Genomic DNA, 144,179 nt, shown 5'->3' on the forward strand with positions numbered 1-144,179 from the left:
AGTGCGTCGGCAAGGCGTTCACATGTGGTTACGAAACGGCCCTTCCCCGAACTCCGCGGGGATCTCAATACCACCAATGCGGGGCTGTGACCTCGAGGGTCCGGGAGCAGACGCTGGGGCAGGTGCACTAGTACCAGCTCCGGAAGTGGAAGCGCCAGGATCACTAGTGGGTGTCGGGGTCGGTGTATCGGCAGTAGCAGGTGTAGCAGTAGGTAGGGCGACGAGGTCTGAGTCTGTACTGCCCGAAATGCCAGCAGGTGGAACATCCGACATCTGAACAAGGAAAAATAAATTTTCCATGTCAGTATGTCATAAAGCAAGCAAATAATAGGCCAACAGTTTAAATCATGTATAACAGTAACTAGCATGGCAATAACAGCAATTCGTATGAAAGTAGCATGCAGTCAAAAGCAAGTAGCATCATGCAGTAGTGATATCATGTAGTAGCATACGGCATATAGCAGAAAAAGTAAGCATTAGCATGTAGTAAGCTCAGCGGAAACAAGTAAACTAGCAAGTTGTAGATTAGTCCTATTAGTGAATCCTACTCGGGTCTGTCTTAGACTCACTAATGCAACCTAATTCCCTACAACCAATGCTCTGATACCAAATGTGATGCCCCGTACAAAACCATCGTGTACGAATCATCAACAACAGGATCATTACAAGGTTAAGTACTATATGCTGTAATTAAAGAAGTTGCATTCACGATAAAAAGGTGATGTCATAACCGACACCAAATGTTTTACATTTCAAAAGCATGCTTTACTAAGTAGAAGCAAATAATAAGTGTATGTGACCACAATGGTCGTTACAAGTTATAGTTCAAAAGTACGAATGTTTGAATGCAAAATAAAGTAGTTCATGCGTGGACAACTCTAAGCAGCGGGTGTCTACAGCACAACAAGTAAGACAGCGGAAGCAACCTCAAGCACCTGAGAAATACATGCTTAAAAATGTCAACACAAAGGTTGGTGAGCTATAGTTTAAGTATAACAGTATGTAAGGTAGGCCACGAGATTTCAGTGCTACAAAGAGCATTTCAAAACAGTATGATAAAGTATATGTTAACCGTGGGCACTTGGTAACTAACTTAACGTTTATACCCCCTGAAAGTACACTTGGCAAGTGCGTATGTTTACGAAGTATTAAACACTCGTTAAATGCTAGCGCGACTAGCCCGAGTGGGGATGTCAAACCCTATGGATCCATATCTAAGATTCGCGTTCACGGTTCAAAAACCAATGATTAAACGTTACCGAGCTAAAGGGAATGTTTATGCCGTTGTATAACCCACACATATATAAGTTTAAGTACTCGTGCCTAGTATGTAAAACATAAAATCCGCATGTATTCTCAGTTCCCTAAATAAGTTAAAGTAAAAAGGGAATGCTATAACTCACAATGATATGTAGCGGTAAAGTAGTAGTCGGGAAAGGTGTGCAAGTAAATGGTCCGAAGTCCTCAACCTAAGTCAAATAGTACTAAGTCAGTAAATCATCTTAATAGGTTTAAAAGTATGTAATTAAGGTCTTAAGGGTCATCATCATTCATCATCAAACAAAAGGCGTAAAGTAAGTTTCGTTTATGAAAGTAGTTTTCAACAAAGTCTGACTTCAGTCAGTCACCACGGCCTCTACCCTTACTGAATTAAGGTGATACCAGTGGCCATGGATCCGTATATGAGTCCCTTAAGTGTGGTAAAATTTATAGAAGTAAACTCGTCTTGGTTTGACCGTGGCGACGGTCTAAGTGCGAGTAGGTCAGAAATTTCTGCACAACGTTAAAGGACATAGTAACGATCGGAGGGCCATAAATCCTAAACCGTAACTCGGATTAAGACGAGTCCTATATGAAAAGTTATCTAATCGAAAAGTTATATCTAAAAATCAAGGTTAGAACATTCCAGGTCTACTGGTATGTTCCAGAAGCGTCAGGTCAGTAGCTTTTGGACAGAAACAGTGAGTTTAAAAGGGTTCCGGTGGTCTTGGTGTTTGATGTTCATCATGGTTCTCATCCTTGATGCATATAGCTTCAAGTGTACAACTCATGGGTATGTCTAAATCATCTTAACCAAGTCTTGACCATCATAACCCAAGTGCAAGTCTAAGACATGAAGCACAACTCACTTAAGAGTTGTATGAAGTTTGATGAACCAAAGTTACATCAAAGTCTTAGATCTAACACATACATGGACTTTAAAGCTAATAACAAGTTACAAACTTGAAAGTAAACTAACTAATCAAGATCATAAGTAGTAGAACATAGTTCTTAGTTTGATCTTGAAGATCCAAGACTCAAAAGTCTAGATCCAAAGTTATATTTAAAGAAAACTTATTTGTGTGTTCTTGAACTTTCAAAGTTAACTTAATTTGTTCAAGAGATATGAGATCAAGACTAACTTGTAGTACTTGACCATATAAACTAACTACATGAATTTAAAGTGCATAAATGAAGAAGTAACCTTAAATAAACAAGAAAAGGTTCATGGTTGTTCATACTTTAAAGATTCAAACCAAGGTTTGATCTTTAGAAAGTAAACTTTAAAGTTTACTTCATGAACTTCAAGTATGTCTTTAATCAACACAAGAACTTTATAATCTTTGAAACATTATATGTAGAACCTAAACTAGAGAGTTTAGTTCTTGATTGTTCTTGTTAAAACAAGATAAAAGATGAATCAAACTAGAAAGTTAGATTCTTGAAACATGTAAGTAAATAACAACAATTAACAAGACAAGTAACATTAACAACAAAGAACAACAAATGATGATGATGATTGTAGGTTGATATATCACGATTTTGACAAGAAGAAAGGAAGAGAAAAAGTCTCATGTAACTTACAAGTTTAGAGAGAAAAAGAGAGGAAATGTTGAGAGGATTTTGCAAGTAAATGAGTGTGTGTGTGAATGAGGTTTGCAAGTGAACAAATGATGTAAAATAAAAGATTTTGAATCCCTTCCCACCTAGGGAAGCTGTCGATCAGCTGCACACAAGGGAGGGAGGGTATTGTTTGTTGGTTACAAGCATGTAAAAGCTAAAAAGGTTGGTTACTTGGTGTAAGTGCATGGGGATAACAAGTTAACTAGATTCCAAGTAACATAACCAACTAGTTACAACTCTAAGTATTACTTACATGTAATATTGGGCTAGTTAGTCCACTAATAATGTAGGGTGGGCTTATAAGCCCAAGGTCATAAGTTCATTGCACTAGTCAAGCCCAAGTTCAAGTATTTAACAAATAAAGTCCAACAAAAGCCCAAGTAATTAACCAACAACCTTAGTTAATTAAAATGATTAATAAAACTTAATCATGAATGCAAATAATACTTGAAAATATTATTCGTGAAGTTTCGTGTGTCACAAAGATGTTTCGGGCACTTAAAAGTCAAGTACGGGCAATCATGATAACATGTAAATGTAATAACATACATTCGTTTTATCACACTTATTAATAATAATAATTATTAATAAATAAATGTTGGAAAATCCAGGGTCGTTACATGTTGGTAGCAGCAGTAGGTGAGGTGGCTGACGAGTCTGAATCGCTGTCCAAAATAATGACTGGTGGAATATCCGACATCTGAACAAGGAAAATAAATTTTCCATATCAGTAAGTCATAAGCAAGCAAGTAATAGGCACTATAGCATCCTAGCATGGCAATAACAATAGTGCTAAGCAGTAATAACATGTGAAAGCAGATAGTAATCATGCAAAGGAAGAAATAGGCATACAGCAAGTTCGCATGGTAGTAAAGATAAGCAATAGCATGCAGTAAGATCACATAGCAGTAAAAGTAAGCAGTAGCATGCAGAAACAAGTAAACTAGCAAGTTGTAGATTAGTCCTATTAGTAAATCCTACTCGGGTCGGTCCTAGACTCACTAATGCAACCTAATTCCCTACAACCAATGCTCTGATACCAACTGTGACGCCCCGTACAAAACCATCGTGTACGGATCATCAACAACAGGATCATCACAAGGTCAAACACTATATGTTGTTTGAAAACCGATTTGCATTCATTAAAAATATAACGTTTTACAAAGATAACATGTCATAAGACTTATTACAAACCATTGTTCCAAAATAACATAAGTTTACGAATGCAAAACATAAGTTTCATAAGTTGAGACATCTCTAGTAATGCAGCGAATAACTAGTTCAGTAGGTCCATAACAGCAATTCAATAATAGCATGACAGCAAGTGTAACAGCGGAAGCAATAAACCTCTAGGCACCTGAGAAATACACGCTTAAAAAGTCAACACGAATGTTGGTGAGCTATAGTTTAAGTTGTAATAGTAACGTAAGATAGGCCACGAGATTTCAGTGCTGCAACAGCGTATCAAAACAGTATGAAAAGTATATGCATAACTGTGGGCACCCGGTAACTAAACTTAACGTTTATAACCCCCTGAAAGTACACTTGGCGAGTGCGTATGTTCACGAATTATTAAACACCCGTTAAATGCTAGCGCGACTAGCCCAAGTGGGGATGTCAAACTCTATGGATCCATATCTAAGATTCGCGTTCACCGGTTCAAAAACCAATGACTAAACGTTACCGTGCTAAAGGGAATGTTTATGCCGTTATATAACCCACACACATATAAAGTTTAAGTACTCGTGCCTAGCATGTAAAACGTAAAAAGCGCATGTATTCTCAGTCCCAAAAATAGTAAAAGCGGTAATAAGGGATGCTATAACTCACAGTGATAAAAGCGGTAAAGTCGGTAATGAAAGTACGCAAGTAGTAAGTCGGTCCGAAAGGTCGTCAACCTAAATCAAAGGTTACTAGGTCAGTAGGTTGTCTTAATAAGTTCTAATAGTGCATAAAATAAGTTTAAGTGTCATCATCATCATCATTCATCATCATAAAAGCTAAGTGAGTTTGACAAGAATAGATATCGAAACAATAGGCTGACTTCGGTCAGCTGCTACGACCTCTATGTAAATTGAAAAGATGCATGGTCAGTGGCTATGGCTCCGTTTATGAGTCCCCTAACAGCTGACCAATTTTCAAAACCTAACTCGTCTTCGTTTGACCGTGGCGACGGTTTAAGTGCGAGTAGGTCAGAAATTTCAGCACAACGTTAATAGGGTGTAGTGACTCTCAGAGGGCCATAAATCCTAAACCGTAACTCGGATTAAGATGAGGCCTAAACAGAAAATCATCTACTCGAACCGAACTAACTAAAAATCAACTTTTAAGTATCCCAGGTGGTCTGATCAGATACGAAAATCAGTGGACAAGTGCTCCGGTGGGGTTCTTGGTGCTCGATGCTCATCACGGTTCTCATCCTTGATGCTTGTAGCTTCAAGTGTACAACTCGTTGATGGTTTAGCATCACTTTTGACCAAGATTCACCATAAATACACAATATGTTAAGACCAAGTAAGAATACAACTCATTCATGAGTCTTAGATGGATGATGAACCAAGGTTACATCATATCCTTAGTCTTAACACTAATACAAGTTATAATAACAACTAAAGTTACAAACTTTACATCAATTTAATAAGTATGAACACAATCTAAGTCAAAAGAGGTGATGGAACCCTAATCTAGAGAGCTTGGATCCATTTCACACAAGTTACAAGGTTACAAAGCTAGAAAGCTTGAACCTTTAAGTGTTCTTGAAGATCTTGAAGCATAAAGCTTGGATCTTTAAGATATATGAAGATAACAAACACAAGTTTGAATCTTTTTCACAAAACAACATGATCAAAGCAAAAAGAACTTAGATCTAGCAAAAAGATATGAAGATTCAAGCTAGAAAGCTTGCATCTTGATTGTTCTTGAAGATCTTGAAGCATAAAGCTTGGATCTTAAAGATACATGAAGATTACAAACAAAAGTTTGAATCTTTTTAACAAAATAACATGAAACAATCATAAAAGTAATAGATCTATAAAAGATATGAAGATTCAAGATAGAAAGCTTGAATCTTTGTTGTTCTTGAAAGATTCAAACTTGAATCAATAAGATATAAGTAAGATCAAAGCTACATGGAACTTGGATCTTATAAGAATGATGATGATGATCACGTTTTTTGAAAGGAAAAGGAAAGGAAAAAGAAACTTACAAATGAAAGGAAGAAAGAAAGGTTAAGTGTGTGAAATTGCCAAATGATCAAGTGTTGTAATGGGGGACTTAAGGCTAGTATTTATAGGCAAAGAGTGAGCACATGGATTAATGACATGGCAAGGGTGGTGGTGGTGATGGTGGACAGCACCAAGGGGGGAGGGGAAGGACAACCTTTTCACTTTTTGGCTAATGGTGTCTAAAGTGTGTCCTTATGCTAGAATCTTATGGGACATGTGGATAAACCTTATCCATAATGCTTACATGACTCATTATTTATTTATTTATTTATTTATTATTATGGGCCACTAGTAAATAAACTTGGGCTAATTAATTGGGTCTCTAGCTAGAGTTGGGTGGGCTTGAGCCCAACAAGGTAAAAAGTCCAAAAAGGCTAACTATTGGGCTTTAGCAATTAAATAAATAAAATTAAGCATCCAAAAGCCCAGGTAATTATTATTAGAAAATAATAATTAATATTTCGCAGTCCAAAAGTTCCGGTTCCGACAAAAGTCAAACGTGCGCGCAGTCCGCGTTTTAATCGTAACGGTAAATAACACTAACGGTTATAAAGCATCCAATGCACAAGTTAAGCATTCTACATACACCAAGGCACGTTTTAAAGTAAATATGAATATAAAACACGTGTGCCAAGGTTCTGGAGTAATAAAGTAACACAGTACGCACAAATACGCAGTTTCGCTAAAATACAAGGCATAAAAGCAAGTCGAAAAAGTCGGGTCGTTACAAATACGAATAGAATTGTTGATGAAAATGAATGAGAATGTAATTGTGAGCATTTTTGTTAAGTATGAGTGTTTTGATATATGTCTTGAAGTCTTTCAAAAGTGTATTAATATAACTTAATACACTACATGTATATACATTTTAACTGAGTCGTTAAGTCACCGTTAGTCGTTACATATAAGTGTTGTCTTGAAACTTTTAAGTTAATGATCTCATTTAATGTAGTTAACCCATTGTTTATTATATCTAATGAGATGTTAAATTATCATATTATCATGATAATATGGTGTATGAATATATCTTGATACAATATATATATATATATATATATATATATATATATATATATATATATATATATATATATATATATATATATATATATATATATATATATATATATATATATATATATATATATATATATATATATTAAAACGTCGTTACAACGATAATCGTTACATATATAACTCGTTTCGAAACTCTTAAGTTAGTAGTCTTGTTTTACATATGAAGTTCATTGTTAACACACTTAATGATATATTTAATTATAATTTTATCATGTTAAACATAGTGTATCAATATATTAATATGATTCATATGTATTTCGTCTTTCGTTGTTATAACGATAATCATTATATATATCGTTTCGAGTTTCTTAATTCAATAGTCTCATTTTTATGTATATAACTCATTGTTAATATACTTAGTGTGATACTTACCTATGATAATTCTTATGTTAACTATATATATATCCATATATATATCATCATGTAGTTGTTACAAGTTTAAACGTTCGTGAATCGCCGGTCAATTTGGGTGATCAATTGACTACATAAACTCATTTCAATTAATCAAGTCTTAACAAGTTTGATTGCTTAACATGTTGGAAACATTTAATCATGTAAATATCAATTTCATTTAATATATATAAACATGAAAAAGTTCGGGTCGCTACAGTTTAGGTCAAGACTAGCATTCGTTTCTTGCACACGTTTACTTGTGAAGTACATTTATATTCGTGCACTCAAGGTGAGATCATAGTCCCACTTTTACTCTTTTATACTTATACTTGGGATGAGAAAACATAAACCATTTATACTTTTATACATTGAACACAAGTACGAAAACAAACATTCCACGTACGAGTTAGAACAAAAATCCTCAATTCAATTATCATTAGTTACACTTGTAGGGTGTAAGCGAGTAATCATGTTGTGTGGCCATACGGGTTTGACGAACCCTCATTCGGACGGTTCGCTACCGTTAGCGAATGAAATATAATTTTATCGGTATAGTGTATGTTCTAACACTATGGATTCAGAGGTAACATTCAGTTAAGCCTTGATAATTTGGTGCTCGTGATACAAACAACATCTTTGGAATGCAAACGATTTGGATAATCAACTTATACTAAATCTTGTGGTTCAAATACATACGTTTACTAATACACCTATGATTTCACCAACGTTTTTCGTTGACAGTTTTCTATATTTTTTTCTCAGGTCCTTAAACGCTAAGTGATACATGCTTCCGCACACTATTTTGATACTTCCTTGGATATCGAGTATACATGCATACATGGAGTGTCTTTTGACTTAACTTAAATTGTGTCGCATAGGTTTCAATTGTACTTAAAACGTTGTAACATGTTTAGTCGTGGAACTACTTTGTAAACTTTGAAATATCCTTACTTTTGAAATGAATGCGACATATTTTGGTCAAACGTTGTTTTAAAGACTTATGACCACGTGACGGGACCTAAGTAGACGGCGCCGTCAATGACGATTTTGTCGGGTCGCTACAGATGGTATCAGAGCGATGGTTGTAGGGATTTTGAGTTCATTGGTGTCAACCCCGAGTCATAGAGTACATTAGTGAGTCTAGACTACAACCAGCATATAGACTTTAAGTAGGAATTATTTGACTACTTGTGCATTAATACTCGAACTCTTCTATTCATATCTAACTCTTATTCCATCTTAATCTCACGTTGTTTAATTTGATTGACACGCCACCTTGACTATATGAAATAATGTCGAATGCACATATGAATTAGGGTAATATAATTGCCGGGATTATATTACGGTGACTCATATGGACGTTCTGACATTATGACATAAAGAATTTAAGGCGGGTTAAGGAAAATTTTCTCTCTATCTTTATTCCATGTCACGATTAGTATTATTTAGAATATTAATCAATGATATTCTTATGTCTTGAAGGAACAATGCCTCCTCTCCGAGTTCCGCGCAATGAAACTCCCGAACAAGCTCTTCAACGAATGATAGCCGCCGCCGTAGATGCGGCCATGGTCGGTCACTCATCCAACAACAACAACAACAATCACAACAACCTCAATAATAACAACAACAACAATGGAGCCGGTAACTCAAACGAGGGATGCTCCTACAAAGCTTTCATGGGGTGCAAACCTCATACTTTCGATGGGACCGGAGGGCCGGTTGCTCTCACTCGATGGTTTGAGCAAACGGAATCCATTTTTAGCATAAGCGGTTGCCGGGACCAAGACAAGGTCAAATATTCCACCCACACTTTCGCCGGTATCGCTCTCACATAGTGGAATACATATGTACAATCGGTGGGTACCGATGAAGCCCACGTTCTCTCTTGGTCCGATTTAAAGGAAAAGATGATCACCGAATACCTTCCGCGCGAAGAGACCCGAAGGTTCGAAAGCGAGCTAAGAAGTTTGAAAACGGTCGGAAACGACCTCAACGCTTATAATCAACGGTTTGCCAAGCTAGCTCTAATGTGTCCAAACCTTGTAAATCTCGAGCCTCTACAAGTTGAACTTTACATGGATGGCCTTCCTAAGAGCATCAAACACGGGGTAATATCATCCAAACCAGCCAACCTACAAGAAGATTTAAAGATGGACCGCCAATTGATTGAAACGGTGGATGAAATCATAGTACCGGCACCTAAGTCCGAGGATAAATTGGGTGGCAATAAAAGAAAATTAGAAGCCACTCAATCAAGAAACTACAACAACAACAACTTCACCAAAAAGCCTTTCACCTCCGATGGCAAGAAGGGTTATGTTGAATATCTACCTTATTGTAACAAGGGCTACAAACATCATTTGGGTGATTGTGGCAAGCCATTTTGCCACAAATGTCGAAGAAGTGGTCATGTGACCAACGATTGTAGAAGTACAGCCCCCCGTCGCTCAAAAGGGGCTCAATGCACCTAAAACGGGCGTTTGTTTCGAATGTGGCCAACCGGGTCATTTTAGAAATGCATACCCAAAGAATAAAGCTAACCCTAATGCACGCGGCCGAGCTTTCAACATTAACACCGAGGATGCCCGAGATGACAATGAACTAGTCACGGGTACGTTTCTTCTCAAAAATTCTTATGTCTCTTGTTTATTCGATTAGGGCACCGATAAGAGTTTTGTATCCAAGACTTTAGCTCATTCTTTTAGCACTCCACCACTCCCACTGGATACTACTTATACCATTGAAGTGGCCAACGGAAAACTATTGAGTGACGACAAATTTTATCGAGGGTGTACGTTAAACTTAATGGGTAAAGAGTTTGAAATTGACTTGATACCTATAGAATTAGGGAGTTTTGATGTAATAATTGGTATGGATTGGTTACCTAAAACGAAATCTCACATCCTTTGTGATCTTAAAGCAATTCAAATTCCTATCGAGAATGGTGAACCCTTGATTGTCTATGGCGATAAGAGTTGCACCGGACTCAACCTCGTCTCGTGCCTTAAAGTTGAAAAATATCTTCGTAAAGGTTGTTTCGCGATTCTAGCCCATGTTAAGAAAGTCGAGACTGATGAGAAGCATATCGATGATGTGCCAATTGTTAATGACTTTTCCGATGTTTTTCCCGACGAATTTCTGGGTCTTCCACCTCATCGACCGGTAGAATTCCAAATCGATCTTATTCCGGGAGCCGCACCCGTAGCACGTGCACCATATAGACTTGCTGAAATGTCCCGTTCTTATTGATTAAAAACGTTCCATATTAATTGATTTCGTTGCGAGGTTTTGACCTCTATATGAGACGTTTTTCAAAGACTGCATTCATTTTAAAACAAACCATAACCTTTATTTCATCAATAAAGGTTTAAAAAGCTTTACGTAGATTATCAAATAATGATAATCTAAAATATCCTGTTTACACACGACCTTTACATAATGGTTTACAATACAAATATGTTACAACAAAATAAGTTTCTTGAATGCAGTTTTTACACAATATCATACAAGCATGGACTCCAAATCTCGTCCTTATTTAAGTATGCGACAGCGGAAGCCCTTAATAATCACCTGAGAATAAACATGCTTAAAACGTCAACAAAAATGTTGGTGAGTTATAGGTTTAACCTATATATATCAAATCGTAACAATAGACCACAAGATTTCATATTTCAATACACAACCCATACATAGAGATAAAAATCATTCATATGGTGAACACCTGGTAATCGACATTAACAAGATGCATATATATAAGAATATCCCCATCATTCCGGGACACCCTTCGGATATGATATAAATTTCGAAGTACTAAAGCATCCGGTACTATGGATGGGGTTTGTTAGGCCCAATAGATCTATCTTTAGGATTCGCGTCAATTAGGGTGTCTGTTCCCTAATTCTTAGATTACCAGAATTAATAAAAAGGGGCATATTCGATTTCGATAATTCAACCATAGAATGTAGTTTCACGTACTTGTGTCTATTTTGTAAATCATTTATAAAACCTGCATGTATTCTCATCCCAAAAATATTAGATTTTAAAAGTGGGACTATAACTCACTTTCACAGATTTTTACTTCATCGAGAAGTAAGACTTGGCCACTGTTGATTCACGAACCTATAACAATATATACATATATATTAAAGTATGTTCAAAATATATTTACAACACTTTTAATATATTTTGATGTTTTAAGTTTATTAAGTCAGCTGTCCTCGTTAGTAACCTACAACTAGTTGTCCACAGTTAGATGTACAGAAATAAATCGATAAATATTATCTTGAATCAATCCACGACCCAGTGTATACGTATCTCAGTATTGATCACAACTCAAACTATATATATTTTGGAATCAACCTCAACCCTGTATAGCTAACTCCAACATTCACATATAGAGTGTCTATGGTTGTTCCGAAATATATATAGATGTGTCGACATGATAGGTCGAAACATTGTATACGTGTCTATGGTATCTCAAGATTACATAATATGCAATACAAGTTGATTAAGTTATGGTTGGAATAGATTTGTTACCAATTTTCACGTAGCTAAAATGAGAAAAATTATCCAATCTTGTTTTACCCATAACTTCTTCATTTTAAATCCGTTTTGAGTGAATCAAATTGCTATGGTTTCATATTGAACTCTATTTTATGAATCTAAATAGAAAAGGTATAGGTTTATAGTCAGAAAAATAAGTTACAAGTCGTTTTTGTAAAGGTAGTCATTTCAGTCGAAAGAACGACGTCTAGTGACCATTTTAGAAAACATACTTCCACTTTGAGTTTAACCATAATTTTTGGATATAGTTTCATGTTCATAATAAAAATCATTTTCTCAGAATAACAACTTTTAAATCAAAGTTTATCATAGTTTTTAATTAACTAACCCAAAACAGCCCGCGGTGTTACTACGACGGCGTAAATCCAGTTTTACGGTGTTTTTCGTGTTTCCAGGTTTTAAATCATTAAGTTAGTATATCATATAGATATAGAACATGTGTTTAATTAATTTTAAAAGTCAAGTTAGAAGGATTAACTTTTGTTTGCGAACAAGTTTAGAATTAATTAAACTATGTTCTAGTGATTACGAGTTTAAACCTTCGAATAAGATAGTTTTATATATATGAATCGAATGATGTTATGAACATCATTACTACCTCAAGTTTAGTAGGTAAACCTACTGGAAGTGACAAGAAATGATCTAGCTTCAAAGGATCTTGGATGGCTTGAAAGTTCTTGAAGTAGGATCATGACACAAAAACAAGTTCAAGTAAGATTTTTACTCGAATTAAGATAGTTTATAGTTATAGAAATTGAATCAAAGTTTGAATATTAATATTACCTTGAATAAGAAAGATAAACTACTGTATATAACAAAGGTTTCTTGATCTTAGATGATTACTTGGAATGGATTAGAAAGCTTGGAAGTAAATTAGTAAACTTGAAGGGATTTTTGAAGTGTTCTTGAAGTGTTCTTCCTATGATGATTATAGCTTGATTCTTGAAGTGATTTTTGATGAAGATGATGATTAACTACTGGAAAAATACGTTCATAATAGTGTGTGTGTGTTGAGAGAGAATTAGAAAGAGAATTGGAAGTGAAATGGAGTGAATGATGAGTGGTAATTCGTGAGTGGTGAGTGGGGTTAAAAGGAGTTCTAGTTAGTTGACTAGCTCACGGTAGAAGTTAAAATTGATTAGTCATACATGACATAATCAAGATTGGAATCCCATGCTAGTTCCTATTGGTATATACCCATAGTAAGTACGTTTTGAAGCTGTGTATAATACGGGTAAGAATACGACTAGAATTCTTGATGAAAGAAAAGAATGAGAAAGTAACTGTAACCATTTTCGTTAAGTATGAGTGTTTTGATATATGTCTTGAAGTCTTCCAAAAGTATTTTAATACATCTAAATACACTACATGTATATACATTTTAACTGAGTCGTTAAGTCATCGTTAGTCGTTACATGTAAGTGTTGTTTTGAAACCTTTAAGTTAATGATCTCAATTAATGTTGTTAACCCATCGTTTATTATATCTAATGAGATGTTAAATTATTATATTATCATGATATTATGATATATTAATATATCTTAATATGATATATATACATTTAAATGTCGTTACAACGATAATCGTTACATATATGTCTCGTTTCAAAATCCTTAAGTTAGTAGTCTTGTTTATATGTATATAACTCATTGTTAATATACTTATGGAGATACTTACTTATCATAATCTCATGTTAACCATATGTATATCCATATATATATCGTCATGTCGTTTTTACAAGTTTTAACGTTCGTGAATCGCCGGTCAACTTGGGTGGTCAATTGTCTATATGAAACATATTTCAATTAATCAAGTCTTAACAAGTTTGATTGCTTAACATGTTGGAAACATTTAATCATGTAAATATCAATCTCAATTAATATATATAAACATGGAAAAGTTCGGGTCACTACACTTGCTCCATCCAAAATTCAAGAATTACAAAGTCAAATCCAAGAACTACTTGACCGTGGTTTTATCCAACCTAGCCATTTACCTTGGGGTGCTCCGATTTTATTCGTTAAGAAGAAAGATGGATCCCTACGAATGTGCATCGACTATCGTAAATTAAACAAATTGACGGTTAAGAACCGATATCCTCTTCCACGCATCGATGACCTCTTTGATCAACTACAAGGATCTTGTGTATATTCAAAAATTGATCTCCGCTCGGGTTATCATCAACTAAAGCTTAAGGGGGAAGATGTCTCCAAAACCACTTTTCGGACTCGCTATGGTAGTTACGAATTCCTTGTCATGCTATTTGGTCTAACTAATGCACCATCGGTGTTCATGGATCTTATGAACCGCGTGTGAAAACCATATCTCGACAAATTCGTTATCGTTTTCATCGATGATATCTTAGTCTACTCTAAAAGCGAAGAAGAACACAAACAACACCTTCGACTCGTGCTCGAACTCTTGAGACAAGAACGACTATATGCCAAATTCTCTAAGTGTGAATTTTGGTTGAAGGAAGTTCAATTTCTTGGTCATGTTGTAAGCGATCAAGGTATTAAGGTCGATCCCGCAAAAATCGAAGCCATTAGAAAATGGGAAACCCCTACTACTCCTACTCACATTCGTCAATTCTTAGGCCTCACCAGGTATTATCGTAGGTTCATCGAGAATTTCTCTTTGGTTGCTCGTCCTTTAACCGCGTTAACTTACAAGGGAAAGAAATTCGTTTGGGCAACCGAACAAGAGTCGGCATTTCAAATCTTGAAGACAAAGCTAACCACCACTCCTATCTTGTCACTTCCCGAAGGCAATGATGATTTTATTGTATATTGCGATGCCTCGAAACATGGTTTTGGGTATCTATTGATGAAACGAAAGAAATTCATTGCTTATGCATCCCGACAATTGAAAGTCCATGAACGGAACTACACAACACATGATCTCGAACTTGGAGCCGTTGTCTTTGCACTCAAAATGTGGAGACACTACCTTTATGGAACCAAAAGTACCATCTTCACCGATCACAAAAGCTTCCAACATATCTTCAACCAAAAATAACTAAACATGAGACAACGACGGTGATTGAAACTTTGAACGATTACGATTGTGAGCTTCGTTACCATCCGGGAAAGGCAAATGTAGTAGCCGATGCCTTAAGTCGAAAAGAAAGAGCGGTGCCTCTTCGTGTCCGAGCTTTAAACATCACCATCCACACCAATCTCAATAACCAAATTCGCGTAGCCCAAGACGAGGCTCTCAAGGATGAAAACATCTCTCTCGAACGCTTAAACGTCCTCGCCTCTCGATTCGAAGTTAAGGAGACCGAATTCCGATATTTCGTCGGGAGAATTTGGGTGCCTAGTTATGGGAACTTACGAAGCCTTATTCTAGACGAAGCCCATAAGTCAAGGTATTCGATTAACCCCGGTGCTAATAAGATGTACCACGACCTCAAGGAACAATATTGGTGGCTGAACATTTAAAGGGACGTTGCTACTTATGTTGGAAAGTGCCTAACTTGCTCCAAAGTTAAAACCGAACATCAAAGACCATCCGGACTACTTCAACAACCCGATATCCCACAATGGAAGTGGGAGAGAATAATGATGGATTTTATCACAAAACTACTAAGAACGGTAAGCGGTTATGATACTATTTGGGTTATTGTAGACCGTCTCACCAAATCTGCCCACTTCCTAGCCATGAAGGAAACCGACAAAATGGAGAAACTTGCACAACTTTACATTAAAGAGATCGTGGCCCGTCACGGTGTACCATTATCTATTATTTCTGACCGATATGGTCGTTTTGTTTCTAGATTTTGGTGTACTTTACAAGAAGCGTTGGGAACACGATTAGACATGAGCACCGCATACCATCCGCAAACTGACGGACAAAGCGAACACACAATTCAAACCTTGGAAGACATGCTACGAGCTTACGTTATCGATTTCGAAAAAGCTTGGGATAAGCACTTGCCTCTCGCTGAATTCTCTTACAACAATAGTTATCACGCGAGTATTAACGCCACAAAATTCAAAGCTTTATATGGTCACAAATGTCGTTCACCTCTTTGTTGGGCCGAAGTAGGCCTACACACAAATCACCCGACCCGAACTCATTCATGAAACAACCAAGAAGATCATTCAAATCCGAGATAGTCTTAGGACGGCCCGTAGTCGTCAAAAGATCTATACCGACATTAGACACAACGACCTCGAATTCCAAGTCGGTGATCGCGTAATGTTAAAAGTTGCACCTTGGAAAGGTGTAATTCGTTTCGGGAAATGCGGGATGTTAAATCCGCGGTATATTGGTCCTTTCGAAATCTTGGAACGTATTGGAACCGTTGCTTACCGATTAGATCTTCCGCCTCAATTGAGCTCCGTTCATCCTACTTTCTATGTATCAAACGTGAAGAAGTGCCTTGCCGAACCCGATATCATCGTCCCTCTCGAAGAGCTTACTATTGATGACAAACTTCATTTCGTAGAAGAACTAGTTGACATTGTGGACCACTCCGTCAAGACGCTAAAACAAAGCCGAATTCCGATTGTCAAAGTCCGTTGGAATGCCAAAAGAGGACCCGAGTTTACTTGGGAAAGACAAGATCAAATGAAAATGAAGTACCCTCATTTATTCGTGGACTTGGAAACGCAAGATCTCGAGGAAGAAACAACGACTACCACACCTACTTAAATTTCGGGACAAAATTTCTTTTAAGGAGTAGGTAATGTAACATCCCGTCTTTTCCAGCTTACTTTCCGTTTAATTATTTTAAATTCCGTTATATAATTATAACAACTTATGTTAAAACACGTTTTTAAAATATTTCGTTTAGGTAATTCACGCACCCGCTTCAAACTTGAGGGACTAATCGTGTCAAGTGGCCAAAGTGGTGACTAGGTCAACTAGTCAACCACCTCACCACTTCCACTCATTCATTCATCTTCTCTTTTACTACTTCCACTTTATTCTCTCAAACACCAACTCAAAGAATCATCATCCATTTTGAATCTAGCAAGCGTTCTTCAAAAAAAATTACATATTTGGAATCCTTGCATCTTCCTCTTCGAATCCATACCAACATCATCTCATTTGGGTAACTTTCTAAAAACACTAGATTTTATGTTCTTGATGTTTTTGAATTATAAAAGTGTTACTTAGTGTCTATGGCTCGAGTCTAACATGAATATATGATTTGTATGCTCGATCTTGTTGTTTTGGTGAAACTAGCATGAACTTGACATGAGTGTGTTTAATCTTGAGTTTTGGATGATTAAATGATGTTGTTATGTTAAAGTTCATGTATTAAATGTGTTACTAGCATCACTAGCTCCATTTTGATGTGTAGGTTGATTAAGAAAGCTTCACTAACAACGATTATTGATTTTGTAATTTTGGTTAGGGTTTGATAGACTTAGTATGAACTTTCGATGCATTAAATGCTTGACAATGTTGTTTGTAAGTGTTTAGTTGTATTGTATGCATAATTACCTACGTAACGGCCTATTGAATGTAGGTAGTAAGTTCCCGGGTCATCAAAGTGCATTTATGAACTTGAATGTAACTAATGATGAACATTTAATACGGATTTGGTTGTTATAAATGTTGAATTGATTAATGAAATGTGCTTAGTAGTTTTCCTTGTCAAAATACCTTTCCAACGATATAAGATACATGTTTTGATTGTTTGCGGATCATAAATTGTGTTTGTTTGAGTTTTGGTTCGAGACTTGTGAAATTTCAGCAACTTCAAACTGTCCAGGTGTTTGGACGCCGTCCAACCCTTTGGACGCCATCCAGCCCTTCATAGCTGGACGCCATCCATCCAATCTGGACGCCGTCCAAATGAACTACCAGATTCTGCTTTGCTTGGTCATTTCACGAAAAATTCTAACTATGCTACGCACCTCCGATTAACATGTAACTTGTTCTAACATGCTTATATATGATTTAAAACCTCGGAAATATTTTTTGAGACCCGACCCAAATGTGTTGACTTTTTTGTTGACTTTGACTCGACCAAAGTTGACTTTTAATCAAACTTAACCAAATGCTTATGCAATTGTTCTAACGTGCTTTTATACTTGTATCTTGCATGAAACTTGACAATTTGACTCACATGCTATATTAATCGAGTCGTAATGAGCTATAGGACTAATTGAACACTTTGACCGATCGTGTTTACCGATATTAATACAACCTATTTGTTTAGGTCAAGACTAGCATTCGTTTCTTGCACACGTTTACTTGTGATTACATTTATATTCGTGCACTCAAGGTGAGATCATAGTCCCACTTTTACTCTTTTATACTTATACTTGGGATGAGAAAACATAAACGATTTATACTTTTATACATTAAACACAAGTACGAAAACAAACATTCCACATACGAGTTAGAACAAAAATCCTCAATTCAATTATCATTAGTTACACTTGTAGGGTGTAAGCGAGTAATTATGTTGTGTGGCCATACGGGTTTGACGAACCCTCATTCGGACGGTTCGCTACCGTTAGCGAATGAAATATAATTTTATCGGTATAGTGTAAGTTCTAACACTATGGATTCAGAGGTAACATTCAGTTAAGCCTTGATAATTTGGTGCTCGTGATACAAACAACATCTTTGGAATGCAAACGATTTGGATAATCAACTTATACTAAATCTTGTGGTTCAAATACATACGTTTACTAATACACATATGATTTCACCAACGTTTTTTGTTGACAGTTTTCTATATGTTTTTCTCAGGTCCTTGAACGCTAAGTGATACATGCTTCTGCACACTATTTTGATACTTGCTTGGATGTCGAGTATACATGCATACATGGAGTGTCTTTTAACTTTACTTAAATTGCGTCGCATAGGTTTCAATTGTACTTAAAACGTTGTAACATGTTTAGTCGTGGAACTACTTTGTAAACTTTGAAACATCCTTACTTTTGAAATGAATGTGACATATTTTGGTCAAACGTTGTTTTAAAGACTTATGACCACGTGACGGGACCTAAGTAAATGGCGCCGTCAATGATGATTTTGTTGGGTCGCTACAAACTTCCCACTTCTAATGCATACGGTACTCGAGACATCTCTTTCCTCTCGTCTTCACTGTTAGGACTCATAACAGAGGATAACTTGAGATTAGTAGGAAGCGGGGTTGAGATTGGCTTACTATCTTGCATATTGAAGCGCTGTAAGATTTTTCTCAAGTAATTCTTCTGAGAAAGCCAAATCTTCCTATTATCTCTGCATTGGTGAATTTGTATCCCTAGAATCTTGTTTGCGGCACCCAAGTCTTTCATTTCAAACTCCCTAGCAAACTGAGCCTTCAACTTATTGATACGATCTTTGTTAGGGCCTGCAAATAACATGTTGTCTACATATAACAGCAAAATGACAAAATCATTGTCCCCAAATCTCTTGAAATATGCACAAGGGTCTGAATGAATTCTGCTATATTCAAGGCTCATTATGAAAGAATTAAATCTCTTGTACTAACATCTCGACGCCTGTTTGAGACTATACAGAGAATTCTTTAACATGTAAACGAAGTTCTCTTGTAGTTCAAAACCTTCTGGTTGAAGCATATAAATTTCTTCTTCAAGGTTTCCATGAAGAAATGCATTTTTCACATCTAGCTGCTCTAGATGCAAATCAAATATAGCACACATAGCTAGAACTACTCGAACTGCTGTAAGTCGAACCACGGGGGAATATTTCATTAAATTATATTCCTTCTTTATGAGCATATCCTTTGACCACCAGTCTTGCACGATACCACTCCACTTGATCATCGCCATTTCGCTTGATCTTATACACCCATTTATTTCCAATAGGTTTTCTACCTTCCGGTAATGGCATAAGTTCTCATGTTTAATTTTATGAAGAGCTTCAATTTCTTCCTGCATAGCTGCCATCCACTGAGATGCATCTGAATGATTCAGTGTCTCGCGAAGAGTTACTGGATCTCCTTCCTCTGTTAGAAGACAATATGCAACATTGGTTTCCATAATATAATCTGAGTGTCACCCTGGACGTTTCCTTTCCCCATTAGAAATACGAGTTGTTGGAGCTTCATCAATGACTACTTGATTTTCATCATGCTCTGGTACTGCTTCAGAAGAATTTCTATGATATTCATTTCCCCCATGTATCGGTGTAGTTTCTTTTGAAGTGCTAACATCTTCAAAATCTTTGTCTTCTGTAAAGACAACATCTCAGCTGACGATTACTTTATGGGCAGTGGGATCCCACAAGCGATACCCCTTAACTCCATTAGCATACCCCACGAATAAACGCTTTCTGGACTTCGGGTCCAACTTTGTCGTTTCTTGAGAGTTGTACATTGCGTACACAGGACTTCCGAATACATGAAGGTCTAGATAATCAACTGGATTTCCAGTCCACATCTCCATCGGCGATTTCAACTCAATCGCAGTTGACGGTGACCGATTTATCACAAAACAGGCAGTACTGACTGCTTCTGCCCAGAATGATTTCCCCAAGCCTGCAGTTGCCAACATCGCCCTTGTTCTATCTAACAAGGTTATGTTCATCCGCTCTGCCACTCCATTTTGTTGAGGAGTGTATGCCGTCGTGAATTGTCTTTTGATACCTTCTTGTTTACAGAACTTATCAAATTCATCACCAGTGTATTCTCCTCCATTATCTGTCCTCAACACTTGATCTTTTTACAATATTCAAGTTCAATCCGCGCTTTGTAAACTTTGAAAACTTCAAACACATATGCCTTCCTCTTGATTGGGTACACCCAACATCTCCTAGTGTAATCATCAATAAATGATACAAAATACTTTGCTCCTCCTAGAGATTGAACTGGTGTTTGCCACACATCAGAGTGTACTAATTCTAGAACCAATTTACTTCTAGAATTTGATTTGTTAAACTTCAGGCGATGCTGCTTCCTGATTACACAATGCTCACAGAAAGGTAGCGGTACCTTTGTAAGACCAAGAATAAGATTTTTATCAACAAGAATCTCCATACCTTGTTCAGACATGTGTTCAAGCTTTTGATGTCATGTTATAGTAGCTTTATTACTTGAACTATTCAAAGCAACGGATGCTTCCGCTTCCCGTACCGTCTCGCCTTTCAGAATGTATAGATTAGCACCCACCTGTTCTCCTTTCATAAGTACAACTGTGCCTTTCATGATTTTCATGATCTTGTCTTTTATCTCCATTTTACAACCAAGATCATCTAATTGTCCTAAAGACAATAAGTTCTTCTTCAAACCCTCCACGTGTCGTACTCCTTGAATAGTACGAACAATACTGTTGGTTAAGAATCCAATTATAATATTCAAAAGTTAATCACTTTATTTTGATGACGACACAAAAGAAATAAGTGCTTGATCATATGTAAGACGACATGAGTTCATAAGCCTACACTATCTCTAGCAAAAGACCAATACATAAATAATTAACTTGGTAAAATTGCTATACGGCTGCACCACGGTTGACCGTGAGTCTGACCGTGGATGACCTGTACCAACGGTTGCAATTCATTTTCAAAACTATTATCTGCGGTCAACCTCACGGCAGACCGTGGATCGACCGCAGATCTCTCTGTAACCAAATTCATCCACTTTGAGATAGACCACTTTGAGGCATCTATAATTTACAAAACCTTTTTAAACACACTTATAATAGTTGCCTTCTTTGAATTCAAAAGAGTTTTGAACCAAAAGATGTTAATTTCTACTAATCACACCTAATGATATCTTAATGACATTTTAAGCTCAAATAATATTTAATACAAAAGTATTTTACTTTTTACTTGTTATAATATGTCATTCAAATACATACTAATGATGGTCATTAAAAGTCCCAACAAAATAGTTGCTCTCCCATAACTTTTATGTATCATTTTTATGCATGTATTATTATGAACTAGCAAGTTGTTGATGTAATAATCTCGAAGTAAGTTCCAACTAGATTCAAACTAGTTCATTTGAGATGCAACAAGATTCCAAAGGACAAAATGCTTCCATTAGCAAAGTGACAAGTAATTAATAAAGGTTGATGAAGTTTTGGAAGATAATGCTTTGTCAAGAGACAAAATTCTGCAATTACCCTATTAAGTAATCAATGACAAATGGTCAAAGCTTGAAGACTTTCTTCTTTTATGGACATGTCAACTTCTACACTTATATCCAAAACAAAAGGGGTAATGGGGATAATATCAGAGATAATTGGCTTTTAGTTGCAACTATTCAACAAAGGAAAATGATAATTTTCAAAGGACAAAAACGGCTATAAGAATCAGATGTCAGAGATACACGGTCGAATCACGGTCGACCGTGCAGTGAGCCGTACAGCTTCCAGGAAAATTTCTCTTTCCTATAAAAGCTAAGCCTTATAGCATTTGAAGACTCACCTCTTGCACTCATATTTTCTTATACTTACTGATATCATTCTTATAATTCATTGTAATCTTTTAGAGTGATTCTAGCAAGAGTACTTGTAAGCTTAAGTTGTAAGTTTACTTGTAAACTATCTTCTTAAAGGGATCTAGAAGGTAGTTGTGTTTTCACTAGGATAGTGCATTAGGATCTTATGGTAAGATCTTTAGGTGGTTTTGAAGTCTTCAAAGGAACGTAAGGGTTCACAAGTTGCGGCTTATCGAAGTACTAGTGTTGTATCCGAACACTCCACCGAGTTTGGAGTATCATAGTGAAGAAAAATCTTAATTCGTAGAATTGGGGAGTGGATTAAGGAAGATTAGTTAACATCTTCCCGAACCACTATATATCGTTGTGTTTGTTCTCTCTTCCCTTATCTCTTTGATTACATATACACTTACATATATTTTATACGTATTGTTTGAGAACAAACATTTCAAATCACACTATATCAAATTCAAGTTCAAGAAAACGTAAAGAAATTTTTAAAAATTGACTACGTAACTATTCACCCCCCTCTAGTTACTTACAATTGGTATCAGAGCAGTTGTTCTAAACGTTTTGCTAAAAATTACTAATTTGAAATTAAGACTAATTTTTGCAAATTTTAGTGTTTAAGATCATGGAACAAAAATTTGAAAACTTGAACTATAGTGAAGGATGCTCCATGCAAAGGCCTCCACTCCTTGAAAGTGAAGGATTTTGTTATTGGAAGCATTGATTTGAAACGTATGTCCGCTCCAAAGACATAGACTATTGAAACATCATTACTAAAGGTGATTATGTTTTTTTAAGTTTGGTGATGATAGAAAAACTAAAATCTTTATACCCAAGAAAGAGTGGTCTAAGGAACACAAAGTAGATGTTGGCAAAAACTATGAAGTAAAAATGACCATTTTTAATGATTTGCCTAGGAAAGAATATAATAGAGTTTTTATGATGGGTAATGCTAAAGAATTTGGGATAGTATCATGGTTATTCATCATGAAAACCCGCAAGTCATAGAAAATAAAGTAGAATCGCTTATAACTAAATATGAACAATTTGCCATTGAAGATCATGAGAAAATAGATAGTACTTATACTAGATTTAACAATATTTGTTCAAGTTTGAAAGTTCTAGGTACAATCTATACGGTTAAGCAATATGTTCGAAAATTCTTGAGAGCTCTACCATCATGATGGAGACCAAAAGTGACGGCCATTGACGAATCAAAGAATACGGAAAAATTGACTCTAGAATAACTCATTAAAAATTTCAAAGTACATGAGGTCATACTAGACAAAGATGATGAAGTAGAAAAGGCTAAAAGAGAGAAGAACAAGTCAATTGCTCTAAAGGCTAAGATTCATGAAGAATATGATGTCGATGATGATGATGATGACATTCTAAATGATGATGAATGTAGTGACCAAAACTTTTCCATGTTTATATATATTAAATGAAATTGTTATCTACATGATTAAATGTTTCCAACATGTTAAGCAATCAAACTTGTTAAGACTTGATTAAATGAAATAAGTTTCATATAGACAATTGATCACCCAAGTTGATCGGCGATTCACGAACGTTACAAAATTGTAAAAACTACATGTTGTGGTATATATATAGACATATATATATGGTTGACATAAGATTATGATGAGTAAATATCTCACTAAGTATATTAACAATGTGTGATATACATAAGAAATGAGATTACTAAGTTAAGAAACTCGAAATGATATATATAACGATTTTCGTTATGATAACGTCTACTAATTACATATGTATCATATTAAGATATTGATACACTATATTTAACATGATAAAATGATATTTAAATATATCATTAAGTGTGTTAACAATGAACTACATATGTAAAAACAAGACTACTAACTCAAGAATTACGAAACGAGACTTATATGTAACGATTATCATTGTAACGACATTTAAATGTGTATATATTGTAGCGACCCGACCAAATCATGTTTGACGGCGCCGACTACTTAGGTCCCGTTACGTGGTCATAAGTCTTTATCATGACGTTTGACCAAAATATGTCGCATTTATTTCATAAGTAAAAGGATGTTTCAAGTTTACAAATGTAGTTCAAAAGACTAGTTACATTACAATGTTTAACGTACGAATGAAACCTATGCGACACAAATTAAAGTAGCCAAAAGACGCTCCAACTATGCATGTATACTCGACATCCAAGCAAGTATCAAAAGTAATGAGCGGAAGCATGTATCACACAAATGTTCAAGGACCTGAGAAAAACATAGAAATCTGTCAACGAAAACGTTGGTGAAATCATAGGTTTGAGTAAGTAAGTACAAGTGAACCACAAGATTTGTAACATTGGTATAATAGTAATACATTCTAAAAGTTTGTTTCACGAGCACCCAATTATCAATGCTTAACTTTCCTTCCATAGAACCCCATCACAATAGTGTTAGAACATACACTGTTTCACGAAAATATATTTCATTCGTAAACGGTAGCGAACCGTTTGAATGAGGGTTTGTCAAACCCATATGGATCCATACAACATAAGTTCTCGCTTACACCCGGCAAGTGTAACTAATGATAATCGAATTGAGGATTTTGTTCTAAACTCGTATGTAGAATGTTTGTTTTCCTGTACTTGTGTTCACTTAGTAAAAGAAATGTTTATGTTTTCTCATCCCAAATGTAAGTTCAAAAAGAGTAAAAGTGGGACTATGATCTCACCTTGAGTGCACGTATGAAAAGTACTTCACAAAGTAATGTGTGCGAAGGATAGTGCTAGTCTTGACCTAAACAAATAGGTCGTATCAATAACGGTAAACACGATAGGTCAAAGATGTTCAATTAGTCCTACGGCTCGTTACGACTCGATTATGTAGCTTGTGAAATCAAATTGTCAAGTTTCATGCAAGATACAAGTATATAAACAAGTTAGGAAGGTTGCATAATCATTTGGTTAAGTTTGACAAAAAGTCAAACTTTGGTCGATCAAAGTCAACGAAAAAGTCAACACGTTCGGGTTGGGTCCCGAACTATTTTTCTGAGGTTTTTAATCATGTATGAGCATGTTAGAACAAGTTACGTGTGAATCGGAGGTGCGTAGCATAGCAAACATTATTCGAAAATTGACAAAGTTGGACAGACCACTTTGGCGCGCCGCGCCATTACCTGTGAAGAGAAATTCTGGCAGTTTTTAAGTTTTATGCACGAACCTAACTTCAACCAATCACCATTTATGACTTGCAAACAACCAAAGCATGTATCTTATATCATCGGAAAGGTATTTTGACAAGGAAAACAACTAAACACATTTCATCAATCAATCTACCTATTATAACAACCAAAACCGCATCTAATGCTCAACATTAATCGCATACAAGTTCATAAATGCAATTCAATGATTCGGCCAACCAATTTACATGAATGATATGCCGTTTCGAAGGTGATCAAGAATACAATACAACTTAACACTTACAAATAACATTTCATGTCATTCAAAGCATCAAAAGTTCATTTCAAGTTCATCAAACCCTAACCCAAATCCACCAAAACCAATAATCAAGTTTATGAAGTTTTCTAAAACAACCTACACATCAAATTGAAGCTAGTGCTAATACTTGCACTTTACCATAACAACAACATTTAAGCAAACAAATTACCAAATCAAACATACCAAAGTTCATATTCAAACTAGTTACTTCAAATAACGAAATCGAACATATAAATCATATATTCATGTTAGACTTGAGCCATAGACACTAATTAACAACTTTATAAGTTAAAAACATCAAGAACACAAAATCTAGTGATTTTAGAAAGTTACCCAAACTTGATGAAATCGGTATGGAATCGAAGAGGAGGATGAGAGGATTCCGAATATGCAATTTGTTTAGATGGATGCTTGCTCGATTTGATTTGGATGATGAATCCTTGAAGTGGTGTTTGAGAGATTTAGTGAAAGTGTTAGAGAAAAAGGAAAAAGGAAAAGAATAAATGAATGGATGAGAGTGAAGGGTTGACTAGTTGACCTAGTCACCTCTTTGCTCTCTTGGCAACAATGGTCCTTCTAGTTCGGTTGCGGGTGCGTGAATTACCTAAACGAGATAATTTAAAACGTGTATTAACGAAAGATGTTATAAATATATAACGGACTTTAAAATAGTTAAACGAAAAGTAACCGGAAAAAGGCGGGATGTTACATTACCTACTCCTTAAAAGAAATTTCGTCCCGAAATTTAAGTAGGCGTAGTAGTCGTTGTTCCTTCCTCGAGATCTTGCGTTTTTGAATTTATGAATAGATGAGGATACTTCCTTTGCATTTGATCTTGTCTTTCCCAAGTAAACTCGGGCCCCCTTTTGGCATTCCAACGGACCTTGACAATTGGAATTCGGCTTTGTTTTAACGTTTTGACGGAGGTGTCCACAATTTCAACCAGTTCCTCCACAAAATGAAGTTTGTCATCGATAGTAAGCTCCTCGAGAGGGATGACGAGTTCGGGTTCGGCTAAACACTTTTTCAAGTTAGATATATGGAAAGTAGGATGAACGGAACTCAGTTGAGGCGGAAGATCTAAACGATAAGCAACGGTTCCAACACGCTCCAAGATTTCGAAAGGACCAATATACCGCGGATTTAGCTTCCCGCGTTTCCCAAAACGGATTACACCTTTCCAAGGTGCGACTTTTAGCATGACGCGGTCACCGACTTGAAATTCAAGGTCGTTGCGTCTTTTGTCGGTATAGCACTTTTGACGACTCCGGGCCGTCCGAAGCCTATCTCGGATTTGAACGATCTTTTCGGTGGTTTCGTGAATGAGTTCGGGTCCGGTGATTTGTACGTCGCCTACTTCGGCCCAACAAAGAGGAGAAAGGCATTTTCGGCCATATAATGCTTCGAATGGGGCGGATTTTATACTCGCGTGATAACTATTGTTGTAAGAGAACTCGGCGAGAGGTAAGTGCTTGTCCCAAGCTTTTCCAAAATCAACCACGCAAACTCGTAACATGTCCTCTAAGGTTTGAATCGTACGTTCGCTTTGTCCATCGGTTTGAGGATGATATGCGGTGCTCATGTCTAAACGCGTTCCTAACGCTTCTTGCAAGGTACGCCAAAATCTAGAAACGAAACGTCCATCTCGGTCGGAGATAATCGATAAAGGTACACCGTGTCGGGCTACGATTTCCTTGATATAAAGTCGTGAAAGTTTCTCCATTTTGTCGATCTCCTTCATGGCGAGAAAGTGTGCGGATTTGGTGAGACGGTCAACAATAACCCAAATGGTATCATAACCGCCCGTCGTTTTTGGTAGTTTGGTGATAAAATCCATTGTTATTCTTTCCCACTTCCATTGCGGGATTTCGGGTTGTTGAAGTAATCCGGACGGTCTTTGGTGTTCGGCTTTGACTTTGGAACATGTCAAACACTTGGAAACATAAGTAGCTACGTCCCTTTTGATGTTCGGCCACCAATATAGTTGTTTAAGGTCGTGATACATCTTATTGGCACCGGGGTGAATCGAGTATCGTGACTTATGGGCTTCATCTAAAATAAGGCTTCGTAGGTCCCCATAACTAGGCACCCAAATCCTTCCGGCGTAATATCGGAGTCCGGTCTCCCTAATTTCGAATCGAGAGACGAGAATGTTCAAGAGCTCGTGTGAAACGTTTTCATCCTTGAGAGCCTCATCTTGGGCTACCCGAATTTGGCTATTAAGGTTGGTGTGGATGGTGATGTTTAAGGCTCGGACACGAAGAGGCACTGCTCTTTCTTTTCGACTTAAGGCATCGGCTACTACATTTGCCTTCCCGGGATGGTAACGAAGCTCGCAATCGTAATCGTTTAAGGTTTCAATCCACCTTCGTTGTCTCATGTTTAGTTGCTTTTGATCGAAAATGTGTTGGAGACTTTTGTGATCGGTAAAGATAGTACTCTTGGTTCCATAAAGATAGTGTCTCCACATTTTAAGTGCAAAGACAACGGCTCCGAGTTCGAGATCATGAGTCGTGTAATTCCGTTCATGAATTTTTAGTTGTCGAGAGGCATAAGCAATGACTTTCTCCTGTTGCATCAATACACACCCAAAACCATGTTTCGAGGCATCGCAATATACAACAAAGTCATCATTGCCTTCGGGAAGTGACAAGATAGGAGCGGTGGTTAGCTTCGTTTTCAAGATTTGGAATGCGGATTCATGTTCGGTCGCCCAAATGAATTTATTTCCCTTGTGAGTCAATGCGGTTAGAGGACGTGCAACCAAAGAGAAGTTTTCGATGAATCTACGATAGTACCCGGCGAGACCCAAGAATTGATGAATGTGAGTAGGAGTAGTAGGAGTCTCCCATTTACTAATGGCTTCGATTTTCATGGGATCGACTTTAATACCTTGATCACTTACAACATGACCAAGAAATTGAACTTCCTTTAACCAAAATTCACACTTGGAGAATTTGGCATAAAGTCGTTCTTGTCTCAAGAGTTCAAGCACAAGTCGGAGGTGTTCCTCGTGTTCTTCTTCGCTTTTTGAATAGACTAAAATATCATCGATGAACACGATAACGAATTTGTCAAGATACGGTTTGCACACGCGGTTCATAAGATCCATGAACACCGCCGGTGCGTTAGTGAGACCAAATGGCATGACAAGGAATTCATAACTACCATAACGAGTCCGGAAAGCGGTTTTGGAGACATCTTCCCCCTTAACCCTTAATTGATGATAACCCGAGCGGAGATCGATTTTTGAATATACACAAGACCCTTGTAATTGATCAAAGAGGTCATCGATGCGAGGGAGAGGATATCGATTCTTAACCGTCAATTTGTTTAGTTCACGATAGTTAATGCACATTCGTAGGGATCCGTCTTTCTTTTTAACAAACAAAATCGGAGCGCCCCAAGGTGAATGGCTAGGTTGGATAAAACCACGATCAAGTAGTTCTTGGATTTGACTTTGCAATTCTTGCATTTTGGATGGAGCGAGTCTATATGGTGCACGTGCTACGGGTGCGGCTCCCGGAATAAGATCGATTTGGAATTCAACCGGTCGTTGAGGTGGAAGACCCGGCAATTCGTCGGGAAATACATCGGAAAAGTCACTAACAATTGGCACATCATCGATATGCTTCTCATCGGACTCGACTTTCTTAACGTGGGCAAGGATCGCAAAACAACCCTTACGGAGTAGTTTTCTAACTTTAAGGCACGAAACGAGGTTGAGTCTGGTGCAACTCTTATCGCCATAAACAATCAAAGGTTCACCATTCTCGATAGGAATTCGGATTGCGTTAAGATCACAAAGGATGTGAGATTTCGTTTTGACTAACCAATTCATACCGATTATTACATCGAAGCTACCTAGTTCCATGGGTATCAAGTCGATTTCAAACTCATTACCCAAAATGTTTAACGTACACCCCCGGTAATATGTGTCGGCACTTAATAGTTTCCCGTTAGCCACTTCGATGGTATAAGTGGTATCTAATGGAAGAGGTGGAGTGCTAAAATAATGAGTCAAAGTCTTGGATACAAAGCATTTATCGGCACCCGAATCGAATAAGCAAGAGACATAAGAATTGTTGAGAAGAAACGTACCCGTGACTAGTTCCGTGTCATCCCGGGCTTCCTCGGTGTTGATGTTGAAAGTTCGGCCGCGCGTGTTGGGGTTATCTTTCTTCTTTGGGCATGCATTCCTATAATGACCCGTTTGGCCACATTCGTAACAAGTGCCCGTCTTTGGTGCATTGGGCCATTTTCGAGCGACGGGAGTGGCACTTTTACAATCGTTGGCCTTATGACCAATTCCTTGGCACCGATGGCAAATTAGCTTACTACATTCGCCAAAGTGATGTTTGTTGCATTTGTTGCAAAGAGGTAGATTTCCGGCATAACCCTTCTTGCCGTCGGAGGTGAAAGATTTCTTGGCAAAGTTGTTGTTGCTTGATTGGGGAGCTTCCCATTTTCTTTTGTTGTTACCCGACTTGTCCTCGGCTTTAGGTGCCGGAACTACGATTTCGTCAACCGTTTCTATCAATTTGCGGGCCATGTTCAAAGCTTCTTGATGATTAGTGGGTTTGGATGACATTACTCCGTGTTTAATACTCTTTGGAAGACCATCCATGTAAAGTTCAACCCTTAAAGCTTCGGGGTTCACAAGATTTGGGCACATCAAGGCTAGTTCGGAAAATCGTTGATTATAAGCCTTGAGATCATTTCCGATCGCCTTTAAAGTTCTTAGCTCTTGTTCGAGCCTTCGGGTTTCTTCACGAGGGAAATATTCGACAATCATCTTTCCCCTCAAGTCGGCCCAAGAGAGGGCGTGAGCTTCATCGGTACCCACCGATTGTACATAAGTATTCCACCATGTAAGAGCGATACCGGCGAAGGTGTGAGTGGAGTATTTGACCTTGTCTTGGTCCCGACAACCGCTTATGCTAAAGACGGCTTCCGTTTTCTCAAACCATCGGGTGAGCACGACCGGTCCCCCGGTTCCATCAAAAGTGTGAGGTTTGCACCCCATGAAGGATTTGTAGGAGCACCCTTCGTTTGAGTTACCGGATCCATTGTTGTTGTTGTTGTGGTTGTTGTTATTATTATTGTTGTTGGATGAGTGACCGGCCATGGCCGCATCTACGGCGGTAGCTATCATCCGTTCGAGAGCTTGTTCGGGAGTTTCATTGCGGCGTACACGACGAGGAGCCATTGTTCCTTCAAGACACAAGAATACCGTTGGTTAGTATTCTAAATAATACTAACCGTGATATGGAATAAAGATAAAGAGAAAATTTTCCTTGACTCGCCTTAAATTCTTTATGCCACAATGTCGGAACGTTCATATGAGTCACCGTAATATAATCCCGGAAATTATATTACCCTGATTCATATGTGCATTCGACATCATTTCATATAGTCAAGGTGGCATGTCAATCAAATTAAACAACGTGAGATTAAAATGAACTAAGAGTAGATATGAGTAGAAGCGTTCGAGTATAAATGCACAAGTAGTCAAGTAATTCCTACTTCAAGTCTATATGCCGGTTGTAGTCTAGACTCACCAATGTACCCTATGACTCGAGGTTGACACCAATGAACTCTAAATCCCTACAACCAACGCTCTGATACCATCTGTAGCGACCCGACAGGTAGCTACAGATGGGGTAGAAACCCACCCAGTGCCTTTCCAGCTAACCGCTTGGTGACCACTGAGTGTACCTCAGACACTGATTTTACGGCCCGCATTTCTGCCAAACTGCCAACCCTCCTACAAAGGGATCGCAAGGGGTAAGAGCCAATGCTTCGTCACAGGTAACACTGTGAGAACCCCCTCTACGATTAACCCGCCAAAAAGCATAGTCCGTATGGGTGCCCGGCCTAACAGCCGGCGCGCGTGACTACCTTTACGGCTAAGGTTAAACCAGCTCTGATACCATCTGTAGCGACCCGACCAAATCATGTTTGACGGCGCCGACTACTTAGGTCCCGTTACGTGGTCATAAGTCTTTATCATGACGTTTGACCAAAATATGTCGCATTTATTTCATAAGTAAAAGGATGTTTCAAGTTTACAAATGTAGTTCAAAAGACTAGTTACATTACAATGTTTAACGTACGAATGAAACCTATGCGACACAAATTAAAGTAGCCAAAAGACGCTCCAACTATGCATGTATACTCGACATCCAAGCAAGTATCAAAAGTAATGAGCGGAAGCATGTATCACACAAATGTTCAAGGACCTGAGAAAAACATAGAAATCTGTCAATGAAAACGTTGGTGAAATCATAGGTTTGAGTAAGTAAGTACAAGTGAACCACAAGATTTGTAACATTGGTATAATAGTAATACATTCTAAAAGTTTGTTTCACGAGCACCCAATTATCAATGCTTAACTTTCCTTCCATAGAACCCCATCACAATAGTGTTAGAACATACACTGTTTCACGAAAATATAGTTCATTCGTAAACGGTAGCGAACCGTTTGAATGAGGGTTTGTCAAACCCATATGGATCCATACAACATAAGTTCTCGCTTACACCCGGCAAGTGTAACTAATGATAATCGAATTGAGGATTTTGTTCTAAACTCGTATGTAGAATGTTTGTTTTCCTGTACTTGTGTTCACTTAGTAAAAGAAATGTTTATGTTTTCTCATCCCAAATGTAAGTTCAAAAAGAGTAAAAGTGGGACTATGATCTCACCTTGAGTGCACGTATGAAAAGTACTTCACAAAGTAACGTGTACGAAGGATAGTGCTAGTCTTGACCTAAACAAATAGGTCGTATCAATAACGGTAAACACGATAGGTCAAAGATGTTCAATTAGTCCTACGGCTCGTTACGACTCAATTATGTAGCATGTGAAATCAAATTGTCAAGTTTCATGCAGCATACAAGTATATAAACAAGTTAGGAAGGTTGCATAATCATTTGGTTAAGTTTGACAAAAAGTCAAACTTTGGTCGGTCAAAGTCAAGGAAAAAGTCAACACGTTCGGGTCGGGTCTCGAACTATTTTTCTGAGGTTTTTAATCATGTATGAGCATGTTAGAACAAGTTACGTGTGAATCGGAGGTGCGTAGCATAGCAAACATTATTCAAAAATTGACAAAGTTGGACAGACCACTTTGGCGCGCCGCGCGGGTATATGGCGCGCCGCGCCATTACCTGTGCAGAGAAATTCTGGCAGTTTTTAAGTTTTATGCACGAACCTAACTTCAACCAATCACCATTTATGACTTGCAAACAACCAAAGCATGTATCTTATATCATCGGAAAGGTATTTTGACAAGGAAAACAACTAAACACATTTCATCAATCAATCTACCTATTATAACAACCAAAACCGCATCTAATGCTCAACATTAATCGCATACAAGTTCATAAATGCAATTCAATGATTCGGCCAACCAATTTACATGAATGATATGCAGTTTCGAAGGTGATCAAGCATACAATACAATTTAACACTTACAAATAACATTTCATGTCATTCAAAGCATTAAAAGTTCATTTCAAGTTCATCAAACCCTAACCCAAATCCACCAAAACCAATAATCAAGTTTATGAAGTTTTCTAAAACAACCTACACATCAAATTGAAGCTAGTGCTACTAGTAACACATTTAATACTTGCACTTTACCATAACAACAACATTTAAGCAACCAAATTACCAAATCAAACACACCAAAGTTCATATTCAAACTAGTTACTTCAAATAACGAAATCGAACATATAAATCATATATTCATGTTAGACTTGAGCCATAGACACTAATTAACAAGTTTATAAGTCAAAAACATCAAGAACACAAAATCTAGTGATTTTAGAAAGTTACCCAAACTTGATGAAATCGGTATGGAATCGAAGAGGAGGATGAGAGGATTCCGAATATGCAATTTGTTTAGATGGATGCTTGCTCGATTTGATTTGGATGATGAATCCTTGAAGTGGTGTTTGAGAGATTTAGTGAAAGTGTTAGAGAAAAAGGAAAAAGGAAAAGAATAAATGAATGGATGAGAGTGAAGGGTTGACTAGTTGACCTAGTCACCTCTTTGCTCTCTTGGCAACAATGGTCCTTCTAGTTCGGTTGCGGGTACGTGAATTACCTAAACGAGATAATTTAAAACGCGTATTAACGAAAGATGTTATAAATATATAACGGACTTTAAAATAGTTAAACGGAAAGTAACCGGAAAAAGGCGGGATGTTACATATATATATATATATATATATCATATTAAGATATATTAATATATCATAATATCATGATAATATAATAATTTAACATCTCATTAGATATAATAAACATTGGGTTAACAACATTTAACAAGATCGTTAACTTAAAGGTTTCAAATCAACATTTAGATGTAACTACTAACGATGACTTAACGACTCAGTTAAAATGTATATACATGTAGTGTTTTAATATGTATTCATACACTTTTTAAAGACTTCAAGACACATATCAAAGTACTTCTACTTAACAAAAATGCTTACAATTACATCCTCGTTCAGTTTCATCAACAATTCTACTCGTATGCACCCATATTCGTACTCGTACAATACACAGCTTTTAGATGTATGTACTATTGGTATATACACTCCAATGATCAGCTCTTAGCAGCGTATGTGAGTCACCTAACACATGTGGGAACCATCATTTGGCAACTAGCATGAAATATCTCATAAAATTACAAAAATATTAGTAATCATTCACGACTTATTTACATGAAAACAAAATTACATATTCTTTATATCTAATCAATATACCAACGACCAAAATCACCGACAAACACTTTCATTCTTCAATTTTCTTCATCTAATTGATCTCTCTCAAGGTCCATCTTCAAGTTCTAAGCGTTCTTCATAAATTCCATAAGTATAGTTTCATAAAAATCAAGAATACTTCCAAGTTTGCAAGTCTACTTCCAAGCTTTCTAATCCATTCCAAGTAATCATCTAAGATCAAGAAATCTTTCTTATTTACAGTAAGATATCTTTCTAATACAAGGTAATACTCATATTCAAACTTTGATTCAATTTCTATAACTCTAACAATCTTATTTCGAGTGGAAATCTTACTTGAACTTGTTTTCGTGTCATGATTCTGCTTCAAGAACTTTCAAGCCATCCAAGGATCCTTTGAAGCTAGATCCATTTTTCTCATTTCCAGTAGTTTTATCCAGAAAACTTGAGGTAGTAATGATGTTCATAACATCATTCGATTCATACATATAAAGCTATCTTATTCGAAGGTTTAAACTTGTAATCACTAGAACATAGTTTAGTTAATTCTAAACTTGTTCGCAAACAAAAGTTAATCCTTCTAACTTGACTTTTAAAATCAACTAAACGCATGTTCTATATTTATATGATATGCTAACTTAATGATTTAAAACCTGGAAACACGATGAGCACCATAAAATCGGATATACGCCGTCGTAGTGAAACCAGGGGCTGTTTTGGTTTGGATAATTAAAAACTATGATAAACTTTGATTTAAAAGTTGTTATTCTGGGAAAATGATTTTTCATATAAACATGAAACTATATCCAAAAATCTTGGTTAAACTCAAAGTGAAAGTATGTTTTCCAAAATGGTCATCTAGACGTCGTGCTTTCGACTGAAATGACTACCTTTACAAAAATGACTTGTAACCTGTATTTCTGACTATAAACTTATAATTTTTCTGTATAGATTCATAAACTTAAGTTCAGTATGAAACCATATCAATTGGATTCACTCAAAACGGATTTAAAATGAAGAAGTTATGGGTAAAACAAGATTGGATATTTTTGATCTTTTTAGCTACGGGAAATGTTTAACAAATCCATACAAATCATATTCTAGCTAACTTATATTGTATTATACATGTATTCTAATATATTATGTAATCTTGGGATACCATAGACATGTATGCAAATTTTTTGACATATTATATCGACCCATGTATATATATTATTTGGAACAACCATAGACACTCTATATGCAGTAATGTTGGAGTTAGCTATACAGGGTTGAGGTTGATTCCAAAAATATATATACTTTGAGTTGTGATTTAGCCTGAGACGTGTATACACTGGGTCGTGGATTGATTCAAGATAATATATATATCGATTTATTTCTGTACATCTAACTGTGGACAACTAGTTGTAGGTTACTAACGAGGACAGCTGACTTAATACACTCAAATCTTTAAAACATAATAAAAATGGTTGTAATTATATTTTGATCATACTTTGATATATATGTACATATTTGTATAGGTTCGTGAATCGATCCGTGGCCAAGTCTTATTTCCGAGGAAGGAAATATCTGTGAAAGTGAGTTATAGTCCCACTTTTAAAATCTAATATTTTTGGGATGAGAATACATGCAGGTTTTATAAATGATTTACAAAATAGACACAAGTACGTGAAACTACATTCTATGGTTGAATTATCGAAATCGAATATGCCCCTTTTTATTAAGTCTGGTAATCTAAGAATTAGGGAACAGACACCCTAATTGATGCGAATCCTAAAGATAGATCTATTGGGCCTAACAAACCCCATCCAAAGTACCGGATGCTTTAGTACTTCGAAATTTATATCATATCCGAAGGGTGTCCCGGAATGATGGGGATATTCTTATATATGCATCTTGTTAATGTCGGTTACCAGGTGTTCACCATATGAATGATTTTTATCTCTATGTATGGGATGTGTATTGAAATATGAAATCTTGTGGTCTATTGTTACGATTTGATATATATAGGTTAAACCTATAACTCACCAACATTTTTTGTTGACGTTTAAAGCATGTTTATTCTCAGGTGAATACTAAGAGCTTCCGCTGTTGCATACTAAAATAAGGACAAGATTTGGAGTCCATGTTTGTATGATATTGTGTAAAAAATGCATTCAAGAAACATATGTCGATGTAATATATTTCTATTGTAAACCATTATGTAATGGTCGTGTGTAAACAATATATTTTAGATTATCATTATTTGATAATCTACGTAATGTTTTTAAAAACTTTATTGATAAAATAAAGGTTATGTTTGTTTTAAAAATGAATGCAGTCTTTGAAAAACGTCTCATATAGAGGTCAAAACCTCGCAACGAAATCAATTAATGTGGAACGTTTATAATCAATATGAACGGGACATTTCAGTTGGTATCCGAGCGTTGGTTTTAGAGAACCAGAAATTTGCATTAGTGTGTCTTATCGAGTTTGTTAGGATACATTAGTGAGTCTGGACTTCGACCGTTTTTTCTTTAAAAACGATTGCATAACACTTTTGTTGGAAATTATATATTATTAACATGTAAATATTATGTGATATACTAACCTCTTAATGTGTTTGATATTGTGTGATAGATGTCTACCACTAGTACAAATCCCATTGACTCACCTAATAATAACGAAGAGTCGAATATATATTGGCAAGATTCACAAGTTCCCGAAGAACCGGAAGAAGAGGAAACGGAACCGGAAGAAGAGGAACCGGAAGAAGAGGAACCGGAAGAAGAAGAAGAGGTTCCGGAGGGGGGAATAGTAGGAACCACAGAAAACCGGTCAAATAAAAGAAAATCCTCAACCAATGGACCAAAGTTAATAATGGTTAATGGTGTTTCCGCTAAGGAAGCAAAATATTGGGAAAATTACCAATTTTTCGATGAATCGGATCCTGATGAGGATTCCGATGATGTTATAGAAATTACCCCGACCCAATTTAATGAGGCAAAAGAAAATAATAAGGGAAAAGGCATCAAAATAGAGAAATCTGATTCCGACCCCGATGAACTTTATATGTACCGTCAACACCCGTATTTTCAATATCGTGACAATAACCCGGGAACCTCTAAACCACCAGGTTTTTCTAAACTAATGTGGAAAACGACGACTCGTATTAGAGGAACATCATATATCCCTAGAAGATTAGGAAAAAGAACCAAGTCCGAAGAAGAAGAAACCAGTGATTCAGATTAGAGGGGTGTGAGCATGTTGTGTAATAAATGTATTGTAGTGTGCTTGTACTTTTATGTTCTATGTAAAAATTGCTTGTATTGTTTGTTATTACGAATCTAATCCTTGTCTATTTTATAGTATAAAAAAATAGACGTTAAGGGTAGACAACCGAATATTTTAGAAGACCTACCAGAGGATATGATTGAGGAAATCTTGTCTAGAGTCGGTCAGAATTCATCAGCACATTTAGTTATGGCGAAATTAACTTGTCAAACATTTGAAAGACTTTCCAGAAATGCCTTAGTTTATAAAAGGCTTTCCTTTGATAGGTGGGGTATATCACATTGGAGAGACCGTAAGTTACGCCGTGTTTTCTTTAAAGCGTTAAATGCGGGGATTCCAAATGCAATTTTACGCTACGGGTTAAGAACCTATTTTGACTCAACATATCCCAACATAGGATTTCATGAGTTAGAAAGAGCTTCTAACATGCAACATAAAGAAGCATGTTATGCTTACGGGTTAGTGATGTTCGCTTCTTACCAAAGTGAGAAAAAGAACATCGGATTGCAGCTTTTAAATAAAACTTTCCCACAAGTGACGGATTCAGTAGTTGGGGTGAGAAACAAGGTTTTTAGATTATTACGGGGCTGTTGGACATTACGAAACCCTCGTCCTTTTGATGACATTACAACATGCTGCCTAGCCAATGGTCATAACGGTTATTTTCCACAAGACCAAGGATGAGAAGTCGTCTTAGTAAAACCAGAATGCATGACTTATTTTTGGACTTATGAATTACGTATCTTTATTTCCTTTGCTGAACAACTTGCGTATTAACTAGATTTATCTTCAAAACTGTCCTGTATCATAGTGTACTATATTTCATGTTATATGTAATATAGCGAAGTTGTAAGTTTGAAGAATATTTGTATGTGATATATTATTATAATCAGTTTTTCATATGGAATTGTAGTAGTTGAATTGTATATTAGCTACTAAGTATGAACTTAACGGGTAGGTAGTACCCAAATTTAAACTTATAAAACGCTAATATGAAGAAAAAGCTTTTATAAATGAGTTCATATTATGCTACGAGATACTATTGACTACTCTTAATATTCTGTATGATTAACTTGTTTCATTTGACTATTTTGAAGGAAATGGCACCGACTACTCGACACACCTTGAATATGAGCGAATAGGAATTTCGTGCCTTTCTTGCTTCAAACATAGCCGCAGTACAGGCCGTGCTACATACCAACAATAACTCTGAATCTAGCAATACAGCTAACAGCGCAAGAAATAATGTAGGATGCTCCTACAAGGAATTCACTGACTACAAACCTTCAGAATTTGATGGTACTGAAGGAACAATCGGATTGAAATGGTGGACCGAGAAAGTTGAATCGGTGTTTTCCATAAGTAAGTGTGCTGAAGGAGACAAAGTGAAGTATGCTACGCATACCTTCACATGTATTGCGTTAACATGGTGGAATACCTATCTAGAGCAAGTGGGACAAGATGCTGCTTACGTGCTACCGTAGTCAGCATTCAAGCACTTGATGAACGAGAAGTACCGTCCCAGAACCGAGGTCAATAAGCTCAAGTCAGAACTTAGAGGGTTACGAACACAGGGATTCGATATTACTTCGTACGAAAGACGATTCACAGAATTGTGCCTATTGTGTCCGAGAGCGTTCGAAGATGAGGAAGAGAAGATTGACGCGTTTGTGAAAGGGTTACCAGAGAGAATCCAAGAAGATATAAGTTCACACGAGCCTGCCTCCATACAAAAGGCATGTAGAATGGCTCACAAACTAGTGAACCAGATTGAGGGAAGAATTAAAGAACAGGCGGCCGAAGAGGCCAACGTGAAGCTAGTCAAAAGAAAGTGGGAGGAAAACGGTGATAAGAGTCACCAAAACAACAACAAATATCCCAACAATCGCAACATCAATCGCAACTACAACAAACGGCACAACAACAACAACAACAACAACAACTACAAGAATTATCCCAACAACAATAACAACCGTAACAACAACAACAACAATCAGAAGCAGCTATGCGAAAGGTGTGAAAAGTATCACTCGGGGTTCTGCACCAAATTTTTCAACAAGTGTAAAAGAAATGGTCATAGCGCGGAGAAGTGTGAGGTCTACGGACCAGGGGTTAACAGAACGAAAAGAACAAATGGTGTCAGAACGAGTAATGGCAGAGAAAGTAGTGTCGGAGCAAGTTATGCCAATGTAGTTTGTTATAAATGTGGAAAACCGGGCCACATTATTAGAAATTACCCGAACCAGGAGAACACGAATGGACAAGGCCGCGGAAGAGTTTTCAATATTAATGCGACAGAGGCACAGGAAGACCCGGAGCTTGTTACGGGTACGTTTCTTATTGACAATAAATCTGCTTACGTTTTATTTGATTCGGGTGCGGATAGAAGCTATATGAGTAGAGATTTTTATGCTAAATTAAGTTGTCCATTGACGCCGTTGGATAGTAAATTTTTACTCAAATTAGCAAACGGTAAATTAATTTCAGCAGATTATATATGCCGGAATCGAGAAATTAAACTGGGTAGCAAAATATTTAAGATTGATTTGATACCAGTAGAGTTAGGGAGTTTTGATGTAATATTTGGCATGGACTGGCTGAAGGAGATGAAAGCAGAGATCGTATGTTACAAAAATTCAATTCGCATTGTACTAGAAGAAGGAGAACCCTTAATGGTGTACGGAGAAAAGGGCAACACGAAGCTACATCTTATTAGTAATTTGAAGGCACAAAAACTAATAAGAAAAGGTTGCTATGCTGTTCTAGCACACGTTGAGAAAGTACAAACTGAAGAAAAGAGCATCAATGATGTTCCCGTCGCAAAAGAATTTCCCGATGTATTTCCGAAAGAATTACCGGGACTACCTCCACATCGATCTGTTGAATTTCAAATAGATCTTGTACCAGGAGCTGCACCAATAGCTCGTGCTCCTTACAGACTCGCACCCAGCGAGATGAGAGAACTGCAAAGCCAACTGCAAGAACTATTAGAACGTGGTTTCATTCGACCAAGCACATCACCATGGAGAGCTCCTGTTTTGTTTGTCAAGAAGAAGGATGGTACATTTAGGTTGTGTATTGACTACAGAGAGTTGAATAAACTTACCATCAAAAACCGTTATCCACTGCCGAGAATTGACGACTTATTTGATCAACTACAAGGCTCGTCGATTTATTCAAAAATCGATTTACGTTCTGGATATCATCAAATGCGAGTAAAGGAGGATGATATTCCAAAAACTACTTTTAGGACGCGTTATGGTCATTACGAGTTTTTGGTTATGCCGTTTGGATTGACTAACACACCAGCTGTGTTCATAGACCTTATGAACCGAGTGTGTGGGCCATATCTTGACAAGTTTGTCATTGTTTTCATCGATGACATACTTATTTACTCAAAGAATGATCAAGAGCACGAAGAACATTTGAGAAAAGTGCTAGAAGTATTGAGGAAAGAAAAACTGTACGCTAAGTTTTCAAAGTGTGCATTTTGGTTGGAAGAAGTTCAATTCCTCGGTCACATAGTGAATAAAGAAGGTATCCAGGTGGACCCGACAAAGATCGAAACCGTTGAAAAGTGGGAAACCCCAAAAACTCCGAAGCATATACGTCAATTTTTAGGATTGGCTGGTTACTACAGAAGATTCATCCAAGATTTCTCCAAAATAGCAAAACCCTTGACTGCATTAACGCATAAAGGGAAGAAATTTGAATGGAAGGATGAACAAGAGAAGGCGTTTCAGTTATTGAAGAAAAAGCTAACTACGGCAATTATATTGTCATTGCCTGAAGGGAATGATGATTTTGTGATTTATTGTAACGCATTAAAGCAAGGTCTTAGTTGTGTATTAATGCAACGAATGAAGGTGATTGCTTATGCGTCTAGACAATTGAAGATTCACGAGCAAAATTATACAACTCACGATTTGGAATTGGGTGCTGTTGTTTTTGCATTAAAGACATGGAGGCATTATTTATATGGAGTCAAAAGTATTATATATACCGACCACAATAGTCTTCAACACATATTTAATCAGAAACAACTGAATATGAGGCAGCGTAGGTGGATTAAATTGTTGAATGATTACGACTTTGAGATTCATTACTACCCGGGGAAGGCAAATGTGGTAGCCGACGCCTTAAGCAGAAAGGACAGAGAACCCATTCGAGTAAAATCTATAAATATAATGATTTACAATAACCTTACTACTCAAATAAAGGAGGCGCAACAAGGTGTTTTAAAAGAAGGAAATTTAAAGGATGAAATACCCAAAGGATCGGAGAAGCATCTTAATATTCGGAAAGACGGAACCCGGTATAGGGCTGAAAGAATTTGGGTACCAAAATTTGGAGATATGAGAGAAATGGTACTTAGAGAAGCTCATAAAACCAGATACTCAATACATCCTGGAACGGGGAAGTTGTACAAGGATCTCAAGAAACATTTTTGGTGGCCAGGTATGAAAGCCGATGTTGCTAAATACGTAGGGGAATGTTTGACGTGTTCTAAGGTCAAAGCGGAGCATCAGAAACCATCAGGTCTACTTCAACAACCCGAAATCCCGAAATGGAAATGGGAAAACATTACCATGGATTTCATCACTAAATTGCCAAGGACTGCAAGTAGTTTTGATACTATTTGGGTAATAGTTGATCGTCTCACCAAATCAGCACACTTCCTGCCAATGAGAGAAGATGACAAAATGGAGAAGTTGGCACGATTGTATTTGAAGGAGGTTGTCTCCAGACATGGAATACCCGTCTCTATTATCTCTGATAGGGATGGTAGATTTGTTTCAAGGTTCTGGCAGACGTTGCAACAAGCATTGGGGACTCGTCTAGACATGAGTACTGCCTATCATCCACAAACTGATGGGCAGAGCGAAAGGACAACATAAACGCTTGAAGACATGCTACGAGCATGTGTTATTGATTTCAGAAACAGTTAGGATCGACACCTACCGTTAGCAGAATTTTCCTACAACAATAGTTATCATTCTAGTATTGAGATGACACCGTTTGAGGCACTTTATAGTAGAAAGTGCAGGTCTCCGATTTGTTGAAATGAAGTGGGGGATAGACAGATTACGGGTTCGGAGATAATACAAGAAACTACCGAGAAAATCATCCAAATTCAACAACGATTGAAAACCGCCCAGAGTCGACAAAAGAGCTACGCGGACAGTAAAAGAAAAGATATAGAGTTTGAAATTGGAGAAATGGTCATGCTTAAGGTTTCACCTTGGAAAGGCATTGTTTGATTTGGTAAACGGGGGAAACTAAATCCAAGGTACATTGGACCATTAAAGATTATAGATCGTGTCGGACCAGTAGCTTACCAACTGGAGCTACCTCAACAACTCGCGGCTGTACATAACACTTTCCATATCTCGAATTTGAAGAAATGTTTTGCTAAAGAAGATCTCACTATTCCATTGGACAAAATCCAAATCAATGAAAAACTTCAATTCATTGAAGAACCCGTCGAAATAATGGATCGTAAGGTTAAGAGACTTAAGCAAAACAAGATACCGATTGTTAAGGTTCAATATAATTCTTGTAGAGGACCCGAGTTCACCTGGGAACTAGAAGATCAGATGAATAAGAAATACCCGCATCTATTTCCAGAAGATTCGTCAACACCTCCAACTGCTTAAAATTTCGGGACGAAATTTATTTAACGGGTAGGTACTGTAGTGACCCGAACTTTTCATGTTTATATATATTAAATGAAATTGTTATCTACATGATTAAATGTTTCCAACATGTTAAGCAATCAAACTTGTTAAGACTTGATTAAATGAAATAAGTTTCATATAGACAATTGATCACCCAAGTTGACCGGCGATTCATGAACGTTACAAAATTGTAAAAACTACATGTTGTGGTATATATATAGACATATATATATGGTTGACATAAGATTATGATGAGTAAGTATCTCACTAATTATATTAACAATGTGTGATATACATAAGAAATGAGATTACTAAGTTAAGAAACTCGAAATGATATATATAACGATTATCGTTATGATAATGTCTACTAAATACATATGTATCATATTAAGATATTGATACACTATATTTAACATATAGAATGATATTTAAATATATCATTAAGTATGTTAACAATGAACTACATATGTAAAAACAATACTACTAACTCAAGAATTACGAAACGAGACTTATATGTAACGATTATTGTTGTAACGACATTTAAATGTATATATATATATATATATATATATATATATATATATATATATATATATATATATATATATATATATATATATATATATATATATATATATCATATTAAGATATATTAATATATCATAATATCATGATAATATAATAATTTAACATCTCATTAGATATAATAAACATTGGGTTAACAACATTTGACAAGATCGTTAACTTAAAGGTTTCAAATCAACATTTACATGTAACGACTAACGATGACTTAACGACTCAGTTAAAATGTATATACATGTAGTGTTTTAATATGTATTCATACACTTTTTAAAGACTTCAAGACACATATCAAAGTACTTCTACTTAAAAAAATGCTTACAATTACATCCTCGTTCAGTTTCATCAACAATTCTACTCGTATGCACCCGTATTCGTACTCGTACAATACACAGCTTTTAGATGTATGTACTATTGGTATATACACTCCAATTATCAGCTATTAGCAACCCATGTGAGTCACCTAACACATGTGGGAACCATCATTTGGCAACTAGCATGAAATATCTCATAAAATTACAAAAATATTAGTAATCATTCATGACTTATTTACATGAAAATAAAATTACATATCCTTTATATCTAATCCATATACCATCGACCAAAAACACCTACAAACACTTTCATTCTTCAATTTCTTCATATAATTGATCTCTCTCAAGTTCCATCTTCAAGTTCTAAGTGTTCTTCATAAATTCCATAAGTATAGTTTCATAAAAATCAAGAATACTTTCAAGTTTGCAAGTCTACTTTCAAGCTTTCTAATCCATTCCAAGTAATCATCTAAGATCAAGAAATCTTTCTTATTTACAGTAAGATATCTTTCTAATACAAGGTAATACTCATATTCAAACTTTGATTCAATTTCTATAACTCTAACAATCTTATTTCGAGTGGAAATCTTACTTGAACTTGTTTTCGTGTCATGATTCTGCTTCAAGAACTTTCAAGCCATCCAAGGATCCTTTGAAGCTAGATCCATTTTTCTCATTTCCAGTAGTTTTATCCAGAAAACTTGAGGTAGTAATGATGTTCATAACATCATTCGATTTATACATATAAAGCTATCTTATTCGAAGGTTTAAACTTGTAATCACTAGAACATAGTTTAGTTAATTCTAAACTTGTTCGCAAACAAAAGTTAATCCTTCTAACTTGACTTTTAAAATCAACTAAACGCATGTTCAATATTTATATGATATGCTAACTTAATGATTTAAAACCTGGAAACACGATGAGCACCATAAAATCGGATATACGCCGTCGTAGTGAAACCAGGGGCTGTTTTGGTTTGGATAATCAAAAACTATGATAAACTTTGATTTAAAAGTTGTTCTTCTGGGAAAATGATTTTTCATATAAACATGAAACTATATCCAAAAATCTTGGTTAAACTCAAAGTGAAAGTATGTTTTCCAAAATGGTCATCTAGACATCGTTCTTTCGACTGAAATGACTACCTTTACAAAAATGACCTATAACCTATATTTCTGACTATAAACTTATACTTTTTCTGTATAGATTCATAAACTTAAGTTCAATATGAAACCATAGCAATTGGATTCACTCAAAACGGATTTAAAATGAAGAAGTTATAGGTAAAACAAGATTGGATATTTTTGATCTTTTTAGCTACAGGAAATGTTTAACAAATCTATACAAATCATATCCTAGCTAACTTATATCATATTATACATGTATTCTAATATATTATGTAATCCTGGGATACCATAGACACGTATGCCAACGTTTTGACATATCATATCGATCCATGTATATATATTATTTGGAACAACCATAGACACTCTATATGCAGTAATGTTGGAGTTAGCTATACAGGGTTGAGGTTGATTCCAAAAATATATATACTTTGAGTTGTGATTTAGCCTGAGACGTATATACACTGGGTCGTGGATTGATTCAAGATAATATATATCAATTTATTTCTGTACATCTAACTGTGGACAACTAGTTGTAGGTTACTAACGAGGACAGCTGACTTAATACACTCAAATCTTTAAAACATAATAAAAATGGTTGTAATTATATTTTGATCATACTTTGATGTATATGTACATATTTGTATAGGTTCGTGAATCGATCCGTGGCCAAGTCTTATTTCCGAGGAAGGAAATATCTGTGAAAGTGAGTTATAGTCCCACTTTTAAAATCTAATATTTTTGGGATGAGAATACATGCAGGTTTTATAAATGATTTACAAAATAGACACAAGTACGTGAAACTACATTCTATGGTTGAATTATCGAAATCGAATATGCCTCTTTTTATTAAGTCTGGTAATCTAAGAATTAGGGAACAGACACCCTAATTGACCCGAATCCTAAAGATAGATCTATTGGGCCTAACAAACTCCATCCAAAGTACCGGATGCTTTAATACTTTGAAATTTATATCATATCCGAAGGGTATCCCGGAATGATGGGGATATTCTTATATATGCATCTTGTTAATGTCGGTTACCAGGTGTTCACCATATGAATGATTTTTATCTCTATGTATGGGATGTGTATTGAAATATGAAATCTTGTAGTCTATTGTTACGATTTGATATATATAGGTTAAACCTATAACTCACCAAAATTTTTTGTTGACGTTTAAAGCATGTTTATTCTCAGGTGAATACTAAGAGTTTCCGCTGTTGCATACTAAAATAAGGACAAGATTTGGAGTCCATGTTTGTATGATATTGTGTAAAAACTGTATTCAAGAAACATATGTAGATGTAATATATTTCTATTGTAAACCATTATGTAATGGTCATGTGTAAACAGTATATTTTAGATTATCATTATTTGATAATCTACGTAATGCTTTTAAAACCTTTTTTGATAAAATAAAGGTTATGGTTGTTTTAAAAATGAATGCAGTCTTTGAAAAACGTCTCATATAGAGGTCAAAACCTCGCAACGAAATCAATTAATATGGAACGTTTATAATCAATATGAACGGGACATTTCAATGAACAACTTGCATTCATTGTTCGTTCATTTAAGAAATTTTATCAAAGGCCGGAAAACCATGTTCGTCCTCCAATGGAACCAAAGAAGACACCATTCAATTCCAAGAAAAAGTTTGTGCGAAAATGCTTTGGGTTCGGTGATCCAAATCACTTGATAAGTGAATGTCCAAAGAGAAAGAATGAAAAGGTATTTATTGGAGGCACATGGGATGATGAAGAAAATGACACACAAGAAGAGGGAAAAGAAACGTGTCTCATGGCCATTGATAATCCAAATGACGATGACGAAGCATCACAAGTCGGACAAACCTACAATGAGGTACTTTCAAATATGTTTGAATTTAATGTTGACAACTTTGTTAAATTATGTGTTTTGAGTAATAGAGTAAGTAATAACAACACAAGTCTAAAGGAAGAAAATAACTTACTTAGGTTAGAAATCTTACAACTCAAAGAAAGAATCTCCAACTCAAAAGAATGTCTCACATGTGATGATTTAAAACATGAAAACCTTGTTTTAAACAAAGCTAACAAACTACTCGAAAATAGAATTAAATTTTCAAAATATGATGGAAGTAGTAAAGTGCTAGAAAACATTTTGAATGTTCAAAACCAAAGAATAACAAACAAAGGTTAGGATATAAGGAGAATACTCTTAAGGTAGAAACATCTAAACATAAACCAATCGTGTTTGTTAAACCCTAAGAAAAACCCAAAGTAGTAGAAATATTAAAACCAAAAGGAGAAAAATCAATAAAGGCTAACATGATTGATCAAGTTAAAACAAATAGGAAAAAAGTCAAATCACTTGTGAAAAATCCTTTAAAAAGAATGATTAATCAAAATACTATGAGTAACAAGATCGAAACTAAAACACATCTCAAAAAGAACAATAATGTCAAAATTGTGAGAAGATGGGTTAGAGTAGGAATCTTTGATGCTAATTGATATCGGCTAAAAAGTTTTGTTTTTACCCCCGATATTGAGTCCCAAAAGCATAAAGTTCAAAGCTTTGTCGGCAAAAAAATCACTTTTTCGGTTAAATTTATAGGTAAAGTAATTGCGAAGACGATGCAAAAAGAATCAAGAGAAACGGAGCTAAAACGAAGATTCTAGAGCGAAAACGGTGAAAGACAAGAAATTAAGTTACGATCCAGTGAATCAAGGCTGATCAGACCAAAAAAACGGCCTGCCATAAGGCTTGCCAGTATGGGGTATTGCCTGCCAAACGGTCCAGCAAACTACCCCAAGAAACGGCTTGCCTGGCAAACGGCCTGCCAAATACGGCCTGCCAAACGGCTTGCCAAACGGTCCGCCAGCCGTTTGCAGGCAATTTTCTAGTCTATTTAAAGGGCTTTTTGTCATCCAATTTCTACACACCTCTCTCCACTTTCTCACTACAATACCCTTTCTCTCACTTGAGCTTTCAAGGCCTTCTCACCTCCGAGCAGGAAATTAAGTACCCGGAGGCGAACGCTGAAGATTGTAACAGGAGCGGTCTAGAGGTTGTCAGCACTTGTAATGGTCCAGATCTCGTCTGTAAACGGCGAACACTTTCCTTAATTTAATAAAGTTATTATCTTGAGTTGCTTTCATCTTACATGATTATCTATCTGTTACAAATGTTTATTATATGTTGAATATTTTATCTGAAACTTATCATACTGTTATGCTGAAACCTTGACGGTTTAGAAGTTTATTTTACGGATCACCCTTTCCGCTTATTCACGTGGCTATAACCTAGTATTAGGACCTGATCAACCCTAGGATACAAGGTAAGTAGTTATGTGTGCTTAACGTCACAATAGGGATATAGTACCTACGTACGAATAACCACTTGTTCGTCGTAGAAGAGCTGCCCATTTAGGTTGTGATTAGAGTTAGCATTAGAGAGTTCAGTGAACACTAGCTTACTCAAAATCATGATTCGCGTCAGAAGCAATGTTCTTGAGATATTGTAAGATGATCCGGGGTTGAATAAGTGATCGCAAAGGAGAGACTTCTATCCCAATTAGCAGTACCTTAGAATATCTAAGATTGCACATCTGTTAATGTTAAAACATAGCATAGTGATTAAGTGGTAGGATATTGCTTTAGTTAGACTAACTATGATTAAGAAAAGCTGAGACTTTCCTTTATGGGTATACCACTTTGTTCATGCACCTAGGATTCATTCCATAAGGTCGTTTAAACCTTTTAGGTTAACTGGAGTAGGGATATCCGTCTTAGCCAGAATCTTCAAGGCCTAAACTCTTATTGACAAATCAGTTAGGTTCATAGCCCAGTTGATTGAGGTTTAGTGTTTATCCTAGGAAGTTAAACTCTTGCAATAATTCCCCTTCAGAATTCTATTCTTCATACCTATCTATCTTTACTTTTATTGTCCAATTACTGTTTTATTTAGTTACTCTTAATCTATCACCTCTTGTTACTAGGGTTAACTATATAGGCACTTTTGTCCCACGTTACTGAGCAAACATACAAAAATACGTACCTGAGTTATATTTACCACTTACTTGTTAAAAGAAAGACAAGTAGGTGAGTTATAGCTAGGGACCCCAGCTAAATATAAATAATAAAACCATTACTCGCCCCCGTGGTAGCTGATTCTGACGCGTCGCGGCCTAACGACACCGCGCAAATAAAACCGTCCATTTTGGTCATATCACGAGGGAGGTAAGTAGTTTTTGGCGCCGTTGCCGGGGACTTATTTTCTGTCTGTTAAGGTAATCGTTGATTCTATCAAGATATCTGAGATTCTTGGGTGGTGTCTAAGAAAGACAATTATACACGGACTTGGTTGTTGGATTTTCCTAACAGTCTTCAATTATATTGGAACCAAAAGGATCCTGCCTCTCCGTTGTCTACCTGGCCACTTGTTTCAAAGATAAATTGACAAGAAATACACATGCTTAACAAGCAGAGAGTTTGTCGGTATATGATTTAAAGTCGCCATTACAGTAAACCCTTTTCAAAATTATAAAAACAAAATATTAATTATGGTTTTCATTTCTGTAGTATCCAGTTCAAACTTAACCGACTACGAAGAAAGTACGAATGGCAGTTGCTCTCCCACAACTTCGGAAACTGGCTAAGTTTTTCTTTATGAACCCAAAACAAATCTAAACCCTGATGAATCTCATCAAGACTTTGTTCTTGATCCTTGTAGTCCAAGAATCCGGATAATTTCATCTGACTTAGAGATTTCATTGCTTTTGGATAAGTTTTACTCAAATGAACCAGGATTCGACCCTCTTCATGATCCAAAAGGGAGGCTCAGTCTTAACGAACTCCTGATTATGGAAAATGAAATGCGGAAAGAATTTCCAACTATTTTCAATTATCCAGACTTGTTCGAATTTAATCCTAAAGAGATACGACACCCTGATAAAACAAAAGCTCCGTTTATTGAAAATCTGTTAAATCCTAGCAGAAGGTTAGACGTCTATAGAGCATTCATTAGGCACCTCTATTCCTCAGACTTCCCGTTTTCAACATTTCAAATCAATCTGTTAAAAGAGCTGCGTTCTCAGATGCGTTCTCTTCACAAACTGTTAAAAGAATGTGGGGATGACCTTTTCGTCAAGTATCGGGATGTAGAAATTGATTTCAAATTCGATTTAGAGTGATTCGTCAGTTTTCTCCCTCACTTCACCAATAAGGAAATTTCTCCAATTCATATAAACCGTTATGTCTCGGCAATGATCTCTGAATTAGAATTTTGGATTGAAAGCAAGAAACCTAACCTATTTCAACATATGGAAACCAAGATTTCTTTTACTTTGATCCAGCCTCATTTCTTATCAAAAGATTAATTGAAGCTTTTCTGGATTCTACCGAGGAAAGAATACATCAGAATTTCTTCGCAAAAAGAAAGGAAATATATTCAGAACTCGTGCAAATCCTCACTATGTCAAAATTTCCATATACAACCCCGCAAAGGAAGATCATTCGAGAAATATCTACAAATTTTAAATTTACTATCGGTGATCCTGACTACGCGGAAGATCTTTTATTTCAAGACACAGTGTCAAAACTTCTTTTCGAACTTAATTATAGAGATACTGGACCAAGGGATGGAATTTCAAACACTAAGAAAGTTAAAAGGGCTTTGGTTAAACTTATGGACGATATCGGAGATTTACAGAAGCGCGAGTGCAAGATGTTAAGTGATTTCGAAATATTTTCAGTACACTCCACTGATTTACTCTGGATGGTCAAAGAAGCTTTAAACTTGTCTTTCTTTCCACATCATCTCTGAAATTTAGTTGTAGAACCTGTGTAATTTGTGTTTTTAATAAAATAAAATATTTTAATTTTACTCCATTTATTTGTCTTTTCTTTTCTTATTTTAGTTAGTTATATAAAAATAACCGGATTAAAATTCGAGGTAAAATTTTATTTATCTTTTCTTAAGCCCTTAAAAATTTTAAAATCTTAAAAAGTTAAAAATTTTGCAAGTCGGGTCGGGAAAATAAGCCCGCGAGCCACACGGGCCAATTTCTTTCTCCTTTTCTTCTCTTCCTCTCCTTTTTCTTCTCCTTTTTCTCTTTTCTTTTTTTCTCTTCTCCCCTTCCCTGTGAGCTTCGGCCGACGGCCTCACCACCACCATCCCACCATCAAATCTCAACCAAAATCAACGATTCAAATCTCAAATCTTGATCTCTCTTGCCTTCTAAACTCTATTCCATCGTCAATTTGGCATAAAAGGTACTCTTTCTTGGTTAAAATTCGAATTCTCTCCAAGAGTCAAATTTTTGACTTTTTGGAAAAACCTTGTTTTTGACCCAATTTTGATTCCTTTATGCTTAGATAGATAATGTGATTGCTTTGTGTTAGTTTTTAGGCTTGATTGAAGCATTTTGGATAGTTTTTGGCTATCGATTCGCTAGTTAAGGTTTTAGGGTAGAATTTAGTGAAATTCTTGGAAATTTGATGTCTTACTAGCTTAGTTAGGCTTAGTGATGCATTAGGAGTGTTTAGAAACTGATTTTGGAACAAAGTAGGCTTGTTTGCTTAATTTTGATATTTTGGTCAAACTACACGTAATTAGGATTACGGTTTTTTCCTATAGTTAAAACGTTTTTAAAACTTAGGATTGCCTTAAAACTAGTTCAAATGATGATATCATTGATTTGCTCGTGAAAATGTAGCTTATTCTTTGAATTTCCTTATTTTGTACGTTTTGAACAAAATGATTATTTTTCGGTTAAACGGCTTTAATCTTTGACTTTAAGATGTTATAGCTCAAGTTTGGTGATTAAAAATATTTAAGGTAATCAAAAATGGTCATTAGAATCATTGTATGCTTAAAAATCATCACATTTGGTTCAAAATTGCTTATTACGACTAACTTGCTATAATTATTATTTTTAGCAATATTTATTGTAATCACGGGTACACTTTGAATTTTGCTTAAGAGTAAGTTTATAGTTCGTTTAAGTGTTGTTTGTGGTAATTTTGGCTATATTTGACTATAACGGGATTTTGGAAAATGCCATTTTTAAAGCCCTCATTTCGAAATTTTTTCGAAAAATATATGCATTTTTGGATTCTAAGTCTTAATTTTTGGAACATAACCTATGTTACTTGATTTTTGCAGATGGCTAATCGTTAACAAACGAATACGAGTTGCCCCATTATCTCCGCGGGCAAGATAACCCGGCTGATAATGAGCCGGTTATGAGAGTTTGGATCAACCGGCCTAAAGCAGGTAATAAATATATCAATTGGACGATCTTGGAACAATGTAGATGGGCCGATGAGCTCAGGGGAATCTTAACCTTTCAAGCTGATGGTAGAACACACCGGGCCTAGCAACAGTTGTTTGAGTTAAATGAGACAACATACAATGAGCCATATGCAGAATTTATGGCTACTTCGAGTTTTGATTCGGATGTTGATCAGGAAGATTATAATGATCAAGAGTGTATCCATTTCCGACACCAAAACCACACGTATAACATAACTCTCATACAGTTTGCAAAGTTCTTAGAGTTGTATAAATCGTCGCAGCTCACCTGGTCAATATTCAAGAGGGGATTCACCACCTTGAATAACATAGATCACCAGGATTTTTGGCGCGATTACACCACTGATAATGGGCCATGGAAATCGAGTAAAAAGGCATCCAAATTCACCAATCTCGTACACCGAATCCTCCACCACCTCATCACTAAAGCCCTACACCCTAAATCCCAACATGGCGGCGTTGTTACGATTGGCGATATGTGCCTGATGCACGCCATGATACATCACCAAAATATGCAGGTAGCACATCTCCTGGCTCAGGCTTCCACTAATGAGAAGAATTCGGCAAGAACAGTTATGCAGGTTTTAGGGGGCGTTGTTACTAAACTTCTTCGTAGAATGCGCGTTTTGGGAAGTGTAGAACGGTTTAATTATAGGATCGGGGCTATGTCAGAAGAAATAGGGTATAAGCTACTGAGCAGCTGGGATTACATTCGTGTTGAGGGTGAGCAGTTAATCATTCAGGCGAATCCAGAAATACCTGGTTCTGAAGATCGGACAGTGCCAGGGGTGAGAGTACAGGGTTTCAGACCAGATACGAGGATGCGAGACGGTAGTACGCGGCGAGGTTCTCAGGAACCAAGGGATGAGGATGATCCCACAGTACATGGACGACCCACTGACACCCGCCGACACTCATCAGCTAGGGAGGGTGATCGGCCACGGTATCCGCCATACCAACACCACATGGGGGATCTACCAGGGCACGAGATTTGGTTTATCCAAGATGCGATCCTTCAGAATTTGGATCATTTTGCGCACTATGCAGGCAGACAGCTCCACGTTCTGCCATACCCTCATGAGTACCCAATACTAGAATCCCACCGTGATCCCAGAGGAGCAGGCCCAAGCCACCAGTTTTCAGGACCTCCACCTCCACCTACACATCACTACATGCAGCATACAGTTATCACCTCTACACCTCCACCGCCACCTCCACAGAACACAGGGGCCGGGAGTTTTGTCGACGACCTGTTCAACACCGACCACATGAACGTTAACGTTAACACATCTACCGAATCTAAGGAGTCGAGATGGGATCAGGCGTTGCAGCAACGTACGACTGCAGGGATTGCACAGGGTATTGATGGTATGGACGTTAACCAGCAGTGGGGTAGAGGTAGAGATTTACAGGAAGAAATGGGTTTGCAGACAGGGTCTATGGTTTACACGAGCACATCATCACTTACTGGGTTAATTGCACGATCGGACGAAATACAGTTTAGAATATCCTCGAGCATGAACACGGAAGAGTTGGCAAACCAGTTCACCACGGACGAGGAAATGACCGACGAGGGTCAGTCCAGATTGAGAAACCCGGCCAGGCCATGCACCAGCGTAATCTATTCCCCTCCGTACCCACCACCTCAGCCGTAACCATGTTTATTTTGGAACATTCGTATTATCACTTATGCTACATTATCTTATTTTTGTACGCCCGGTTCCGGGCATAACTATCTTTATGTTTTAGTATGTATGGTTTTTAGAATAATAAATTGCATGAATAAAACGTCACAAAACAAACGACGATCGAGACCGTACGAGATGGAAAGACAACTTGGAGCAAGGACGCTTTGAACGAGGATGACGTCGGCACAAGAATTGAAGGATCAATAACTAGCACGCCATCCGACCACACGTCCTAAAACCATAGGGGAGTACTACGTCTTCATCACCTTTTCAATAGAATATACGCAAACTACTATACCACTTTGAAAACTAAGTGTGGGATTGGCAACCCCACCAACATAAACTTTTAATAACACAATGCCTCTTTCAAAATCTAAAGTGTGGGATACGTCGTATCCTTAACATTGAGGACAATGTTATTTTAAAGTGTGGGATAGCAAATGTTGCACATAACGATTCTTGTAAAATTCTCAAGTTTTTCACAAAAATTTAAAACTTTCCGAATTATAAAACACTAAGGATTATAAAATTCTATAAAAAATCAAAAAGTTTTTGCTACAAAATAGACAAAAAGGGTAAAACAAGGTTGAAAACTTTTTGCGAAAATCAAAAATCAATTTTCCAAAAGAGCATTACATAACGAAAGGCGCAAATTGACTTGCTACAATTATTGTGAGGCACCCCCAAATAAGGCTTTATAAGCACTCATTTTTAGTGCTTCACTATATTTCCGTTGAGCGCGCCAACGTTAACATCTCGGAATCAGAACTTGCTCTTGATCTACATTTCGGAATCACACATTTTGACGAGGATGACTAAGTTAGAACCTCAGCTATCCGTGAAGACAAAAACAACCCCCGCTACACACTTTCATTTCCATTTTCACTCCACAAATCCATTCACCTCTTCTTATCTATTCTATCCGCTTCAAAAATAAAAGAAATAAATCCCGACAAAATCATTCTTTTTCGGGAAAACCCTCTACAAAATCGCACGAGAAAAATGCGAGCATCCAAGCCAATTATCAAAGAAGATCGCCAAGAGGAGACCTCGAAGAAAAAAAGCAAAAGATGCTTGAAAAAAAAAAGAAAAAAAACTAGAGCAAAGTCTCTATAAATAAAGGTTCTGAGAAAATGAGCATGTAACGACCCAAATTTTTTCGACTACTTGATTATACTATTTACATGATTTAATAATTCTGACTTGATAATCAATGAATTTTAATAAGTCTTGAACCTTCTGAAAGAGTTTTACACAAGCTTTTGGTCACCCTTTTATTCCGACGATTCACGAACGTCATAACTTGATTTAATTGTTTAATTGGATAATTATTGTGTATATATATATATATGGATTTATATATATTTAACTTGAAAATATGATAATTAAATATCTCATTAAGTATATTAACAAAGTATTATATATATATTTTCATACTACTAATTTAAAGAGTTTTTGAACAATATATATGTTACTATTTAAACGACGTAATTAACTTATGTTAAAATATATTTACATATAATGTATTACGAAGGTAAATATATCCTTACAGGTATTCAATACACTTTATAATATACCAATACATATAAAGGATAGCTATACTCATATTTCCGTTCAATTTCCTCAAGAATTCTACTCGCATTCATACGGTATTTTTACCCGTATTATACACAGCTTCTAGAAGTATTTACTATTGGTATATACCAATAGAAATCTACAATTATTTGTGTAATATGTCATTCATGACCTAATCAATTTAATATGTCATCCATGAGTTAATACATTTTAACTTATACTAGATATTTTCACTAAAAACCAAATTTTCAAGCCTATAAATAAGCACCATTTCTAACTCATTTTTACACATTCATTTTCTAAATTTTGCTTCCAATTTTCACACACACTTGCATAAACTCTCTCAAGTTTTGTTCTACTACTTCTTTCTAGCAACTTTACATTCTAAACTTGAGGTAAAAACTCTACTTCAACTCTTGTTCAATTCATATGTTTATAGCTATCTATATAAGAGTTTATAAACTAGAACATAGTTTAGTTGATTCTAAACTTGTTTGAAGAACTAATCTAATCTTTTTAACTTAACTCTAATAACACTTATTTATATGTATTATGATGTTATATTAAGTTAATATAAGAACTTATAACTTGTACATATGAAGAACACCTTGAAACTTAACATATATCGTTTAATCTTCATTCGGTAAAAAGCGGGCTGTTTTGGGTTGGGAATTAAAAACCTATCTTAGACTTTGAGTTCGAGGCTAAGACTTTGGAATATGTTAATATATGTAAATAAGACTTGCAGTATTTTTTTCATGATTTTAGACAAAGTGGAAGTATTTTATCAAAAATCATATATTGGGTGGGTGCCGGGATTCTTCCAAATCTGTCCACCGGCACAAAAAGAGGGTAAAACTCTGAATATTAATACATGGGCTGAACTTTTCGAATTGTTTTTGAAAAATTAACTTCTTAAGGAATCCATAGCAATTTTATTCACTTTAAACGGAGTTGTAATGAATATTTGGCGAGCAAAACAAAATCTGCTAAAATTAACGTTGTATGGACGAAATTTATATTGTAAAAACTATATTAACCATATCCTTGCTAACTTTTCATATATCCTATATATATTTGGACATTTTATCATTAGTATAACAAAATATTATAATCTTAGTTAATTCCGAGATTGTATATATATATATATATATATATATATATATATATATATATATATATATATATATATAATAATCTTGGTACATTCCATGACAATAAATATACAATACGTTTTGATAAATCCTAAGACAATAAGTATACAATAAGTTTTGATAAATTCTAAGACAATACATATACAATACATCTCTGGGTTGATGCAAAGACAATACGTATACAATACATCGTGGGGTAATTCTAAGATTATATATATACCGATTATTGGACTGTTAGACATTTTGGACTATTTTGGACTACTAACAAAGGACTACTAACATAAAAATGTTAAAAATTAATATATAAGGATTCTATGAACTTGTTTTATTTTATTCACATGTCGTATTATTATCTGAATCATTATTATTGTTATAGGTTCGTGAATCCAAGGACGACGGCCATATTTTTAATAAGCTGAAAACTTATTATTAATATATACTTTTACTACCGTGAGTATATAGTCCCATTTTTAAACTCTAAAAATATTTTGGGATGAGAATACATGCATTTTATGTTTTACGCCATGGACACAAGTACTTAAAATATATTCTACGTTGAGATGTACCACCTTGCATATCTTCCCTAATAGCTTGGTAACTAATATTTACATGTTGTTAGAACATGTAAGCGCGAATCCTATTGATAGATCTATCGGGTTTGACAACCCCAACCGGGCTAGTCGGTCTAGTATCGTAAACGGTTGCATAGTACTTCATTTTTACTACACTTGGTACAGTGTAGGGAGATTTCATAATAAAGGGAATATGCTACATTTATGGTTAAGTATGGTTACCGAAGCGCTCAACAACTTATAGAATACTTTTATACACTTGCGAGTGTACATATATTTATAACTATTAAATCTTGTGGTCTATATTTATACCGATGCTAAACCTATATATCTCACCAACCTTTGTGTTGACTGTTTAAGCATGTTTATTCTCAGGTCCTTAAGAAAGTCTTCCGCTGTTGCATTATCTAAGCAAGCTGTGCATGGAGTCTCATGCTTTTGTTTAAATGAAGTGTTGCATTCAATAAAACCTTTGTCATGTATTATATTCGACAGTTATGTCATGTGTGTAGTATTTGGTAACCGATGTATCATGGGGATTATTTCTTAAATAATCGCCCACTTGTTTAAAACATGCATTATGTATAATAATGGTGTGCTTTTTATGAAACGAATGCAATATTTTTCTAAAACTTATCATATAGAGGTCAAATACCTCGCTATGGGACCAATGAATAACGTACTGCGTTTATAGTAATATGGACGGGTCGTTTCAGTTGGTATCAGGGCGGTGGTCTTAGCGAACCAGGTCTTGCATTAGTGTGTCTAACTGATAGTTGTTAGGATGCATTAGTGAGTCTGGACTTCGGCCATGTCTACATGTCAAAAGTTTTGCTTATCATTTCTTGTCGGAAATTACATGTTTATCATCTTAAGTCTTGACGTGTCTTACTGCGATTATTGCATAGATAGTGTATAGACAAAATTCATATCTTAGTATATCTGCTAAATCATATCTTAGCGTATCTGTTACTGTAAACTTTGCTTGACATATTCCGTAAATTCCTCCATAATCTACAAAATCTTTTGTTCTATATATATATAGATATTCTATGTAATTAGAATACCATCCGATAGCCGGAAATCATTTCATATCGAAAAATCCTTTATTCAATCGTACAAAATGGAACTCGCCACTAGTTCAAGTCCCTCGGATTCCGATATGGAGTTTCACTCGAGCTCCGAAACCAGTGTGACTGGAATGGATCAACCAATTAGCCATCATCTATTCTGGATGAATTGGGGATGGGTTCGCAGTCTACTTAATCATTAGAGACAAGAAGAAGGTGATCCCTTCCATCCATCACATTTCCCTCTTGGCGAAGAACCTGAAGCACTTACCGGTGAACCTGTCCGAAACACCATTTTCTCTCTCATTTCCAGAGTATCTCATCACGATTATATACTAACTCACATTCTAGATCTTATTCATCCGCTCGTCCGAACCGACAATCATCCCGGTGTAATAGAAGAAGTCAACGAGCTTCGCACTCGGGTAGTGGCTTTGGAGAATATGGTGCAAAGGTTACAAGCACCAGCAGTATCACCAGCATCAATAGTACCACCATCGGCAACATCAACAGTACCATTACCACCATCAACAACAACATCCGCATCCCACACCTCAACGTCACAATCTGTACCTCAAGCATCAACATCATACGCACCATAGATACCAAGGAGTACTAATAAAAATCAACGATGAAGTATTGATTTATAACTTCATTGGAGAAAAATTATGCGGCGATTATGTAATCTCTAAAGTTTTAGAGATTATCTATTCTAACCTTAACCATAAATCAGATGAGTGGACCGAAATGATAGAAGGAAGAGTAGAAACCCTGACAAGAATGGTGCGTGGTTTACAAGCTAGACTTGTTATACAAGCACCACCGGTAGTACCACCAGCATCACCATCAGTATCACCAACACCGACAAAACCTGTAGCACTACGAGCTCCGCCAATTCAATAATCATCAACATCATCACAAATCAACAACGCGTATATTGTATCAACGAATTATGAAGTATTAACTCATTCCTCCTGAAGAAATTAAATGTATATTTTATATATATATGAATTTTGAGATCAAAATATATCTTTTCGTACTAAGCTATTATGTATGAATTAAATAAGGGTAGATACTACTTGGTTAAATTCATATTACTAATATGCTATGATGTACATCCTTCCTTAACAACTTAACCATCGTTAACTACGACCTCTGTTTCAACTCCATGAATTCCGTTTCATAATAAACTAAGTGTATTATTCAATTACATGTTTGATTTTACACTTAGATATACTTGAAGCTTTCTAGAAAACATCATTCATATCTTACGAAGTTCGCAAGAATTCACAAGCATCAACATCCGCCACCAAGGAATGTCAATAAGAATAAATAATAAATTATTGATTACATTAGTGAAATACTCCGCGAAGATTATGTAATCTCTATTGTTTTAGAGATTATTCATTTCTAATTCCAGCCGAAAATCAAATGAGCTTAACTTAATATTAACTCATCAAATCTGTATTACATCTGAAGAAAATATACATATATTTTCATAAAGACTGTAATAAAAATTCTCCTATACCAAAATATTACTTGTGAAACTTTTAACGGGTAGGTAATACCCGAGAGATATATAAATTCACAATTAATATATTATATTCTTCGAATCTGATTCAACAATCATCAGCTATGCTCACTACTTTCACAACTATATACATTCTTTCATAGAAATCAAAACAACCGTTCTCATCCAAATTCAATTTCATATTCTAATTTTGACATATCAGAATCCAAGTCAAGACTCAATGGGAGACATCACTCTTAAATCTCTACACCTTTCAAAGCTATACTTTGACTTCAAAACTGTGCTAAAACATCACTTCTATTCATTAAACCCATAAAACAATTTTTGTGTTATTCAAAAATTCATTGCAATCTACATTCAAACCCTTCATGATTCTTGAAAACACCTCAATTAAGAAACAATCGAGATGATTGAAAGGACCCGTCCTAATCCATCCGGACGAAGTCCACATCGATTATAAACGATTCATAACAGTTGATTACATCGCGAGGTACATGGCCTCTATATGATACATTTTACAAACATTGCATTCGTTTTTGAAAGACAAACATCGAAAGTTGACAAGCATGCATCACATTTCATAATATATCACACAATAATTGACTTAATATTAATCTTGATGAACTCAACGATTCGAATGCAACGTCTTTTGAAATATGTCATGAATGACTCCAAGTAATATCCCTAAAATGAGCAAATGCACAGTGGAAGATTTCTTTCGTACCTGAGAATAAACATGCTTTAAAGTGTCAACCAAGAGGTTGGTGAGTTCATTAGTTTAACATAAATAATCATTTCATAATTTTAATAGACCACAAGATTTCATACTTCCATTTCTCGTAAACATACGTCCCATGCATAGAGACAAAAATATATCATTCATATGGATTGAACACCTGGTAACCGACATTCACAATATGTATATAAGAATATCCCCATCATTCCGGGATCCTCCTTCGGACATGATATAAATTTCGAAGTACTAAAGCATCCGGTACTTTGGATGGGGCTTGTTGGGCCCGATAGATCTATCTTTAGAGTTCGCGTCAATTAGGGTGTCTGTTCCCTAATTCTTAGATTACCAGACTTAATAAAAAGGGGTATATTCGATTTCGATCATTCAACCATATAATGTAGTTTCAATTACTTGTGTCTATTTCGTAAAACAGTTATAAAAGTTGCGCATGTATTTTCAGCCCAAAAATATAAAGGGTAAAAAGGTAAATGAAACTCACACTACTGTATTTTGTAGTAAAAATACATATGACGACATTGAACAACTGAACGATGCAGGGTTGGCCTCAGATTCACGAACCTATATTATTTGTTTATTCATTAATACATATTTAATCATAATCAAATATATATATTATTATTAGTAAATTAATTGTTATTTTAACTATGTTTTTCATTAATAATCTAATTAATTACATTTTTTAATATTTCTATATAAATAATAATATAGCTACGTTATATGTAGTAAATATGAATTTTTATATTACCAATAGTTGTTTGAGGAAGTAATGTTGATAATAATAAATAAAAAGTTGTGTCATCCTATAATACTAGTAATCTTAGTTATAAAATGATAATTTCTATAAAAGTGATACTTTTAATAATACTAAATACTAATAATAATAAATACTATAAAAAATAAATGATTTTATTAATAGTAATAATACTACTTACTTATAATAATAACTATAATGATAATAAGGTTAATAATGAGGTTAACGATAATAATCGAAATAACAATCTTAATCATAATTATATCTTATCTTATACTTAGAATTTTTATGCTTTTCTTTTAAATCATAATATTGATAATTTTCTAATTATTTTATTTAGTATATTCCTTTCATCATTTTTTTTATATTCTAATTATAATTGTATTTATAACAATGTTATCAATAATCACAAATGGTAATAATAATAATAATAATAATAATAATAATAATAGTAATACTTAACTTAATAATAATAATATTAGTAGTCATAATTGTAATTTTAATTATTAATATTAAATGATAACTATTATTACTAGTAATAATAATACTAATATCTATAACATCAATCATAATAATAATTCCTAATAATAACATAACAATAATAATAATGATAATCATAATATTAATAGTAATAATAATAATAACAATAATAATGATAATAATAAGTTTTAAAAATATAAGCTACCTTTAAAAGAGTTACTAAAAAGAAAAGCCCCAAACCGGGCTCGAACCCGCGACCTCCCGCTACCACAACACCACACAAAACCAGCTGGGCTGATGCCCGTTTTCTGAAATTATACAGGATGTATTTGTATTTAACCCGTTTTTATATCTAACTTCTTCTTCTCACCATCTTCTTCCATTAAGCATCGACCAACAATCCATACAAGCAATTTAATTTGCTAGGTTTAGGAGATGATATTAACACAGAACGAATAACAAGTAAAAATTAATTGGTCAAAACAACAACAAAAATAAAAAAAAAACAGAAAAGCTGCTGTGCAGCGCTGATGAACACAAAAAAAAAAAATTAATTTCGAATTCAAATTCGTTTTAGACAAAATTTATAACATAAACTAAGTTTTAATTCGTTCATATAATCTGTCGGTAACCTCAATTGATCCTAAGACATTACACTGAAATCGAATTTCTGATTAAACACAATTGTTGACTTTTGAAATTAAAACATTGACTCGAACAATTCGAATTAGTTTTGACGAATTGAAACCTGAAAATTTGTGGAAATGATCATGACATAATCTAGAACACTTCTGCATTTCTACTTTCTTTCAATTTTTATCGAATCAAAATTATGATCAAAAGGTTTCGGAATACATGAAGAATGAAGAAAATAAAATAAAAATATATATATAAAGAACTCGAAAGATTTAATTAACTCCAGAGGATTGTATGGAACGGTTTGATTGATAAATTCCAAAATTTATTGATCAAAGTCGTTGATATTAGGTGACAGCAGATCACGAGTGTAATAGAAAACAGAAAAGATGAATCAGATAAAAAAAGAATATCGCCTAATATATGTCCTTTTATTTATTATATATAAATATTTAATTAATAATAATAATTAATAATTATAATAATAATAATAATAATAAATAATATTACTGATTTCATAATATACTTATTTGTATATATCGTATATATTATATATCTTTTTGTATTTATCTTACTCTATATATATTTATCCTTTATATTTATATATTTATTTATTTATTTATTCTTTTTTTTAGATTATAATTAATATTATTAATAAATATAAATATAACTATAATATTAGTACTCTTAATATTATACATAATAATACAAATTTATAATGATATATTAGTAATAATAACATTACTAATGATAATGATAGCAATTATCATAAATGTAAAGCGATAATATTGTTATTAACAATAATACTAATTATACTAATATTATTAATAATAACAATAATATCAATAATAATAATAATAATAATATATCAAATCAACTGTAACGATTTTCATTAATAACATTAACAGTACATATATTGTTAATACTAGTAGTAATAATGACTGTTATAATAATATAACAACTATAATTAAACTTGTAATTATATTTTAGTATCTAATTTCTACATTTCATTACCTATGCAATGTTTACTAATTATAGAATATATATTTGAATATTTACACACAATATATATATACATATATATATATATATATATATATATATATATATATATATATATATATATATATATATATATATATATATATATATATATATATATATTATAATATACATATAATACTACTTATTCTTAGAGTCATATTTAGTTATATAGATTCATTTTAAGTTACACTTAATTATTCTGTATCTTATTTTACATATTTATTTCTAATGTTTATATTTTATAATTTTCTAATTATTATATACACTTTCAATATAATTTATATATACTATTAATAATAACAGTCTTTTTAATAATATTATTAATAATACCATTCACTAAAAATACTAGTAATGATGATAATATTAATATAACAATTATATTCAAACTTGAAATTAATTTTATTACATTACCATTTATTATATAATATCTGTAATTTATTAAATCTTTAATATTTGTTAAATATTTTTATGTATTTACACTATGATATTTCTTATGTATAGAATCCATATATATTTACATATTTAATTTTTAATAACAACAACATATAATATCTAATATTATATCTCCAATTATATTTCGAATAAAAATATGTATGTATCTATTTACAAATTTGTCGTTCGTGAATCGTCGAGAACAGTCGAAGGGTAATCGTTTACATGAATATAATTTTAAAACTTTTGAGACTCAATATTACAGACTTTGCTTATCGTATCGAAATCATATAAAGATTAAGTTTAAATTTGGTCGGAAATTCCCGGGTCATCACAGTACCTACCCGTTAAAGAAATTTCGTCCCGAAATTTGAGTGAGGTCGTCATGGCTAACAATAAATATGTTTTCCTGACAATATGAGCTGATCAAAAGAGTTTTATCATCATTGAGTAATATGGATAAAATAATTTGATTATTTGAAGAGTACGAATGAAGCTATCACAAAAGATTGAGATAGAGATTTAACTTTTGACGTAGTCATGATTGAATTTAGAAAATAAGGTGTTTCTTTACTTTTGACGTTGTCTTGGTTGAATTCCGGAATTCAAGGGATTTTAAGAAAATTTTCGAAATCTAAAAGATTTGATTCTCCGGCGAATAAGGAAATTAAGATCTATATTATTAAATGCGGTGATCTGTCTCGATTGTTACGTCTAATTTTTCTATGATAAATTAAACTCTTCCGTTCTATTATTTTCACCATTCCTATACCTTCTTCCTCTATTCCTACTTCCAAAAGATTCTGAAAATGCTTAATCCAGTTCTAACCCTTGATATTTTTTCTAATTATCATTTCTGTCATCCTTCTTTTCAATCTTCCATCAGAAGAATCTGTTTACTTCTACTATTACCTTGGGGTGATACTATTCTTAATTATATCGTGTCTTTATATTGCTATCCGTATTAATACCCACGGTTTGTAATCTCCGTGTTGTTATTGGGCTTTATATTTTCTCTTATATTTTGGAGTTCTTTGCCTTTTTATTCTCTTCTCGATCTCTAGTAAAGCGAGTAATGGTCCAGAATTCGTAAATATAGAGTTTCGAATGAACTCCATGTTCTAAGCAAGAAAGAACGTGATCGCACGATTTGATTTGTCAAATTACCAGAATCACTGAGAATAGAACTATCAAGAACATACTTTCTTGATATGTTCAAAAGTTAAACAGAATGAAAGAGTTATGTAACATGACACATGATGATGTTATAATCTGTGAATCATCATGTTCCATTTAGAAACTCAGCATGACTTACTGTAATATAATCACGTTGATCAAGTGTCATTATATTATACTAACTCATGCATCAGTTCCCAACATTACTTCAATAATATTCATATTTTAATCTCAAAAGTTTACAGAATATAGAAACTAACAGTTTCTATATAATGTAACGCTGATATCACGAAGAGATTAATGATTTCAAATAAGAATAGTTATAAAAATATCTTCAGAAATATGGAGGATATTTATAATGAAAGATACGATGATATCTTGGAATATCTATGATCGGAGGATGATGAAGAATATCGTCCACAAGGGTTTAGAGTAAGGAGCAAGACATTTGCTAAATGCTTCAGCAAGCATTGAATCATTTGGATTCTTTGAAGTCAAACTTATTCTTTGTGATTTGTCCACGGTTTCCTTCATAGTTTCGCATAATCCGCTTTTCGGTGCTAAATTTTCTATTGAATGTTTCCAATATAATGATACACAGAAAGCACGAAGAGGTATATAATTTCGGACGAGAATATTTATGAAAATATCCTCAGAAATATCGAAGATATTGATGATGATATTTTGGAATTTCTAAGTTCGATGGTTGACGAAGAAAGATTTTTAGCAAGATTTTAACATGACTTCGGGGCAAGCTATTCTCTAAAGATTTCAATGGATCCAGAATTATCTGGATTCTTTGAATATATGGTATGGTCCTTGTATTTGTCCTTGGTCTCCTTCATGGTTAACTCTTTCCATTTTCCAGTTCCAACATTTCTGAGCTTTTCCAACATATTATTCTTTATCATCAAACTTCCGACATCTAAGGTCGTTTACGGTTGTTTACAGTTTCTGCTGCTTCATTCAGCTTTTTCAACATTCAGAGTATCGATTCGTAAACTGGGTGCCTTTTCAAAATTTCAGAATTGAAGGTCGTAATTCTAGGAGATAATTGTTATATGTATACATATAACTATTGATGTAGAAATGCTACGAGATTCGAAATACTGATTGCTGATTCCCGGTAATTGGTATGGCAATTATTGTTACAGGGTATAGATGAATACAAGATGGGGTTTCAATGAATACAATGATTTTTCGGAAAGTCCAAATTCATTGAAGTTGCTGGTAATTTTACTGCTAATGTGGTGAAATATAAACGGTTCTCCGGTAACGATGACGACGGGCAAACTTATATATCGAGGTTATAATAAGGCTAATTCGAATGAAAATTGAAGTTGATTTGTTGGAGCTGTGACAAAATTGGCTAATTTAGAGAGGTGTTGTAAAGTTATTTTTGATAATAACACGCCAAAGAAGTTAGCACAGATACGTGTTAAACGTTTACACAAGTTCTGAATGTTTTCAAGTGCATAATTATATACATCAATCTTTTCTTCCGTAGTTGAAGTGCGATTGGTTCATCCTCTCGATTGAGGTGTTTTCAAGAATCACGAAAGATTTGAACGCAAATTGTAATCGTTACGATATAAATGAGGTTTAAGATGAATATCAAGTGGAAAACTTGAAGAATTGTTTAGTTTCATATGTTATAGTCAATATTTTAATTCATTTTAATTGTCGAATGATATTAGTCTACAGTCGATAGTCCACAGTTGACAGTTCAATAATTCATTTTCATATATAATATTCGAATTAATACATGTCGTGACCCGTATACGTCTCAGACTAGATCACAACTCAAACTATATATATTATTGTAGAATCAACCTCAACCCTGTATAGAGAACTCGATCATTACTGCATATAGAGTGTCTATGGTGATTCCAAATAATATATATAGATGCGTCGATATGATATGTCAAAACCTTGTATACGTGTCCCGATATTTAAAGTGCGTAAAATAATAACAGAAATTAAATGACGATAAATAAAATGCGTAAAGTAAATAACAGAAATTTAATGACGATAATAAAATTGCCAGAATGTATATTGCGATAAAATAAATTGCGATAAACAAAATGTAATCAGTTAGCTAGGAACAGTTAGCTAGGATTTTGTTAGCGTGGATTCTTAACAAAATTTTTCGTAGTTAATTTGTTTGTTTCTAACAAATTTTATTTTATCCAATGTTTTCTTCATTATGCCACTTGTCGGATTCTGATAGGTCAAAATCCAAATATGTAATTGAATAAAAATGGTTATTCTGGTATGAACGGATTCGTATTGCTGTGGTTGCAAGTAGGATAGTAAATGACTGTTGAATCAGATTCGAAGAACGTATAATGTAACTTATTAATGTGAAATTTAAATATTCCTCTGGTATTACCTACCAGTTAAAATATTTTCACCATTAACAGTTTGTACCAGAGAATTTTTAATTACAATCTTTATGAAAACATATATACATATATATTTTCTTCAGATGTATTCATGGATTTAATGAGTTAATATGATATTAAACTCATTTGCTTTTCGGTTGGAACTAGAATAAATAATCTCTAAAACTTTAGAGATTACATATTCGTCATGTCAAACGAAGATAAATGAGGTAGAACGATACGTAGAACGAAGATCATACTCAAAGTACAGATGATGATATTGAAGTATGGATTATTGATGGTACTGGTGTTGTTATTGATGGTACTGTTGGTGCCGGTGATGTTGCTGAAGCTGGTACATTTTGCACCATATTCTCCGAATTGATTATTCGAGCGATTAGTTCGTTGTCTTATTACTCCAGGATGATTGTCGGTCAGAACGAGCGGATGAATAAGGTTCAGAATTGTGGATAGAATATAATCTTGTCGAGTTACCCTGGAAATGAGACTGAAAATGGTGTCTCGAACAGGTTCGCCGGTAAATGCTTCAGGTTCTTCACCAAGAGGGCAATTTGGTTGGTGGAAAGGATTGCCTTCTTCGCGTCTCCATTGATTAAGTTGACTACGAACCCATCAGATGAATTAATAATGGCTGATTGGTTGATTCATGCCGATGACGCTGTTTTCGGAGCTTAGGTGAACATCTATGTCGGAATAGCTGTCAGAATAACTATCGGAATAGCTATCGGAATCTGAGGGACTCGAACTGGTTGGGGGATTCATCTCGTACGATCAAATGAAGGATTTTTGATAAGGAATAGATTATAGGATGTAGATTAGTACTCTGCAATACATAATTTACATATGTATATATAATACTAAAATCCCATAAGTTATGAAAGAATCTATAGAAGCTGTCAGGCAAAGGTAACAATAACAGATACGCTAAGATATGAATTTATCTATACACTGTCTATGCAATAGAGGCAGTAAGACATGTCTAGACTAAGAATGATAAGCATGTAATTTCCTAAGGATGATAAGCAGATGATTTTCGACACAAAATGATAAGCAAAACTTTTGACATGCAGACTCGGTCGAAGTCCAGACTCACTAAAGCATTCTAACGACTTATCAGTTAGACACACTAATGCAGACCTGGTTCACTAAGACCACCGCTCTGATACCAACTGAAAGGACCCGTCCTAATCCATCCGGACGAAGTCCACATCGATTATAAATGATTCATAACAGTTGATTACATCGCGAGGTACATGACCTCTATATGATACATTTTACAAACATTGCATTCATTTTTGAAAGACAAACATCGAAAGTTGACAAGCATGCATCACATTTCATAATATATCACACAATAATTGACTTAATATTAATCTTGATGAACTCAACGATTCGAATGCAACGTATTTTGAAATATGTCATGAATGACTCCAAGTAATATCCCTAAAATGAGCAAATGCACAGCAGAAGATTTCTTTCGTACCTGAGAATAAACATGCTTTAAAGTGTCAACCAAGAGGTTGGTGACTTCATTAGTTTAACATAAATAATCATTTCATAATTTTAATAGACCACAAGATTTCATACTTCCATTTCTCGTAAACACACGTCCCATGCATAGAGACAAAAATATATCATTCATATGGATTGAACACCTGGTAACCGACATTCACAATATGTATATAAGAATATCCCCATCATTCCGGGATCCTCCTTCGGACATGATATAAATTTTGAAGTACTAAAGCATCCGGTACTTTAGATGGGGCTTGTTGGACACGATAGATCTATCTTTAGAGTTCGCGTCAATTAGGGTGTCTGTTCCCTAATTCTTAGATTACCAGACTTAATAAAAGGGGCATATTCGATTTCGATCATTCAACCATATAATGTAGTTTCAATTACTTGTGTCTATTTCGTAAAACATTTATAAAAGTTGCGCATGTATTCTCAGCCCAAAAATATAAAGGGTAAAAAGGTAAATGAAACTCACACTACTGTATTTTGTAGTAAAAATACATATGACGACATTGAACAACTGAACGATGCAGGGTTGGCCTCGGATTCACGAACCTATATCATTTGTTTATTCATTAATACATATTTAATCATAATCGAATATATATATTATTATTAGTAAATTAATTGTTATTTTAACTATGTTTTTCATTAATAATCTAATTAATTACATTTTTTAATATATCTATATAAATAATAATATAGCTACGTTATATGTAGTAAATATGAATTTTTATATTACCAATAGTTTTTTGAGGAAGTAATGTTGATAATAATAAATAAAAAGTTGTGTCATCCTATAATACTAGTAATCTTAGTTATAAAATGATAATTTCTATAAAAGTGATACTTTTAATAATACTAAATACTAATAATAATAAATACTATAAAAAAATAAATGATTTTATTAATAGTAATAATACTACTTACTTATAATAATAACTATAATGATAATAAGGTTAATAATGAGGTTAACGATAATAATCGAAATAACAATCTTAATCATAATTATATCTTATCTTTGATGTCAAAGCTAAGGGGGTATAAAATACTATTAAATTTTAGCAGGAAAATACTATTAAATACGATAGAATTTTACACAAGATATTTATTTATTTAGAGAATGGATATACTTAAACCTTGCTACAACACTTATAGGCAGTGTACCTAATCGTACAGTAGTGTAGTTTCTAGTAAGTCCGGTTCGTTCCACAGGGGAAAAAATATCTTTAAACAAAGCTTAACGCTATATTAGTTTTATTTTATAAAAATACAAATATATATATAAGTAATATTATTATTATAAGGGGGGGTTTTTACCGTTTAATGACCGGTTTGTCGATTTTAAAACTTTAGTCGCAGTTAAAACCTAATGTAAAATATTAAAAATAAATACAAGACTTAATTTAAAGCGAAAAGTAAATAACGATAAAGAAATTGCGATAAGATAAAATAAAATTGCGATAATTAAAAAGTATGATAATTAAAAGTGCAATTCAATACAATAACAATAAATAAAAGTTCGATAATTAGAAGTGCAATTAAATATAAAATAAAGGAAATTAAATATGAAATAAAATAATTATGCTTATTTAAACTTCCGTAATCATGATGTTTGACGTGTTGATTTTAGTTTTATGCCCATGGGTTAATTGTCCTTTGTCCTGGATTATTTAATATGTCCGTCTGGTTTTTGTCCATAACAGTCCATCAGTCATAAATATAAAGTGCGAGTATCCTCGTCAAATTATCCTTATACCCGAAGTTAAATATTCCAACTAATTGGGGACTTAAACTGTAACAAGATTTTAATACTTTGTTTAATAATTACACCAGGTTATCGACTGCGTGTAACCCAAGGTTTTAATACTTTGTTAACAATTATGCCAAGTGTCCTTGTACATAATTTCACCCCTGTTTTAATAATTCTAGTGACTATTAATCCATTCCCGTGTCCGGTTAAATGAACGATTATTCTTACATATAAATACCCCGCCCATCGTGTCCGATCGAGTGTATATGGTTATTTATAGGTACGTCCAATTGTAAACCTTTATATTAAAATTAACAAACTATCATTTAGTTAAACAAATATAAAGCCCATTAATAGTCCATAGTCTAATTTCCACAAGTGTCGTTCTTTTGTCCAAACCCCAATTATGGTACAAAGCCCAATTACCCAATTTTAGTAATTAGCCCAACATCATGATTACTTCGTTTTAAATAAGCATAATAATAACTTAGCTATGATACATTAATGTAAAAAGGTTGAACATAACTTACAATGATTAAAAATAGCGTAGCGTTACACGGACAGAATTTCGACTTACACCCTTACAACATTCGCTAACATACCCTTATTATTAGGAATTAAAATTAAAATTAAAATATATATATATATATATATATATATATATATATATATATATATATATATATATATATATAATATATATATATATTACGTATATATTGAGAGAGAGATAGATTAATGGATATTTTTACGATCAGAATGCGTTGCCTTTTATAGGAATTTTCGTCCAGGTGAGCTCCGCGACTCGCGGCCTTTTTCTTCTTCAAACTCCGCGAGTCGCGGAGTTTGTTTTCACAACTCACCAAGCCTTGGCTCCTAGCTTGTCGACGGATTATATAAATAAATATAATATATAAATAATTTTAGTAATTATTTAAATATTATATTATATTTATGTGCATAGTTGACTTGTAATTTTTAGTCCGTTGCATCGAGCGTTGAGAGTTGACTCTGGTCCCGGTTCCAGATTTTTGAACGTCCTTGCGTACAATTTAATATCTTGTACTTTGCATTTTGAATCTTGTACTCTTGTAATTTCGAGACGTTTCTTATCAATAATTGGAACCTCTTTGATTGTATTTTGTACTTTTGAGCTTTTTGGTCGTTTGCGTCTTCAATTCGTCGAATCTGTCTTTTGTCTTCACCTTTTATTATTTAAACGAATATCACTTGTAAATAGAACAATTGCAACTAAAAGCTTGTCTTTCTTGAGGAATAATGCTATGAAATATATGTTCGTTTTTAGCATTATCAAATATTCCCACACTTGAGCGTTGCTTGTCCTCAAGCAATATAGTCTTGAAATACTAGAATCACTTCTTTATTCTTCACACTTTGTACATCAGTGATTTCAATACGGCGGTATAAACAATGGTAGTAACGATATGGTTTACAGTCCCACATGACTATAAAAATTTAGATCCATTAAGGAAATTGGATCTTTATGAAAACATTTGATCTTTTGAAAATTAAATCTAGTTTTTACCCTAGATAAGTTTTCCGGAATAACCCTTAACCGGTGTTTGCAAATTCTTTTTGTGGGTTTGGTGGGTTTCATATTTGAAAATTTTAGCTCAAAACTTTCGGTTTTGTGTCACCCACTTGCTAACCTTGTATTGGGAAAGCAACACGTCCAGTATACTTGCTTCGTATATTACCTTTCGGTAAACTACCGTCCGGTTGTAAAGGAAAGCGTTGAACAAGCAACTGTTAAGGCAATGTCCCCTGACATGCTTTTAATTATGGTCTATAACGTGTCGAACGCAATTACTATCCTTTGTAGGAGCAATAGTAAAGCTCACCCTTATAATTTTCCGGTCTGGCACAAGGTCCTGTCTTTGACCATGCTATGCAACCACCGTTCTTACGGTTGACACCCGATTTGGTTCAGGTGACCTAATGAATTCCAGGTGAATTCCTAGGATTTTACGTTCAATGGTAATGAACGCATTGAAAATAGGTTTTCAGAAAACAAATCGGTTTGTAATTTTGATCAAAATATTTTCTCGTTCAAGATCGAGTTTAGATATCATTGAATTCCATGAGTTTGAATTCTCAATCTTTAAGGTTACTCTCTAGGATTGAGTAATATCAGTCTTAAAAGCTGATTTTTGATCTTTAAGGAGATTATCCTTTCTGGGGATCTGATTCATTAGTCTTATCCAGCTAATTTACACGGTGCCCTCCCCATTTTACTAGATAGATCCTTCTCATGGTTAGGATAAATCTGACCACTTGGCGACCCTGTTTGATGCTGAGGTTCGTGGATTTTCTGCTAATTTTAGAGATGACTTTTCTAGATTTTTCATCAACCTACAGCTGGTCTGGACGACAACTTCATGACCTAAATCAAGAAGCGCATTTCTTTTTCGGAAGACTTTACTTCCTTTTAATGATGGAATTGATTCATCGTGTAGATCCATCTTTCATACAGTAAATCGGGTAAAATAGTTAATTATCGTTCAAAACAAAAGTATTTTCAATTATTTGTTACAGAAATATGTGATATATATTTTGAATAACTTGGTAAATTTTCCCACACTTGGCTTTTATTTTCTTTTCTTTGCCTTTTTGTTCTCCTCTATTCCATTCTTAAATGAATTTTAACATTTTGGTTTGTTTCTCAATTTATGTCTTTTACGAGGTAACAATAATTTCGGTGTTAACACCTAGTTTTATCGTTCATAAATATGTATAAACATGATTTTGAATTCATTTAATTGGAAATTTTAAAAATTTTACTAGAATTGGGTAGTCAGTATATAAGACTAGGGCTATTCTTTATTATCAGAGAGCACTAGATTCTAATACAACTACTGCGTTACTAGTATTTCTAATGATAACCAAGTGTATAAAGTAAAAAAAAAATTAAAATCTGAAAGAATTTAACCCCTTCCCACACTTAAGATCTTGCAACTCATTTGCAAGAAATCAGTAACAATTTTAAATTACTGAGGGTGATTAGCGTAGAAAAATGATTAAATTTTACCAAAGTTTCCAAACATATTGGCGTTTGTTTGCTGAATGATAAATGGTGCATATCATTTGTTCATTCCGTCTTGTTGTTACATCACATTTATTTTTCATCTTGTCGTCAAAATTAGTTGATTTTGCTGAACTTAATGTCAGTCTTTGAAAATGCATTGTTTTACCCTGTTGTGTACATAAGATAAACTGCAAACATATATACATATTTTTGAAATTTGTTATATTACCCCACATTCAAAAATTATTAAAATCTAATAATAAAAGTTAGAAAATTATAAAAACTATTACAATATTAACATAAGTATTAAATGTATCAACATTACAAATAATAAAATAAATAAAACTAAATAAACTAGGGATGATACTGATAAAAGTAGGGGTTCCATGCATAACCATATGTGTTATAAAATGCTTCAGCTGGGTTATAAGTAGGATACGGTGGTTGCATCTCTATAGACCAGGGAGGAAATATGGGCGATGGAGTAGGAATATAGTTTCTACCTACATGTTGGCAATGAGCTATGATTTGGTTTTGATGAACTTGCCAATCTTCAAATGCTCGATGTCTAGCATTTTCATACTCTTGTGAAGCTATAAACCTTTGCGTTTCTGTCATTTCATTTCCCCCTCCCACATTACATGGCTGTTGATTTATCTCAACCTGTGGATGTCTTCCATTATATCTTACTGCGGCATTATTTCGCCTTTTCAAAACCTTTGCACCATGATATACATTTAAACCAATTGTATCGCGGGGTTCTGGTTCTTCGATTAATAATCCCCCTCGACTTATATCCACACCGAGATATTCAACAATCAAAGTAATAAATATACCACCTCCTATTATACTGTGCGGTCTCATCCCCCTAACCATAGCTGATAAATAATAACCCACACAATAAGGTATACTTACAGCGCTTTGTGCGTCTCGAATACACATGTGGTAAAACAAATCCTGTTCATTTACCTTTTCCTTATTCTTACCTCTTTGTGTAATCGAATTAGCTAAAAACCTATGAATTACTCTTAACTCTACTCTATCTATATCCAAATAAGAGTAATTTCTCCCTTTAAATCGGTGATGGCTAGTCATTTGACTCCATACACCATGCGTATCAAAAATTTTATCAATTTTCCTACCGTTCAATATCAACCCTCTACAATCGGCAAATGCTAACTCCTCAGGCGTATATATACGTAAGGCCTGAGCCATGTCTAGTAAAGACATGTGGCGCATCGAACCTCCTAACAAAAATCTAATAAAAGAACGATCGGTTAAACTAGCTACCCGATCATTTATTTCTATACTACACAATAATTCTTCACACCATACTTTATATACAGGTCTACGCATGTTGAATAATCGCACCCAATCGTTAAAAATAGAATTACCATACCTCTGTGTAAGTAATTCTCTAATTGGCTCGGCCAATTCTACAACTTCTAGTGGTCCTCATTCTATTACCCTAGGTACTTCAACAGCTTTAGAATGAAGACTATGCAAGCCCCTTTGGTATTTTGGATAATCTATCCAAAGTCTGTCAAATCTCAAGTTCGGGTGCAAATTCTCCACGTGCATATTGGAAAATGTCATAACTGGATGAGGTATATCTTGTTTATAATAGCTATCAACATCCTGTTGTTCCGCATTCTCAGGAGGAGCATTGTGAGCTTGGGATGAAGATTCACCCCTTTCAGTCTGCAAAACACATCAAACACAATTTTTGTGCATCCAAATATGCATTAGTGTCAGTAAAATTATCAATCAAAATAATTACAATGACATGATCAATTTATATCAAACTTATGCTCATTTTCATATTTTTATCAAATCTACACTTTTTCAAATAAGCATATACGAAAATGTTCGCCAAGTTTATAAGCTTTCAACTCAAATAACATGTCAAAATAATCATTACTAGCAATTAAACAAGTTTCAAATGGCATTATCTCTCAAAAATCAAGTTCATGAATTTTAGACTTGAAAAAGTCCACTTTAATTCTCAAAAATCATGTTTAGGCTCAAAGTTTGGATCATTTAACTACCTAAACATGTTACACTACTTAATTTAGCAATAGTTCATGACAAAAATCTGCCATAATCTGTTTATATCAAAAAGCCCCAAATTTGCTCAAGAACACAAACCCTAGATTACTCAAAATTTGAAGTTTAAGGCTTCTAATCATGTTAAATAGCATCAATCTAGGTTATACAAGCATAATACATAAGTAATTTAAGCATAATTACACTAAAAAGCATCAAAATTGAATTGGGTATAAAATTGCTCAAGAACACTAATTTTCGGATTAAATGGTGTTTATGTGTAGAAATTTACCGTTTTTCTTGAGTAATTCCTTGATAGCATCCTTCTCAACATGATTTTAGTAAAAAATGTGATGATTAATAGTGAAAAAATTCGGATTTTAGAGGTGATTTTCGGGTATTTTCACAGTTTTTGTGGGTGGTAGTGTGGACTGATCAGTTCGGGCCTTTTATTTTTTTCTGTAATTTTGGTCCTCCGCGACTTGCGGTGTTTTTGTTCTTCAAACTCCGCGAGTCGCGGCGTTTGGTTTTTTTTTTTTTTTTTTTAATAAACCTTAACTTATAAAACAAATATAAAATAAATTTAAAATTTTGTTTTCCTTTGTTTTAGGATGAGGTCGTTTCGGATCGATGTCCTAGTCCGTCCCTCGACAAAATTTTAAAATTCGTCTTTTTCAAGCAATTGTTTTAAAAGCTTAGATTTTTGGGTTTTTTAATATTTTTGGCATACTTTAATTCAATAAGATTAAAAATAATGATAATAAAAGTTCTCGTCCCTCCCTCGGGTAAAGCAATTTCGGTTCAAAGACCTAGTCTTCAACTAAAAATCATATTTTTAACTTAACGAAATAAAGTAAATTTTGTTTTTAAATTCACACCAAACTTAAATTTAAAATGCATAAAATTAAAAATTCATATTTTTAAAATTTAAAAATTCACACCAAACTTATATTATATTTTTGTTTTTATAATTACAAACTTAAAAATATCAATTGTTCAAATATTTACAATTTTAAATATATTAATTTAAAAAGTTTATAATATTAATTTAAGATTTATATATTAATTTTAAAAACATGGTAAAAATAAAATTAAAAATCTTTTTGGTCTTTTATCCCACTTTAATCAATCAAATATTATCAAAAATATGCACCCCTCTTTTCGGTAAAGTAATTTCGGTTCCATGACCTAATTTAACTCATGACGAATTTTTGAAATATTTTGGGTTGATTGATTAAAGATATTTATACCTTAAGAATAAACGTTAAATTTCGCAGTGATGTAATAAATTTTTGTATGATATCAATAATTTCGGTCGCCAAACCTAATTTTATTCAATACCAATTTAATACTTTATAGCGAACAAATTAGCGTTTATTATCAAAAGGTTAAAAATGAAAATAAAAAATAAAAACTGTACAGACTTACCTGTTGAAATGTCCCGTTCATATTGATTATAAACGTTCCATATAATTGATTTCGTTGCGAGGTTTTGACCTCTATATGAGACGTTTTTTAAAGACTGCATTCATTTTTAAAACAACCATAACCTTTATTTTATCAATAAAGGTTTCAAAAGCATTATGTAGATTATCAAATAATGATAATCTAAAATATACTGTTTACACACGACCATTACATAATGGTTTACAATAGAAATATATTACATCGACATATGTTTCTTGAATGCAGTTTTTACATAATATCATACAAACATGGACTCCAAATCTTGTCATTATTTTAGTATGTAACAGCGGAAGCTCTTAGTATTCACCTGAGAATAAACATGCTTTAAACGTCAACAAAAATGTTGGTGAGTTATAGGTTTAACCTATATATATCAAATCGTAACAATAGACCACAAGATTTCATATTTCAATATACATCCCATACATAGAGATAAAAATCATTCATATGGTGAACACCTGTTAACCGACATTAACAAGATGTATATATAAGAATATCCCCATCATTCCGGGACACCCTTCGGATATGATATAAATTTCGAAGTACTAAAGCATCCGGTACTTTCGATGGGGTTTGTTAGGCCCAATAGATCTATCTTTAGGATTCGCGTCAATTAGGGTGTCTGTTCCCTAATTCTTAGATTACCAGGCTTAATAAAAAGGGACATATTCGATTTCGATAATTCAACCATAGAATGTAGTTTCACGTACTTGTGTCTATTTTGTAAATCATTTATAAAACCTGCATGTATTCTCATCCCAAAAATATTAGATCTTAAAAGTGGGACTATAACTTACTTTCACAGATTTTTTTACTTCGTCGGGAAGTAAGACTTGGCCACTGGTCGATTCACGAACCTATAACAAATATGTACATATATATCAAAGTATTTTAAAATATATTTACAACACTTTTAATACATTTTGATGTTTTAAGTTTACTAAGTCAGCTGTCCTCGTTAGTAACCTACAACTAGTTGTCCACAGTTAGATGTACAGAAATAAATCGATATATATTATCTTGAATCAATCCACGACCCAGTGTATACATATCTCAGTATTGATCACAACTCAAACTATATATATTTTGGAATCAACCTCAACCCTGTATAGCTAACTCCAACATTCACATATAGAGTGTCTATGGTTGTTTCGAAATATATATAGATGTGTCGACATGACAGGTCGAAACATTGTATACGTGTCTATGGTATCTCAAGATTACATAATATACAATACAAGTTGATTAAGTTATGGTTGGAATAGATTTGTTACCAATTTTCACGTAGCTAAAATGAGTAGTTTTTACCAATTTTGTTTTGCTCGCCATTTCTTCGTTTCTAATCCGTTTTAAGTGATTTAAGCGGCCACGGTTTCATATTGAACTTGAATTTATGAAAATAAATAGAAAAGGTATAGGTTTATAGTCAGAAATACAAGTTACAAGTCGTTTTTGAAATAGGTAGTCATTTCCGTCGAAAGAACGACATCTTGATGACTATTTTGAAAAACATACTTTCACTTTGAGTTTAACCATGATTTTTGGATATGGTTTCATGTTCATAAGAAAAATAATTTTCCCAGAAGTATAGCTTTTAAATCAAAATTTTTCATAGTTTTTAATTATCCAAACCAAAACAGCCCTCGGTTGTAACTACGACGGCGTAAATCCGGTTTTATGGTGTTTATCATGTTTCCGGGTTTTAAATCATTAAGTTAGAATATCATATAGATATAGATCATTTGTATAGTTGATTTTAAAAGTGTAGTTAGAAGGATTAACTTTATTTGCGAACAAGTTTAGAATTAACTAAACTATGTTCTAGTGATTACTAGTTTACCACTTCGAATATGATAGCTTTTTATGCATGAATCGAATGATGTTATAAACATCATTACTACCTTAAGTTCCTTGGATAAACCTACTGTAAAAGTGAAAAATGGATCTAGCTTCAACGGATCCTTGAATGGCTCGAAGTTCTTGAAGCAGAATCATGACACGAAAACAAGTTCAAGTAAGATCATCACTTGAAATAAGATTGTTATAGTTATAGAAATTGAACCAAAGTTTGAATATGATTATTACCTTGTATTAGAATGATAACCTACTGTAAAAAACAAAAATTTCTTGAGGTTGGATGATCACCTTACAAGATTGGAAGTGAGCTAGCAAACTTGAAAGTATTCTTGATTTTATGAAACTAGAACTTATAGAATTTATGAAGAACACTTAGAACTTGAAGATAGAACTTGAGAGAGATCAATTAGATGAATAAAATTGAAGAATGAAAGTGTTTGTAGGTGTTTTTGGTCATTGGTGTATGGATTAGATATAAAGGATATGTAATTTTGTTTTCATGTAAATAAGTCATGAATGATTACTCATATTTTTGTAATTTTATGAGATATTTCATGCTAGTTGCCAAATGATGGTTCCCAAATGTGTTAGGTGACTCACATGGGATACTAAGAGCTGATCATTGGAGTGTATATACCAATAGTACATACATCTAAAAGCTGTGTATTGTACGAGTACGAATACGGGTGCATACGAGTAGAATTGTTGATGAAACTGAACGAGGATGTAATTGTAAGCATTTTTGTTAAGTAGAAGTATTTTGATAAGTGTCTTGAAGTCTTTCAAAAGTGTATGAATACATATTAAAACACTACATGTATATACGTTTTAACTGAGTCGTTAAGTCATCGTTAGTCGTTACATGTAAGTGTTGTTTTGAAATCTTTAGGTTAACGATCTTGTTAAATGTTGTTAACCCAATGTTTATAATATCAAATGAGATTTTAAATTATTATATTATCATGATATTATGATATATTAATATATCTTAATATGATATATACATTTAAATGTCGTTACAACGATAATCGTTACATATATGTCTCGTTTCGAAATCCTTAAGTTAGTAGTCTTGTTTTTACTTATGTAGTTCATTGTTAATACACTTAATGATATATTTAATTATCATATTATCATGTTATATATAATATAAAAATGTATTAATATGCTTCATATATATTTAGTAAGACGTGGTTATAACGATAATCTTTATATGTATCGTTTCGAGTTTCATACGTCAATAGTCTCCTTTTTAAGTATATAACTTATTGTTACTATTTTTAATGAGATACTTGATGATCATTATATCATGTTAAACATATATATTTATTCATTTATGTATCATAATGTCATATACAACTTATAGCGTTCGTGGATCATTGGTCAAACTGGGTAATCAGACATTTACAAAATTTCCGTTTCAATTAACCAAGTCTTAACATGTTTGATTGCTTAACATGTTGGAAACATTTAATCATTTAAATATAGTTTTCATTAAACATATAATCATAGAAAGGTTCAGAAAAGTTCGGGTCACTACAGTACCTACCCGTTAAATAAATTTCGTCCCGAAATTTTAAGCGATTGAAGGTGTTGGCTCATCTTCTGGAAATAAGTGCGGGTACTTCTTCTTCATCTGATCTTCTCATTTCCAGGTGAAATCGGGTCCTCTACGAGCATTCCATCGAACCTTAACAATCGGTATCTTGTTTTTTTTAAGTCTCTTAACCTCACGATCCATTATTTCAACGGGTTCTTCAATGAATTGAAGTTTTTCATTGATTTGGATTTCGTCCAACGGAATAGTGAGATCTTCTTTAGCAAAACATTTCTTCAAATTCGAGATGTGGAAAGTCTTATGTACAGCCGCGAGTTGTTGAGGTAACTCAAGTCGGTAAGCTACTGGTCCGACACGATCAATAATCTTGAATGGTCCAATATACCTTGGATTTAATTTCCCTCATTTACCAAATCGAACAACACCTTTCCAAGGTGCAACCTTAAGCATGACCATCTCTCCAATTTCAAATTCTATATCTTTTCTTTTAATGTTGGCGTAGCTCTTTTGTCGACTTTGGGCGGTTTTCAACCGTTGTTGAATTTGGATTATCTTCTCAGTAGTTTCTTGTATTATCTCCGGACCCGTAATCTGTCTATCCCCCACTTCACTCCAACAAATCGGAGACCTGGACTTTCTACCATAAAGTGCTTCAAACGGAGCCATCTCAATGCTTGAATGGTAGCTATTGTTGTAGGAAAATTCTGCTAATGGTAGATGTCGATCCCAACTGTTTTCGAAATCAATAACACATGCTCGTAGCATGTCTTCAAGCGTTTGTATCGTCCTTTAGCTCTGGCCATCAGTTTGTGGATGATAGGCAGTACTAATATCTAGACGAGTTCCTAATGCTTGCTGTAATGTCTGCCAGAATCTTGAAATAAATCTGCCATCCCTATCAGAGATAATAGAGATTGGTATTCCATGTCTGGAGATGACTTCCTTCAAATACAGTCGTGCTAACTTCTCCATCTTGTCATCTTCTCTTATTGGCAAGAAGTGTGCTGATTTGGTGAGACGATCAACTATTACCCAAATAGTATCAAAACCACTTGCAGTCCTTGGCAATTTAGTGATGAAATCCATGGTAATGTTTTTCCATTTCCATTCCGGGATTTCGAGTTGTTGAAGTAGACCTGATGGTTTCTGATGCTTCGCTTTGACCTTAGAACACGTCAAACATTCCCCTACGTATTTAGCAACATCGGCTTTCATACCTGGCCACCAAAAATGTTTCTTGAGATCCTTGTACATCTTCCCCGTTCCAGGATGTATTGAATATCTGGTTTTATGAGCTTCTCTAAGTACTATTTCTCTCATATCTCCAAATTTTGGTACCCAAATCCTTTTAGCCCTATACCGGGTTCCGTCTTCCCGAATATTAAGATGTTTCTCCGATCCTTTGGGTATTTCATCCTTTAAATTTCCCTCTTTTAAAACTCCTTGTTGCGCCTCCTTTATTTGAGTAGTAAGGTTATTGTGAATCATTATATTCATAGATTTTACTCGAATGGGTTCTCTGTCCTTCCTGCTCAAGGCGTCGGCTACCACATTTGCCTTTCCCGGGTGGTAACGAATCTCAAAGTCGTAATCATTCAACAATTCAATCCACCTACGCTACCTCATATTCCGTTGTTTCTGATTAAATATGTGTTGAAGACTTTTGTGGTCGGTATATATAATACTTTTGACCCCATATAAGTAGTGCCTCCAAGTCTTTAATGCAAAAACAACCGCGCCTAATTCCAAATCATGCGTCGTATAATTTTGTTCGTGAATCTTCAATTGTCTAGACGCATAAGCAATCACCTTAGTTCGTTGCATTAATACACAACCGAGACCTTGCTTTGATGCGTCACAATAAATCACAAAATCATCATTCCCTTCAGGCAATGACAATATAGGTGCTGTAGCTAGCTTTTTCTTCAATAACTGAAACGCTTTCTCTTGTTCATCCTTCCATTCAAATTTCTTCCCTTTATGCGTTAATGCAGTCAAGGGTTTTGCTATTCTGGAAAAGTCTTGGATGAACCTTCTGTAGTAACCAGCTAGTCCTAAAAACTGGCGTATGTGTTTCGGAGTTTTCAGGGTTTCCCACTTTTCAACAGTTTCTATCTTTGCCGGAACCACCTTAATACCTTCTTTGTTCACTATGTGACCAAGGAATTGAACTTATTCCAACCAAAATGCACACTTTGAAAACTTAGCGTACAATTCTTCCTTCCTCATTACTTCTAACACCTTTCTCAAATGTTCACCGTGTTCTTGGTCATTCTTTGTATAAATAAGTATGTCATCAATGAAAACAATGACAAACTTGTCAAGGTATGGTCCACACACTCGGTTCATAAGGTCCATGAACACAGCTGGTGCATTAGTTAAACCAAACGGCATGACCATAAACTCGTAATGACCGTAACGTGTTCTGAAACCAGTCTTTGGAATATCATCTTCTTTCACCCGCATTTGATGATACCCGGAACGTAAGTCAATCTTTGAATAAACAGACGAGCCTTGTAGTTGATCAAATAAGTCGTCGATTCTCGGTAGTGGGTAGCGGTTCTTGATGGTAAGTTTGTTCAACTCTCGGTAGTCGATACACAACCTGAATGTACCATCTTTATTCTTGACAAACAAAACTGGAGCTCCCCATGGTGATGTGCTTGGTCGAATGAAACCACGCTCTAAAAGTTCTTGTAATTGGCTTTGCAGTTCTTTCATCTCGCTTGGTGCGAGTCTGTAAGGAGCACGAGCTATTGGTGCAGCTCCTGGTACAAGATCTATTTGAAATTCAACGGATCGATGTGGGGGTAACCCCGGTAATTCTTTCGGAAATACATCGGGAAATTCTTTTGCGACGGGAACATCATTGATGCTCTTTTTTTCAGTTTGTACTTTCTCGACGTGTGCTAGAACAGCATAGCAACCTTTTCTTATTAGTTTTTGTGCCTTCAAATTACTAATAAGATGTAGCTTCGTGTTGCCCTTTTCTCCGTACACCATTAAGGGTTTTCCTTTTTCTCGTATAATGCGAATTGCATTTTTGTAACAAACGATCTCTGCTTTCACTTCTTTCAACCAGTCCATACCGATTATCACATCAAAACTCCCTAAATCTACTTGTATCAAGTCAATCTTAAATGTTTCGCTAACCAATTTAATTTCTCGATTCTGACATATGTTATCTGCTGAAATTAATTTACCATTTGCTAATTCGAGTAAAAATTTACTATCCAATGGCACCAATGGGCAACTTAATTTAGCACAAAATTCTCTACTCATATAGCTTCTATCTGAAATGTCCCGTTCTTATTGATTAAAAACGTTCCATATTAATTGATTTCGTTACGAGGTTTTGACCTCTATATGCGACGTTTTTCAAAGACTGCATTCATTTTAAAACAAACCATAACCTTTATTTCATCAATAAAGGTTTAAAAAGCTTTTCGTAGATTATCAAATAATGATAATCTAAAATATCTTGTTTACACACGACTATTACATAATGGTTTACAATACAAATATGTTACAACGAAATAAGTTTCTTGAATGCAGTTTTTACACAATATCATACAGGCATGGACTCCAAATCTTGTCCTTATTTAAGTATGCGACAGCGGAAGCTCTTAATAATCACCTGAGAATAAACATTCTTAAAACGTCAACAAAAATGCTGGTGAGTTATAGGTTTAACCTATATATATCAAATCGTAACAATAGACCACAAGATTTCATATTTCAATATACATCCCATACATAGAGATAAAAATCATTCATATGGTGAACACCTGGTAACCGACATTAACAAGATGCATATATAAGAATATCCCCATCATTCTGGGACACCCTTCGGATATGATATAAATTTCGAAGTACTAAAGCATCCGGTACTTTGGATGGGGTTTGTTAGGCCCAATAGATCTATCTTTAGGATTCGCGTCAATTAGGGTGTCTGTTCCCTAATTCTTAGATTACCAGACTTAATAAAAGGGGCATATTCGATTTGGATAATTCAACCATAGAATGTAGTTTCACGTACTTGTGTCTATTTTGTAAATCATTTATAAAACCTGCATGTATTCTCATCCCAAAAATATTAGATTTTAAAAGTGGGACTATAACTCACTTTTACAGTTTTTTACTTCGTTGGGAAGTAAGACTTGGCCACTGGTTGATTCACGAACCTATACCAAATATGTACATATATATCAAAGTATGTTCAAAATATATTTACAACACTTTTAATACATTTTGATGTTTTAAGTTTATTAAGTCAGCTGTCCTCGTTAGTAACCTACAACTAGTTGTCCACAGTTAGATGTACAGAAATAAATCGATATATATTATCTTGAATCAATCCACGACCCAGTGTATACATATCTCAGTATTGATCACAACTCAAACTATATATATTTTGGAATCAACCTCAACCCTGTATAGCTAACTCCAACATTCACATATAGAGTGTCTATGGTTGTTTCGAAATATATATAGATGTGTCGACATGATAGGTCAAAACATTGTATACGTGTCTATGGTATCTCAAGATTACATAATATACAATACAAGTTGATTAAGTTATGGTTGGAATAGATTTGTTACCAATTTTCACGTAGCCAAAATGAGTAGTTTTTACCAATTTTGTTTTGCTCGCCATTTCTTCGTTTCTAATCCGTTTTGAGTGATTTAAGAGGCTACGATTTCGTATTGAACTTGAATTTATGAAACTAAACAGAAAAGGTATAGGTTTATAGTCGGAAATACAAGTTACAAGTCATTTTTGAAAGAGGTAGTCATTTTCGTCGAAAGAACGACATCTTGATGACTGTTTTGAAAAACATACTTTCACTTTGAGTTTAACCATGATTTTTGGATATGGTTTCATGTTCATAAGAAAAATCATTTTCCCAGAAGTATAGCTTTTAAATCAAAGTTTTTCATAGTTTTTAATTATTCAAACCAAAACAGCCCCCGGTTGTAACTACGACGGCGTAAATCCGGTTTTATGGTGTTTATCGTGTTTCCGGGTTTTAAATCATCAAGTTAGCATATCATATAGATATAGATAATGTGTATAGTTGATTTTAAAAATGTATTTAGAAGGATTAACTTTATTTGCGAACAAGTTTAGAATTAACTAAACTATGTTCTAGTGATTACTAGTTTACCACTTCTAATATGATAGCTTTTTATGTATGAATCGAATGATGTTATGAACATCATTACTACCTTAAGTTCCTTGGATAAACCTACTGGAAAAGAGAAAAATGGATCTAGCTTCAACGGATCCTTGGATGGCTCGAAGTTCTTGAAGCAGAATCATGACAAGAAAACAAGTTCAAGTAAGATCATCACTTTAAATATGATTGTTATAGTTATAGAAATTGAACCAAAGTTTGAATATGATTATTATCTTGTATTAGAATGATAACCTACTATAAGAAACAAAGATTTCTTGAGGTTGGATGATCACCTTACAAGATTGGAAGTGAGCTAGCAAACTTGAAAGTATTCTTGATTTTATGTAACTAGAACTTGTAGAATATATGAAGAACACTTAGAACTTGAAGATAGAACTTGAGAGAGATCAATTAGATGAAGAAAATTGAAGAATGAAAGTGTTTGTAGGTGTTTTTGGTCGTTGGTGTATGGATTAGATATAAAGGATATGTAATTTTGTTTTCATGTAAATAAGTCATGAATGATTACTCATATTTTTGTAATTTTATGAGATATTTCATGCTAGTTGCCAAATGATGGTTCCCACATGTGTTAGGTGACTCACATGGGCTGCTAATAGCTGATCATTGGAGTGTATATACCAATAGTACATACATCTAAAAGCTGTGTATTGTACGAGTACGAATACGGGTGCATACGAGTAGAATTGTTGATGAAACTGAACGAGGATGTAATTGTAAGCATTTTTGTTAAGTAGAAGTATTTTGATAAGTGTATTGAAGTCTTTCAAAAGTGTATAAATACATATTAAAACACTACATGTATATACATTTTAACTGAGTCGTTAAGTCATCGTTAGTCGTTACATGTAAGTGTTGTTTTGAAACCTTTAGGTTAACGATCTTGTTAAATGTTGTTAACCCAATGTTTATAATATCAAAAGAGATTTTAAATTATTATATTATCATGATATTATCATGTATGAATATCTCTTAATATGATATATATACATTAAATGTCTTTACAACGATAATCGTTACATATATGTCTCGTTTAAAAATCATTAAGTTAGTAGTCTTGTTTTTACATATGTAGTTCATTGTTAATATACTTAATGATATGTTTACTTATCATAGTATCATGTTAACTATATATATAACCATATATATGTCATCATATAGTTTTTACAAGTTTTAACGTTCGTGAATCACCGGTCAACTTGGGTGGTCAATTGTCTATATGAAACCTATTTCAATTAATCAAGTCTTAACAAGTTTGATTGCTTAACATGTTGGAAACACTTAATCATGTAAATAACAATTTCATTTAATATATATATAAACATGGAAAAGTTCGGGTCACTACAGTACCTACCAGTTAAATAAATTTCGTCCCGAAATTTTAAGCAGTTGGAGGTGTTGACGTATCTTCTGGAAATAAATGCGGGTATTTTTTCTTCATCAGATCTTCTCGTTCCCAGGTGAACTCGGGTCCTCTACAAGCATTCCATCGAACCTTAACAATTGGTATCTTGTTTTGTTTAAGTCTTTTAACCTCACGATCCATTATTTCGACGGGTTCTTCGATGAATTGAAGTTTTTCATTGATTTGGATTTCTTCTAACGAAATAGTGAGATCTTCTTTAGCAAAACATTTCTTCAAATTCGAGACGTGGAAAGTGTTATGTACAGCCGCGAGTTGTTGAGGTAACTCAAGTCGGTAAGCTACTGGTCCGACACGATCAATAATCTTGAATGGTCCAATATACCTTGGATTTAATTTCCCTCATTTACCAAATCGAACAACGCCTTTACAAGGTGCAACTTTAAGCATGAGAATCTCTCCAATTTCAAATTCTATATCTTTTCTTTTAATGTCAGCGTAGCTCTTTTGTCGACTTTGGGCGGTTTTCAACCGTTGTTGAATTTAGATGATATTCTCGGTAGTTTCTTGTATAATCTCCGGACCCGTAATCTGTCTATCCCCCACTTCACTCCAACAAATCGGAGACCTGCACTTTCTACCATAAAGTGCTTCAAACGGCGCCATCTCAATGCTTGAATGGTAGCTGTTGTTGTAGGAAAATTCTGCTAACGGTAGATGTCGATCCCAACTGTTTCCGAAATCAATAACACATGCTCGTAGCATGTCTTCAAGCATTTGTATCATCCTTTCGCTCTTCCCATCAGTTTGTGGATGATAGGCAGTACTCATGTCTAGACGAGTTCCTAATGCTTGCTGTAATGTCTGCCAGAATCTTGAAATAAATCTGCCATCCCTATCAGAGATAATAGAGATTGGTATTCCATGTCTGGAGATGACTTCCTTCAAATACAGTCGTGCTAACTTCTCCATCTTGTCATCTTCTCTTATAGGCAGGAAGTGTGCTGATTTGGTGAGACGATCAACTATTACCCAAATAGTATCAAAACCACTTGCAGTCCTTGGCAATTTAGTGATGAAATCCATGGTAATGTTTTCTCATTTCCATTCCGGGATTTCGGGTTGTTGAAGTAGACCTGATGGTTTCTGATGCTCAGCTTTGACCTTAGAACACGTCAAACATTCTCCTACGTATTTAGCAACATCGGCTTTCATACCCGGCCACCAAAAATGTTTCTTGAGATCCTTGTACATCTTTCCCGTTCCGGATGTATTGAGTATCTGGTTTTATGAGCTTCTCTAAGTACCATTTCTCTCATATCTCCAAATTTTGGTACCCAAATCCTTTCAGCCCTATACCGGGTTCCGTCTTCCCGAATATTAAGATGCTTCTCCGATCCTTTGGGTATTTCATCCTTTAAATTTCCCTCTTTTAAAACTCCTTGTTGCGCCTCCTTTATTTGAGTAGTAAGGTTATTGTGAATCATTATATTCATAGATTTTACTTGAATGGGTTCTCTGTCCTTCCTGCTCAAGGCGTCGGCTACCACATTTGCCTTCCCCGGGTGGTAACGAATCTCAAAGTCGTAATCATTCAACAATTCAATCCACCTACGCTGCCTCATGTTCAGTTATTTCTGATTAAATATGTGTTGAAGACTTTTGTGGTCGGTATATATAATACTTTTGACCCCATATAAGTAGTGCCTCCAAGTCTTTAATTCAAAAACAACCGCGCCTAATTCCAAATCATGTGTCGTATAATTTTGTTCGTGAATCTTCAATTGTCTAGACGCATAAGCAATCACCTTCGTTCGTTGCATTAATACACAACCGACACCTTGCTTTGATGCGTTACAATAAATCATAAAATCATCATTCCCTTCAGGCAATGACAATATAGGTGCCGTAGTTAGCTTTTTCTTCAATAACTGAAACGCTTTCTCTTGTTCATCATTCCATTCAAATTTCTTCCCTTTATGTGTTAATGCAGTCAAGGGTTTTGCTATTCTGGAAAAGTCTTGGATGAACCTTCTGTAGTAACCAGCTAGTCCTAAAAACTGGCGTATGTGTTTCGGAGTTTTCGGGGTTTCCCACTTTTCAACGGTTTCTATCTTTGTCTGATCCACCTTAATACCTTCTTTGTTCACTATGTGACCGAGGAATTGAACTTCTTCCAACCAAAATGCACACTTTGAAAACTTAGCGTATAATTCTTCCTTCCTCAATACTTCTAACACCTTTCTCAAATGTTCACCGTGTTCTTGGTCATTCTTTGAGTAAATAAGTATGTCATCAATGAAAACAATGACAAACTTGTCAAGTTATGGTCCACACACTCGGTTCATAAGGTCCATGAACACAGCTGGTGCATTAGTTAAACCAAACAGCATGACCATAAACTCGTAATGACCGTAACGTGTTCTGAAAGTAGCCTTTGGAATATCATCTTCTTTCACCCGCATTTGATGATACCCGGAACGTAAGTCAATCTTTGAATAAACAGACGAGCCTTGTAGTTGATCAAATAAGTCGTCGATTCTCGGTAGTGGGTATCGGTTCTTGATGGTAAGTTTGTTCAACTCTCGGTAGTCGATACACAACCTGAATGTACCATCTTTCTTCTTGACAAACAAAACAGGAGCTCCCCACGGTGATGTGCTTGGTCGAATGAAACCACGCTCTAAAAGTTCTTGTAATTGGCTTTGTAGTTCTTTCATCTCGCTGGGTGCGAGTCTGTAAGGAGCACGAGCTATTGGTGCAGCTCCTGGTACAAGATCTATTTGAAATTCAACGGATCGATGTGGGGGTAATCCCGGTAATTCTTTCGGAAATACATCGGGAAATTCTTTTGTGACGGGAACATCATTGATGCTCTTTTCTTCAGTTTGTACTTTCTCGACGTGTGCTAGAATAGCATAGCAACCTTTTCTTATTAGTTTTTGTGCCTTCAAATTACTAATAAGATGTACCTTCGTGTTGCCCTTTTCTCCGAACACCATTAAGGGTTTTCCTTTTTCTCGTATAATGCGAATTGCATTTTTGTAACAAACGATCTCTGCTTTCACTTCTTTCAACCAGTCCATACCGATTATCACATCAAAATTTCCTAACTCTACTGGTATCAAGTCAACTTAAATGTTTCGCTAACCAGTTTAATTTCTCGATTTCGACATATATTATCTGCTGAAATTAATTTACCATTTGCTAATTCGAGTAAAAATTTACTACCCAACGGCGTCAATGGACAACTTAATTTAGCACAAAAATCTCTACTCATATAGCTTCTATCCGCACCCGAATCAAATAAAACGTAAGCAGATTTATTGTCAATAAGAAACGTACCCGTAACAAGCTCCGGGTCTTCCTGTGCCTCTGCCGCATTAATATTGAAAACTCTTTCACGGCCTTGTCCATTCGTGTTCTCCTGGTTCGGGCAATTTCTAATAATGTGGCCCGGTTTTCCACAATTATAACAAACTACATTGGCATAACTTGCTCCGACACTACTTGCTCTGCCATTACTCGTTCCGAAACCATTTGTTCCTTTCGTTATGTTAACCCCTGGTCCGTAGACCTCACACTTCGACTCGCTATGACCATTTCTTTTACACTTGTTGCAAAATTTGGTGCAGAACCCCGAGTGATACTTTTCACACCTTTGGCATAGCTGCTTCTGATTGATGTTGTTGTTGCGGTTATTATTGTTGTTGGGATGATTGTTGCAGTTGCTGTTGTTGTTGTTGTTGTTGTTGTTGTTGTTGTTGTTGTTGTGCCGTTTGTTGTAGTTACGATTGATGTTGCGATTATTGGGATAGTTGTTGCGATTATTGTTGTAATTGCTGTTGTTGTTGTATTGGTGATTCTTATCACCGTTTTCCTCCCACTTTCTTTTAACTTACTTCACATTGGCCTCTTCAGCAGTCTGTTCTTTAATTCTTTCTTCAATCTGGTTCACTAGTTTGTGAGCCATTCTACATGCCTGTTGTATGGAGGTGGGCTCGTATGAACTTATATCTTCTTGGATTCTTTCCGGTAATCCTTTCACAAACGCGTCGATCTTCTCTTCCTCATCTTCGAATGCTCCCGGACACAATAGGCACAATTCTGTGAATCGTCTTTCGTACGTGGTAATATCAAATCCTTGGGTTCGTATCCCTCTAAGTTCTTTCTTGAGCTTATTGACCTCGGTTCTGGGACGGTATTTCTCGTTCATCAAGTGCTTGAATGCTGACCACGGTAGTGCGTACGCATCGTCTTGTCCCACTTGCTCTAGATAGGTATTCCACCATGTTAACGCAGAACCTGTGAAGGTATGCGTAGAGTACTTCACTTTGTCCTCTTCAGTACACTTACTTATGGCAAACACCGATTCGACCTTCTCGGTCCACCGTTTCAATCCGATCTGTACCTTGGTTCCATCAAATTCCAAAGGTTTGCAGGCAGTGAATTCTTTGTAGGTGCATCCTACACGATTTCCTGTACTGCTAGATCCAAGGTTATTGTTGGTATGTAGCGCAGCCTGTACTGCGGCTATGTTTGAAGCTAGAAAAGTACGGAATTCCTCTTCATTCATATTCACGGTGTGTCGAGTAGTCAGTGCCATTTCCTTCAAAATAGTCAAATGGAACAAGTTAATCATACAGAATATTAAGAGTAGTTAATAGTATTTCGTAGCATAATATGAACTCATTTATAAAAGCTTTTTCTTCATATTAGCGTTTTATAAGTTTAAATTCGGGTAGTACCTACCCGTTAAGTTCATACTTAGTAGCTAATATACAATTCAACTACTACAATTCTATATGAAAAACTGATTATAATAATATTTCGCGTTCAAACTTTTACACAATATTTTACAAACTTACAATACCGCTTATTTTACATATAGCATGAAATATAGCACACAATAAATTTGATACAAGAAGGTTGTGAAGATAATTCTAGCTAGTACACAAGTCTTTCAGCAAAGGCAATAAAGACACGTAATTCATACGTCCAGAAACAAGTCATGCATTCTGATTTTACTAGGATTACTTCCCATCCTTGGTCTTGTGGAACATAACCGTTATGACCGTTGATAAGACATCGTGTTGTAACGTCGTCAAAGGGACGAGGGTTACGTAATGTCCAACAGTCCCGTAACAATCTAAAAACCTCATTTCTTACTCCAATTACCGACTCCGTCACTTGTGGGAACGTTTTGTTTAATAGTTGTAGCCCGATGTTCTTGTTCTCACTTTGGTGAGAAGCGAACATTACTAATCCGTAAGCATAACATGCTTCTTTATGTTGCATGTTAGCCGCTTTTTCTAAATCATGAAGTCCAATATTCGGATATATTGAGTCAAAATAATTTCTTAACCCATTGTGTAAAATAGCATTTGGGTTCCCCGCAATATATGCGTCAAAGTAAACACATCGTAACTTATGGATTTCCCAATGTGATATCCCCCATCTTTCGAACGAAAGCCTTTTATAAACCAAGGCATTCTTGGAATGTTCTTCGAATGTCTTACAAACTGATCTCACCTTAAATAGTTGTGCCGAGGAATTCTGACCGATTCTAGACAAGATTTCATCAATCATGTCTTCGGGTAGGTCTCTTAAAATATTGGGTTGTCTATCCATTTTGTGTTTTTATACTGTAAAATAGACAAGAGTTAGATTCATAAAAAAAATACTTATTAATACAAGCAATTTTTACATATATCATAAAGCATAAGCACACTATATTACATATATTACACCACACGAATACAACTATCTTATTCCGACTCGCTCGTTTCTTCTTCTTCGGTTTTGGTTCGTTTTGCCAAGTTTCTAGGGATATATGATGTTCCCCTAATACGAGCCGTCGTTTTCCACATTGGTTTAGAAAAACCTGGTGGTTTAGAGGTTCCCGGGTTATTGTCACAACTTAAGAAATACGGGCGTTGACGATACATATAAAGTTCATCGGGTTTGGAATCAAATTTCTCTATTTTTATGCCCTTTCCCTTATTGTTCTCTTTTGCCTTATTAAATTGTGTTGGGGTAATTTCTATAACATCATCGGAATCCTTGTCAGGATCCGATTCATCGGAGAATTGGTAATCCTTCCAATACTTTGCTTCCTTAGCGGAAACACCATTGACCATAATTAACTTTGGTCAGTTGGTTGAGGATTTTCTTCTACTTAACTGTTTTATTATTTCCCCCACTGGTTCTATTTCTTCATCCGGTTCCGATTCTTCTTCCGGTTCCGATTCTTCTTGCGGTTCTGACTCTTCTTCCGGTTCCTCTTCGGGAACTTGTGAATCAGTCCACGAATCATTCCAATTTACATTTGACTCTTCATTATTATTAGGTGAGTCAATGGGACTTGTTCTAGAGGTAGACATCTATCACATAATATCAAACGCGTTAAGAGATTAATATATCACATAATATTCACATGTTAAAAATATATAGTTTCCAACAAAATTTGTTAAGCAATCATTTTTCAAGTAAACACGGTCGAAGTCCAGACTCACTAATGCATCCTAACAAACTCGATAAGACACACTAATTCAAAATTCCGGTTCTCTAAGACCAACGCTCGGATACCAACTGAAATGTCCCGTTCTTATTGATTAAAAACGTTCCATATTAATTGATTTCGTTGCGAGGTTTTGACCTCTATATGAGACGTTTTTCAAAGACTGCATTCATTTTAAAACAAACCATAACCTTTATTTCATAAATAAAGGTTTAAAAAGCTTTACGTAGATTATCAAATAATGATAATCTAAAATATCCTGTTTACACACGACTATTACATAATGGTTTACAATACAAATATGTTACAACGAAATAAGTTTCTTGAATGCAGTTTTTACACAATATCATACAGGCATGGACTCCAAATCTTGTCCTTATTTAAGTATGCGACAGCGGAAGCTCTTAATAATCACCTGAGAATAAACATTCATAAAACGTCAACAAAAATGTTGGTGAGTTATAGGTTTAACCTATATATATCAAATCGTAACAATAGACCACAAGATTTCATATTTCAATATACATCCCATACATAGAGATAAAAATCATTCATATGGTGAACACCTGGTAACCGACATTAACAAGATGCATATATAAGAATATCCCCATCATTCTGGGACACCCTTCGGATATGATATAAATTTCGAAGTACTAAAGCATCCGGTACTTTGGATGGGGTTTGTTAGGCCCAATAGATCTATCTTTAGGATTCGCGTCAATTAGGGTGTCTGTTCCCTAATTCTTAGATTACCAGACTTAATAAAAGGGGCATATTCGATTTCGATAATTCAACCATAGAATGTAGTTTCACGTACTTGTGTCTATTTTGTAAATCATTTATAAAACCTGCATGTATTCTCATCCCAAAAATATTAGATTTTAAAAGTGGGACTATAACTCACTTTCACAGATTTTTACTTCGTTGGGAAGTAAGACTTGGCCACTGGTTGATTCACGAACCTATACCAAATATGTACATATATATCAAAGTATGTTCAAAATATATTTACAACACTTTTAATACATTTTGATGTTTTAAGTTTATTAAGTCAGCTGTCCTCGTTAGTAACCTACAACTAGTTGTCCACAGTTAGATGTACAGAAATAAATCGATATATATTATCTTGAATCAATCCACGACCCAGTGTATACATATCTCAGTATTGATCACAACTCAAACTATATATATTTTGGAATCAACCTCAACCCTGTATAGCTAACTCCAACATTCACATATAGAGTGTCTATGGTTGTTTCGAAATATATATAGATGTGTCGACATGATAGGTCAAAATATTGTATATGTGTCTATGGTATCTCAAGATTACATAATATACAATACAAGTTGATTAAGTTATGGTTGGAATAGATTTGTTACCAATTTTCACGTAGCCAAAATGAGTAGTTTTTACCAATTTTGTTTTGCTCGCCATTTCTTCGCTTCTAATCCGTTTTGAGTGATTTAAGCGGCCACGATTTCGTATTGAACTTGACTTTATGAAACTAAACAGAAAAGGTATAGGTTTATAGTCGGAAATACAAGTTACAAGTCGTTTTTGAAAGAGGTAGTCATTTTCGTCGAAAGAACGACATCTTGATGACTGTTTTGAAAAACATACTTTCACTTTGAGTTTAACCATGATTTTTGGATATGGTTTCATGTTCATAAGAAAAATCATTTTCCCAGAAGTATAGCTTTTAAATCAAAGTTTTTCATAGTTTTTAATTATTCAAACCAAAACAGCCCCCGGTTGTAACTACGACGGCGTAAATCCGGTTTTATGGTGTTTATCGTGTTTCCGGGTTTTAAATCATCAAGTTAGCATATCATATAGATATAGATAATGTGTATAGTTGATTTTAAAAATGTAGTTAGAAGGATTAACTTTATTTGCGAACAAGTTTAGAATTAACTAAACTATGTTCTAGTGATTACTAGTTTACCACTTCGAATATGATAGCTTTTTATGTATGAATCGAATGATGTTATGAACATCATTACTACCTTAAGTTCCTTGGATAAACCTACTGGAAAAGAGAAAAATGGATCTAGCTTCAACGGATCCTTGGATGGCTCGAAGTTCTTGAAGCAGAATCATGACAAGAAAACAAGTTCAAGTAAGATCATCACTTGAAATAAGATTGTTATAGTTATAGAAATTGAACCAAAGTTTGAATATGATTATTACCTTGTATTAGAATGATAACCTACTATAAGAAACAAAGATTTCTTGAGGTTGGATGATCACCTTACAAGATTGGAAGTGAGCTAGCAAACTTGAAAGTATTCTTGATTTTATGTAACTAGAACTTGTAGAATATATGAAGAACACTTAGAACTTGAAGATAGAACTTGAGAGAGATCAATTAGATGAAGAAAATTGAAGAATGAAAGTGTTTGTAGGTGTTTTTGGTTGTTGGTGTATGGATTAGATATAAAGGATATGTAATTTTATTTTCATGTAAATAAGTCATGAATGATTACTCATATTTTTGTAATTTTATGAGATATTTCATGCTAGTTGCCAAATGATGGTTCCCACATGTGTTAGGTGACTCACATGGGCTGATAAGAGCTGATAATTGGAGTGTATATACCAATAGTACATACATTTAAAAGCTGTGTATTGTACGAGTACGAATACGGGTGCATACGAGTAGAATTGTTGATGAAACTGAACGAGGATGTAATTGTAAGCATTTTTGTTAAGTAGAAGTATTTTGATAAGTGTATTGAAGTCTTTCAAAAGTGTATAAATACATATTAAAACACTACATGTATATACATTTTAACTGAGTCGTTAAGTCATCGTTAGTCGTTACATGTAAGTGTTGTTTTGAAACCTTTAGGTTAACGATCTTGTTAAATGTTGTTAACCCAATGTTTATAATATCAAATGAGATTTTAAATTATTATATTATCATGATATTATCATGTATGAATATCTCTTAATATGATATATATATACATTAAATGTCTTTACAACGATAATCGTTACATATATGTCTCGTTTAAAAATCATTAAGTTAGTAGTCTTGTTTTTACATATGTAGTTCATTGTTAATATACTTAATGATATCTTTACTTATCATAGTATCATGTTAACTATATATATAACCATATATATGTCATCATATAGTTTTTACAAGTTTTAACGTTCGTGAATCACCGGTCAAATTGGGTGGTCAATTGTCTATATGAAACCTATTTCAATTAATCAAGTCTTAACAAGTTTGATTGCTTAACATGTTGGAAACACTTAATCATGTAAATAACAATTTCATTTAATATATATATAAACATGGAAAAGTTCGGGTCACTACACTATCCGCACCCGAATCAAATAAAACATAAGCAGATTTATCGTCAATAAGAAATGTACCCGTAACAAGCTCCGAGTCTTCATGTGCCTCTGCCGCATTAATATTGAAAACTCTTCCGCGGCCTTATCCATTCGTGTTCTCCTGGTTCGGGAAATTTCTAATAATGTGGCCCGGTTTTCCATATTTATAACAAACTACATTGGCATAAATTGCTCCGACACTACTTGCTCCACCATTACTCGTTCCGACACCATTTGTTCCTTTCGTTCTGTTAACCCCTGGTCCGTAGACCTCACACTTTGCTGCGCTATGGCCATTTCTTTTACACTTGTTGCAAAATTTGGTGCAGAACCCCGAGTGATACTTTTCACACCTTTGGCATAGCTGCTTCTGATTATTGTTGTTGTTGCGGTTGTTATTGTTGTTGGGATGATTGTTATAGTTACTGTTGTTGTTGTTGTTATTATTGTTGGGCCGTTTGTTGTAGTTGCGATTGATGTTGCGATTGTTGGGATAGTTGTTGCGATTATTGTTGTAATTGCTGTTGTTGTTGTATTGGTGATTCTTATCACCGTTTTCCTCCCACTTTCTTTTGACTTGCTTCACATTGGCCTCTTCAGCAGTCTGTTCTTTAATTCTTTCTTCAATCTGGTTCACTAGTTTGTGAGCCATTCTACATGCCTGTTTTATGGAGGCGGGCTCGTGTGAACTTATATCTTCTTGGATTCTTTCCGGTAATCCTTTCACAAACGTGTCGATCTTCTCTTCCTCATCTTCGAACGCTCCCGGACACAATAGGCATAATCCTGTGAATCGTCTTTCGTACGTGGTAATATCAAATCCTTGGATTTGTAACCCTCTAAGTTCTGTCTTGAGCTTATTGACCTCGGTTCTGGGACGGTACTTCTCGTTTATCAAGTGCTTGAATGCTGACCACGGTAGTGCGTAAGCATCATCTTGTCCCACTTGCTCTAGATAGGTATTCCACCATGTTAACGCAGAACCTGTGAAGGTATGCGTAGCGTACTTTACTTTGTCCTCTTCAGTACACTTACTTATGGCAAACACCGATTCGACCTTCTCGGTCCACCGTTTCAATCAGATCGGTCCTTCGGTTCCATCAAATTCCAAAGGTTTGCAAGCAGTGAATTCTTTATAGGAGCATCCTACACGATTTCCTGTACTGCTAGATCCAAGGTTATTGTTGGTATGTAGCGCAGCCTGTACTGCGGCTATGTTTGCAGCAAGAAAGGTACAAAATTCCTCTTCTCTCATATTCATGGTTTGTCGAGTAGTCGGTGCCATTTCCTTCAAATAGTCAAATGAAACAAGTTAATCATACAGAATATTAAGAGTAGTCAATAGTATCTCGTAGCATAATATGAACTCATTTATAAAAGCTTTTTCTTCATATTAGCGTTTTATAAGTTTAAATTCGGGTAGTACCTACCCGTTAAGTTCATACTTAGTAGTTAATATACAATTCAACTACTACAATTCTATATGAAAAACTGATTATAATAATATTTCGCGTTCAACTTTTACACAATATTTTACAAACTTACAATACCGCTTATTTTACATATAGCATGAAATATAGCACACAATAAATTTGATACAAGATGGTTGTGAAGATAATTCTAGCTAGTACACAAGTCGTTCAGCAAAGGCAATAAAGACACGTAATTCATACGTCTAGAAACAAGTCATGCATTCTGGTTTTACTAGGACTACTTCCCATCCTTGGTCTTGTGGAACATAACCGTTATGGCCGTTGATAAGATAGCGTGTTGTAATGTCGTCAAAGGGATGAGGGTTACGTAATGTCCAACAGTCCCGTAACAATCTAAAAACCTTGTTTCTCACCCCAACTACTGAGTCCGTCACTTGTGGGAACGTTTTGTTTAATAGTTGTAGCCCGATGTTCTTGTTCTCACTTTGGTGAGAAGTGAACATTAATAACCCGTAAGTATAACATGCTTCTTTATGTTGCATGTTAGCCGCTTTTTCTAAATCACGAAGTCCTATATTCGGATATATTGAGTCAAAATAATTTCTTAACCCGTTGCGTAAAATAGCATTTGGGTTCCCCGCAATATATGCTTCAAAGTAAACACATCGTAACTTATGGATTTCCCAATGTGATATCCCTCATCTTTCGAACGAAAGCCTTTTATAAACCAAGGCATTCTTGGAACGTTCTTCGAATGTCTTACAAACTAATCTCGCCTTAAATAGTTGTGCCGAGGAATTCTGACCGACTCTAGACAAGATTTCATCAATCATGTCTCCGGGTAGGTCTCTTAAAATATTGGGTTGTCTATCCATTTGTGTTTTTATACTGTAAAATAGACAAGAGTTAGATTCATAAAAAAAATACTTATTAATACAAGCAATTTTTACATATATCATAAAGCATAAGCACACTATATTACATATATTACACCACACGAATACAACTATCTTATTCCGACTCGCTCGTTTCTTCTTCTTCGGTTTTGGTTCTTTTTGCCAAGTTTCTAGGGATATATGATGTTCCCCTAATACGAGCCGTCGTTTTCCACATTGGTTTAGAAAAACCTGGTGGTTTAGAGGTTCCCGGGTTATTGTCACAACTTAAGAAATACGGGTGTTGACGATACATATAAAGTTCATCGGTTTGGAATCAAATTTCTCTATTTTTATGCCCTTTTCCTTATTGTTCTCTTTTGCCTTATTAAATTGTGTTGGGGTAATTTCTATAACATCATCGGAATCCTTGTCGGGATCCGATTCATCGAAGAATTGGTAATCCTCCCAATACTTTGCTTCCTTGGCGGAAACACCATTGACCATAATTAACTTTGGTCGGTTGGTTGAGGATTTTCTTCTACTTAACCGTTTTATTATTTTCCCCACTGGTTCTATTTCTTCTTCTGGTTCCGATTCTTCTTCCGGTTCCGATTCTTCTTCCGGTTCCGACTCTTCTTCCGGTTCCTCTTCGGGAATTTGTGAATCAGTCCACGAATCATTCCAATTTATATTTGACTCTTCATTATTATTAGGTGAGTCAATGGGACTTGTTCTAGAGGTAGAAATCTATCACATAATATCAAACATGTTAAGCGATTAATATATCACATAATATTCACATATTAAAAATATATAGTTTCCAACAAAATTTGTTAAGCAATCATTTTTCAAGTAAACACGGTCGAAGTCCAGACTCACTAATGCATCCTAACAAACTCGATAAGACACACTAATGCAAAATTCTGGTTCTCTAAGACCAACGCTCTGATACCAACTGAAATGTCCCGTTCATATTGATTATAAACGTTCCATATTAATTGATTTCGTTGCGAGGTTTTGACCTCTATATGAGACGTTTTTCAAAGACTGCATTCATTTTTAAAACAACCATAACCTTTATTTTATCAATAAAGGTTTCAAAAGCATTATGTAGATTATCAAATAATGATAATCTAAAATATACTGTTTACACAAGACCATTACATAATGGTTTACTATAGAAATATATTACATCGACATATGTTTCTTGAATGCATTTTTTACATAATATCATACAAACATGGACTCCAAATCTTGTCCTTATTTTAGTATGTAACAGCGGAAGCTCTTAGTATTCGTCTGAGAATAAACATGCTTTAAACGTCAACAAAAATGTTGGTGAGTTATAGGTTTAACCTATATATATCAACTCGTAACAATAGACCACAAGATTTCATATTTTAATATACATCCCATACATAGAGATAAAAATCATTCATATGGTGAACACCTGGTAACCGACATTAACAAGATGCATATATAAGAATATCCCCATCATTCCGGGATATCCTTCGGATATGATATAAATTTCGAAGTACTAAAGCATCCGGTACTTTCGATGGGGTTTGTTAGGCCCAATAGATCTATCTTTAGGATTCGCGTCAATTAGGGTGTCTGTTCCCTAATTCTTAGATTACCAGACTTAATAAAAAGGGGCATATTCGATTTCGATAATTCAACCATAGAATGTAGTTTCACGTACTTGTGTCTATTTTGTAAATCATTTATAAAACCTGCATGTATTCTCATCCCAAAAATATTAGATCTTAAAAGTGGGACTATAACTTACTTTCACAGATTTTTTTACTTCGTCGAGAAGTAAGACTTGGCCACTGGTTGATTCACGAACCTATAACAAATATGTACATATATATCAAAGTATTTCAAAATATATTTACAACACTTTTAATACATTTTGATGTTTTAAGTTTATTAAGTCAGCTGTCCTCGTTAGTAACCTACAACTAGTTGTCCACAGTTAGATGTACAGAAATAAATCGATATATATTATCTTGAATCAATCCATGACCCAGTGTATACATATCTCAGTATTGATCACAACTCAAACTATATATATTTTGGAATCAACCTCAACCCTGTATAGCTAACTCCAACATTCACATATAGAGTGTCTATGGTTGTTTCGAAATATATATAGATGTGTCGACATGATAGGTCGAAACATTGTATACGTGTCTATGGTATCTCAAGATTACATAATATACAATACAAGTTGATTAAGTTATAGTTGGAATAGATTTGTTACCAATTTTCACGTAGCTAAAATGAGTAGTTTTTACCAATTTTGTTTTGCTCGCCATTTCTTCGTTTCTAATCCGTTTTGAGTGATTTAAGCGGCCACGGTTTCGTATTGAACTTGAATTTATGAAACTAAACAGAAAAGGTATAGGTTTATAGTCAGAAATATAAGTTACAAGTCGTTTTTGAAAGAGGTAGTCATTTCCGTCGAAAGAACGACATCTTGATGACTGTTTTGAAAAACATACTTTCACTTTGAGTTTAACCATTATTTTTGGATATGGTTTCATGTTCATAAGAAAAATCATTTTCCCAGAAGTATAGCTTTTAAATCAAAACTTTTCATAGTTTTTAATTATCCAAACCAAAACAGCCCCCGGTTGTAACTACGACGGCGTAAATCTGGTTTTATGGTGTTTATCGTGTTTCCGGGTTTTAAATCATTAAGTTAGCATATCATATAGATATAGATCATTTGTATAGTTGATTTTAAAAGTGTAGTTAGAAGGATTAACTTTATTTGCGAACAAGTTTAGAATTAACTAAACTATGTTCTAGTGATTACTAGTTTACCACTTCGAATATGATAGCTTTTTATGCATGAATCGAATGATTTTATGAACATCATTACTACCTTAAGTTCCTTGGATAAACCTACTGGAAAAGTGAAAAATGGATCTAGCTTCAACGGATCCTTGAATGGCTCGAAGTTCTTGAAGCAGAATCATGACACGAAAACAAGTTCAAGTAAGATCATCACTTGAAATAAGATTGTTATAGTTATAGAAATTGAACCAAAGTTTGAATATGATTATTACCTTGTATTAGAATGATAACCTACTGTAAGAAAAAAAAATTTCTTGAGGTTGGATGATCACCTTACAAGATTGGAAGTGAGCTAGCCAACTTGAAAGTATTCTTGATTTTATGAAACTAGAACTTGTAGAATTTATGAAGAACACTTAGAACTTGAAGATAGAACTTGAGAGAGATCAATTAGATGAATAAAATTGAAGAATGAAAGTGTTTGTAGGTGTTTTTGGTCATTGGTGTATGGATTAGATATAAAGGATATGTAATTTTGTTTTCATGTAAATAAGTCATGAATGATTACTCATATTTTTGTAATTTTATGAGATATTTCATGCTAGTTGCCAAATGATGGTTCCCACATGTGTTAGGTGACTCACATGGGCTGCTAAGAGCTGATCATTGGAGTGTATATACCAATAGTACATACATCTAAAAGCTGTGTATTGTACGAGTATGAATACGGGTGCATACGAGTAGAATTGTTGATGAAACTGAACGAGGATGTAATTGTAAGCATTTTTGTTAAGTAGAAGTATTTTGATAAGTGTCTTGAAGTCTTTCAAAAGTGTATGAATACATATTAAAACACTATATGTATATACGTTTTAACTGAGTCGTTAAGTCATCGTTAGTCGTTACATGTAAGTGTTGTTTTGAAATTTTTAGGTTAACGATCTTGTTAAATGTTGTTAACCCAATGTTTATAATATCAAATGAGATTTTAAATTATTATATTATCATGATATTATGATATATTAATATATCTTAATATGATATATACATTTAAATGTCGTTACAACGATAATCGTTACATATATGTCTCGTTTCGAAATCCTTAAGTTAGTAGTCTTGTTTTTACTTATGTAGTTCATTGTTAATACACTTAATGATATATTTAATTACCATATTATCATGTTATATATAATATAAAAATGTATTAATATGCTTCATATATATTTAGTAAGATGTGGTTATAACGATAATCGTTATATGTATCGTTTCGAGTTTCATACGTCAATAGTCTCCTTTTTAAGTATATAACTTATTGTTACTATTTTTAATGAGATACTTGATGATCATTATATCATGTTAAACATATATATTTATTCATTTATGTATCATCATGTCATATACAACTTATAGCGTTCGTGGATCATTGGTCAAACTGGGTAATTAGACGTTTACAAAATTTCTGTTTCAATTAACCAAGTCTTAACAAGTTTGATTGCTTAACATGTTGGAAACATTTAATCATGTAAATATAGTTTTCATTAAACATATAATCATAGAAAGGTTCGGAAAAGTTCGGGTCACTACACCTGTGAGATAGTATTCTTAGTGATACGATCTATCTCACTCATAAGATAGTCGGTTTAATTGGTTTTCCATGGCTACATAGGCGTAACCTCGAGTATTCAGTGTTTTTTCTTCTAAACATATGGACGGTCCGTCTCTGCATAAAGTAACAAATTCGGTGTTTGAATAGGTTTGATTATTTGAACATTTACCTCCATGTGACCATTTTCCGCATTTGTGACATCTTTCTAGGTGTCGTGCTCTTCCTTTTGCTACGGATTTTGATTTTCCTTTACCAAATTGTAACTTATTATCTTCGCATCTGGATTCTTTTCTTACTCCGTCCAATTTACCTCTGATTAATGATACTATTTCACTCGGAAGTGTGTCATTATTACGTTTAGTGATCAAAGCGTGTAGCATTAGACCATGGTTTAGTTCACAGGAAGTCTTCATTTCGTAAAAACCTAAAAAAAATAAAAATTCAGAATGGGGGGAGAAGACTAGTTCTTTAGGGTCTGCTAGGGAAAGACCATTCGGGTTCCATTTTCGAGAACTACACGAAAACAGAAAATCTAACTCTAACAGAAATACATATTATCCTTTAAAGACTTGATTCTCCCCACACTTAGTTAGCTGTGGTATCGAAATTGTGATTAACTTCGTTGTCGACTTCCATCGGACTATCTATGTAATGTTTAACTCTGTGACCATTAACCTTAAATTCAATCCCATTTGAATTTATTAATTCTACTGTTCCGTATGGGAAAACTCTTTTGACTATGAATGGTCCAGACCATCTTGATTTCAATTTTCCAGGAAATAGCTTGAATCGTGAATTAAAAAGAAGAACTCTGCTCCTTCTTTAAATTCTTTTGAACTTTTTATTCTTTTATCATGCCATTTCTTCGTTCTTTCCTTATAGATTAACGAATTTTCGTATGCTTCATGTCTTAATTCTCCTAATTCGTTTAATTGACTTAACCGTAGACGTCCAGCTTCATGTAAATCAAGATTACATGTCTTCAAAGCCCAAAATGCTTTGTGTTCAATTTCTACTGGAAGATGACATGCTTTTCCGTAAACGAGTTTAAAAGGTGTGGTTCCAATTGGAGTTTTGTAGACTGTTCTAAAAGCCCAGAGTGCATCCTCCAATTTTATGGACCATTCCTTCAGATTTGATCCTACGGTTTTCTCTAGATTACGTTTTAAAGCTCGGTTGGTATTTTCAACTTGTCCACTAGTTTGTGGATGATATGCGGTGGAGATTTTATGAGTTACTCCATATCTTTTAAGAACTTTCTCAAGTTGATTATTACAGAAATGAGTTCCCCGATCACTTATTAAATCTTTCAGTGTTTCAAACCTTGCAAAAAGACGTTTAAAAAATTTGAACACAACTCGTGCATCGTTAGTTGGGAGAGCTTGTGCTTCCGCCCATTTAGATACATAATCAATGGCTACGAGAATGTAGAGATTATTATGAGATTTTGGAAATGGACCCATAAAGTCAATACCCCAAATGTCAAATACTTCACATACTTGAATGACATTTTGTGGCATTTCATCACGTTAACTTATTTTTCCGGCCCTTTGACAAGCATCACAGGATTTGCAAAGAAGGTGTGCATCTTTGTAAATTGTAGGCCAATAGAATCCAGCATCGTAAACTTTTCTTGCTGTTAGTTGAGGCCCATAATGCCCTCCTATTGGTCCTGTGTGACAATGGTTTAAGATTTGATTGGCTTCATCTCCGAATACGCATCGGCGTATTATTCCATCTGGATAACTTTTAAACAGATGTGGATCTTCCCAGAAGTAGTGTTTTATATCACTGAAGAATTTCTTTCGTTTTTGGTACGATAATCCTTTTTCAAGGAATCCACATACTAAGTAGTTTGCATAGTCTGCAAACCGTGGAATTTCATTATAATCTATCTTCAATAGATATTCATCAGGAAAGTTGTCTTGTATGGCCGATTCATTTAGAACTTCTAATTCGGGATTTTCAAGAAGAGAAAGATGATCAGCGGCGAGATTTTCTGCTCCTCTTTTATCTCGGATTTCAATATCGAATTCTTTTAAGAGTAAGATCCAACGGATTAATCTTGGTTTGGCATCTTGTTTCAAAAATAAATATCTAAGAGCAGAATGGTCGGTATAGACCACCGTTTTTGCTAGAACGAGATATGAACGAAATTTGTCAAAAGCAAAGACAATAGCAAGGAGTTCTTTTTCAGTAGTTGTGTAATTTGTTTGTTCTCCTTGTAATGTCTTACTAGCATAATATATAGGTTGAAATCTTTTTTCAATCCTTTGTCCTAAAACGGCTCCCATTGCAAAATCACTTGCATCGCACATAAGTTCAAACGGTAGATTCCAATTTGGTGTTATCATGATCGGCGCATTAGTGAGTTTCTCTTTAAGAATATTAAAAGATTTGATACATTCATCTGAAAAGATGAATGGAGCATCTTTTTCTAGGAGTTTATTCATAGGAGTGGCAATTTTAGAAAAATCTTTTATGAAACGTCGGTAAAAACCGGCATGCCCTAGAAAACTCCTAACTCCTCTAACATTGGTGGGATGTGGAAGTTTAGCAATTTCATCTACTTTAGCTCTATCCACTTCAATTCCTTCTTTTGAAATTTTATGTCCAAGAACGATGCCTTCTTTAACCATGAAATGGCATTTCTCCCAATTAAGTACTAGATTTGATTGTTCGCATCTAATAAGCATTCGTTCAAGATTAACTAAACATGATTCAAATGTATCACCGAAGACTGAAAATTCATCCATGAAAACTTCCATGCATTCTTCTATCATGTCGTGAAAAATCGCCATCATGCACCTTTGAAAGGTTGCAGGGGCGTTGCAAAGTCCAAATGGCATACGTTTGTAAGCAAAAGTACCATAAGGGCACGTGAATGTGGTTTTCTCTTGGTCCTCGGGTGCTATTGGAATTTGAAAATATCCTGAAAAACCATCAAGAAAACAATAGTAACTGTTTCCGGCTAATCTTTCCAACATTTGATCAATAAAAGGTAAGGGAAAGTGATCTTTTCTGGTGGTGTCATTTAATTTTCTATAATCAATACAAACACGCCATCCTGTTACAGTCCTAGTAGGAATAAGCTCATTTTTCTCATTTGTAATGACAGTCATGCCACCCTTCTTAGGCACGCATTGAACTGGGCTTACCCATGGACTATCAGAAATTGGATAAATTAAACCTGCATCTAGCAGTTTAATAATTTCTTTTTTAACAACATCTTGCATATTAGGATTTAGTCTTCGTTGGCATTGCACATACGTTTTATGACCTTCTTCCATAAGGATTTTATGTGTGCCATACGAAGGACTTATTCCTTTAATATCATGAATCTTCCATGCAATGGCTGGTTTATGAGCTTTCAACACAGAAATGAGTTGTGATTTCTCATTTTCAGTAAGAGAAGACGATATTATTACAGGTAATTCAGATTCACCATGTAAATAAGCGTATTCCAAATGGTTTGGAAGTGGCTTTAACTCTAATGTTGGAGGTTCTTCTATCGATGATTTATATCGATATCTATCTTCTTCTTTTAGCATTTGAATTTCTTCTGTTGTTAGTTCATATCCATTAGCTATTAGTGTAGCTAACATTTCAGTTTCATCAATTTGTTCAGTTCCTTCTCCTAAAGAACATTCTCCTGTTCCTTGTAATTCTGGAAATTCTTCTAACAATTCTGCATGTGAATCTATAGTTTGAATATAATAGCATGTATCATCTGCAGATTGCGGTTGTTGCATTGCTCTATCAACTGAAAAGGTAACACTCTCATCCTCTATACTTAGGGTCAGTTTCTTACCGAACAAGTCTATCATTGCTTTAGCCGTGTTTACGAATGGTCTTCCTAATATGAGAGGAACTTGAGAATCTTCTTCCATGTCCAGAACAACAAAATCTACTGGGAATACTAAAGTACCAACTTTAACTAGCATGTTCTCCATTATCCCTCTAGGATATTTTATTGATCGATCGGCTAGTTGTATACTTATTCTTGTTGGTTTCAATTCTCCAAGGTCTAGTTTAGCGTATAGTGAATACGACATTAAATTTATACTAGCACCTAAATCTGCCAATGCTTCTATTGAACTAAGACTACCCAGAAAATATGGAATTGTGAAACTTCCTGGATCAGATAGTTTTTCTGGTATCTTATTCAACAGCACTGCTGAACAATTAGCATTCATAGTAACAGCCGAGAGTTCTTCCATTTTCTTTCTATTCGATATTAGATCTTTCAGAAATTTAGCATATCTAGGCATTCCTGAAATCACATCAATGAAAGGAAGATTGACATTTATCTGTTTAAACATATCCAAGAATTTGGATTGCTCGGCTTCAAGTTTCTCTTTTTTCAATTTACTTGGGTAAGGAAGTGGTGGTTGATATGGTTTAACATAAGGTTTAGCCTTAACTGTGTTATCTTCATTAACCTTTTTAACTACCGGTTCTTTTTCCTTATCTTGTTCAGGTTGTGGTTCTTGTGGAGTAGGAATAGCTTCATCAGAAATTTCAGGTATTTCAGGTGGTTTAAGTATTGTACCACTTCTTGTGGTAATGGCTTTAGCTGTTTCATTCCGGGGGTTAGCATTTGTATCACTAGGTAGACTTCCCGGTTTTCTTTCACCTATTAACCTTGCTAGGTTACTTACTTCTTGTTCCAAATTTTGAATAGAAGTTTGTTGATTTCTAAATGCTTGAGCATTTTGTTCATTAGTTTGTTTCTGAGATGTGAAAAACTGCGTTTGAGTTTCAACTAGCTTCGTCATCATATCTTCTAAATTCGGCTTTTTATCATCGATTTGTTGTGGTTTGTTTTGAAAATTAGGTCTTTGCTGATTGTAAGTATTATTGGATACTTGTTGATTGCTAGGACCTTGTTGGTTGTTGTATGGAATATTTCGGTTATAATTCTGATTTTGATTGTAAATTGGTCTAGGCGGTTGATAATTATTCTGATAATTATTTCCAGGCCTTTGGTTTAGATATGAAACATTCTCTCTTTGTTCCATTGTTAGTTCAATACTAAGACAATCTTTTGTCAAATGTGGTCCTCCACACTGCTCACAACTAATTCGTATTGAGTGAATATCCTTAGTCATCTTTTTCATTCGTCTCTCGACAGCATCTATCTTTGCGGAAATGGAATCTAAGTCATGGCTAGAATCGGCTCTAGCTGCTTTAGATGATCTAACAATATCTTTTTCTTGGTTCCACTCATGTGAGTGGGAAGCAGTGTTATCAATAATTTTGTAAGCATCAGTTTCGGTTTTCTTCATAATAGAACCACCAGCTGCTATATCTATGTCTTTCCTTGTAGTGATGTCGCATCCTTGGTAGAATATTTGTACTATTTGACAAGTGTCTAAACCATGTTGCGGACATCCTCTTAATAACTTTCCAAATCTTGTCCATGCCTCATATAGAGTTTCATTCGGTTTCTGTGTGAACGTAACAATTTCTCCTTGAAGTCTTACGGCTTTAGATGCCGGAAAGAATTGTTTAAGAAATTTTTCAACTAAAACGTCCCATGTATCAATCTCCCCTTCAGGTAACGATTCCAACCAATCTTTGGCTTCTCCCTTTAAAGTCCAGGGAAATAACATGAGATATATCTGTTCATCCTCCACTTCTCGGTTTTTAAATAGTGTGCAGATCCTATTAAAGGTACGAAGATGTTCATTTGGATCTTCCTTCGGCGCACCACTAAATTGGCATTGATTAGTCACCATGTGTAGAATTTGTCCTTTGATTTCATAATCTGGCGCATTAATGTCAGGATGAGTAATTGCGTGACCTTGGCCAGTGCGTTTAGCTCTCATTCGGTCTTCCATACTTAAAGGTTCCAGATTCTCCATAATTGAATTTGTTGAATCTGAATCACTAGAGGATTCTGATTTAATGGTTCGTTCCTCAACAATCTCTGTTTGAATGATTGGTGGTTCCGGAGGAAAAATTAATGGTTCAGGATCTACGAATCGTCCCTGAATATTCTCCGGATTCTCAATTGTGAGGTCGGTTTCAAAAAATGGATTATCGGAAATTTGAATTGGAGTACTTGGTCGACTGGATGACGATTCTAAAGAAAAATCAACGGCGGTAATATTAGCTAGATGTCTTGATCGAGTTACAGGTGGTGAACGTACAAAAGGTGGTGAACGTCTTGCTCAGTGCATTCACTGAATATCCTATTAGTTTTTAAAAGGAAAGAAAAATTATATAAGTTATCCAATTAATAGACTTTTCTGATTTTGCCCACGTTTTGAATAGCCAAAAGATGCAGCAGAGGGGTAGGATTCGTTTGGTCTCAATATAATTGAGTACTGTTTGGCTCCAATAACTCGGTCCACGTACAAATCCAACTATTACTACGAACCAGAAAATTATGATGTCTATCAATTTAACCACTTAAAATAAATTTTCGTAATTTTAAGAAATTTTGATAAGAAGTAGAATAAAAATCTATGTCCTAAAAACTAGAATGGCGAGAAATAAGAAAGAAAAAGAGCGCGTCGAAAAAGGTCGAAAAAGAAAAGATCGAAAAATAAAAGGCGTCGAAAAATAAGAAATAAAAAGAAAATGACTATAAAACTTTAAAACACTCGACTAACCCAACCTTATTACTATCACTAACTTAAAATTAAGATTGCAAATTGAGATTACTAATTGGAGTGATAATTGATACATAGGTAAAAGGCGTCGAAAAATATTAAAGCTTACAAGTAAAACTATATCCCAAATGGCAATAACTTAAAAAGGTACTACAAACTTAAAAAGGAGTCGCAAAATTCTAAACCACCTAAATCTTAGTATAAAGAAAAAGCACTTAAGGAATTTTACGGTAAGGCCTAACAATCTAGAAATAAAAATAACTATGGCAAAAACTAAGTTTAAAACTAAATACGAGCGAAAAACACAAATATTACGCTAAAACAATTAAAAAGGTACAAAATATAAAAATATACTAAAAGTTGTAAAAAGTACAATTTTTATAAAAATATTATTTTTATGTTATTTATTTATTAAAACTATAATTTTACAATTTAATTAAACTAATTAAACAAAATAATAATAAAAACTAAAATAAATAATTAATTAAAACCTAATTAGGGTTTTATAATAATAATTATAATAATTACCCCGTAATTAATTGCTGACTAGGGTTTCTGTCGGTGTCAGAGTGGCTCCGCGAGTCGCAGTTCCACCTGGCAAAATTCTCCGCGAGTCGCGGTGAATGAAAATTCAGATCAGGTGCAGTATTAAATTCGACATTTTACTTTTTTTTTTTCTGTTTTATATTTTCTGTTTTAATAAAAATATTTATATAATAAAAACTTATATTAAAAACTAAAATAAAAATAGAAATACTTTATAATTTTATAAATAAAAAATCTTAATATATATATATATATATATATATATATATATATATATATATATATATATATATATATATATATTTTCGGTTTTTGATTTTATGTTTTAATAAAAACAAAATATTTAAATAAAACTTATATTTTTTTTTAAATAAAGAAACTTTATAAAACTTAATTATTTAACAAACTCTTAAAAATATTTAAATTTTTGTTTTCTTTTTATGTTTTCAAATATTTAAAACGTATTTTTACAAAAACGTATTTTTATAAAAGTAAATTAAAAATTTTTTTTTATTTTTTATATTAGCGTTGCGCTTCCGGCTTTTTAGCTAGATTTTAAGTTCCCCGGCAGCGGCGCCAAAAATACTTGATGTCAAAGCTAAGGGGGTATAAAATACTATTAAATTTTAGCAGGAAAATACTACTAAATATGATACAATTTTACACAAGATATTTATTTATTTAGAGAATGGATATACTTAAACCTTGCTACAACACTTATAGGCAGTGTACCTAATCGTACAGTAGTGTAGTTTTTAGTAAGTCCGGTTCGTTCCACAGGAAAAAAAAAATCTTTAAACAAAGCTTAACGCTATATTAGTTTTATTTTATAAAAATACAAATATATATATAAGTAATATTATTATTATAAAGGGGGGATTTTTACCGTTTAATGACCGGTTTGTCAATTTTAAAACTTTAGTCGCAGTTAAAACCTAATGTAAAATATTAAAAATAAATACAAGACTTAATTTAAAGCGTAAAGTAAATAACGATAAAGAAATTGCGATAAATAAAAGTGCGATAAAATAAAATTGCGATAATTAAAAAGTACGATAATTAAAAGTGCAATTAAATACAATAATAATAAATAAAAGTGCGATAATTAGAAGTGCAATTAAATATAAAATAAAGGAAGTTAAATATGAAATAAAATAATTATGCTTATTTAAACTTCCGTAATCATGATGTTTGACGTGTTGATTTTAGTTTTATGCCCATGGATTAATTGTCCTTTGTCCTGGATTATTTAATATGTCCGTCTGGTTTTTGTCCATAACAGTCCATCAGTCATAAATATAAAGTGCGAGTATCCTCGTCAAATTATCCTTATACCCGAAGTTAAATATTCTAACTAATTGGGGACTTAAACTGTAACAAGATTTTAATACTTTGTTTAATAATTACACCAGGTTATCGACTGCGTGTAACCCAAGGTTTTAATACTTTGTTAACAATTATGCCAAGTGTCCTTGTACATAATTTCACCCATGTTTTAATAATTCTAGTGACTATTAATCCATTCCCGTGTCCGGTTAAATGAACGATTATTCGTACATATAAATACCCCGCCCATCGTGTCCGATCGAGTGTATATGGTTATTTATAGGTACGTCCAATTGTAAACCTTTATATTAAAATTAACAAACTATCATTTAGTTAAACAAAGATAAAGCCCATTAATAGTCCATAGTCTAATTTCCACAAGTGTCGTTCTTTTGTCCAAACCCCAATTATGGTACAAAGCCCAATTACCCAATTTTAGTAATTAGCCCAACATCATGATTACTTCGTTTTAAATAAGCATAATAATAACTTAGCTACGAGACATTAATGTAAAAAGGTTGAACATAACTTACAATGATTAAAAATAGCATAGCGTTACACGGACAGAATTTCGACTTACACCCTTACAACATTCGCTAACATACCCTTATTATTAGAAATTAAAATTAAAATTAAAATTAAAATATAAATATATATATATATTACGTATATATTGAGAGAGAGAGATAGATTAATGGATATTTTTACGATCAGAATGCGTTGCCTTTTATAGGAATTTTCATCCAGGTGAGCTCCGCGACTCGCGGCCCTTTCCTTCTTCAAACTTCGCGAGTCGCGGAGTTTGTTTTTACAGCTCACCAAGCCTTGGCTCCTAGCTTGTCGACGGATTATATAAATAAATATAATATATAAATAATTTTAGTAATTATTTAAATATTATATTATATTTATGTGCATAGTTGACTTGTAAATTTTAGTCCGTTGCGTCGAGCGTTGAGAGTTGACTCTGGTCCCGGTTCTGAATTTTTGAACGTCCTTGCGTACAATTTAATATCTTGTACTTTGCGTTTTGAATCTTGTACTCTTGTAATTTCGAGACGTTTCTTATCAATAATTGGAACCTCTTTGATTGTATTTTTTACTTTTGAGCTTTTTGGTCGTTTGCGTCTTCAATTCGTCGAATCTGTCTTTTGTCTTCACCTTTTATTATTTAAACGAATATCACTTGTAAATAGAACAATTGAAACTAAAAGCTTGTCTTTCTTGAGGAATAATGCTATGAAATATATGTTCGTTTTTAGCATTATCAATCTTATACTTATAATTTTTATCCTTTTCTTTTAAATCATAATATTGATAATTTTCTAATTATTTTATTTAGTATATTCCTTTGATCATTTTTTTTATATTCTAATTATAATTGTATTTATAACAATGTTATCAATAATCACAAATGGTAATAATAATAATAATAATAATAATAATAATAATAATAATAATAATAATAATAATAATAATAATAATAATAATAATAATAATAATAATAATAATAATAATAATAATAATAATAATAATAGTAATACTTAACTTAATAATAATAATATTAGTAGTCATAATTGTAATTTTAATTATTAATATTAAATGATAACTATTATTACTAGTAATAATAATACTAATATCTATAACATCAATCATATTAATAATTCCTAATAATAACATAACAATAATAATAATGATAATCATAATATTAATAGTAATAATAATAATAACAATAATAATGATAATAATAAGTTTTAAAAATATAAGCTACCTTTAAAAGAGTTGCTAAAAAGAAAAGCCCCAAACCGGGCTCGAACCCGCGACCTCCCGCTACCACAACACCACACAAAACCAGCTGGGCTGATGCCCGTTTTCTGAAATTATACAGGATGTATTTGTATTTAACCCGTTTTTATATCTAACTTCTTCTTCTCACCATCTTCTTCCATTAAGCATCTACCAACAATCCATACAAGCAATTTAATTTGCTAGGTTTAGGAGATGATATTAACACAGAATGAATAACAAGTAAAAATTAATTGGTCAAAACAACAACAATAAAATAAAAAAAAACAGAAAAGCTGCTGTGCAGCGCTGATGAACACACAAAAAAAAATAATTTCGAATTCAAATTCGTTTTAGACAAACTTTATAACACAAACTAAGTTTTAATTCGTTCATATAATCTGTCGGTAACCTCAATTGATCCTAAGACATTACACTGAAATTGAATTTCTGATTAAACACAATTGTTGACATTTGAAATTAAAACATTGAATCGAACAATTCGAATTAGTTTTGACGAATTGAAACCTGAAAATTTGAGGAAACGATCGTGACATAATCTAGAACACTTCTGCATTTCTACTTTCTTTCAATTTGTATCGAATCAAAATTATGATCAAAAGGTTTCGGAATACATGAAGAATGAAGAAAATAAAATAAAAAAAATATAAACAACTCGAAAGATTTAATTAACTCCAGAGGATTGTATGGAACGGTTTGCTTGATAAATTCCAAAATTTATTGATCAAAGTCGTTGATATTAGGTGACAGCAGATCATGAGTGTAATAGAAAACAGAAAAGATGAATCAGACAAAAAAAAGAATATCGCCTAATATATGTCCTTTTATTTATTATATATAAATATTTAATTAATAATAATAATTAATAATTATAATAATAATAATAATAATAATAAATAATATTACTGATTTCATAATATACTTATTTGTATATATCGTATATATTATATATCTTTTTTGTATTTATCTTACTCTATATATATTTATCCTTTATATTTATATATTTATTTTTTTATTTATTTTTTTATTTTTTTATAGATTATAATTAATATTATTAATAAATATAAATATAACTATAATATTAGTACTCTTAATATTATACATAATAATACAAATTTATAATGATATATTAGTAATAATAACATTACTAATGATAATGATAGCAATTATCATAAATGTAAAGCGATAATATTGTTATTAACAATAATACTAATTATACTAATATTATTAATAATAACAATAATATCAATAATAATAATAATAATATATCAAATCAACTGTAACGATTTTCATTAATAACATTAACAGTACATATATTGTTAATACTAGTAGTAATAATGACTGTTATAATAATATAACAACTATAATTAAACTTGTAATTATATTTTAGTATCTAATTTCTACATTTCATTACCTATGCAATTTTTACTAATTATAGAATATATATTTGAATATTTACACACAATATATATATATATATATATATATATATATATATATATATATATATATATATATATATATATATATATATCTATTATAATATACATATAATACTACTTATTCTTAGAGTCATATTTAGTTATATAGATTCATTTTAAGTTACACTTAATTATTCTGTATCTTATTTTACATATTTATTTCTAATGTTTATATTTTATAATTTTCTAATTATTATATACACTTTCAATATAATTTATATATACTATTAATAATAACAGTCTTTTTAATAATATTATTAATAATACCATTCACTAAAAATACTAGTAATGATGATAATATTAATATAACAATTATATTCAAACTTGAAATTAATTTTATTACATTACCATTTATTATATAATATCTGTAATTTATTAAATCTTTAATATTTGTTAAATATTTTTATGTATTTACACTATGATATTTCTTATGTATAGAATCCATATATATTTACATATTTAATTTTTAATAACAACAACATATAATATCTAATATTATATCTCCAATTGTATTTCAAATAAAAATATGTATGTATCTATTTACAAATTTGTCGTTCGTGAATCTTCGAGAACAGTCGAAGGTAATCGTTTACATGAATATAATTTCAAAACTTTTGAGACTCAATATTACAGACTTTGCTTATCGTATCGAAATCATATAAAGATTAAGTTTAAATTTGGTCGGAAATTCCCGGGTCATAACAATGATGATCCAACCACATGTTATCCACAATCATGCATCTGAAAAACTCCCGGTTTAACACAAATCCATGAGCCATTAGTGTTGTTGTTGCCGAAAATAACCTTGCAATTCCTTTTTAAAGTAGCCAGTTTTGTCACGACTCCAGCAAGTCAACTTTGACTTTTCAATCGAATTAGCCGTATTATAACCTCAATATATATGTTGCCCTTTCGCCATCGTTAACGGAGCACCTTTTATATTCCACTATATATTATCAGCAGATGTACTAGCAACTTCGGCTTTAGTCTCTCTGAAAAATATCTATATTATTCATGAAACCCCATCATGTACTCACCTACATCCTGTAACAATAATTGCCATACCAACTACCGGGAATCATCAATCATCAATCTTGAATCTCGCAGCGTTTTCACTTCAATTATATGTATACATATAATGTGTAACTCCTGGAAATTTTGATCTTCAATTCTGAATTTCTGAAAAGTACCCAGTCTACGAATCAATACCCTGAATTTTGAAAAAACTGAATGAAGCAGCAGAAACTGTAGACAACCGTAACAGTCAAAAGTTTGATGATAAAGAATAGTGTGTTGACAAAGCTCAGAAAAAGAGAAAGGTTGGAATTGGAAAATGGATTGAGCAAATCATGAAGGAGGCTGTGGACAAATCACAAAGACTAAATATGCCTTCAAAGAATCCAAATGTTTCAGTGTCTGCTGAAGTCTTTAGCGAATACCTTGCTCCTTACTCTCAATTCTTGCGGACAATATTCTTCATCATCCTCTGATCTTAGATATTCTAAGATATCAGCATATCTTTCATTATAAATATCTTTGATGTTTCCGAAGATATCTTCATAACTATTGTTATCCGAAATCATTTACCTCTTCACGCAATCTGTGTTACATCATAAAAGAAACTATTTTAGTTTCTAAATTCTGAAACCTTCGAGTTTAAAATATGAATGTTTTTGAAATAGTGTTGGGAACTGAAGCATGAGTTAGTATAATATAATGACACTTGATCAACGTGATTATATTACAGTAAGTCATGCTGAGTTTCTAAATGGAATGTGATGATTCACAGATCATAACGTCATCATGTGCCATGTTACACGACTCTTGCATTCTATTTAACCTCTAAAAAATATCATGAAAATATTTTCTTAATGATTCGGTCTTTTTCGGATATTCTGGTAATTTGACAAATCAAATCGTGCTACTACCTTTCCTTTCTACTTTGTATATTATGATAATTCGAAACTTCATACCTACGAATTCTGGACCATTACTTGCGAAAAGAAAACAAAAGCATGAAGCTCCGAAATAGAAAGGGGGTATAAATCGCAGCAAACAGAAAAGACCATTAACCGTAGATGTTAATGATTATAGAAAAACAGGAGCAGGGACTCCGAAAAATAAGGAAAGATATAAGGCCCGATGACAATACATAAATTAAAAACTGTGTATATCAATATGTATTGCAACGAAAAGACACGGGAGAACTAAAAACACTATAAAACCAAGAGTATAGTAGAAGTGAATAGATTCTTTCGGCGGCATATGAAAAAGAAGAATGACGGATATAAAAGTTAGGAGTATATCAAGGACTAGAACCTGATGGAGCATATTGACGAATCTTTTGGAAGTATGAATTAAGGAAAAAAGTATAGAAGATGAGAGATGTGGAAATAAGGAAACGAAGGGAGTGTTAATTTATAGCAAAATATCAGACATAGCAATCGAGGCAGATTACGCATCTAATCGAAGAAAATTCTAATTTTCTTAATTACTGAAGAATCAAATTTTATTAAGATTACAAAGATTTTCTTTAATCCGAAAATCAACCGTGACGACGTCAAAAGTTAAGACGAATCTTTACTTTCCTCATTTCACTATTTTGCGATAGGTTTACTCATACACTTCACATAATCGAATTGTTTTATCCATATTACTCACTAATGATAAAACTCTAATTTTCAACTCGTATTCGTCATGAAAACATACTTATTGTCAGCCATGACGATCTCGATCAAATTTCGGGACGAAATTTCTTTAACGGGTAGGTACTGTAACGACCCGAATTTTTCCGACTACTTGATTATACTATTTACATGATTTAATAATTCTGACTTGATAAGCAATGAATTTTAATAAGTCTTGAACCTCTGGAAAGAGTTTTACACAAGCTTTTGGTCACCCTTTTATTCCGACGATTCACGAACGTCATAACTTGATTTAATTGTTTAATTAGATAATTATTGTGTATATATATGGATTTATATATATTTAACTTGAAAATATGATAATTAAATATCTCATTAAGTATATTAACAAAGTATTATATATATATTTTCATACTACTAATTTAAAGAGTTTTTGAACAATATATATGTTACTATTTAAACGACGTAATTAACTTATGTTAAAATGTATTTACATATAATGTATTACGAGTGTAAATACATCCTTACAGGTATTCAATACACTTTATAATATACCAATACATATAAAGGATAGCTATACTCGTATTTTCGTTCAATTTCCTCAAGAATTCTACTCGCATTCATACGGTATTTTTACTCGTATTATACACAGCTTCTAGAAGTATTTACTATTGGTATATACCAATAGAAATCTGCAATTATTTGTGTAATATGTCATCCATGACCTAATCAATTTAATATGTCATCCATGACTTAATACATTTTAACTTATACTAGATATTTTCACTAAAAACCAAATTTTCAAGCCTATAAATAAGCACCATTTCTAACTCATTTTTACACATTCATTTTTCAAATTTTACTTCCAATTTTCACACACACTTGCAAGAACTCACTCAAGTTTTGTTCTACTACTTCTTTCCAGTAACTTTACATTCTAAACTTGAGGTAAAAACTCTTCTTCAACTCTTGTTCAATTCATATGTTTATAGCTATCTATATAAGAGTTTATAAACTAGAACATAGTTTAGTTGATTCTAAACTTGTTTGAAGAACTAATCTAATCTTTTTAATTTAACTCTAATAACACTTATTTATATGTATTATGATGTTATATTAAGTTAATATAAGAACTTATAACTTGTACATATGAAGAACACCTTGAAACTTAACATATATCGTTTAATCTTCATTCGGTAAAAACGGGTTGTTTTGGGTTGCGAATTAAAAACCTATCTTAGACTTTGATTTCGAGGCTAAGACTTTGGAAATATGTTAATATATGTAAATAAGACTTCCAGTATTTTTTCATGATTTTAGACAAAGTGGAAGTATTTTATCAAAAATCATATATTGGGTGGGTGCCGGGATTCTTCCAAATCTGTCCACCGGCACAAAAAGAGGGTAAAACTCTGAATATTATTGCATGGAATGAACTTTTCGAATTTTTTTTGAAAAATTAACTTCTTAAGGAATCCATAGCAATTTGATTCACTTTAAACGGAGTTGTAATGAATATTTGGCGAGCAAAACAAAATCTGCTAAAATTAACGTTGTATGGACGAAATTTATATTGTAAAAACTATATTAACCATATCCTTGCTAACTTTTCATATATCCTATATATATGTGGACATTTTATCATTAGTATAACAAAATATTATAATCTTAGTTAATTCCGAGATTGTATATATATATATATATATATATATATATATATATATATATATATATATATATATATATATATATATATATATATATATATATATATAATAATCTTGGTACATTCCATGACAATAAGTATACAATACATTTTGATAAATCTTAAGACAATAAGTATACAATACGTTTTGATAAATTCTAAGACAATACATATACAATACGTCTCTGGGTTGATGCAAAGACAATACGTATACAATACATCGTGGGGTAATTCTAAGATTATATATATAACGATTATTGGACTGTTGGACATTTCGGACTATTTTGGACTACTAACAAAGGACTACTAACATAAAAATGTTAAAAATTAATATATAAGTATTCTATGAACTTGTTTTATTTTATTCACATGTCGTATTATTATCTGAATCATTATTATTGTTATAGGTTCGTGAATCCAAGGACGACGGCCATATTTTTAATAAGCTGAAAACTTATTATTAATATACTTTTACTACCGTGAGTATATAGTCCCATTTTTAAACTCTAAAAATATTTTAGGATGAGAATACATGCATTTTATGTTTTACGCCATGGACACAAGTACTTAAAATATATTCTACGTTGAGTTGTACCACCTTGCATATCTTCCCTAATAGCTTCGTAACTAATATTTACATGTTGTAAGAACATGTAAGCGCGAATCCTATTGATAGATCTATAGAGTTTGACAACCCCAACCGGGCTAGTCGCTCTAGTATCGCAAACGGTTGCATAGTACTTCATTTTTACTACACTTGGTACAGTGTAGGGAGATTTCATAATAAAGGGAATATGCTACATTTATGGTTAAGTATGGTTACCGAAGCGCTCAACAACTTATAGAATACTTTTATACACTTGCGAGTGTACATATATTTATAACTATAAAATCTTGTGGTCTATATTTATATCGATGCTAAACCTATATATCTCACCAACCTTTGTATTGACTGTTTAAGCATGTTTATTCTCAGGTCCTTAAGAAAGTCTTCCGCTGTTGCATTATCTGAGCAAGCTGTGCATGGAGTCTCATGCTTTTGTTTAAATGAAGTGATGCATTCAATAAAACCTTTGTCATGTATTATATTCGACAGTTATATCATGTATGTAGTATTTGGTAACCGATGTATCATGGGGATTATTTCTTAAATAATCGCCCACTTGTTTAAAACATGCATTATGTATAATAATGGTGTGCTTTTATGAAACGAATGCAATATTTTTCTTAAACGTATCATATAGAGGTCAAATACCTCGCTATGGGACCAATGAATAACGTACTGCGTTTATAGTAATATGGACGGGTCGTTTCAGAGCAGAACCAGAAAAGATTCGAGAAAGAAACTCCTGGCGGTCAGAAAGAAGGATGCTTACCAAGAAATTCCTGACAAAAAGCTGAAAGGATCATTGAAGTCTATCTTTCAAAAAAAAAAAACTCCTATCTATCAAAACCCTTCGCACTCTAGAAACTTTCAAACCCCCATCTCTTCACAATTCGAGCTGAGTCGATAACCAAAAATTCTCGCAAATAAGTGATGGAGATTTGAGTCTTGATCAAGCCTATGATGAAGAATGTAAGCATGACTGGCTAAGAGTGACTTCATTTCTTAGAAATATAGGACACCCTAAACACTTTAGTGAAATGAGTGACTCGAGTGAGATAGCCTCAGTTATGTAACCTCCTCTCATGCTTGCGGAAAAAGATTCGAGGATAGCAAAAAGAATAAAAACTAAGTTTCCGCTCTTCCGTCTTGCGGAACAAAAATAACTTGATCACTACGAATTAAAGTCCTCGCTGTTTTGAGTTCAGAAGTTTGCTTGAGGACAAGCAAAGTCTAAGTGTGGGATATTTGATATAGGCTAAAAATTCATGTTTTTACCCCCGATATTGAGTTCCAAAAGCATAAAGTTCAAAGCTTTGTCGGCAAAATAATCGCTTTTTCGATTAAATTAGTAGGTAAAGTAATTACGAAGACGATGCAAACAGAATCAAGAGAAACGGAGCTAAAACAAAGATTCTAGAGCGAAAACGGTGAAAGACAAGAAATCAAGTTACGATCCAGTGAATCAAGGCTGATCAGACCAAAAAAATGGCCTGCCATACGGCTTGCCAGTATGGGGTACGGCCTGCCAAACGGTCCAGCAAACGACCCCAAGAAACGGCTTGCCTGGCAAACGGCCTGCCAAATACGGCCTGCCAAACGGCTTGCCAAACGGCTTGCCAAACGGCCTGCCAGCCGTTTGCAGGCAATTTTCTAGACACCTCTCTTCACTCTCTCACTGCAATACCCTTTCTCTCACTAAAGCTTTCAAGGCCTTCTCACCTCCGAGCGGGAAATTAAGTACCGGAGGCGAACGACGAAGATTGTAATAGGAGCGGTCTAGAGGTTGTCAGTACTTGTAATGGTCCAGATCTCGTCTGTAAACGGTGAACGCTTTCCTTAATTTAATAAAGTTATTATCTTGAGTTGCTTTCATCTTGCATGATTATCTATCTGTTACAAATATTTATTATATGTTGAATAATTTATCTGAAACTTATCATACTGTTATGCTGAAACCTTGACGGTTTAGAAGTTTAATTTACGGATCACCCTTTCCGCTTATTCACGTGGCTATAACCTAGTATTAGGACCTGATCAACCCTATGATACAAGGTAAGTAGTTATGTGTGCTTAACGTCACAATAGGGATATAGTACCTACGTACGAATAACCACTTGTTCGTCATAGAAGAGCTGCCCATTTAGGTTGTGATTAGAGTTAGCATTAGAGAGTTCAGTGAACACTAGCTTACTTAAAAGCATGATTCGCGTCAAAAGCAATGTTCTTGAGATATTGTAAGATGATCCGGGGTTGAATAAGTGATCGCAAAGGAGAGACTTCTATCCCAATTAGCAGTACCTTAGAATATCTAAGATTTCACATCTATTAATGTTAAGGCATAGCATAGTGATTTAGTGGTAGGATATTGCTTTAGTTAGACCAACTAGGATTAAGAAAAGCTGAGACTTTCCTTTATGCGTATACCACTTTGTTCATGCACCTAGGATTCATTCCATAAGGTCGTTTAAACCTTTTAGGTTAACGTTGGGAGTAGGGATATCCGTCTAAGCCAGAATATTCAAGGCCTAAACTCTTAGTGACAAATCAGTTAGGTTCATAGCCCAGTTGATTGAGGTTTAGTATTTATCCTAGGAAGTTAAACTCTTGCGATAATTCCCCTTCAGAATTCTATTCTTCATACCTATCTATCTTTACTTTTATTGTCCAATTACTGTTTTATTTAGTTAGTCTTAATCTATCACCTCTTGTCACTAGGGTTAACTATATAAGCACTTTTGTCCCACGTTACTGAGCATACATACAAAAATACGTACCTGAGTTATATTTACCACTTACTCGTTAAAAGAAAGACAAGTAGGTGAGTTATAGCTAGGGACCCCAGCTAAATATAAATAATAAAACCATTACTCGCCCCGGTGGTAGATGATTCTGATGCGTCGCGGCCTAACCACACCGCGCAAATAAAACCGTCCGTTTTGGTCATATCACTAATCATCCCGGACCCAAAAAACATTGGGTACCAAAGTTAGTGATTGATTAAATATAGGTTTATCTCAATGGTGTTGTACAAAATGAAGATTAGATAATTGATAGTGGATGTACAACACACATGATGGGCAACAAAGAGTTCTTCACAAAGTATACAGAGCACAATGGAGGTGATGTAATCTTTGGTGGCGATGTATGTAGAGACCCGTCCTAATCCATCCGGACGAAGTCCATATCGATTACAAACGATTCACAACAGTTGATTACATCGCGAGGTAATTGACCTCTATATGATAAATTTTACAAACATTGCATTCGTTTTTAAAAGACAAACTTTAGTTACATCGACAGTTGACAGGCATGTAAAGCATTTCATAATATATCCAAATATAATTGACTTAATAATAATCTTGATGAACTCAACGACTCGAATGCAACATCTTTTGAAATATGTCATGAATAACTCCAAGTAATATCTCTAATATGAGCAAATGCACAGCGGAAGATTTCTTTCATACCTAAAAATAAACATGCTTTAAAGTGTCAACCAAAAGGTTGGTGAGTTCATTAGTTTAACATAAAGAATCATTTCATAATTTTAATAGACCACAAGATTTCATACTTCCATTTCTCATAATCATACGTCCCATGCATAGAGACAAAAATATCATTCATATGGATTGAACACCTGGTAACCGACATTCACAATATATATATAAGAATATCCCCATCATTCCGGGATCCTCCTTCGGACATGATATAAATTTTGAAGTACTAAAGAATCCGGTACTTTGGATGGGGCTTGTTGGGCCCGATAGATCTATCTTTAGAGTTCGCGTCAATTAGGGTGTCTGTTCCCTAATTCTTAGATTACCAGACTTAATAAAAAGGGGCATATTCAGTTTCGATCATTCAACCATAGAACGTAATTTCGATTACTTGTGTCTATTTCGTAAAACAGTTATAAAAGTTGCGCATGTATTCTCAGCCCAAAAATATAAAGGGTAAAAAGGTAAATGAAACTCACCTAATGTATTTTGTAGTAAAAATACATATGACGACATTGAACAAGTATAGGGTTGGCCTCGGATTCACGAACCTATATCATTTGTTTATTTATTAATACACATAATTGTAATCGAGCAAGTTTATATAAATTATTAATAATAATGTACTTGTTTTTATCATTTGTTATTTAGATCAATTTAATATATTTAGTTTATATATAAATATAACTAATATTTTACCATTCTTTATAGTATGTTACAAAAAAATATATATTAGAGTTTATATATGATAACAATATATATTTACGTATTAATTGATACCTTTTATATATATAGCTTAGTAATTATCATTCTAATAATAATAGTGTAGTGGTATGTAAATTTTATTATCGTTGTATTGTATTTTTATATAAAACTATCCATTTTACAACTAATCATAATAAAATAAGTTTAATAATATATTACTAATATTTATATTTTTAATAAAGATAATATTATTAGTAATTATACTCATATTACTAGTAATAATAATAAACATAATAATGATAATAACAATGATAATAATACTTAAGGCTAATACTAAAATGATATCAATACTCATCACATTTGTATTAATACTAATAATAATAATAATAATAATAATAATAATAATAATAATAATAATAATAATAATAATAATAATAATAATAATAATAATAATAATAATAATAATAATAATAATAATTTTTTTTTTTTTGAAAATATTAATAATTTATAAGTATAATACTAGTAGTGGTAATAATAATATCATAAAATATATTAATAATCCTTTTGTTAATAATATAACATTTTTGACATAACAACAATAAGTATGTTAATAATAATAATAGCAATAATAATAATAATAACTAGTATTAATAATAATAATAAATATAAAATTATACCTTAGGAACAAAAATAGATAAACTGCCCGAGACGGGACTCGAACCCGCGACCTCCCGTTCATACCCAACACCATCTAACCATTGGGCTATTGCCCATTTTCCTAATTAATACCCATTTCAGAAATATATAAACCGTATTATTTTCCTTCCATGTTCATCTTCTTCAATTCCAACCAACACCGAACCAATTCCTTTTAACCTTAATTATAATTACACTTGACTCTAGGATTTAATCTCCAACATGTAAATGATTAAGTGAGATTAATTGGTTTGAAAAAAAATAAAAATAAAAAATCACCTCTGCTCGTCGCTGTCTTCAAGGAAAAAAAAAATTGATCTTGCGATTTACCACGTTTTAGATAAAGGTTTCAACATGAAGTATGTTTTAAATGATCTATAGAAACTTTAGAATTCATCAATTTAACTTCAATTGCAACAGATTACTCGAATTTGATCAAGAAAAATTGTTTCACTTTTTACTCCAAAAACTTTGACTCAACAATTGTAGCTTGATATAAAGAATTGAGGGATGAAACTTTGCAGAAAGATTGAGTGTAAGAATCCTAACAAAACTGCTTTAATAGATTTTTACGTTTAATTACCAATCGAATTTTGAGTAAAAGGTTGTACGAGCAGAGACATACGAATTTTAAAAAAAAAATTGTCTATATTAACAGATAAAATCATACATTTGCTGTTAAAATTTATTAATGGAGAAGGAAAGTTAAATGGATTCCCTTAATAACTGAAGGATCGATACTTATTTATATATGTATAATTCTGATATAAAAAAAAATGACTCAGGAAGGAAAGAAAAATAAATTAATAAATACATGAAAAAGTGAAAGGGATTAAGAACCGAATTTGGTTGTATCTGATTGTTCAATTTTGACTTGTAATGCATTTGGAGACAGGGTTAGTAATTTCAAACAGTTTGATTGCTACACATAACAATATGGTACGATTTGTTTTGGTTTTTATAGTTTAAATGTTAATAACTAATAAATGTATTACTAATAATAATTATTATTATATTTATATTAATAATAAAAAAAAATAATGATACTAATAAGAGTGATGATAATTTTATTATTAATGTTAATAATAATAAAATGTATTATTTTCTAATTAATAATAATGATAATGATAATGATAATAATTTATAATATTAATACTAATAACTCTTTAATAATAATGGTAATAACAATATCTAATAATAACACCGATAATAATCACAATAATTAAAATTATAACTTTACTACAAGTTACAATAATAATGATATTAACCATGATAACAAAAAATATTAACATTAATAATCATAGCAATTCAAATGTATCAATTTCATACGATATTCTATATATATTAATATGGATAGTACTGAAAGTAATAATGATCTTATTATAACAACTATATTTTAATTTGTTAATAATATATTATTAATTATGTTTTATTTAATGCTCATATATATAATAACCTTTATTGATGCTTTAATATTTATAAAGTTATATATCTTATAATATACGTACAGAAATCTTACATATATTTATTCATTTTGATAATACTTACTTATCCTGTTTATTATTATTATATATATATATATATATATATATATATATATATATATATATATATATATTTTATTTTTAATTGATTATAGTGTATTTTATTAATCTCATAATATTATGTATAAACCTTATATTTATATTTATTTATTTACATATTTATTTACATACAATCGTTCGTGAATCTTCGGGAGTAATCAAATATCAAATGATTTCGTAGAAACAGTTCAGAAATTTTTGAGACTCAACATTACAGACTTTGTTTATCGTGTCGAAATCAAATAAAGTTCAAGTTTAAATTTGGTCAGAAATTCCCGGGTCGTCACAATGTAAGAGGAAAAATCGTCGGTAAAGGTAACATTATTAATCAAAAGATTACACTTGACAATGTTTTACACATTAAAAACCTAAGCTTTAACTTGCTAAGTGTAGGAAGAATATGTGATAACGGTTATAGCATGACATTTACTAAAAATTCCTCATACATAATAAAATATGGTAAAAGTGTCATAAATGGAATTAGGAAGAAAGGCCTTTATACATGTAAACTATATGACTTCAAACATGTAGATTTTTGTCTAACCTCTATACATGATACTACTACTTTGTGGCATAGAAGACTAGGGCATGCTAATATGAAATTAATTCATAACATTTATTCACAAGACATAGTTAGAGACTTGCCTAAATTGAAATATGAAAGTCATTTTTGTGATGCATGCAAAATAGGAAAACAAGTTCATGCAATTCATAAGCCTAAGAACTTTATCTCTACCAAAAGATGTCTAGAACTTTTACACATGGATTTATTTAGGCCATCAGTCGTACAAAGTTATGGAGAAAATTTTTATACGTTAGTAATAGTAGATGACTTTTCAAGATATACATGGACACTATTTCTAAAGCATAAAAATGAAGTGTGTGAAAGATTTATAATTTTTGCTACTAAAATACAAAATTTACTTGATTGTACTGTAGTAACAATAAGAACGGATCAAGGTAGAGAATTTGATAACGATGCTCAATTTGAAGTCTTTTGTGATTTAAATGGTATTTCTCATAATTTCTCGGCTCCTCACACACCTCAATCTAATGGGGTTGTTGAAAGAAAAAACCGAACTCTTCAAGAAATGAGTCGAACAATGTTAAATGAACAATCTAAACCCCAAATTTTTTGGAGTGAAGCCGTTGCCACCTCCACTTACATTTAAAATAGAGTCTTAATTAGGCAATCAGTGGACAAAATGCCCTATGAAGTCATAAATGGTAGAAAACCAACCGTAAGTCATCTTAGAGTATTCGGGTGCAAATGCTTCATCTTAAAAAAAAAGGAATATCTTACAAAGTTTGAACCCAAAGCGTACGAGGGTGTTCTTAGGATATTCGTTAGAAAGCAAGGCACATAGAGTTCTAAATAAATATACCAATGTCATAGAAGAATCTCTAGATGTCACAATCAATGAAACTCCTCCTCCACCTAAGACTAAACCTTTAGAAGATGATGATGTGATAGAACAAGATGCTATAGAAATAACGCCTACTCAAGTTGAGTTCAATGAAGTAAATGAGGATGGATCTCATTTAAAACCAAGTGAGGATAACTTAGTATCATCGATCGATCTTAAACATGTTAAGGATCATTCTATAGAACAAGTCATAGGAGATATCAATACTAGAACCACTAGGTCTCAAGCGTTCAACCTAATTGCCAACTATGCTTTCATCAAATAGACACCAAAAATATTAAGGAAGCCCTATTAGATGAAAGTTGGGTAGAAGCAATGCAAGAGGAATTAAATCAATTCCAAAGGAGCGATGTATGGGATTTGGTTCCTTTACCTAGTGAGAGCAACATCATTGGTACAAAGTGGGTTTATGGAAACAAACTAGATGAGGATGGCAATGTAGTTAGAAATAAAGCTATGTTAGTTGCACAAGGATATAGCCAACGAGAGGGAATTGATTATGATGAAACATTCGCCCCCGTGGCTAGGCTAGAATCCGTAAAAATACTTCTTGAATATGCATGTGCCAATAATTTCAAACTATATCAAATGGACGTCAAAAGTGCTTTTCTAAATGGTGTCATAAATGAAGAAGTATATGTGTCATAACCTCCGGGATTTGAAGATTTCAAAAAACCATATCATGTTTTTAAACTTAAAAAGGCTCTTTATGGACTTAAACAAGCTCCTAGAGCATGGTATGAAAGACTTAGAACCTTTTTAGTCAATCATGGTTATGAAATGGGAAAAATTGATAATACACTCTTTATTAAAAGGCATGAAAAAGATTTAGTTATAGTTAAAATATATGTTGATGATATTGTATTTGGTTCTACTAATGAATCTCTTAGAAATGAGTTTTCTAAGTTAATGCATGATGAGTTTGAAATGGGCATGATGGGTGAACGCAAGTTCTTTCTCGGACTTCAAATCAAACAACTAGAAGATGAAACGTTCATCAATCAATAAAAGTACATTTATGAAATGTTCAAAAAGTTTGGAATGGAAAACTCAAAACCAATGGCAACTCCTATGGCAACTAATGTGAAACTTACTTTAGAAGGAGAAGGAGAACCTTTCGATAGCACTAAATATAGGGGAATGATTGGATCCCTTCTATATTTAAATGCAAGTCGGCCAGATATCATGTTTAGTGTGTGCTTATGCACAAGATTTCAACACGTTGAGGCGGTTAAAAGGATCTTTAGATACTTAAAGGGGACAATTCATCTTGGGTTATGGTATCCAAAGTTCACCGGTATTGATATTATGTGCTTTGCGGATTCCGACCACGAAGGGTCAATGATTGATAGAAAGAGCACAAGTGGAGTATGTGCGTTCGTGGGTCTATGTTTAACATCATGGTTCTCAAAGAAGCAAACGTCCGTTGCATTGTCTACCACCGAAGCCGAATATGTAGCAATGGGAAGAGCAGGCGCACAAGTGTTATGGATGAAGTAAACATTCCTTGATTACGGTATCATCTCATCCGAAATACCCATATGCTGTGATAATAAAAGTGCTATAGACCTATCTAAAAATCAAATATTACACTCTAGGACTAAACACATAGACATTAGGCACCACTTCCTTCGTCACCACGTCCAAAATGGTAATATTGTGATAAATAAGGTAGAATCTGCTGAAAACATAGCTGACATATTCACTAAGCCAGTTAAAAAGGAAACCTTTAATTTGCTTAGGAATGGGTTGGGAATGATGGAACATACTCCATAAAATTTTCTACAGTTCATGCACGGTTGAACTATGGTCGATCGTGTAGGCGACCGCCTGGCGTCTGACGCATTCTTTTGTCTTTTATGTACCCTCTTTAATATCCAAACAACGTTTCCACCAACCACATCTCTTCTTTAAACCCCAACCACTGGATCTCTAGATTTTCTTTTGTCATATTTTCAAAGTACTCTTCAAAGTGGTCCAAAACTCTTTCAATTTTCTTCAAGGTAAACTTCCAAAATTTCCTTTAATTTTGTTTAATTAAGTAAGAGTTTTTTCAAATTAATAGGAACACTTGTTTTCTAGCATAAATTCTTCCAATAATGAGTAAAAATTGTTATGGAAAAATTACTTATCAAATGTGCCATGAAAGTGTTTTCTTGCATAAATCTCACATATGTTTTAAAATCTTAAAAAAAACCATTCATGCACAAACATATGTTTGAACAAGCCATTATGATACTTGTCAATCTCATGACTTTTATCTATACTTGGTAAACATAAAGCAAAATGATGAAACTTTTCTAAATTTTAAAAAGAAATGACACAACTTACTTTTAAAATTTTTTTAAATGAGTCTAGACAAGGATTAATCCACACATGTTTAGCATATAGTTTTTCATAAACATGTAATAAACTGGAATGTTTTGCTAAAAATGTTGTTTTCCTAGAAAATGACCAACACTCGAAATCAACGAATTACAAACAACAGGCAACACATGGAAACTAGGACACGTCATGAAGAGCGTGTTGTTCATCATAACGAATTTCCCGCACTAACTCAAATCTTCACTCAAAATAATTGCTTCTCATTCCTTGAGTTTGATCAAGTCATTTATCCAACGTTGATTAGGAAATTTTATACTCATCTTGATCTTTCACAACCCCACCAAGTTGCATTTCGACTCTTCAATACACCCTACACTTGGTCTCTTGAACAATTCGCAATCATTATGGCTATTCCATCCAAAGGGCGTTCCTTCTGTACTTCATCTACCGATCTAAGATCTCTTAACCCTAAATTTCCTTTACAACCTATCTTAGATCTCATTACCATTCCTGGAGCACCACGAAATCTCAACCAATGACTTCGTATTCAAGATGACGAAATACGCCATGATCTTCAACTCCTATTAAATGTCATTCGCAACAACGTCTACTGTAGGGAACCTGTAGTGACCTGAACTTTTCCATGTTTATATATATATTAAATGAAATTGTTATTTACATGATTAAGTGTTTCCAACATGTTAAGCAATCAAACTTGTTAAGACTTGATTAATTTAAATAGGTTTCATATAGACAATTGACCACCCAAGTTGACCGGTGATTCACGAACGTTAAAACTTGTAAAAACTATATGATGACATATATATGGATATATATATAGTTAACATGATATTATGATAAGTAAACATATCATTAAGTATATTAACAATGAACTACATATGTAAAAACAAGACTACTAACTTAATGATTTTGAAACGAGACATATATGTAACGATTATCGTTCTAACGACATTTAATGTATATATATCATATTAACAGATATTCATACATCATAATATCATGATAATATAATAATTTAAAATCTCATTTGATATTATAAACATTGGGTTAACAATATTTAACAAGATCGTTAACCTAAAGGTTTCAAAACAACACTTACATGTAACGACTAACGATGACTTAACGACTCAGTTAAAATGTATATACATGTAGTGTTTTAATATGTATTCATACACTTTTGAAAGACTTCAAGACACTTATCAAAATACTTCTACTTAACAAAAATGCTTACAATTACATCCTCGTTCAGTTTCATCAACAATTCTACTCGTATGCACCCGTATTCGTACTCGTACAATACACAGCTTTTAGATGTATGTAATATTGGTATATACACTCCAATGATCAGCTCTTAGCAGCCCATGTGAGTCACCTAACACATGTGGGAACCATCATTTGGCAACTAGCATGAAATATCTCATAAAATTACAAAAATATGAGTAATCATTCATGACTTATTTACATGAAAATAAAATTACATATCCTTTATATCTAATCCATACACCAACGACCAAAAACACCTACAAACACTTTCATTCTTCAATTTTCTTCATCTAATTGATCTCTCTCAAGTTCTATCTTCAAGTTCTAAGTGTTCTTCATAAATTCTACAAGTTCTAGTTTCATAAAATCAAGAATACTTCCAAGTTTGCTAGCTTACTTCCAATCTTGTAGAGTAATCATCCAACCTCAAGAAATCTTTCTTATTTACAGTAAGATATCTTTCTAATACAAGGTAATACTCATATTCAAACTTTGATTCAATTTCTATAACTATAACAATCTTATTTCAAGTGGAAATCTTACTTGAACTTGTTTTTGTGTCATGATTCTACTTCAAGAACTTTCAAGCCATCTAAGATCCTTTGAAGCTAGATCCATTTGTCTCTTTTCCAGTAGGTTTATCCACAAAACATGAGGTAGTAATGATGTTCATAACATCATTCGATTCATACATATAAAGCTATCTTATTCGAAGGTTTAAACTTGAAATCACTAGAACATAGTTTAGTTAATTCTAAACTTGTTCGCAAACAAAAGTTAATCCTTCTAACTTGACTTTTAAAATCCACTAAACACATGTTCTATATCTATATGATATTCTAACTTAATGATTTAAAACCTGGAAACACGAAAAACACCGTAAAACTGGACATACGCCGTCGTAGTAACACCGCGGGCTGTTTTGGGTTTGATAATTAAAAACTATGATAAACTTTGATTCAAAAGTTGTTCTTCTGGGAAAATGATTTTTCTTATGAACATGAAACTATATCCAAAAATCATGGTTAAACTCAAAGTGGAAGTATGTTTTTCAAAATGGTCATCAAGACGTCGTTCTTTCGACTGAAAATGACTACCTCTTACAAAAATGACTTGTAACTTATATTTTCGACTATAAACCTATACTTTTTATGTTTAGATTCATAAAATATAGTTCAATATGAAACCATAGAAATTTGATTCACTCAAAACGGATTTAAAGTGAAGAAGTTATGGGTAAAACAAGATTGGATATTTTTTACTTTTTGTAGCTACGGGAAATATTAACAATTCTATACAAATCATATCCTAGCTAACGTATATTGTATTATACATGTATTCTAATGTTTTGACATATCATATCGACCCATGTATATATATTATTTGGAACAACCATAGACACTCTATATGCAGTAATGTTGGAGTTAGCTATACAAGGTTGAGGTTGATTCCAAAAATATATATACTTTGAGTTGTGATCTAGCCTGAGACGTGTATACACTGGGTCATGGATTGATTCAAGATAATATATATCGATTTATTTCTGTACATCTAAATGTGGACAACTAGTTGTAGGTTACTAACGAGGACAGCTGACTTAATAAACTTAAAACATCAAAATGTATTAAAAGTGTTGTAAATATATTTTGAACATACTTTGATATATATGTACATATTTGTTATAGGTTCGTGAATCGACCAGTGGCCAAGTCTTACTTCCCGACAAAGTAAAAATCAGTGAAAGTGAGTTATAGTCCTACTTTTAAAATCTAATATTTTGGGATGAGAATACATGCAGTTTTATAAATGTTTTACGAAATAGACACAAGTAATTGAAAATACATTATATGGGTGAATGATCGAAGCCGAATATGCCCCTTTTGCTTGGTAGCCTAAGAATTAGTAAACCGATCTACTAATTGACGCGAATCCTAAAGATAGATCTATTGGGCCTAACGAACCCCATCCAAAGTACCGGATGCTTTAGTACTTCGAATTCGTTTTTATCATGTCCGAAGGATTTCCCGGAATGATAAGGGATATTCTTATATGCATCTTGTTAATGTCGGTTACCAGGTGTTCACCATATGAATGAATTTTATCTCTATGTATGGGATGTATATTGAAATATGAAATCTTGTGGTCTATTATTATGATTTGATAATATATAGGTTAAACCTATAACTCACCAACATTTTTGTTGATGTTTTAAGCATGTTTATTCTCAGGTGATTATTAAGAGCTTCCACTGTTGTATACTAAAATAAGGACAAGATTTGGAGTCCATGCTTGTATGATATTATGTAAAAACTGCATTCAAGAAACTTATTTTTGATGTAATATATTCTTATTGTAAACCATTATGTAATGGTCGTGTGTAAACGGTATATTTTAGATTATCATTATTTGATAATCTACGTAATGCTTTTTAAACCTTTATCGATAAAATAGAGGTTATGGTTGTTTTAAAAATGAATGCAGTCTTTGAAAAACATCTCATATAGAGGTCAAAACCTCGCGACGAAATCAATTAATATCGAACGTTTATAATCAATATGAACGGGACATTTCAGAACCTACCGCCACTCATGTGTCAGGAACCGAAGTTGTTATCATGTGGTATCTTCTTACTCGTGAGCCCATAAATCTCGCTTATCTCATGACTCAACGAATGGGTTACCTTCGAGAACTAGGAAGTCGCCATCTTCCATACTCAAACCATTTCAATCGACTTTTTCAATTTGTTGGTGCCATTACCTCATCTCAAATTCCTCAACCCGTGTCCATAATGGGTAGCACATCCGGTCGTCGTTATCTCCTCCGACAATGAAGGCTCAACTATCTCCGATGCATTTAGCACCAACGAAATTTATCATTTAACTATTAATGTTGGTTAAGATTAGGTTTAAGGGCAGGTAGATACAACACTTGTCCTAAAAATTAAAACTTATTGTGTACTAATTATTGTCATGTACTTGTTATGCTTATTATGTTTGTTGCTCTTTTACTTTCGATATTGGTTCAAGGGGGAGCCATACTATTGATACGCATGAACAATTGATAAGCTTGTACAATTTAAGGGGGATCATTACTCTAGGGCGCGCTTAGTTCCAGGGGGAGCTAACTTTTTTGCTTCGACAAAAGAGGGAGAAAGTGTATGGTAAGTGATGTTAACACTTATGTCGGCTTACATAATTAAACACTTACTCATATGTTTGTCATCATCAAAAAGAGGGAGAATGTTAGTTAAGAATCCAATTATAATATTCAAAAGTTAATCACTTTGTTTTGATGATGACACAAAAGAAATAAGTGCTTGATCATATGTAAGACGACATGAGTTCATAAGCCTACTGATATCGCTCCATTTATATATGTTTTATTTCACGATATCTACCTCACTTTGTTCGGTTTTGACTATCTTGGAGCCTATTTTGTGTGCTATTGAGCTAAATGGTAATCTAAGGGCTAGGGACTTGATTTGGAGTAAAATTGGCCAAATCTTGGGCAAAATTGGCTAAGGAAATGAAAAGTGCAGAATCAGTTCTAGAAGCGTCGCTCCTCAATCAAGAGCGCCGCTCCTGTGGAGAAAAATCACCGCACCTACTGCAAAAGCGACATTCTCATGCACATTTCAGCTCTATTCTTCGTCAGTGAGCAAAAGCGCTGTTCCTACAGCAAAAGCGCCGCTCTTATCCAGCCAAAAGCGTCGCTCCTACAACAAAAGTGTCTTCCCTTATTTGAGCCAAAAGCGTCTTTCCTGACCAAAAGCGTCGCTCGTCATTAAAGCCAAAGCGCCGCTCCTGAGCCAGAAGCAGCGCTCCTGTCGCTGTTTCAGCCCAGATTTTCAGCACTATAAAAGGAACAAGATTAGGTTATTTTCATATGCATCTTTAGAAAGCAGTTGTCTTAGGTCCGAATTTCACATACAAAACCCTAATTTCATCATCCATTGGTGTTTAAGGGAGGATTCAAGGAAGCTTGCTCAAGATCCATCATTGTTTAGCTTAGATCTTCATCTTCTTTACATTTTAGGTTGTAATCTTTACTTTACTTTATATACTTTGCATTGATTACTTGTAATAGCTTGAAGATGATGATTGTTTATGTTTATTTGCTTATTATTAGTTTGATCTTAGCCATGATTGTCTAAATATCTTGTGTTTGCTTATCTATGAATCTTTAATGCTAGTGTTTGCCCCAAATCAATTGAATACTGTTGTTTGAATGAATTACATGATCATGTGTTGTTGAGTTAGCTAAAGATCCATTGCTATGAGTTTGTTTTAGGCTTGACTTTGATTACATATGTTGAGTAGCTCTCTTAGTGATTTGAGAAGTGAATCAATGTGTGCTTCAACACCTTAGGTGATCTAGACAACTATTTGTGTTCTTGATGTAGGTTGGTTTTCAATTGGCCTTTAGTCAACATAGTAGTGCCGATTATCTTAAGTGATTTCGATAGTTGGGGGTTTTAAGTGATTTTAACCCAAGCTCAATCTCAATGACCAAATCATGCTTAACTCGATCTTAGAATACAAGTCTTATGTGAATTCGCAGAGTGTTATTTGATTTGAGGTTTAGTAGTGAGGCTAAACATTTAATAGTTCAACAACTAATGCGATAGCAAATTGGGCAAAACGGGGTAAGCCAAGCATAGAGAGGATTAGATAAGTGAACACTTCTTAGTTAATTTGATTTAAGTTTTAATACTTTGCTACTTGTTTCTTGCTACTAGTTTACTTGTTAGTTTAAGTTTGTTTAATTGTGCAAGTGTTAGTTGTTAGTTAATATCAATCAAAACCCCCCAACCAAACACAATCTAGGACAATCAATAGTTTCAAATACTCGACTTATACCGCTCCCTTAGGACAAACTTGATAAGAATACTTACATTGAAGTGCTATAATAACCGGGTTCTAAGTGCTCGTTAGTTGTGTGTGCTTATTTGTTAGTGTTTGAATCATATATAAATTTAGAGGGTAAAAGATATGGATAGCATCACACCATCACCTACACTATCTCTAGCAAAAGACCAATACATAAATAATTAACTTGGTAAAATTGCTATACGGCTGCACCACAGTCGACCGTGAGTCTTACCGTGGATGCCCTGTACCAACGGCTGCAATTCATTTTCAAAACTATTATCTGCGGCAACCTCACGGCAGGTCGTGGATTGACCGCAGATCTCTCTGTAACCAAATTTATCCACTTTGAGATAGACCACTTTGAGGCATCTATAATTTACAAAACCTTTTTACACATACTTATAATAGTTGCCTTCTTTGAATTCAAAAGAGTTTTGAACCAAAAGATGTTAATTTCTACTAATCACACCTAATGACATCTTAATGACATTTTAAGCTCAAATAAGATTTAATACAAAAGTATTTTACTTTTCACTTTTTATAATATGTCATTCAAATACATACTAATGATGGTCATTAAAAGTCCCAACAAAAGAATTGCTCTCCCATAACTTTTATGTATCATTTTTATGCATGTATTATTATGAACTAGTAAGTTATTGATGTAATAATCTCCAAGTAAGTTCCAACTAGATTCAAACTAGTTCATTTGAGATGCAACAAGATTCCAAATGACAAAATGCTTCCATTAGCAAAGTGACAAGTAATTAAGAAAGGTTGATGAAGTTTTGGAAGATAATGCTTTGTCAAGAGACAAAATTCTGCAATTACCCTATTAAGTAATCAATGACAAATGATCAAAGCTTGAAGACTTTCTTATTTTATGGACATGTCAACTTCTACACTTATGGTCAAAACAAAAGGGGTAATGGGGATAATTTTAGAGATAATTGCCTTTTAGTTGCAGCTATTCAACAAAGGAAAATGATAATTTTCAAAGGACAAAAACGACGATAAGAATCAGATGTCATAGGTACACGGTCGAACCACGGTCGACTGTGCCGTGAACCGAACAACTTCCAGGCTGATTTCTCTTTCCTATAAAAGTCAAGCCTTGGAGCATTTGAAGACTCACCTCTTGCACTCATATTTTATTAGACTTACTGATATCATTCCTATAATTCATTGTAATCTTTTAGAGTGATTATAGCAGGAGTACTTGTAAGCTTAAGTTGTAAGTTTACTTGTAAACTATATTCTTAAAGGGATCTAGAAGGTAGTTGTGTTTTCACTAGGATAGTGCATTGAGATCTTGTGGTAAGAGCTTTAGGTGGTTGTGAAGTCTTCAAAGGGACGTAAGGGTTCGCAAGTTGCAGCTTATCGAAGTACTAGTGTTGTATCCGGACACTCCACCGAGTTTGGAGTATCATAGTGAAGAAAAATCTCAACTCGTAGAATTGGGGAGTGGATTAAGGAAGATTAGTTAACATCTTCCCGAACCACTATATATCATTGTGTTTGTTCTTTCTTCCCGTATCTCTTTGATTACATATACACTTACATATATTTTATACGTATTGTTTGAGAACAAACATTTCAAATCACACTATATCAAGTTCAAGTTCAAGAAAACGTAAAGAAATTTTTAAAAATCGACTAAGTAACTATTCACCCCCTCTAATTACTTACAAGTACCATCATGCATCTTCAGAATGATATCTCCAATTCCAATGATCTTTAGTTTATGATCACTGCAACTGTATACATATCCTCTTGAAATACGTTCATATTGTTTGAACCATTCTCTTCTAAGGGTCATGTGAAAAGTAGCTCCTGAGTCAAATAATCAGACATCAACAAATGTCTTTCTACCTTCATTTGCTACCACTGCCTCATCAATCAAAGCAGTCCCATCTTCTGAAGTACTTGCAATTTTTTCTTGAGGATTAGAGTTATTTAAACTCCGACAATCCTTCTTCAGGTGACCTTTCTTGCCACAATTGTAGCATGTATAAGTCTTCTTTTTCTTAGACTTCAGTTTACCATGATTGTGACTCCCACTTGGGCCACGTTCTGTTGATCTACCTCCTGTCACCACCAAGGCCTCCACTTGTCGTGAACCGGCCTATCTATCCTCCTTTCTATTGCGCCGAACCTCTTCTTCTAGAACATCAACATCATCATAGACTAGATATTCTGAGAGAATATTATTGGTTAGGTTGATAATGAGTTGATCAAACGAGTCAGGTAAACTCTGAAGTAGAAGTTCAGCACGTTCTTGTACCTCTATATTGCAACTCAATAAAGCGAGTTGAGAGAATAGAGTATTTAAGTTATTAATGTGCTCATTCACTGAAGTGGATTCACTCATGCGTAAAGCATAAAGTTTCCTTTTTAGGAATATCTTGTTGTGGAGTGATTTGGTCTCGTACAATTTTATGAGGTGATCCCAAATCTGTTTCGCCGTTTTCTTTTCTTCTATGCTAGACAAAACGTCATCTGCTAGTGGCAGATGAAGATTTGCGATAGCTTGACCGTCTATCTCTTCCCACTTTTCATCAGTGAACTCGGATGACCATTCACTGATGGCCGCTAAACACTTACCCTTTCTAAGGATAGCTTTCATCTTTAGTTTCCATAACGAGAAATTACTCTCGTTGAACTTTTCAATTTCAAAATTTGTAGACATTGCTATAATTACAATCTTCTTTTCGATAATACTATTTTTCGAGAAATAGTACACGAGAACTTTTATCGAGTGAAAATAATTTTACTTATTTTCTGATGTGAATGGTCCACTATCGTGGCGACCACAGAGTATACGATAAGTAAATTAATACACACTAGATATAAGAACCGTAGCTCTTGGTACCACTTGGTGAGAAAAGAGACAACGAATTATAGCAAACAGCTAGTAATAATTGAAATAGCGACAATAAAGAGACACCGAGATTTAACGTGGAAAACTCCAATACGGTAAAAAACCACGGGCAAGGAAAGAAACGTTTCATTAATAAGAATAATAAGAATTACACTTCTCTCTAATTACAAAGATAAGTACTAATCTTTATATCTCTTGTAATTAGGAGACTAACACTCACTAACTCTCTATTTAATCTTTTAGTACAAGATTGAAGAATCAATATGGGATGTATAAATGAGCATGTATGATGCTCTATTTATACTACTTGAAAATGGAAGAAGTTGTAAACAAATTGACAACCATGTACTAGTTGTAAACAAATTAACAACTATGTGATAGTTGTAAATAACTTGACAACCATATGTTAGTGAATGTTGCCAATTCAAATTTGTCTTCAACAATTGTAGGCAACTTTATTGTAGGCAACTTTAGTTCCTATGTCTCTGCACTATATTATTCAACACGATCCGCCCTATTTCTTAGTGTGAGGTTGTATGTTTTTTATATAATATTTGCTTAATCAGTTATCATTTGAGTACGTTATACTAGGAGTTTTTAGTTGAAATTCAAAAGTTTGTTTTATGTAATTAAACTTGATAGAACACCTAAGAAATGAGGATTATTGATGTGGATTCAAATGTAAACAAGAGCTATTATCATTACGTTATCAATTTCTAACATAAGTTGCCACCAGTTATTGCATACGAATTATATATTGTTGATATACATACACACATAGACAGAGCATAGTTGGGGCCGGGGTGGATTCTGGCCTAACCAAAAAATGTTGTCCTTATTAGTATTTTTTTTAACTTTGTAAAGATTGTATATGAAAAGTTGATTAATGAGCCTCCTTTTAGAGCACGAGTTATCCATCGTCAACTTTCGGCTTCTATTTTGGAAGCTGAAATTGACTGATAGTGACATACATGTATGAGAAATACACGTCTCAATAAAAAGTTTTATTGTAGACTTTTATGACAAGAAAAATAGTAATTGTGATGAAAACTGAAAGATGATGATGATAGAATAAATGTAGTTCATTTATTCCGATCAAGTTAAGTACATCAATATGTTTGTAAAAACAACAAGAAGTTTCTTAGTCGTAATCCGTCGGGTCATTAAACTAAATGACTTTGGCGTTTAAATTTACTTAATACCTAAAATATATTATTAAACTGTTTCATTTAAACAAACACGTGATTTCACGGGTCATTTCACTAGTCATATCTTTAAATCTTTTAAATCTTTATCAGTGTTACACTATCATAAAATATATTATGGATAAAATTTCGAATAAAATATATTATTGATATTAAATAATTGCTTTATTAAGTTTTTTTTAATATTTAATAGATAATAGAGATGGAGATAGTAAAAAAAAAAAAAAAAAAAATACAAAAAAAACAAAAAAATTAATCTATATATTTTATTAAATTATGCAAATTGTGTTTAAGTAACAAAAAGTTTCATTATGTTTCGTAAATAAAAGATATTATCTTATATCTTATCTTATGATAAAAATAATTAATAAAATAACAATTGGGTTTATATTATTTTTATTTTACTTTGTCACATACGATGATATGCTATTAAATTACGTAAATTGATTCCCTATTAAAAGTGAAGATTATTTTAAATAATTTAAAGTATTTTTCCTTCTTCCATGATTAAGGACTTGAGAGTAAGGACGGAGCAGGAACAGTGTTAGAAATAGCTTCATACCAACACAATAATAATACTAACAATTCATGTTAATAAGCTACGAAGTAACATTAAAGCAATGCATAAAGCATTAGATTGAACGAGTTAACAGCATTACCATAAACAAATTAACTAGAGTCAATGTATTGACCATATATGACATGTCTTGTTATATACATACCAATCTAAAATAGTAGTAGTAAAAAATGTTGGACCTCTCCGGTTGCATTCTGTGAGATTCAAATTAAATCTTTCGAGTGAATCAAAAAAATGTGCAAGACAAAATCGTTTGATTGACATACTTGGTTTCATAATCCTCAATCAATTATCGTGTAATTAATTCGAGTTTTGTTATTATGTTAGCTTAACGACTTGTTTAGTTAGCAAAGTTACTTGTGCGATGTATCATTAAACTCTCGAGTTGTATTTTTGAGATCTTATTAATAAAAATTGTTGCCTTTTAAAAAAAAAAAAATAGGAGTAGTAGTATTTCAACGAGGTGAGGTCCACGCGTAGCCCATTTGTTCATTGCTAGTTTGAACATTGGTAATTTGAAAGTTCATATTTATTTATATTTGTAGTGCAGCGGGTTTAAACATTTGTAGTAACAGTAGTAGTAGTTACAGATAAAGTTGGTCGATACAAAGTGTTAAGCTTTGCAAGCACTATGTGAAAGTGATAAAAAAAAAAAAAAAATGGGTTCAAGCTACAGATTAGTCATAGATTTTCAGTTTTCTTTCAGTGTAGACTATATACTATATATTTCATAAAATATTATTATATAGTTATAGACTTTCAAAATGTGTGTTAATTAAATAAAGTGTAATCGATTACCTTCTTGAACCGGTAAAACTAATTTTCTAACATTTTTTTATCACTTCCTTTTTCTCTACCTGAATTCTTTCCCAGTACTAGAAACTTTTTTTTTTCTTGAAAGATTTCACCATAAAACGAGAATTGTAGTCGGTGTAAAACATCAAAAATAATTATTCTATAAGATATTTTGTTGGCTTGTAACAGACTATTTTTTCAATTCGGCGATACACTAGTTTTAGATTGAAGAAGGACACTATAATCAGGCTGACTCATGTTGGAAGCTTCGACGAGCCCAACACACCCACTATAGAGGACCTAGATTATACTACACTCACTACACCAACACTTTGACGTTGGTTAGCCTTTAATTTTATGAATCCTTAGTGCACAATAATACTTAGGCGACAGTGTCGACCATATATCATTCAGGCGGTATAACCGACCATATATCACTTAGGCGGCAGAGCCGACCATATAATAAAAATAACACAAGTGCACTAAGAACTTAAACACAAACTAAGGCTTAACCGGAAAACTTAACAAAGAACACTTTTATTAATACAAAGAAACAATTACAATATTATGGACTCAACTCACACTCTTACTTCTTCACAACTTCTACTTCTAACTCTTCTTCACTTCTTACTTCTTCTCTACTTCACACTTCACTTACTCACACCTTCCACAAATGAACCCATCACCTATATTTATACTACTCTATGAAAGTTTCTAGGAACTAGATATTTCCAAGGATATATATAAATATCTAGATATTTCTACAACTTACAAATATCTAGATTTTTCTTTTACATTTCAATTTCTAGATTTTTCTTTCATATTCTAATTTCTAGATATTTTCTTATACATATTAATATCTAGATATTTTACATATATTCATCTTCTAATTCCATATTA

The sequence above is a fragment of the Rutidosis leptorrhynchoides genome, chromosome 10 (genome assembly GCF_046630445.1).
Source record: "Rutidosis leptorrhynchoides isolate AG116_Rl617_1_P2 chromosome 10, CSIRO_AGI_Rlap_v1, whole genome shotgun sequence".
NCBI classification, from domain to species: domain Eukaryota; kingdom Viridiplantae; phylum Streptophyta; class Magnoliopsida; order Asterales; family Asteraceae; genus Rutidosis; species Rutidosis leptorrhynchoides.